This window comes from Petromyzon marinus, chromosome 47 (genome assembly GCF_048934315.1).
Source record: "Petromyzon marinus isolate PM22_M1 ecotype Great Lakes invasive population chromosome 47, UKy_Petmar_22M1.pri1.0, whole genome shotgun sequence".
NCBI lineage: Eukaryota > Metazoa > Chordata > Hyperoartia > Petromyzontiformes > Petromyzontidae > Petromyzon > Petromyzon marinus.
Genome location: NC_133713.1, coordinates 9,555,358 through 9,699,536, shown reverse-complemented (window position 1 = coordinate 9,699,536; position 144,179 = coordinate 9,555,358). Strand labels below are relative to the sequence as shown.

The following is a 144,179-nucleotide window of genomic DNA, read 5'->3' as shown; positions in this document are numbered from 1 at the left end:
CCACCACCATCAGAGGCATCAACAGAGGCACCATCACCACCAAATCATCACGATCATCAGCAGAATAATCCGCACCATCACCGTCATCATCAGCAACGGCAACAGCACCATCATTATTATTATAAGCCAGATTTACATTCTGCTCACAAGAATAGCGGGATTCTTTTAGAATTTTCAGGATCTTTAAAAAAAAAACACATTTTTTGTAAAATTACTCGGAAATACAAGTCGGGAGAAGTTATTTTGATTTTTTTAAACAGATGTTTTTTTTCTCTCTCTCTCTTGTTCCCGTTGTTGGATAAGAGGCGCCACTTTTTTTTGTTGTTGTCCAAGCGGCATTACGACTCCACTTTCTCGACCTCCAGATGTATCCCAAACAGCATAAAGATTGCTAAAGTCTGGCTCCGAACACGTGCGTGTCTGGGGTAGCTGATCCATTCCGCAATCACGGAGCCCTAAGGGCGTGTGGTTTTGTTATGCCGGTAGTTTACACACAGGCACACACACACACAGACACACGTGTGTGTCTGTGTGTGTTTGTGTGATTTTTGTGGGGAGCGGTAGTGTAGTGGGTAGTGTATTGGGCTACGAAACCCGGCTCACCGGAGTTCAATTCCCGCTCACGACCACCACCAACACGAAACATTGTCACTCGGGAGACAAAGGCGGCCGGGCGTGGTGCTGGTCGGCCCCCCACCCCCGCCCGTGTGCCTTTCCGGGCTTCATAGATCCAAAAATACGAACAGCACTTGCCCCAACAGTTTGTTACGGGGGATCTTTGTCTTTGCATATGTATGTGCGTTGGCATGTGTGTGTGTGTATATATGTGTGTACGGTGCAGTGGTGGATATTTGACCTTGTGTGTGTGCGTATGTGTGTGCGCGTGCATTATTGCGTGCATCCGTGTGAGTGTGTGTGGGTGCCGTCCACGTCGGTTGTTTGACCATACTTCACCGCGATGTTTCGTGCGTGTTTTATGAATGAAGTCGAAGGGAGCAAGGCCTGTTCAGATATCATTCGCTGGGTCCATAGCGAATTCCCTGGGTTAGGGCGAAACGTCGCCTATATATGATTTTCCTTTTAATGCCATGCACGGTGATATTAACGAATTCGTTGAGATTTTTGTTATCCCGGTCATAGATCGATTCAGCTCATCATCATCATCAGCAGCAGCATCATCATCCATCAACATCTTCACTTGAACAGCCTTAACATCGTCATCATCAGCAGCATCATCATACATCAACATCTTTACACGAACGGCCTGGACATCATCATCAGCAACATCATCATCCATCAACATCTTCACTTGAACAGCCTAATCATCATGAGCAGGAGCAGCATCATCAAAATCCATCAACATCTTCACATGAACAGCCTGAACATCATCAGCAGCAGCATCATCATCCATCAACATCTTCACGTGAACAGCCTTATCATCATCATCATCATCAGCAGCATCATCATCCATCAACATCTTCACATGAACAGCCTCATCATCATCATCAGCAGCATCATAATCCATCAACATCTTCACATGAATAGCCTTTTCATCATCATCAGCAGCAGCATCATCATCCATCAACATCTTCACATGAGCAGCCTTATCATCATGAGCAGGAGCAGCATCATCATCATCATCCATCAACATCTTCACATGAAAAGCCTGAACATCATCAGCAGCAGCAGCATCATCGTCCATCAACATCTTTACATGAGCAGCCTTAACATCATCAGCATCGCCATCATCATCATCACCATCATCATCGTCGTCGTCATGCCTGCAGGGTGCCGGTCTATACCTGCAGGGTGCCGGTCTATACCTGCAGGGTGCCGGTCTATACCTGCAGGGTGTCGGTCTATACCTGCAGGGTGTCGGTCTATACCTGCAGGGTGCCGGTCTATACCTGCAGGGTGCCGGTCTATACCTGCAGGGTGCCGGTCTATACCTGCAGGGTGCCGGTCTGTACCTGCATGATGCCGGTCTATACCTGCAGGGTGTCGGTCTATACCTGCAGGGTGCCGGTCTATACCTGCAGGGTGCCGGTCTATACCTGCAGGGTGTCGGTCTATACCTGCAGGGTGTCGGTCTATACCTGCAGGGTGTCGGTCTATACCTGCAGGGTGCCGGTCTATACCTGCAGGGTGCCGGTCTGTACCTGCAGGGTGCATGATGCCGGTCTATGCCGAAATGAATCATCGTATGCTCAGACTGGACCCACCATACGAATGTGGAATTTCCACCACTCGCTTCGTGCTGGCCATGAACATGAGCACCAACACACTGGCTGGCTCGAGCAGAGAGACACTTTAAAATGGATTATAATCTTTGATGCTTATAATATTCTAATGTCACATTGTAACACAGTATAACATTGCATACAATGTAGTATTACTTTTATATTATTTGCGCACTTTTCAGCTTTTGTTAACTTGTTTTATTTATCAGTGTCTGATTCTAACATCACAAAGGGGGGGGGGGGGGAGGAGGTGGGATTAGAGACTCATTGGGAGAGTTCTCCTTAGGGCACATTGCAGAAGAAACACACGGATTCTAGAACATATGCAAGCTAAAGACCACGGACTTGCATCAAAACAATGGACATTGACAAAGAAAATGGAACAAAATCAGACGCACGTGTGTTGTGTGTGTGTGTCTGTTAGTGTGTTTGTGTGTGTGTGTGTTAGCGTGTTTGTGTGTGTTAGCGTGGTTGTGTCTGTTAGCGTGGTTGTGTCTGTTGCTGTTGTTAGACGAGAACACGCGCAATTTCCAAAGATCCCCCGTGTAGCCTCTCGGAACTTGGGACAAGTCTCGTTTCGCGAGCACCCCATTGCGACAGAACGCCTTCGCTTCACGAATTCGCATTAGGCGATCATTTTAGGCCGAGTCGATCTCGGCGAGGCCGACATTCAGGTTTCGGATTATTCGCAACCCCATTTTTGGGTGCCATGAGCGAGAATCGAACTCGGGTGGCCGGGTCCGTGTCCCCAGGCCGCTACCCCCCCCCACCCCACGATACACAACACAAAGACGCAATACAGACCCACCGTGTAGCCCCTTAACAGTGCTGTTAGCGAGGAGCCCCTATGAAGGCCGGAACGGCACACGATGGAATGGGTGGCCAGCACCACGCCCGGCCGCCTTTGTCTTCCCACAGTGCTGATATCTTACACGCATTGCACCAGGTACTCATTTGAGGCTGAGTCCACCCAGGGGGAGGCCCATGACCGGTTCAGATAACCCCGCACTCTCCCACACGTCTCTGCATGCGGCACAAACACACAAACTCTCACACTCGCACACACTCGCACACGCTAGAGGGATTATAGTAATAGTTGGAAAATCCCTGAGCCGGAAACACTAAGTATTAAGAGTCAACTCCACTCAATACCCAAACAACCACACCCCCTTAGACACACACACACACACCTACCCCCACCGTATCCCCATGCAGACACGTACACACGTGCGTATACTGATACACTCTGCGCGCGCGTACACAGATACATGTACACCGACAGACGCAGTCATAGACACGCAAGGGGCACGCCAAGACCGCCACGTGTAGACGTACAGGACTGTTTGGTGCTGAGACGATGCACGATGCCTTTGTCTCCCCAGTGATGATGTTGACTCACCGCACCGGGGTAACTCGTTCAGCACTGAGATGACCAAGTGATGATGGTGATTCACCGCACCGGGGTAACTTGTTCAGCACTGAGATGACCAAGGGGAGACCCCCAGGACCGGTTCTGGTAGTTCGTCGTCGATGTTGCGCTGTATGCTCACCACTGTACCACCGCTCCCACACACGAACACACACAAGTGTACGCACACCCACACACAAGTGTACGCACACCCACACACAAGTGTACGCACACCCACGCACCTACCGACAACACACACGCATGCACACAAGCGCACGTGGCACACACCCTACGCACGCACACCCCCACTGACAAAGACGAAGAGTGCCCCGATAGCTGTTACAGACTTTTGGGGCAAGTGCTGTGGATGCCGGCACGTGGTGTTGGCCGTGAGCGTGCGAACCGCTGCGCTACTCCTCCCCGTACATGCACAGACCGTAGCACACACACACACACACCGACTGACACATTCACATCTACACACAGTCTTCTCCGCATACACACATAGTGCGTAGCACACACACACACACACCGACTGACACATTCACATCTACACACAGTCTTCTCCGCATACACACATAGTGCGTAGCACACACACACACACACCGACTGACACATTCACACATAGTCTTCTCCGCACACACACATAGTGCGTAGCACACACACACACCGACTGTTAAATTCACATACACACGGAGTATCCCCTGCACACACACACACAGCGCGTAGCACACACAATGACATACACTGATTGACACATTCACATACACACATAGTCTCCCCTGCACACACACACACAGCGCGTAGCACACACAATGACACACACTGATTGACACATTCACATACACACGTAGTCTCCCCTGCACACACACACACACACAGCACGTCGCACACACACACACTGACACATTCACATCCACACACGCACACACACACACTGACACATCCACATCCACACACGCACACACACACACACCTGCAACCTCCGACATGATTGTCAACACAGCATGAATCACATCACCCACCTCTCCCCCCCGCTACAAAAAAACCACGTGCCAAAACAACAATGAGCGAATTATTCTTTGTGAATGAATGGGCAAAATGTGAGCCCGGTATATTATGCGAGTGTAATGTCACGGTCAATTGTTTTCTTAAACCTGACATCCGCGCTGCTGGCTTATCTCCGGTAAGCCTGCCGAACAAAGGGCATCTATTGCACACTTTGTTCAGGTTTAAGTGTGTCGCATTTGTTCACTCGCAGCCAGCTGGAAACGCATCATACTTACACACACACACACGCGCGGGAAACAAAGGCGGCAGGCAGAGACGTGGTATTCGCATCTCCAGCTCTGCCACTGTTATAGCAAGGAATTTTTATTTTTTGGGTCGTGAGAAATTTAATTAATAATTCGACCACCACCCACCCATCCACCCCCCGCCACCCCTCCCCTACCCTCCCGCCCCCCTCCCCCCCCGCCCCTGCTATCCCAATTGCGCAATCGGAGTTACGTCACGAGACGGAGAAGAATACCACCGAGGACCTCTATGGCACGGGGCAAGTGCGAGCCGCTGTGTTGGAGAAGGAATGGGGCCCGCGGAAGCGGACGTGACAGAGCTAGATCCCATCGAGTCACGTCGGGGCCACGCTCGAGCCCACCGGCTCTGTCGTACGGGAGCAAACTGTGAGGTTAAGGTCGCCTGACTATTTATCCATCACGTACACACACACACACAAACAAAATACCTCTTCGATCATTCGTGAAGTTCCAAACAAGGAGGATGGAATGCACTCCTCCGTGATCTCGTTTTCGGGGGAAAATTTGGCCTGGCTGATTCCTGATTTTTATTGCGTCGATTTTTTTTAATGTTCATTCTGAGATCACCTAAATTCAAGTGAATCTCTCTCTCTGGTCCGCACAACACAGACCTCGCTCTCACTCGGCTCGCGCTGCGTCATGAGACCAAGCGAGGATCGCTGCACGACACGATAGGGATCATGGACACGTCGGTGGGATTTCGCCAAATTATTTGCGGAGAAATGATGGGAGGAGCTTTTGTGCGTGTGCGTGCAGTCATTGGTGACCGCGCTGAGTCCATCAACTCACCGCACTCGGGGAAACCCTCCGTTGTTCAATCGCACACGGTCACCCGGATTTGAACCCAGGTTCCTTAGCGGTGCCAGCTCAGCCCTCTGACCTCTGAGCCACTCGGCCACCTCTAGCTCAAGACGGTTATTTATTTGTTTGTTATTTTGAGCCCGGACAGTTCGAGTTATTCTACGCAAAGACAAAGATTCCCCACCCCCCTTGAGATTGGCAAACTTTCCGGGTCTCAGCCCCAAGGTTGTCTCTCCCCCACTGCTGTTTGTTGTTTAGACACCGCACGCCGAGGCACTCATTTAAGGCTCAGTTCACCCAAGGGCAAGACCGGGGAACGGTTTCAGATGAGCCACCAGTGGCGTTAGCCGTAGCCGCTAATGGGGCTCGGGCCGCTGGGTTTGTAGCGCAGTGCTAGCTACTACGCTAACCACTACTACACTAGCTACTACGCTCACCACTACGCTCACCACTACGCTAACTACTACACTAGCTACTACGCTCACCACTACGCTAACCACTACGCTCATCACTACGCTAACCACTACGCTAGCTACTATGCTAGCCACTATGCTCACCACTACGCTAACCACTACGCTAAATACTACGCTAGCTACTACGCTAACTACTACGCTAACCACTACGCTCACCACTACGCTAGCTACTACACTAACCACTACGCTAACCACTACGCTCACCACTACACTAGCTACTACGCTAACTACTACGCTAACCACTACGCTAGGTACTATGCTAACTACTACGCTAACCACTATGCTCACCACTATGCTAACCACTACGCTAGCTACTATGCTAACCACTACGCTAACCACTACGCTAACCACTACACTAACTACTAGGCTAACCACTATGCTAACCACTACACTAACCACTACGCTCACCACTACGCTAACTACTATGCTAACTACTACGCTAACTACTACGCTAGCTACTACGCTAACCACTACGCTAACCACTACGCTAGCTACTACGCTAACCACTACGCTAACCACTACGCTCACCACTACACTAGCTACTACGCTAATTACTACGCTAACCACTACCCTAGCCACTACGCTAACTACTACGCTAACCACTACGCTAACCACTACACTAACTACTAGGCTAACCACTATGCTAACCGCTACACTAACCACTACGCTCACCACTACGCTAACTACTACGCTAACTACTACGCTAGCTACTACGCTAACCACTACGCTAACCACTACACTAACCACTACGCTCACCACTACGCTAACTACTACGCTAATCACTACGCTCACCACTACGCTAACCACTACACTCACCACTACACTAACCACTACGCTCACCACTACGCTCACCACTACACTAACCACTACGCTAACCACTACGCTAACTACTACGCTAACCACTACGCTCACCACTACGCTCACCACTACACTAACCACTATGCTCACCACTACGCTCACCACTGCGCTCACCACTACACTAACCACTACGCTAACTACTACGCTAACTACTACGCTCACCACTACGCTCACCACTACACTAACCACTACGCTAACCACTACGCTAACTACTACGCTCACCACTACGCTCACCACTACGCTCACCACTACGCTAACCACTACGCTCACCACTACACTAACCACTACGCTCACCACTACGCTCACCACTGCGCTCACCACTACACTAACCACTACGCTAACTACTACGCTAACTACTACGCTCACCACTACGCTCACCACTACACTAACCACTACGCTAACCACTACGCTAACTACTACGCTCACCACTACGCTCACCACTACGCTCACCACTACGCTAACTACTACGCTCACCACTACGCTCACCACTACGCTAACCACTACACTCTCCACTACACTAACCACTACGCTCACCACTACGCTCACCACTACGCTCACCACTACACTAGCTACTACGCTAATTACTACGCTAACCACTACCCTAGCCACTACGCTAACTACTACGCTAACCACTACGCTAACCACTACGCTAACTACTAGGCTAACCACTATGCTAACCGCTACACTAACCACTACGCTCACCACTACGCTAACTACTACGCTAACTACTACGCTAGCTACTACGCTAACCACTACGCTAACCACTACACTAACCACTACGCTCACCACTACGCTAACTACTACGCTAACCACTACGCTCACCACTACGCTAACCACTACACTCACCACTACAATAACCACTACGCTCACCACTACGCTCACCACTACACTAACCACTACGCTAACCACTACGCTAACTACTACGCTAACCACTACGCTCACCACTACGCTCACCACTACACTAACCACTACGCTTACCACTACGCTCACCACTGCGCTCACCACTACACTAACCATTACGCTAACTACTACGCTAACTACTACGCTCACCACTACGCTCACCACTACACTAACCACTACGCTAACCACTACGCTAACTACTACGCTCACCACTACGCTCACCACTACGCTCACCACTACGCTAACCACTACGCTCACCACTACACTAACCACTACGCTCACCACTACGCTCACCACTGCGCTCACCACTACACTAACCACTACGCTAACTACTACGCTAACTACTACGCTCACCACTACGCTCACCACTACACTAACCACTACGCTAACCACTACGCTAACTACTACGCTCACCACTACGCTCACCACTACGCTAACTATTACGCTCACCACTACGCTCACCACTACGCTAACCACTACACTCACCACTACGCTAACTACTACGCTCACCACTACGCTCACCACTACGCTACTGATGAGACAAAAGATAAGGATCATCCGTTATAAAGCCGCATACACACACACAAGGTATAAACCGCACCTCCGATTAGCGCGGTTGGCTACGTACGGTGCGGTAGAAGTTCAACATACACACACACACACTACATGTTTATACACGTTAATGAACGGGTTTAAGGGCATCTTAATTGCAAACGCCGTTTGTACGCGTCACACAGGCATTCCTGAACCACACAGATGTCTGCGGATGGCTTCTGATCTGTCCGCGCAGCAAAGGCAAAGATCCCCCGTGTAGCCTTCACACACTGTTGGGGCAAGTGCCGTTAGCGAGCAGCACCTATGAAGGCCGGCACGGCACACGAGGGGGTGGGTGGCCAACACCACGCCTGACCGCTTTTGTCTTCCTAGCCGCGATGTTTACCACACATCGCGCCAGGTACTCGTTTGAGGCTGAGTCGACCTATAGGAGGCCAATCAGCGGTTCGAATAATCGCCACCGGTGTTGACCGTGAGCGGGACTCGAACGGTGCGAAAGAGGTTCAACTTACATGTGTGTAAGACGATGTAATCCGCTGAGGGTATTTAAGCATTTAAGCGCCCCGTAAATGTAAACCCTTAATTTCCCCTTTGGTTGATTTAAACCCCACACGGGACCTTTTGGAGGCAGACGGAGACGAGGGACAGACATTAAGGTTCTGAGTCATCGGCCAGGTGGAGTTGAACTCAGGCTACCGCGCTCCGCAGTGGTAAGCTCATGACAGAGAGAGGAGAGAGAGAGGGCAATGAGCGGCCTTGCTGCAGCTGTGTTAAGTGCTGGACGTGATTCCCCCTTGAAGTAGAACGCCCTTTGTCCCATCATCATTATCTGATTGTTCTCAAGATCCGTCTGAACCTTGGAGTTGTCGCCATTCATCAGTAAGGCAGATCCCCCGTGTAGCCTTAACAGACTGTTGGGGCCAAGCGCTGTCAGCGAGTCGCACCAATGAACACCGGCACGGCACACGAAGGGGTGCGTGGCCAACACCACCAGGCACGGCCGCCTTTGTCTCCCCAGCGGCAACGTTTACACAGCGCACCAGGTAGCTATTCGAGGCTAAGTCGACCTAGGGGAGGCCCAAGACCGGTTCAGATAATCGCCACCGGTGTTGGCCCGCGAGCGGGAATCGAACCCGGGTGGGCAGGTTCGTAGCGGGCAGCGCGACGCTGACCGCTACACCGCCGCTCCCAACACACACTCACTCACTCTCACTCGCACACAAGATGCCTTCAATTGCGCCGTGTAAAACACGGTGGCGTTAACCTCGTCGCCGTGGCACCTGCCACTCGTCTCCCAAACACAAGCGCGCCGTCACACGCGTCTCAGCCTGCACGCAACGGACCGCGGTCAATCCACTGCCTGATCCTGGACTCCTCCAAAGCCGCAGCCGCCTCGCGCGATCCCACAAATGTGAATCGTTGAACGCAGCACTGGCACACGAATTCATTTCACAGCTCCATCTCCCACCGGTGTGCGAGTTTCCTTTGCTTTGGCTGCAACTCCATTATTCTTGGCCGTCGTTCGCCATCCTTTTTGGCAAAGCGTCGTACCCGAGTCCGCGACTTAAACTTTGCATTTTGGTTACTAGATGAGGCCCATTGAGCTTGTAGCTCTATGCTTGGTTCTTTCGGTAAACGTAGATAGAAAATAAAAAATTAAAATAACAAAAATGGAAGTAACAAGAAAAATTAAACGATTATAAAATAAATTTTAAGTAAAGAGAAAAATTGTAAATTTAAAAAACAATAAAAGCACAAAAACCCCACGACGTTTCGATCGCAACACAAGCGGTCTTCATCAGGCGGAGAGAAAATTTGATTATTTTTTTTATATTTATTGTTATTTTTTTCTTTCTATCTACGTGACTTTCCCGAAAGAACCAAGCATATGAATTCCTGCAGTCACGAAAGTTTTAAGTCAAAACTTCCGTGTGGCTCTTTTTCAGGAGCGACCTGGCCACAAATGACCGTGGCCTGCCTATCGTCGTGTGGACATTTTTAGCGGCCGAATACTCTCAGCGCACTGCGGGTTCTGGATGTGGAGGGGAAAAGCGGAGGACCCGGAGAAAAATCCACGCGACCACGGGGAGAGAGCCACGGAAACTCCAAATATACAGCAGCAGGGATCACGGTCGGGCTCGAACCCACGACCTCCTGCCAGGCGAGGCAGTTAACATCTCGCAACAGCGGCACCCTTAAGCTTCTAACACGACAGACGTTTTCTGATTAAATGTCCTTAAGTTGCTGCACATGTTCCCAAACCTCGCATGCTCCTCTTCTCGAACCCGTCGATTGTAACTCGAGGCATGAATAATCCCCACGCTCCATTTGCAGACTTTTCGTCGTTTTTCTCCTACAGTACTGTGCATATAATGTATATTGTTGGTGAATAACGTTCATGAACCGTACGATATAAACTCGGTAACAGAGCAATCGAGGGTGACATTCAAAATACCCTCTGGGAAACGAACGATACGAATATGAACGATAAGGAGTTTGTTTCGGCAAAATGACAAAGACCCTTCTAGGAATGACACTTTCAAGTGCCTGACATGTCAAGGCTCAATCGGCTTCATGTTCTGACTCCAACTCTCTGGACTTTCTACGTGCTGCAAAGAAGGGCCATGGGCCGAAACGTCGCCTTTCAAATTTGTTTTCCTTTCAATGCCATTAGAGTGTTATTGACGAACGCGTTGAGTATTTTTTGTTGCGTGATCCCAGGCAGAGATCGATTCAGTTCATCATCGTCAGCAGAAGCGCATTCCTGTCAACCCCTTATCAGTGCCCTACCTTATTACAGACCAGTTCAAACCTTATTGGTCACCCCGTGCCCGTATTGAAACGGCTGTATGCCGTAATGACCCAAAAACTAAATTTCCCTCTACAAGAATACGGGGTAAACCGTATGGGTAGACAGCTATTGAAGCATCGTCCATCAACATATTTACATTAGCAGCCACATTATCAGCGTCATCATTGTCATACCAGCTGTGAAGGAGGGCCATTGCCCGAAACGTCGCCTATTATAATCTTTTCCATTCAAAGGCCACGTTGTTATTGAATTTTTTATTTAGTTTTATTATTATTGTTGGTGCTAGGGCACCACTGCCAATGCAGTGTCACCAAACTCCGTGTACAAAATTACTGCAAGGCAAACTGGAGCAGACGAAATAGGGCCTTGACGTCAATAACAAAAACTTGAACTTGTTTTAGGAATACATCACTTTTAAGGCCAGGGAGGGGGGTGGGGGGCAGGTGGGGGGCAGTTGATGAATATTTTCCCAACCGAGGGGACTGTGAGAGATCCCTCCGGTGAATTATGCCACGCGCGTGCCAAAATAAAGCACAGTACAAGCTGAAAAAAATCAACAAGAGCAGCAGCAGCAGCAGCTACAGCTACAGCTACACCATCCAACCGGCAGAATCCCCCACGAAGAAAGAACGCAGATATATTTGTACATCAGCCTGTGAGTGCATTGAAAGTTTCGATTCCAACCACAACCCCCCCCCCCCCCTGGTCAGCGACTTATAAGCCCCCCACCCCAAACAAACAGCAGAAATTGAGGACGCAACGTCGAGTGTTGTTTATTGGACTCGGCACGATTATTTTTTTTGGTGGCACCGATTCGCGTTGCCAGTCAGGGGCACGCGCGCAAACGGCCGCAATGGGCGAATTCGGCGATTGGTAATAGTGACGTGGTGATTGGTCATGGTGACGTGACGATTGGTAATGGTGACGTGGTGATTGGTAATAGTGACGTGCGATTGGTAATGGTGACGTGGTGATTGGTAATGGTGACGTGGTGATTGGTAATGGTGACGTGACGATTGGTAATGGTGACGTGACGATTGGTAATAGTGACGTGACGATTGGTAATGGTGACGTGACGATTGGTAATGGTGACGTAACGATTGGTAATGGTGACGTGGCGATTGGTAATGGTGACGTGGTGATTGGTAATGGTGACGTGGCGATTGGTAATAGTGACGTGGCGATTGGTAATGGTGACATGGCGATTGGTAATGGTGACGTGGCGATTGGTAATAGTGACGTGACGATTGGTAATGGTGACGTGGCGATTGGTAATGGTGACGTGGCGATTGGTAATGGTGACGTGGTGATTGGTAATGGTGACGTGGTGATTGATAATGGTGACGTGACGATTGGTAATGGTGACGTGGTGATTGGTAATGGTGACGTGGCGATTGGTAATGGTGACGTGGTGATTGGTAATGGTGACATGGTGATTGGTAATGGTGACGTGACGATTGGTAATAGTGACGTGACGATTGGTAATGGTGACGTGGCGATTGGTAATAGTGACGTGGCGATTGGTAATAGTGACGTGACGATTGGTAATGGTGACGTGGCGATTGGTAATAGTGACGTGGCGATTGGTAATGGTGACGTGGCGAAGGGTAATGGTGACGTGGTGATTGGTAATGGTGACGTGGCGATTGGTAATGGTGACGTGGTGATTGGTAATGGTGACGTGGTGATTGGTAATAGTGACGTGGCGATTGGTAATAGTGACGTGGCGATTGGTAATGGTGACGTGGTGATTGGTAATGGTGACGTGGTGATTGGTAATAATGACGTGGTGATTGGTAATAGTGACGTGGCGATTGGTAATAGTGACGTGGCGATTGGTAATGGTGACGTGGGGAAGGGTAATGGTGACGTGGTGATTGGTAATGGTGACGTGGCGATTGGTAATGGTGACGTGGTGATTGGTAATGGTGACGTGGTGATTGGTAATGGTGACGTGGTGATTGGTAATGGTGATGTGGCGATTGGCAATGGTGACGTGGCGACTGGTAATGGTGACGTGGCGATTGGTAATGGTGACGTGGCGATTGGTAATGGTGACGTGGTGATTGGTAATGGTGACGTGGCGATTGGAAATGGTGACGTGGCGACTGGTAATGGTGACGTGATGATTGGTAATGTGGTGACTGGTAATGGTGACGTGGCGATTGGTAATGGCGACTGGTAATGGTGACGTGATGATTGGTAATGGTGACGTGTCTATTGGTAATGATGACGTGGCGATTGGTAATAGTGACGTGGCGATTGGTAATGGTGACGTGGCTATTGGTAATGGTGACGTGGTGATTGGTAATGGTGACGTGGTGATTGGTAATAGTGACGTGGTGATTGGTAATGGTGACGTGGCGACTGGTAATGGTGATGTGGCGACTTGTAATTGTGACGTGGTGATTGGTAATGGTGACGTGGCGACTGGTAATGGTGACGTGGCGACTGGTCATTGTGACGTGGCGATTGGTAATGGTGACGTGGCGACTGGTAATGGTGACGTGGTGATTGGTAATGGTGACGTGGCGACTGGTTATAGTGACGTGGCGATTGGTGATAGTGACGTGGCGATTGGTAATGGTGACGTGGCGACTGGTAATGGTGATGTGGCGACTGGTAATTGTGACGTGGTGATTGGTAATGGTGACGTGGCGACTGGTAATGGTGACGTGGCGACTGGTCATTGTGACGTGGCGATTGGTAATGGTGACGTGGCGACTGGTCATTGTGACGTGGCGACTGGTAATGGTGACGTGGCGACTGGTTATAGTGACGTGGCGATTGGTGATAGTGACGTGGCGATTGGTAATTGTGACGTGGCGATTTGTAATGGTGACGTGGCATGGTGGACAGCCGGCCAGCGATGAGCGGGGTTGTCAAGTGGATAGCGAGTTGGGGTAGGGGGTCCCAGTCCGGTCGATGTAGAGATGCACGTACAACTCTACACCGTCGTTAATAACACTGTGGCCTTGGCAGGAAAAAAAGAAAAAAATAACAACAAATTAACATATAGTCGGCAACGTTTTGGGCAACGGGCCTTGTTCAGGGTACACAGAAATCTACATGTTTTTTTTTTACTAGGAATGCCGCGTTATTTGGTTGTCCTTGTGAAACCGTGGGTCCTACCAGCTGAGCTGATGTATGAGCGTAAATTCTCATATAATTTTTCACGTTACGATATCATATTATTTCAAGATACGATATCATCCAATGTCACAATACGATATTATAAAATGTCACGATATGATATCTTCCGATTTCACGATACCATATCATCTGATTTCATGATACGACATTATCTGATTTTATGATACGATATCATCTGATTTCATGATACGATATAATCAGATGTCACGATACAATATAATCTAATTTGACGACAAGTTATCATCAAATTTCACGATACGATATCATAAAATTTCACAATATGATATCTTGAAATTTCACGATACCATATCTTGATATTTCACGATACCATATCATAAAATTTTACGATACGATATATTTAAATTTCACGACACGATATCGTAAAATTTCACGATGACAAGTATACCAATATAAGTTTCCCATGATTGTGTCATGTGTTGTTGCTTTGCTTTGGTGCTTCGCTGCACGGAATAAAGATTGCCTAACGGTTATTCAATGCATGTAAGCGCACACGCGCAGTTAGTGCCACGATAAATAACTAAAAAAATACGAAAATGCTGGCATCATATAATTACAATACCATCAAGTACTCCGAAAGAACATTTTGCAAAGCACAATTTTTATGTGGCTCATAGCCATTTATTTACAACTTTAATTGCTGGCCTTGTTAATTCCGAAATATTTTTCCAGATGTCTACTTTTTTAGAAGACAAATACAATGAGTCAGCGATACTCAGGATATATTTTAATGCGTCTCCCGTGTCCCATATATCGCACGGCATCTCGCATAAGTTAAGGCCAAGTGACGTCGACGTTACATTTCAAATACCTTGGCAGTATTATTTCGAGTGGTGCTTGCCCCGATCAAGAAATATCAATCGAATTGTGAAAGGTAAGACAGACTATCGGGAGACTTTAACCAACACACCATCAAAAACTGTCAACAAGGGCATATTTGATAGGCAATGCGCCCGTGATAGCATTCATTCTCATGCGGCTGTGAAGCACGGGACAGTCTACCGCAGGCGCATTAAAAGCCTTATAACATTGCACAGACAAAGACCAAGATCCCCCAAATAGCCTTAACAGACTGTTTTGGCAAGTGCTGTTAGCGAGTAGCAGCTATTAAGGCCAGGAACGCATAGGGGGTGGGTGGCCAGCACCACGCCCGACAGCCTTTGCCTCCCCTGTAGGGATGTTTACACACTGCACCAGGTACTCATTTAAGGCCGAGTCGATCTAGGGGAGGCCCCAGGACCCGGTTCAGATAACTGTCTCTGAGGTTGGCCATGAACGGAAATCAAACTCGGGGACCGGGTTTGTTGCGCAGCACGCTAACCGCGACACTACCGCTCCCCTACAAAGACATACATACACACACATACATTCCCATTGTGTAGCCACGGGTACAAGAGTTGCTAGTAGTGTAAAAAAACTACTCATAACGAAATAATGGACACAAGAACGTTATTCACTGTTAAAAATGCAACACGATACGTTGTAAAAATGTTTCTGATCTTACTATGAATTGATAAACTTAAAAAAAAACATGAAGAGCATCAACCTCGTAGCGCGTTGCAATAATATGACGATACCAATCTTTGTCATGGAGGAAAATTCAATGCGGCTTTGTCGAACGCGTGTTTCGGCTCTGCAGGGTTTACCGAATGAGGTCTGTTTCCCGAAACACGAGAGGTAACGTTTCGGCTATACGCGGGTGGACGCTACTAGGATTCCCATTTTATCATGCAGGCTTTCGCGACCAATATTATCCATAAGATGTTTTTGGGGGTTACATGGCGTCAATATGAATGTGTCGTCAAAAGCCGCCAACACCCGACACAGCCAATCAGTAAGGTTTGTCACGAAAACAGAACGTGGCCAATTCGTTACTAGTACAGCACTAGCCGGTGTGTTGGAGAGCGAAGCCACAACGTTTACTATTCGAGTACGACGTTTCGCCTGTAATCACAACGGGCATCATTAGGCGACGGCCAGGATTATCATCTCTGCTCCTGCACAAGGGCACCAAGAAAATTCTCACGTTGCCGCATGCATCTAACGGTCCAGTTCGTTGAGGACTTTTAGTCAATACGAATCGCCGAGATGGGGAATGGTAAACGCTCGAGCGACGGCGTGCTGGGGAATTCTGTGTCAGGGGCGAGCGCTGGGCTTGAGTGACGCGGTGGGATTTTGCGTTAAGGTGAAGTTGAAATTGAGGAGTGTACACGCGCACACGAGAAGTGGAGAGCGACAATAGCAAGGGTAGAAATCTTGTAGAATTAACGCCATTTTTCCCCAATGCCGTCTGTTTTCTGTCTAACGCGGTTTTGCCCTTTCCCAGGAACGTAAGGCCCCTCGTTCGCCGAGGTTTGCCCGAATTTCGTAAATGTACCTGCAGCACCACTCAGTGGGATTATCCATCGCACACGTAAGCTCATAATGAGGACAAAAACACCTTGACAAGTGCCCTGAACTAAAGATTCGCGAGACACCGCGAGGCCTTCCCGGGAAACACAGGCGTCGTAAATAATAACAAACAGCATACAGTAGAAGCCCTCTTAACGAAGGTAATTGTTTCCACCAAACGGGTCATTTAGTGATTTGGTCGTTAAGGGAGAATGGTAAATACACGTTAAAGGCTTAAGTCGTTGCGATATTATTGAAAGCTAGCAATTTTTCACCCAAAAAATGTATTTTATAATATTTAAACGATGGATCTAAATACACAAAGATACTAACCACATTATAAATACGTCATATTAAGAGAAACATGTTTAATAAATGCCATATTGAATATTTACTGGACCTACAACAGCCTGTTGTTAGGGGAATTGTCGGTAAGTGAACATATTCGGCTCTATGGAGGCACTACACTCCTATACACTACACTGTACACTACTGTACACTACACTGTACACTACTATACACTACACTATACACTACACTACTATACACTACTATACACTACATTATACACTACTATACACTACACTATATACTACTATACACTCCACTACTATACACTACACTATACACTAATATACACTACACTCATATAGACTACACTGCATACTACTGTACACTACATTATACACTACTATAGACTACAATATCCACTACAATATACACTACATTATACACTACACTATACACTACACTATATACTACTGTACACTACATTATACACTACATTACTATACACGACACTATATACTACAATACACTACATTATACACTGCTAAACACTACACTATACACTCCACTACTATACACTCCACTACTATACACTACACTGTATACTACTGTACACTACATTATACACTACTATACACTACACTATACACTACTATACACTACACTACTTTACACTACACTATATACTACTGTACACTACATTATACACTCCACTACTATACACTACGCACTACACTACTATACACTACACACCTATACACTACACTATATACTACTGTACACTATATCATACACTACTATACACTACACTATACACTCCACTACTATACACTCCACTAATATACACTCCACTACAATACACTACACTACTATACACTACTATACACTACACTATACACTCCACTACTATACACTACATTACTATACACTACTATACACTACACTATACACTCCACTACTATACACTACGCTACTATACACTACTATACACTACACTATACACTCCACTACTATACACTACATTACTATACACTACACTATACACTACAATGCTATACACTACATTACTATACACTACATTATACACTACTATACACGACACTATACACTTAACTACTATGCACTACACTGATATATACTACACTATACACTACACTACTATAAACTACACTACTATACACTACACTACTATACACTACATTACTATACACTACACTATAAACTACAATGCTATACACTACATTACTATACACTACACTACTATACACGACTATACACTACACTATACGCTACACAGCGGGCTCTATAGAGGCCCGTCGTTAAGCGATTAGCCGTTCACAGGGGTGGTCTTCAAGAGGGGTTTGACTCTACGTGGACTTGTGACATGCAGTGTTCGGATTGGCGGTGCACGGTGGTGGGACAATGTGTCGAACGATGAGATCCTTCCTTGAACGTGACCAAAAACGAATCGGCACCCAGGATATGATCTTCGACGCTAAGCTTGAATGAACGAGTCGTGTTTTGCAGGGTGGTATATGCGATGCTGGATAAAGATTGTTTGAGCACGCCTCGCGGCACTGTTCCAGCGGCGATCGGTATCTTACGTGGCATGCGGCAAGTCCTCGTTTAACGCAGTGGCAGACGCGCTCCTGAAAAGTGCCGCGCTAAGCGAAAAACTCGTTGAGTGAAAACTCTTTCGACCATAAATAATGTAACGGTAGAGTTTGATGTACTACTACTACTACTGCTACGCACCCACGGTGAGATGGACAAATAACCGAGGGTACGTCGCCGCGTTACTGTATCATTCCGCGTGTTGTATTACTTCGCTCAGCCGCGCAGCTCAGGAAAGTAAATTTTGATTTAAAGCTTTCGTGACTGCAGTAATTCATATTCTTAGCTCTTTCGGTAAAGTCACGTTGAAGGGAAACAATTAAATAATAAATATATATAAAACAATAAAAAAAAGTAGTTCGCCGACGACCGCACAGAAAACCGCGTTATAGCGGGCACGTTTTACGTTTTACGTTATATACGGGCACGTTTTACTTTATAGCGGGCACGTTTTACGTTATAGCGGGCACGTTTTACGTTATAGCGGGCACGTTTTACGTTATAGCGGGCACGTTTTACGTTATAGCGGGCACATTTTACGTTATAGCGGGCACGTTTTACGTTATAGCGGGCACGTTTTACGTTATAGCGGGCACGTTTTACGTTATAGCGGGCACGTTTTACATTATAACGGGCACGTTTTACGTTATAGCGGGCACGTTTTACGTTATAGCGGGCACGTTTTACGTTATAGCGGGCACGTTTTACGTTATAGCGGGCACGTTTTACGTTATAACGGCCACGTTCCGCGTTACAACGGGCACGTTCCACGTTTTGCGAAAACTGTTCCCTGTGATGCACGACGGGTGGGCTGGCGCAGTGGTAACGCCCTTGCCTCGCAGCTGGAACCACCTCGGTTCGATTCCCAACCCGGGGATTATTCCTCGATAGCCCCCACCCCCCCCCCCCTCCGTTTCTGCATGGGGAGTGGGGGGTTGCTTCCGTGTGCTCGGGTTTCCTCCCGTCGGCAACATACAAAACCGAGCACGAAATGTCACCGGTATCGGGCGAATGTTGGAACAGAAGAAAAAAAAACAGAAATAGCATACCAGCAAATTTCTCAATCGGGATTACACGCGGACAAGGGGGCGAGGAGACCCTCGAAGAAGAAGAAGAAGGAGGAGGAGAAGAAGAACACAAAAAGTCGAGTGTCCGCGTTCGGCGAGAGGATTTCTGCGAGTAAGCAAAGCGAGGGAATTAAAACGGTAATCCTGGCAATCTTCTTGCTCAACCCGGACGCTTTAAAGCTTCCGAGATCTGAAGGGATCCGAGCGCATTCCGGGCTATTGGCTCGGAGCGCGCGAACGCTGCAACACACTCGGAATAAATCATCTTCAAAAGCGACGTAAAAACAATTACGTTCGATGAGGCCAACCCGAAATCCCTTACAAGCACTCTGAGACCCCCATTAGCCCAACCACCCTCCATCCTCCCTCCTCCTCCTCCTCCTCCTAACATCATCCCACTTAACTAACTCTCTTCCCTCTGGTAATTGGGAGCGGGTGGGGGATGACAGGAGAAACGAGAACGCCTGTCGGCACGATTTGCGGCATTTTTTTTCCCCTTCTTCTTCTTCTTCTTGCAACTTTCAAGCGGATAATCCAATTTCCCCTTAGGAGTTAGGGAAAGGTTATACGTATAGGAACTGCACTTGGCCAGACGCCAAGGAAGCTTAGCATAGTTTGGGCAACTTTGCTTTCTTAAGCAATTACGCGTGGCGGACTCGACAATCACTGTCAGACGCAGGCGACCTGAGGACCCGCGACGCGGAGAGCGGAGAGCGGCATCGTAGAGCGGTGTCATGCTGGGGGGGGGGCTGGTGGGGGGGTAGTTGGGTGGAGGGGCTGTTGGGGGGGCTGTTGGGGAGGGAGGGCTGTTGGGGGGCTGTTGGGGGGGTAGTTGGGGGGTAGTTGGGGGGAGGGCTGGTGGGGGGGGGTAGTTGGGTGGGGGAGCTGTTGGGGGGGCTGTTGGGGGGGTAGTTGGGGGGGGCTGTTGGGGGGGGTGCGACCGGCGAGGCATCTGCTAAGGGCGGCTGGGCGCCCGCACGAGTGGACGGCGTTTTTGTTGGTGGCCGCCTTTGTCTCACCACCCCCCCCCCCCCCCGTGTTATAACCACTGTGCCGGGGAAAGTGCTGCTCGTGAGCACGTGTTAGGAACGGCACGCAGAGGCGCTGCGTGACCGACCTGCACCACGCCCCACGCCCGACCGCCTTTGTCTCTCCGGTGGCGATGTTTACGCATCGCACCGGGTACGCATTTGAGGCTGAGTCGACCTAGGGGAGGCAAAAAAACCTGGTTCAGATAATCGTTACCGGTGGTGTTGGCCGTGAGCGGGAATCGAACTCGGGTCGCGCGGTTCGTAGCGCCAGCGTAGCGCTAACCGCTGCGCCACCGCTCCCCAACGCGCGCGCGCACGCGCGCACACGCAACTCCGAAGCACAACTCCCCTACTAACAAAACCCTTTCTTAATTCTAACAACCACGTGGCTGTGAACATGAGCAGGAGGGAGCGAGGGAGGCAGAGCTGGGGGGGGGTGGGGAGAGTTGCAGGGTTATTTTATTATTACGGCAAAAGTATCCCGTGTCGCGCAAATGAATTACGGGGAAGTGTTTAATCAGGTAGCAATCGCTGGAGCACAGCGGGGCTCCAAATCAGAAGCGAGCACACGGGAACTGAAGCGCCAACCCCCGCCTGGCAGCACCTGGGAATGCGTCTACGCGATGCACGATTGGGGCCGCTTCGTGCTTTTGTTGCGTCTCCTGCTGAGCCACGGGCTCGAGTTCATTGCAGTGAAGCTCGGCTCCTCGCAGCGTCTAACGCCATCGTCACACCACACAGTCCTATATAGACTCACACACAGTCCTATATAGACACACACAGTCCTATAGAGACTCACACAGCCCTATATAGACTCACACACAGTCCTATATAGACTCACACAGTCCTTATATAGACTCACACACAGCCCTATATAGACTCACACATAGCCCTATATAGACTCACACAGCCCTATATCGACTCATACACATTCCTATATAGACTCAAACAACCCTATATAGACTCACACACAGTCCTATAGAGACTCACACACAGCCCTATATAGACTCACACACAGCCTTATATAGACTCACACAGCCCTATATAGACATAGACAACCCTATATAGACTCACACAGCCCTATATAGACTCACACAGTCCTATATAGACTCACATAGCCCTATATAGACTCACACAGTCCTATATAGACTCACACAGCCCTATATAGACTCAAATAGCCCTATATAGACTCACACACAGTCCTATATAGACTCGCATAGCCCTATATAGACTCACACAGCCCTATATAGACTCAACAAGTCCTATATAGACACACACACACAGTCCTATATAGACACACACACAGTGCTATATAGACTCACATAGCCCTATATAGACTCACACAGCCCTATATAGACTCACACAAGTCCTATATAGACACACACACAGTCCTATATAGACCCACACACAGTCCTATATAGACTCACACAGCCCTATATAGACTCACACAGCCCTATATAGACACAAACAGCCCTATATAGACTCACACACAGCCCTATATAGACTCACCCAGCCCTATATAGACTCACATAGCCCTATATACACTCACACACAGTCCTATATAGACTCACACAGCCCTATATAGACACACACATAGCCCTATAGACTCACACACAGCCCTATATACACTCACACACAGCCCTATATAGACACACACACACAGCCCTATAGACTCACACAGCCCTATGTAGAAACACACACAACCCTATATAGACAACACACACAGCCCTATATAGACTCACACATAGCCCTATATAGACTCACACACAGCCCTATATAGACTCACACACAGCCCTATATAGACTCACACAGCCCTATATGGACTCACACAAGTCCTATATAGACTCACACATAGCCCTATAGACTCACACACAGCCCTATATAGACTCACACACAGCCCTATATAGACTCACATAGCCCTATATACACTCACACACAGTCCTATATAGACTCACATAGCCCTATATACACTCACACATAGCCATATATAGACTCACACATAGCGCTATATAGACACACACACAGTCCTATATAGACACACACATAGTCCTATATACACTCACACACAGTCCTATATAGACTCACACAGCCCTATATAGACTCACACACAGCCCTATATACACTCACACACAGTCCTATATACACTCACACACAGTCCTAAATACACTCACATAGCCCTATATAGACTCACACACAGCCCTATAGACTCACACAGTCCTATATAGACACACACATAGTCCTATATACACTCACACACAGTCCTATATAGATGCACACAGCCCTATATAGACTCACACACAGTCCTATATACACTCACACACAGTCCTATATAGACTCACATAGCCCTATTTAGACTCACACACAGCCCTATGTAGACTCACACACAGCCCTATATAGACTCACACATAGCCCTATATAGACTTACACACAGCCCTATATAGACTCACCCACAGCCCTATATAGACTCACACAGCCCTATATGGACTCACACAAGTCCTATATAGACTCACACACAGCCCTATATAGACTCACACAGCCCTATATAGACACACACACAGCCCTATAGACTCACACACAGCCCTATATAGACTCACACACAGCCCTATATAGCCACACACACAGCCCTATAGACTCACACAGCCCTATATAGACAACGCACACAGCCCTATATAGACGCATACAGCCCTATATAGACTCACACATAGCCTATATAGACTTACATATAGCCCTATAAAGACTCACACGTAGCCCTATAGACTCACACACAGCCCTATATGGACTCACACACAGCCCTATATAGACTCACATAGCCCTATATACACTCACACAGTCCTATATAGACTCACACAGCCCTATATCCACTCACACATAGCCATATATAAACTCACACATAGCCCTATATAGACAAACACACAGTCCTATATAGACACACACATAGTCCTATATACACTCAGACACAGTCCTATATAGACTCACACAGCCCTATATAGACTCACACACAGCCCTAGACACACTCACACACAGTCCTATATACACTCACACACAGTCCTAAATACACTCACATAGCCCTATATAGACTCACACACAGCCCTATATAGACTCACATACAGTCCTATATAGACACACACAGTCCTATATAGACACACACACAGCCCTATATAGACACACACAGCTCTATATTTACTCACACACAGCCCTATATAGACACACACACAGCCCTAAATAGACTCACACACAGTCCTATATACACTCACACACAGTCCTATATAGACTCACATAGCCCTATATAGACTCACACACAGCCCTATATAGACTAACACACAGCCCTATATAGACTCACACATAGCCCTATATAGACTTACACACAGCCCTATATAGACTCACACACAGTCCTATATAGACTCACACACAGCCCTATATAGACTCACAGAAGTCCTATATAGACTCACACACAACCCTATATAGACACACAAGTCCTATAGACTCACACACAGCCCTATATAGACTCACACACAGCCATCTATAGACTCACACAGCCCTATATAGACACACACAACCCTATAGACTCACACACAGCCCTATATAGACTCACACACAGCCCTATATAGACACACACACAGCCCTATAGACTCACACAGCTCTATGTGGACACACACAGCCCTGTATAGACAACACACACAGTCCTATATAGACTCACACAGCCCTATATAGACTTACACATAGCCCTATATAGACTCACACACAGCCATATATAGACTCACACATATCCCTATATAGACTCACACACAGCCCTATATAGACTCACACACAGCCCTATATAAACTCACAAATAGACCTATATAGACTCACACAGCCCTATATAGACTCACATACAGCCCTATATAGACACACACAGCCCTGTATAGACACAAACAGCCCTATATAAACTCATATACAGACCTATGTAGACTCACACATAGCCCTATATAGACTCACACATAGCCCTATATAGACTCACACAAAGCCCTATATAGACTCACACACAGTCCTATATAGACTCACACATAGCCTTATATATACTCACACGCAGCCCTATATAGACTCACACACAGCCCTAAATAGACTCACACACAACCCTATAGACTCTCAAACTAAACAATGTAGGCTCACACGTAGCCCTACAGCCTCATACACAGCCTTACACACAGCCCTATAGACTCACACAGCCGTTTAGACTCACACACAACACTATATAGACTCACACACAGCCCTATATACTTACACACAGCCCTATAGGCACACATACAACCCTATACACTCATGCGCAGAGTGTATAGTGTTGTGTGTAAGTCCTTGCCCCACCAAAACATCGGTCAGGGTATAATATCTGGATTAATATTTTCTGGTTCACTGACAGATTTGAGCGGGTAGGCGTAGAACCATAGCGACTGCGAGAGGTCTACTGGATGTGGTTTAAAACTAAGCTCCTTTTATTTTACAAGGTAAATCCCACTGAGCTATTGATAGCTCTTTTTGAGACGTGACCTGGCCATCACAAATGACAGGTCAACGAAGTGGCTTATCGCGTCGATATTTATCGCAGCCAAATACTCAAAAACACGTGACGTTGATGCTAAATGTGGAGGGAAAAACCGGAGGACCTGGAGAAAATCCACGCAACACCCGCAGAGAGACGCAAACTCCAAATATACAGCGGGCTTCAGGATCGGGATCGAATCCACGACCTCCTGTGTTCCAGGCGAGGTAGTTAACATCTCCTAACCACCGTGGAGATGATAAGAGAGAGAGACACACACAAACTCCAAATATACAGCGGGCCTCAGGGTTGGGATCGAATCCACGACCTCCTACATACCAGGCGAGGTAGTTAACATCTCCTAGCCACCGTGGAGATGATGAGAGAGTGAGACACACAAACTCCAAATATACAGCGGGCTTCAGGGTCGGGGTCGAATCCACGACATCCTGCGTACCAGGCGAGGTAGTTAACATCTCCTAGCCACCGTGGAGATGATAAGAGAGAGAGAGACACACACAAACTCCAAATATACAGCGGGCTTCAGGGTGGGGATCGAATCCACGACCTCCTGCATACCAGGCAAGGTAGTTAACATCTCCAAGCCACTGTTTGACGGGTGGCGGAATGTTTCTCTCCAAGTCGAGGCCCCGGAGTGACCCAGCTGATGTGAATGTCTGACCGCACTTTACCACGAAATGACATTCAATTGCGCCACAGTGCGGAGTCACCTCCTTGAGTTGTGAAGCACACAAAAAAACATAAAGTTTCTCTTTCATGAGCTGCTGCTAATAGAATAGATATTAAAATAATATATATTTATTTAGTAGAGGACTGCAGAGCTTTGGCATTTTTTTTGGCGTGGACTCCTCCGCCTGGCTACCCTCGTCTCACTTTCACGTCGTTCCCTCGACGATTGTGAGATGCAAATCTGCGTGAAACTAAACATTGTTTAATATGATTCGTGCTTTTACGACCACGAACTCCCACCTCCACCCCCACCTTCTCCTCCTCCTCCTCCTAAAAAAACTAACAGAAAACCCAATAAAGCAACGAAAACGGGGGGGGGGGGGGCGCAGGAGAGAGCGAAAGAGAGCAAGAGAAATAAAGACGACAAAAGCCTCTCCAAAGGTCAAAGTTTAATCTGGCCCTCACTGTGGGCGAGATGGAACACGGTGATTCTTGTTTTGTCGACTGCCTCGCAGGCAGATCAGGAGCGGTGGTGGCGTGAGTTGCGTGCGTGACCTTTCGGCGCAGTAGTGGCTGGGAACGATTTTGGTTGGGAGGGAGGCGTTTTTTTTAAAGGTTTTTTAGTTTGTGGGGGGGGGGGGGGTAACAGATGACGCGCCAAGATTTGTTGCCAGATCTGAGAGGGACGAGAAAGGTGGGAACGGGGGTAGGATTCTCGTATTTCTTGGCGGGTGAACGGAAAACGCAACACGTTCGTCGATGGTCGTCAATATGGGTCAATTTTGAAGGCTATATTAGTCAATGGTTCCCTCCCATGTTAGTCTATGGGTCCCATATTAGTCTGTGGGTCCCATATTAGTCTGTGGGTCCCATATTAGTCTGTGGGTCCCATATTAGTCTGTGGGTCCCATATTAGTCTGTGGGTCCCATATTAGTCTGTGGGTCCGATATTAGTCTGTAGCTCCCATATTAGTCAATCGTTCCCTCCCATGTTAGTCTATGGGTCCCATATTAGTCTGTGGGTCCCATATTAGTCTGTGGGTCCCATATTAGTCTGTGGGTCCCATATTAGTCTGTGGCTCCCATATTAGTCTGTGGCTCCCATATTAGTCTGTGGGTCTCATATTAGTCTGTGGGTCCCATATTAGTCTGTGGGTCCCATATTAGTCTGTAGCTCCCATATTAGTTTGTGGGTCCCATATTAGTCTGTAGCTTCCATATTAGTTTGTGGGTCCCATATTAGTCTGTGGGTCCCATATTAGTTAGTGGGTCCCATATTAGTCTGTGGGTTCCTTTGTGTCGTAACCTGGCTTAAGACCCAGGCACAGAAATGCCTGCCCAGGGTTTTAACGGAAGACGGCTCTGTAACCCCCGACCAGGATTTGAACTTGCAACCTTCCGATCGCAGCTTATAGGCGAGAGAAAATAAAATCGTGCCTCGCAGCACGGCAACACAATTACCGCTGCCGCAAAACACAGCCGCCCGGTATGCCGATGAGCACGGGGTGCACAGGTAAGGGCGCAGCCCTGCAATTTCTCGCTGACGCACACTGCCGTCGGAAGAACCTCCACTTAAGGGATGTCTAGAGAGACCAGCTGGAGAGGTGTGGCGGGTACACTCTTCCACGCCGGTCAGACATCATAGGAGAAGGAGGAGTCACCCAGACGTTACTTATAATGGAGGAATCCGATGAGCTATAAAGCTCTTCTTTTTTTCACAGATGTCCAGTTGTGCAGCAATGTCGCTCCACCGCTGCGGCGATGTCACGTGGCTTTGTTGATCGTGACAACGTGGCGTCAGTCACACTCCGCTGTAATTACATTTTTTTTGTGTTTGGGGTTTAAGCAACACACCTCAAAACATTTCAGACTCGCGTCTCGGTGTCGTCTTCACCACGCTACGACAACAAAAAATTGCCCCCTTGGCCATTTGGCACCCTTCAGAACTTCAAGCCTCTACACGGCTCCACTCCCGTGTCTTCTTCTTCTGCTTCTTCTTCTTCTTCTTATAATTATTATTATCCTGTCTGGCGGTTGCAGTAAGTGCTCAAAAAAATAAGTTACAAAAATCTGCAAACGATGACAACAACAACAAAAAATGCCATCGTAGTCCCGGGTATCCGGCAACAATGTGATTTTCAAACCAAGCACACAAACGTATACAGAGCCTCTGTGCATACAAACAAAATCCATCAGCTTTTCCTACAGAAGTGTAAAGTGTTCTTCTCGCGGTAAGTCCGCTACATTGGAATCGATCTTTGTCATCATCATCATCATTGTCGTCATCATCGTCGTCGTCATCATAATCGTCATAATCGTCATCATCGTCATCATCATCATCTTCGTCATCATCGGCATCAGTCAACGTCATCGTCAATGATCACAATTATCATTGTCGTCATCATGGGATTACAGCACGATATCAACTGTGGCCATGTGGGGCAGTGACGCAGTGATTAGCGCACTGTGCCAAGAACGTAAGTTGATATCTCGGCCACGGCGAATGTCAGTGGGGGAGGTATGGTCAAACAAGCCGTATGACATTATTAGACCTCCTTTGCCAGTACCAAAATATAATGATAGGGGTTTTCACCTTTTTTTACGCCTTTTGGCGTCATCTGGTCGAGCACCAATTGGGTCGAGGCTCAAAAGAAAGCCGTCCCTTGGTGTGGACCAATCAGTTTCAAGGACAATGCATCATCATATATTATCATAGTATGTTTTTTGTTTGTATTTTGACTGCAGGTATTGTGGTTAATGCAGCAACATGAATCATTGTAAAAAGGTTTCAGTTTTGTTGCCAGAAAAAAGGGGGAAAACCCCTATTATTAAGCCGTATGACCTCACGGTGCGAAGAGGCATCGTCAAGCAGTGGATTGACAAAAGCCCGGTAAGCATATATGCCTCTCAAAATTGTTCACTTAAAAGTTGTGTTTTTATGATGAACCCCCCCCCCCCCCCCTTAGCTATCTTTTGTTTGCGTAATTATCTACTCACAGACCGCTGCACACATCAGCCTGATCTTGTGCACGCCGTCGCGAGAGACTTTCGTTAGAATGAAGCCCTAGATTCGTTATGCATTCTGGTCACCGCTCCTGGGACATCTGTAAACAAATCTTCGCGGGACGTTAAAATGTATCGATTCTTTTCTAGATGTATCGATTCTTTTTCACGCAGTTCCCTCCACCCGGCCCTTCGCTGCTTCCGTTATAGTGTAAGTGATTTATCTCTCAACGATAGACAAGTCGTTACTTTGTTTTTATTTTGGCAAACCCTAAGGGGAGGGAGGGGGTTCAAACTGTTGACCCACATCAAAGCAGTCCCACAGTTCATCACCGGGCTGAGTGTCACGTTGCTCAGCCGTCACTTTAGCAAATATCTCATCCGACGAGTACGACGTTGACACCCTCTGTCCCCTCTCTCTCTCTCTTTTCTGCCCCTTAAACGCGGCAATTACAGTAAATGCAAGGTGTCATCAACGGCGGCGAATTCCAAAAAGTGTGGCTGCTACTTTGTGAGAAACGCCCTGTTTAGGCATTGAACTTTTGCGACAGTCACCCCGCAAAAAGAGAGAGAGAGACGCAGAGACAGAGAGAGAGACAGATAAACTTTTTGACTTTTAAACAACTTTTATTGCCGGCAGTAGCAACATCACTAGAGGCGATTCCGATATGAAACACACAAAGTCACCAGCAACACAAATAAAACAAACGCTACAAATCCACGCGCTGCGGCGCTAAATGCACCGCGAACAACACGAAGTCACGTGGTGGTGGTGATGGTGTTCATCGCGCACGCCACATTGACGAGCGAGCGCTTCAGAAGGTGAATACGTGGAGGGTGCCGTCCACGCTGGTACAGAGAGGAGCTTGTCCGGCTCCCCAGCGTTAGAAGAAGACGCGCTGCACATCACCGACACGTGTGTGTGGTACGTGGCGTGCTCCAGCCGGAGCCGCGCCTTGAGCAGGCCCCTGAACACTGGAAGCAGCACAGAGCAGCCGTCAGTGTCACCTTACAGCGTCTTTTTCCTCGTTCTGTACACCGCCAACTTCGCCTGAGCACAGGCGAAGTTGGCGAGGTCATGGCGCTTGTTAGCCAGGTAAGGCACCACCCCATGAGAGAAGAGAGAGAGGAGAGAGAGAAGAGAGACAAAAAAATCGTCTCAGTGCTGCCAATCCGCGCTCGCTTCTCTCCCCAGACACGCGTCTCGTCACGTGGCTGTGGCGTCAACAGGCGGACCGTGGGGCGCTTGTGGCCAAGCCACTTTGCGAGTGAGCGTCACACAACCCCACGGTTGTCCCCGCCGCAACCCTGGGCGTTATTCGGAGCCCGTCCGCTAGTTAGGGGAGAAATAAAAAGGGGCCGCGGTTGGTTCATCCCTCCGCCCGAACGGACTTCCAGGACGGCGGACATTGCTTTGTTTTGGTGGAAATTCCACGTTGCCGTGGCGGTGGTTGTGGCTGTGGGCTATCATAGATTGGGCTATCATAGATGATAGCTCAACGAAGTGCCTTATCACGTGGACATTTATATCAATTGATCCTATCATCATCGGTGGCGAGATGTTAACTACCTCGCCTGGTATACAGGAGGTCGTGAGTTCGATGTCGACCCTGAACGCCTGTTGTATACTTAGAGTTTGTCTCTCTCCTCCAGGTCCTCCAGTTTCCCCCTCCACATTTAGAATCAACGGAGCATTCGGAGCATTTGGCTGCCGCTCTACATTTCCACGTGGATGATAAACCAGTCGGTAGATATCTTTAAGTCTGCTTTGAAAACCCATCTCTTTAAAGTGGTCTTCCCTCTTTGGTTTGCTCGCTTGCTCCTGCTTCTGGTTCTGTGTTCTGCTTTCCGTGCATTACACATTGAGGTCCTAGTATGGAATGCGCATTAAACATTTGAATATTTTTTTTATTGAATCTTGATTTGAATTATTATTCGTTGCGCTATCATTTGTGACCAGGTCGCTTCTGAAATAGAGCTCTTTCGCTCAGTGGGCCTTACATTGTAAAATAATAATAATCATAATAATAATAAAATAGTTGAGTATTTTTTTAGGGGAACCCGCGAGGTTAAATTCCGCTCTCACCCATGTCGTTTGCCAAGGTCTCTCGCCTCGAGTTTAATTTACAAAACGCCACGTGAGCTCTTCACGCCCCGTGACAATCAAACCTCTGGGGCGTAGGTTCAGAAAGCGGCCTTACACATTTACTTCACGATGATGGTCAAGTAACTAACATTAAACGGCGTTTTAAGTAATCTATACACTCTCCAGATAATGTGTTGTTATTGTTGTATTTAATCGTCCGCTTCGAAGTCTAAATTACACGCCCTAGGTATTACGTGTAAATCTAATTAAACAGTAGTAACGCATTGGATAATTATTTCCAGTATGCCAGACTTCTCGCACGAGGGGACGCGCTCTCCGCAATGAGTCCGTCTCCGTGAGGTTGTGACCTTATTTGAAAATGGTTACACAGTCGGGCACAGGCGGCGAGCCGCCTTCTTCAAGCGTGGCGCAGATGCTCGATCAGTGTTCAGAGGCACCGTGCCGCCAAGGGGCTTTCATTTTGACTTAAAACTTTCGTGACTGCAGGAAGTCATGTTCTTGGTTCTGTCGGTGAGGTCACGTAGATAGAAAATGTAAGTTAAAAAAAATTATAAAATAAAAATGTCATTAGAAATAAAATCACAAAAAACCCCCCACGACGTTTCGATCGCAACACAAGCGGTCTTCATCAGGCGGAGAGAAAGAACCAAGAATACGCCACGGGGCTTGTTCAGGCCTCCGGAGTAATTTGCCCACGAACGTCCTCCCCCCCGATGATGATTGATTGAAGGCTCGCTCAGAGGCCGTGGCCGACTCAGAAGGAACTCGGATTGACGATGCTGCTGTCGATCGGACAGGGATCGGGGGGGGGGGGGGTGAGTCAACCGCGCAAAAACGACCAAACGAGACGGAGGCGTCACGTTCTGACTCGCCCCTCACTGGACATCTGCGACACGGGAGGTTTGTGGCTCATCGGATTCCTCCGGTGGAATTAAATAGTGGGAATCGGAGCCTTGTGAGGGCTAAATTAGCTAAGACGCGTCTTGTTGTCTGTTGACACGACCAAAGCGGCCAGCACGTCACATGGGGAGGGAGGGTTTACAGGGGCTGCATAGCACGGCTGGTATGATGATAGCCAGCACGTGACATGGGGAGGGAGGGTTTACAGAGGCTGCATAGCACGGCTGGTATGACGATAGCTAGCACGTCACATGGGGAGAGAGGGTTTACAGGGGCTGCATAGCACGGCTGGTATGACGGTGGCCAGCATGTGACATGGGGAGAGAGGGTTTACAGAGGCTGCATAGCACGGCTGGTATGATGATAGCCAGCACGTCACATGGGGAGAGAGGGTTTACAGGGGCTAGCGTAGCACGGCTGGTATGACGGTAGCCGGCACGTCACATGGGGAGAGAGGGTTTACAGGGGCTGCATAGCACGGCTGGTATGACTGTAGCCGGCACGTCACATGGGGAGGGAGGGTTGCGATTGAAGACTAATTTCTTGAGAACTGCTCTTCACGTTTAATTTGTTGTCCTTCCCCGAAGCTCCGATGAGTGTGGCTAGCTAAGATGTTCAACATACATACAGGACAAAAGCAGGGACATTTTTCAAAATAAACATTACAAATAAACAATACCAAGAATAATAAACAACCAGGTCTGTGTGCAATGGAAATCTCGTAAGCAATCCAAAATAACATTATGCATGACACTAAGTGAGAGGAACTCACATGTGGCATTTCAAAACGGCATTATTAACAGCAAGAATTCCAATTACATTTTTCCTATTTTGCAATATAATAACTAAAAATGCACTACTGTGTATTATTATTACGCATTCAATTTACACGTCTTACGTAAGTCATATTTGTGTATGTGTTAAACGTTAAAGTATGCAGCTGTTCTGGATACACTTAATATGGTTTGCTGTGGAGGAATATGGATGAAAGCAACTGAATCAAGAGAACTTGGTTCAATATTGTATGTGTTTGTTGTAGTATTGCCTTTTGCGGTGAAAAAGAGTCCCATAATATGAATGGAGTGTTCTTGCCAATTATATGCGGTGACCCAGCAGCGTTTGTTAACATGGAGGGCGCCACGGTGGCTATGAGATGTTAACTACCTCGCCTGGTATACAGGAGGTCGTTAGTTCGATCCCAACTCTGACGCCTGCTGTATATTTGGAGTTTGCGTGTTCATTCCGTGGTCGCGTGGATTATTTTTTTCCGGGCCCTCCGCTTTTCCCCTCCACGTTTAAAATCAACATTGCGCGTTTAAGAGCATTTTGCTGCTGTAAATGTCCACGTGATCAGCCACTTCGGTGAGCTATCATTTGTGGCCAGGTCGCTTCTGAAAAGGAGCTATACAGCTCAGTGAGCCTTACGTGGTGAAATAAAAAAAATATATATATGTTAGTTTAAATCGTAATAAGCCTGACTGATGATGAGACCCAATAAAGTCAAAACCCCAGTCCCAGAGTTTGCTTGCTTGAGCAAATGCAGCCGGACTAGTATTGGTCTCAACAGCGTATGCCAGAACGGCGTTCATAGGCCCACAAAATCGGCGCACGTCATGACAACGCCGTGCCCATTTAGACTTGGGGCAGTCTCTGAAAGCAAAGCGATGAAGGTGATGACGACGATGGCGGCGGCGGTGGTGTCAGGCCAATATATAAGCGACGGCATCAGCCTCCTATCAAATATTCAGCTCAAGGGTTTAGATGGCAGCTCATCAACAACAACAAAAAGAAGAAGCATGGCGGCTCAGGGCGGCGTGAATTTCGCCCTCTTCGAGCTTTGAAAACGAGACACCAAGTGGGGGGGAGGTTTCTTCCCTCTCTCGTTTCCACTCCACGCGTGAACTTTCCGTGTCTGGACTATTTTTGTTCGTGGGGACACTGACGGAGGCGAATCGCTTGAACTTGGGTCACGAGGTTGTCTCGTTCCATCGCACTTCGACATCGCTCCCCTTCCTGATGCAGATTCGAGACTCCACACACGCACGCAGATTTTCTCCGCCACCACCGTAAGGCTTTACATCTTCCCTTTGATGCACGGTAAGTGCATCCTTCAGAGACCGATATTCTACAGACGACATCTCCACCTCGGTGTAAGTCTTACACGCTATGCTTCGCTACCGTAATCGTCAAGGATCGCTCTAGAAGTAATCGCCACCCTTTAGGTCTTCCCAGAGATTCGTGTCTCATGGCAAATTATCACTGTGGCTGGTAGACTTGAGTCGACACGTAACGAGCTGAAATGTTTTCTGGGTTTGTTGACGCCAGACAGAGCCGGTGAACGATTGAGCCCTGGGTCATCCCCTTGGTCACTGAACTCTGAGTGGCACGCTAAAGCCAGTCTCGGTGACCTGCGCTCCTCCTCCATCCCGCACACCACACGTCCCACCCATCACTATCTCTCTACTGTGCACACCACCTGTCCCACCCATCACTATCTCTCTACTCTGCACACCACACGTCCCACCCATCACTATCTCTCTACTGTGCACACCACACGTCCCACCCATCACTATCTCTCTACTCTGCACACCACGTGTCCCACCCATCACTATCTCTCTACTGTGCACACCACGTGTCCCACCCATCACTATCTCTCTATTGTCCACACCACGTGTCCCACCCATCACTATCTCTCTACTGTGCACACCACGTGTCCCACCCATCACTATCTCTCTACTGTGCACACCACGTGTCCCATCCATCACTATCTCTCTACTCTGCACACCACACGTCCCACCTATCACTATCTCTCTGCACTCTACGCGTCCCTCCCACCACTACCTACTCCTCCTGATTATGTCTACGATACTTTCCCACCAAGCTCTACTTTGAACGTCCAAGTTGTTCCCGTCAAGGGCAATACGCCACCATCGCACGAACTCCGGTTCGTCATTCTCGCAGCAGCAGCAGTGCCGGCGGCTTTTGGCTGCTGGGCCATCGAACAGAGGCGGTGGTCACTGCATCGCGCGCCGCTTTCAGATGCGCTTCTGCGGCCGTCTGGAATGCTCTGCCACTGGAGCGGTGCACTTTTAAATAATCTGGATTGAAAACCCATTTCTTTAGAACTGCTTTTGGTGTTTAGTGTGTTGTTCTCCCCCCCCCCCCTGCACCTCAGAGTACGTACATACACATTACACTGCCCTGACATTCCTAGCGTCTTCCCCATCGAAAATTCATGGTCCTGTATCATCATGCGTCGTCAGGAAGGCACGAGAGGGTAGTGAGGTCACACCCTGCCGCCTTTGTCTCCCCAGTAGTGATGCCTGCACACTGCATCAGGCAATTAATTTGGCCCAGAATCGAGCTCAAGAAGCCGGATTGGCAGTGCAGTGCGCTCATCACTCGTGAACACCGCTCCCCACACACACCAGACACCCACGCACACGCACGCACGCGCGCATACACCACAACAACAACCGCCACTCCCCACCAAGTGGCGACGACGTCACCACGACGCTTGTGCCAGGCCAGGTGCACGTTAAGGCCTCGTGAGGTGTCGAACGCCAGCTGGCAGGAGGTCACGGGGCAGACCCAGGTGCCACGGGTCGACTGACTGAGACGGCTGGCCGATGCACCGCACACACACACACATGGGCACACCTACACACAGGGGTACGCACACACAGAGGCACAAGTGGACTATTCTAGCATTTCGAGAGTCAAAACGTGACATGGACTTGCATTGTGTTCGTTTCACGTCCTCGACAAAGCGACAACAGTGAATGCCTTTAGCTAATCTCATAATTATTCTCTCCCGTCTCTCGTTAACCCCCCCATACACACAATGCCTCCATCCCAAAAGCTCAGTCTCTCTCGCGTCTTATTTATAAACTCAACACAATAGGTTATAGATTTCATTTTTGAGTAATGGCTAATGCGCCCCGAGGCATGCTGGCCGGGCTCTTCAGTTTCGCGTTACAGGTATTGCTCACAGAGAGATGGACTCGGCTGGCTGCCACCATGTATGTATGTATGCATGTATGTTGAGCTTATTTCGCACCGTACGTAGCCAACCGTGCAAATCTGAGGTGCTGAGTAGAGTCAAGGATATAATGGATGGAAAAATCGGACGTGCGGGGGAAGGACAACAAACTAAACACGAAAAGCAGTTCTGAAGAAATTAGTTTTCAATCTAGACGATTTAAAACCGCACAGCTCCAGTGGCTTTCTAATATGGTCATGAAGAGCGTTCCAGACGGCCGCAGAAGCGCACACTGAAAACGTTGCGGCAGCCACCGCCTTTGTTCGATAGCCCAGCCTGAAACGGGCGATGCGAGGATGACACCGGAATACGCGTGACGGTGATGAAGATTCTCACTCTGCTTGGCATATGTGTGGGAGTGTGATGGGCTTGTGTCCTGTGCTCAACAAACTGTGATGAACACACGCCATCACGTGCTCAACAAACTGTGACGAACACACGCCACCACGTGCTCAATAAACTGTCATGAACACACGCCACCACGTGCTCAATAAACTGTGACGAACACACGCCACCACGTGCTCAACAAACTGACGAACACACTCCACCACGTGCTCAATGAACTGTGACGAACACACGCCACCACGTGCTCAACAAACTGTGATGAACACACGCCACCACGTGCTCAACAAACTTTGACGAACACACTCCACCACGTGCTCAATAAACTGTGACGAACACACGCCACCACGTGCTCAACAAACTGTGATGAACACACGCCACCACGTCCTCAACAAACTGTGACGAACACACGCCATCTCGTGCTCAATAAACTGTGACGAACACACGCCACCACGTGCTCAACAAACTGTGATGAACACACGCCACCACGTGCTCTACAAACTGACGAACACACGCCATCACGTGCTCAACAAACTGTGATGAACACACGCCATCACGTGCTCAACAAACTGTGATGAACACACGCCACCACGTGCTCAACAAACTGTGATGAACACACGCCACCACGGGCTCAACAAACTGTGACGAACACACGCCATCACGTGCTCAACAAACTGTGACGAAAACACGCCATCACGTGCTCAACAAACTGTGACGAACACACGCCATCACGTGCTCAACAAACTGTGACGAACACACGCCATCACGTGCTCAACAAACTGATGAACACAAGACATCACGTGCTCATCAAACTGTCATGAACACACGCCATCACGTGCTCAACAAACTGTGACGAACACACGCCACCACGTGCTCAACAAACTGATGAACACAAGACATCACGTGCTCATCAAACTGTCATGAACACACGCCATCACGTGCTCAACAAACTGTGACGAACACACGCCATCACGTGCTCAACAAACTGTGACGAACACACGCCATCACGTGCTCAACAAGCTGTGACGAACACACGCCACCACGTGCTCAACAAACTGATGAACACAAGACATCACGTGCTCATCAAACTGTCATGAACACACGCCATCACGTGCTCAACAATTGTGATGAACACACGCCACCACGTGCTCAACAAACTGTCATGAACACATGCCACCACGTGCTCAACAAACTGCGACGAACACATGCCACCACGTGCTCAACAAACTGTGATGAACACACGCCACCACGTGCTCAACAAACTGTGACGAACACACGCCACCACGTGCTCAACAAACTGTGACGAACACACGCCATCACGTGCTCAACAAACTGTGACGAACACACGCCACCACGTGCTCAACAAACTGTGACGAACACACGCCATCACGTGCTCAACAAACTGTGACGAACACACGCCATCACGTGCTCAACAAACTGTGACGAACACACGCCATCACGTGCTCAACAAGCTGTGACGAACACACGCCACCACGTGCTCAACAAACTGATGAACACAAGACATCACGTGCTCATCAAACTGTCATGAACACACGCCATCACGTGCTCAACAATTGTGATGAACACACGCCACCACGTGCTCAACAAACTGTCATGAACACATGCCACCACGTGCTCAACAAACTGCGACGAACACATGCCACCACGTGCTCAACAAACTGTGATGAACACAAGCCACCACGTGCTCAACAAACTGTGACGAACACATGCCACCACGTGCTCAACAAACTGTGACGAACACACGCCATCACGTGCTCAACAAACTGTGACGAACACACGCCATCACGTGCTCATCAAACTGTGACGAACACACGCCACCACGTGCTCAACAAACTGATGAACACAAGACATCACGTGCTCATCAAACTGTCATGAACACACGCCATCACGTGCTCAACAAACTGTGACGAACAAACGCCATCACGTGCTCAACAAACTGTGACGAACACACGCCACCACGTGCTCAACAAACTGTGACGAAAACATGCCACCACGTGCTCAACAAACTGTGACGAACACACGCCATCACGTGCTCAACAAACTGATGAACACACGCCATCACGTGCTCAACTAACTGTGACGAGCACACGCCACCACGTGCTCATCAAACTGTCATGAACACACGCCATCACGTGCTCATCAAACTGTGACGAGCACACGCCACCACGTGCTTAACAAACTGTGATGAACACACGCCACCACGTGCTCAACAAACTGTGACGAACACACGCCATCACGTGCTCAACAAACTGTGACGAACACACGCCACCACGTGCTCAACAAACTGTGACGAACACACGCCACCACGTGCTCAACAAACTGACGAACACACGCCATCACGTGCTCAACAAACTGTGACGAACACACGCCACCACGTGCTCAACAAACTGTGACGAACACACTACACCACGTGCTCAACAAACTGTGATGAACACACGCCACCACGTGCTCAACAAACTGTGACGAACACACGCCATCACGTGCTCAACAAACTGTGACGAAAACACGCCATCACGTGCTCAACAAACTGTGACGAACACACGCCATCACGTGCTCAACAAACTGTGACGAACACACGCCATCACGTGCTCAACAAACTGATGAACACAAGACATCACGTGCTCATCAAACTGTCATGAACACACGCCATCACGTGCTCAACAAACTGTGACGAACACACGCCACCACGTGCTCAACAAACTGATGAACACAAGACATCACGTGCTCATCAAACTGTCATGAACACACGCCATCACGTGCTCAACAAACTGTGACGAACACACGCCATCACGTGCTCAACAAACTGTGACGAACACACGCCATCACGTGCTCAACAAGCTGTGACGAACACACGCCACCACGTGCTCAACAAACTGATGAACACAAGACATCACGTGCTCATCAAACTGTCATGAACACACGCCATCACGTGCTCAACAATTGTGATGAACACACGCCACCACGTGCTCAACAAACTGTCATGAACACATGCCACCACGTGCTCAACAAACTGCGACGAACACATGCCACCACGTGCTCAACAAACTGTGATGAACACACGCCACCACGTGCTCAACAAACTGTGACGAACACACGCCACCACGTGCTCAACAAACTGTGACGAACACACGCCATCACGTGCTCAACAAACTGTGATGAACACACGCCATCACGTGCTCATCAAACTGTGACGAACACACGCCACCACGTGCTCAACAAACTGATGAACACAAGACATCACGTGCTCATCAAACTGTCATGAACACACGCCATCACGTGCTCAACAAACTGTGACGAACAAACGCCATCACGTGCTCAACAAACTGTGACGAACACACGCCACCACGTGCTCAACAAACTGTGACGAAAACATGCCACCACGTGCTCAACAAACTGTGACGAACACACGCCATCACGTGCTCAACAAACTGATGAACACACGCCATCACGTGCTCAACTAACTGTGACGAGCACACGCCACCACGTGCTCATCAAACTGTCATGAACACACGCCATCACGTGCTCATCAAACTGTGACGAGCACACGCCACCACGTGCTTAACAAACTGTGATGAACACACGCCACCACGTGCTCAACAAACTGTGACGAACACACGCCATCACGTGCTCAACAAACTGTGACGAACACACGCCACCACGTGCTCAACAAACTGTGACGAACACACGCCACCACGTGCTCAACAAACTGACGAACACACGCCACCACGTGCTCAACAAACTGTGACGAACACACGCCACCACGTGCTCAACAAACTGTGACGAACACACTACACCACGTGCTCAACAAACTGTGACGAACACAGGCCACCACGTGCTCAACAAACTGTGACGAACACACGCCACCACGTGCTCAACAAACTGTGACGAACACACGCCACCATGTGCTCAACAAACTGTGACGAACACACGCCACCACGTGCTCAACAAACTGTGACGAACACACGCCACCACGTGCTCAACAAACTGTGACGAACACACGCCACCACCCATCCCCTTGCAATAAAACGCAAACTCAGGCACACCTCGCAAAACTTTCACAATCTTGCATTTCCTTCTTCTAGAAACATCATTGCCGATACAAACGGTATTCTGTAAATTCCCCGTGTCAGTCTAACACAGCGGATATCGCAATTATGTCATGAACTGACAATCGTCTTCGTTGGCCTTTGTCAATCCACTGCTCGGTCAGGGCGTCGCTCCCTACCACGTCACGTCGGTTGATGGAGGCGATTTGACCATACTTCACCACGCTGGTCAAAGCACGGCTTGCCAGGGTAGCGCAGGTTACGGGCATCACTTCGATACCTTAAGCCGTGGCCGGGAGTCGAACTTTCTCGCCGTGGCTGGGTCCATAGCGCATCGGAACGCCCTCCCCCGTCATTATTTCTCTACACACGTGTAAATCTACGTCAAATAGAAAAGGGCATTGTAATGTTAAACTGCGGCTACGCCCGTGTTTAAGGGAGTGGTCTCTTGAGCGAGTAGCAGGAACTTTTCTTAAGGCCACCGTGGCGCGCACGAGAGGGTGCGGTTTGGCCGAAGTAGTAGTAATAATAATGTAATAATAATGTAATAATAATGTAATAATAGTGTAATAATAATGTAATAATAATGTAATAATAATAATGTACATTTGTAAGGCGCTTTTCGTCCACGGTGCCCAATACAGAACAGAGACAACGATGCACCCGTATGGCCTTGAGCACCACACAGTTGGGGCAAGCGTTCTCGACGAGCATCAGAATATCTTCTTTGGTTCTTTCGGTAAAGTCACGTAGAATGAGAATAAAATAATAAATTGATAACATAAAATAACACAATAAAATTCTCACGACGTTTCGGCCACAATACAAGCGGCCTTCATCAGGTGAAGGGACGAGACTCTCTGGAGGACATACCGGCTGAGGAATCCGATGCGCTCTCAAGCTCCCCTTTTTCGCAGATGTTCAGTCCGGGGCGGGTACGAACCTCACAGACAACAAACAGTGACTGTGAAGACACACGAGGGGGTTGGGCAAACACCATCGCCCGGCCGCCTTTGTCTCCCCGGTGCTGATTGTTTGCGCGTCCTCTCCAGCGACTCAATTTAAGGCGGAGTGGACACTGGGGAGACCCACGACTCATTCAAATATTCGCTGCTGTCGGGCTGTGGACCGGGAACGGGACTCCGATCACCGGGTTCGTAGCACGCAGTGCGCTAACCACGACGCTGCCGGCCTATACACACGCATGGACAAAGAGGCCTTCCCCCCCTATAGCCTTAACATACTTTTGTGGAAAAGGCTATTCGCGAGGAGCAGCTATGAAGGCCCGCACGGCGCACAAGGGGGTGGGGGTGGCCATCACCGCGCTCGGCCGCCTTTGTCTTCCTCGTGGCGATGTTTACTACATCTCACCAGGGTACTCACTTGAGATTGGGTCGTAGTCCCTGGTGTTGGCCGTGAGAGAGGGTTCGTAGCGCAGCTTCCCACGATACGCCCAACACAAAGACCTCCCGTGTAACCTTTAACAGACTGTTGGGGCAAGTTCTGTTAGCGAGCACCAACACACACACACACACAATTGTTTGAACTTAAAATGAATGTAACTGCACCAACCATGCCACAAAGCGTTGGCTCTTTCAGTCACAAACCGAGTTATAATTGGGATGTTAATGTGTTTTAGGCTGCGACTTTCAAATTTAATGTCATACGCTAGGCGTTTCAAATTAAGCTTCGAATTCATCGCTCCAAAGCGATTCGTATGCTCGCGATGCGTTCATCGAGTCGATGATTGAGTCTACGATAGCTCATCTCCGTCGTCGTCATCAGCCGAATCAGCCGTGATCGATCTACTGCTGGATCACGGCCCTCCCTCTCCACGACATCACCATGTCGGTGGCTAGGAGATGTTAACTCCCTCGCCCGGTGCACAGGAGGTCGTGGGTTCGATCCCGATCCCAACCCTGACGTCTCTCTCCTCTCTCTCTCTCTCCCTGTGGTCGCGTGGATTTTTCTCCGGGTCTTTCGTTGTTTTTCACCCCCTCCACATTTATAATCAACATCAACGCGTTCAGACTATTTGGTCGGCTATACATCTCCACGTGATGATGGAAAGCCACTTCGTTTGGCGATCATTCGTGGTGGCCACGTCGCTTCTGAAAAATAAAAGCTACGTAGCTCAGTGGGACCGAACAATTGAATAATTTTTAGTCATTTTTCTTCTTCACCATCGGGCAAAGTCCATTCCTGCCAAAAGTACAAACAACAAGTTGATATCGCCTTGCCAGTCCACTGATGGATGAGCACCTCGTGTGGGTCATGGAGGAGTTTTGACCATACTTCACCACGCTGGGATTGTGCGTTGGTGAAGGAGTGTGTGTGTGTGTGGGGGGGGGGGGGGTTTAGATAGCCGCTCGCCACTGATGTTGGCCGTGACTGGAAATCCAACTCGGGACCTCCAGGTTCATGCCCCAGCGCACTCACCGCCAACAGAAGCGACTGGACGTCTGTCTAAAAGCGCTTCATAGCTCATCGGATTCCTCCAGTGCCAGTAAAGAGTCCGAGTCAGTGAGAGCGCGAGCGACAGCGACGGACACAGAAGGTTCGAGACTCCTCGTGTATAATAATGATCGAACCCTGAATCGACCCTGAATCGATGGTGACCAATCATCAAATAGCCGGGCGTGGAGGGGTGGTGAGTCATTGCGCGCCTCACCTGGATACCGCGCCCTTGTTACCTGCCCAGGCAAAGGTATGGCAATATAGCCTACTTAGAGTGTTGGGGCAAGTGCTGTTCGCGAGCACCTATTAAGACAAGGGGGGGGGGGTGGTGAGGGGGTGTTGGGGACTGTGGGGGGATGGGATGGCGGTGGAGGGGTTCGGGGAGGGGGTAGCACAACCACGGTCGTCTTTGTCTCACCGGGTGATGACGCTGTGGGGTCGTGCACACCGAGACAGCATCGCGGATACCCGCAAGGGCGCGTTCAGGCATCATTCCTTCCCGACGTTATCTGGCCCATGATACACGTTTCATTTCAACGGTTTACGTTATTCACTAATGTGGTGTTCACTTGTTGTTGTTGTTATTGTTGTTAAATGCTTCGAAGGAATATCGCTGGTGCAGTGTCCGTTTATTGAGAAAGTGGGGGAGCGGTGGCGCAGCGGTTAGCGCGTTTCGCTACGAACCCGGCGACTCGAGTTCGATTCCCGTTGACGGCCAACACCGGTGACGATTATTTGAATAGGTCTTGGGCCTCCCCTAGGTCGACTCAGCCTCAAAATGAGTACTTGGTGCGGTGTGTCAACATCGCCACTGGGGAGACAAAGGCGGTCGGGCGCGGCCACCCACCCCCTCGTGTGCCGCGCTGACCTTCATAGGAGCTCGCTAACAGCACTAGAGGGCCGTCTATGAATGACGTCACGCACCTGGGGGGTGGGGGTCAGACATTTGTGACGATGTGTGACGATGTGTGACGAGGAGGGGGGGGGGTTGAGAAATGTGACGTCACATCAAAATGCGCAATTTTTTTATAAATATAGACAACACGTTCTACCTAATTAAATATACTTTTTTATATAAATGTTTTCTCCTACAACATCAGAGTGCAGCGCCATATTAAATACGCACTACAATGACAATAGTTTTGATTTAAAGCTTTCGTGACTGCAGGGATTCATATTCTTGGTTCTTTCGGTAAAGTCACGTAGAAGGGAAACAATAAAATAATATACATTTTCTTGTTGTGGTTTTCACACCTGATGATGATTGCTTGTGTTGCAGTCGAAACGTCGTGAGAATATTATTGTTTAATATTTTTATTATTTTATTGTTTGCCTTCTACGTGACTTTACCGAAAGAACCAAGAATATAATGACAATAGTTTCAAGCGATTTGAAGCATGTTTAATATATTTTTTTTTGGGGGGGGTGGGCAGAGCTTTGTGACGTCATATTTGAGGGGGGGGGGTCTGACTTTTTGTGACGCCGTGTGACGAGGAGGGGGGGGGTCAAAATTCGTCCAAAATCGCGTGACGTCATTTATGGACGGTCCCTTTCCCCCAAACAAGGCGACATGGAGGATCTGTGTCTACTCGAAAATATAAATCACATAGCCCCACCTGCTGGCTGTGTGTTGCTATCGCCCGCGTACTAAACACGCCGACCATTCCGCATTCCCATGGCGGGTGAGCAGTCCTTCAATTGGGGCAATTCCTGTCGACTGCCTACAAAGCGGTACTGAGTTTAGCGACCCCTAGGCGACCGCGATATTGTTTGCCCTTCACGATATCGTGATGTGTCCACGATCACGGCATCGGTTTCCCACAACTTTGTAATTGCGTGTTTCACAAGGTGATGCGATGCTATCGCTCCTGTGCTTTCCTGTAATTTCACAAAGAATACTTTACGTGCGTAAAATGTGACAACTTTATTAGGATCATTGTCTCAACAACAACAATGCTGTCACTGTTACATTTTCGCTACCCGCCATTTCAACGTCTATGTACGTATGTTGAACTTCTTTCGCACCGTATGTCGCCAACACTCCCCCCCCCCTCCCCACTGACCAACCAGCACTGGCCCGCGTGGTGAAGTATGGTTAAAAACCCTCATGCCCAACACGACGTGGGGGAGCGGTGGCGCAATGGTTAGCGCACTGCGCTATGAAACCAGCTGCCGTGCGGGTTCGATTCCCGGTCACGGCTGGCATCAGTGGCGGGTGATATGAGAATCGTTCGTCAGCCTCCCTCCCATAATAAAGGTTTTTGGGTTAGATCGCGTTATTTATAAATGTGTCGTAACCCTCCACCACCCGACACGGCCAATCAGCAAAAAAGTGTGACGTTGACAAAAGACAAAATAGTTCACTACTTTAGCCCACCGGTGTGTTGAAGAGTGAATCCACAACATTTACAGTGTGAGTACGACGTAAATGTTGTGGATTCACTCTTCAACACACCGGTGGGCTAAAGTAGTGAACTATTTTGTCTTTTGTCAACGTGACACTTTCTTGCTGATTGGCCGTGTCGGGTGGTGGAGGGTTACGACACATTTATAAATAACGCGATCTAACCCAAAAACTTTTATTATGAATAATATTGGTCGCGAAAGCCTACGTGTTAAGCCTCCCTCCCCCTAGGTCGACTCAGCCGTTAACGAGGGCCGTGCACTTGGCGCTGTCTGTCAATGTCCGCACGGCACGGGCCCTCCACCTGGCGCCCTGGGTTCGATTCCCGACTGGGGCCACTTTTCTGCGCATGAAGTTTGTGTGTTAGCCGTGAACTCCGGTTTCATCCTGTGGCTAAACAAAAAAATAGCCCCCACAATAATACAAGGTTTTCTTGGGTTAAATCGCGTAAACACAGGGTGCTTCGAAAACATGTTAACACTTACATGGGACTATCGTTTTTTTAAAATGGGAAAAGAACGGATAATAATAGAGCGTAACGTGATAAGAAATGTATGATAATAGCTTCAAAAAAGTCAAAGAGTCTCCACTTGTTCGCCATCGTTGTCAACGCATTGCCTGGAATCTTCTCCAGGTGGAGGCTGCACATTCCTCGTGGTATTGTTGCAAATTCTCAGGAGTGTTAAAACAATTTTAAGCACCCTGTATATGAATATGTCGTTAAACCCGCCACCACCCGACACAGCCAATTAGTAAGGTTTGTCACGTGTACAGAACGTGGCCAATTCATTACTAGTACAGCAACACCGGTGTGTTGGAGTGCAAAGCCACAACGTTTACAATCTGAGTACGACGTTTCGCCAGTAATTACAACTAGCTTCATCAGGCGACAGCCAGATTTGTAAATGTTGTGGATTTGCTCTCCAACACACCGGTTGTGCTGTACTCGTAACGAATTGGCCACGTTCTGTACACGTGACAAACCTTACTAGTTGGCTGTCGGGTGGTGGCGGGTTTGACGACACATTTATATATTTACGCGATATAACCCCCCCCCCCCCCCGTATTATGGGCGATATTGGTCGCGAAAGCCAAAAAAAAACCCACCGTCAATGCTGAAAATGTCCCTGCAAATTACTCAATCGGGATTACAGGCGGAAACATAATCGCCTAACCCACCACTGTGAAAACCTGGCAAGAAAAACAACGAGTCTTGAGGCGACTCAGTGTGACTCTCCTCGGGTAAAAAATAAAAATCTAAATTAGCAATGCTAAAAAATGGCAAAAAGTGACTGTAATGAATTCTCAGAATTAACCTGGCGGTTGCACCTGAGTCAAAAGCCGCATGGCTCACAGGGCTATACCAAATAAATTAAACTGAAAATAGCCAACAGGGGGCAGTGCAACACTGATGTATATTAAACTCCTCGCGTTTGGCCCCTAGCAGCACGGTTCGCATTGTCTTTGTGTTGTTCGCGTTTCGGCGTCCTCTGGTCTAGCATCGTTTGAGACGAGGCTCAAAAGAAAGCCGTCTCTGGTGTGGACCAATCTGTTTCAAGGACAATGCATCATCATATATTATCAGAGCGTGCCTTTTTTTTTGTTTGCATGTTCACCACAAGCACGTGTGCTTAATGCAGACAGGATTCATTGAATACGGATTCTGTTTTGTGTTTTAACATCTTGACACAACTGTTGTATTGCCAGAATGGGTAAAACCCATTGTTTAAGTTCGCGTTGTCCGTTCAATCGGATTTGGCTTGGCGAGGGCTTAACTTCAAGCGGTTGTGTCCACTCTAGGAATGTTGTTGTTAATCGATCGCCGGTGAACCGTTTTGTGGATAATCGGTTACCGGTTACGAAAAGTCGTGAGCCGCTTATTGTTTGCAGTGGGCGAACTGTGGGTGACGTCACTGCTCTTATTCTTGTTTCGTGTGGATTGCATCGCAGCAGATTGACGACGATGCGATTTTCAGATGTTCGCCATCCACTCCCATCGTCTGTTCAGACGCAGAGTCAGTGCCGGATTAACCTAGCAACAACAACAACCGCCATACGCCACTAAGTGGCAGTGACGTCCACACGACGCTTGTGCCAGGCCATGTGCACCTTGAGGCCACGTGAAGTGTCGAACGCCCGCTGGCAGGAGGTCACGGGCACACCCAGGTGCCACGGGTCGACTGACTGAGACGACTGGCTGACGCAGCACCTGTGCCCCCTACTGTAGCACAAGAAGCTACACATGTAGTAGCTACACATGTAGTAGTAGCTACCACATGTAGTAGCTACACATGTGTGGTAGCTACACATGTAGTAGCTACACATGTGTGGTAGCTACACATGTGTAGCTACCACACATGTAGTAGCTACACATGTAGTAGCTACCACATGTAGTAGCTAACACATGTAGTAACTAACACATGTAGTAGCTAACACATGTAGTAACTACGGGCCCCGCACTTTCAAGGGCCCCGTGCTAAATGCTTTCAAGCTATCAATTCCGGTTCAGTGACTCTGCACTTGCTCTATTACTATAGTACTATACCGCCTTCAACTTTTATGAACGACTGGGTGTTTAAGGTTAGCGAGTTATCGTAATATCCTGCTGTATAGCAAATGAAAAAATACAATGACTTTACTAAGCAAGTTAAAAATGTATGTGTTTTAATATGTGTGTTTTTTTTATTTTATTTAGGGACCCTTCATAACATCATGCTACAGGCCCCGCACTAACTTCATCCGGCGCTGCGCCGAGTGGATCCCATCGGTTGCGCCTTTAGAGGGGCGAGGACAGCGACTGTAAATATTCTCATTGCTCGGGATGGGCCCTCAAACGTTTATAGTTGGCACAGACGAACCGAGGGCTCTATGGAAGGGCTCCGTCTGGCCCTGAGCAGAGGGACCTTTTTGGTTGCGAGGCGTGGTCCTTCTGCTGTAATCCAGAGGGTCGGACCGTCGGACGAATGATTTCCTTGGCGACGTCGCTCGTTATGAACTTCGTTGTTGAGACTTCGTCGTGCAGCGCGCTAACCACTACACTACCGCTCCCCCACATACAAAGACCCCCCCATATAGCCTTAACAGACTGTAGGGGCAAGTGCTGTTAGCGAGCACCTATGAAGCCCGGCACGGCACACGAGGGGGTGGGTGGCCAGCACCACGCCCGGCCGCCTTTGTCTCCCTCGTGGCGATGCTTACACATCGCACCAGGTACTCATTTGAGGCTGAGTCAACCTACGTTCTCCACAGCGGTGCTTAACGGTGATCATATCTTTTTGATTTAAAGCTTTCGCGACTGCCGGGATTCATATTCTTGGTTCTTTCGGTAAAGTCACCACATAGAAGGGAAATAATAAAATAACACAAATTAAAAATACGATTTTATTGGTGATCATATGGTGATCATATCGTTATGTGGAAGTTCGTCACAGCATTGGTTCAAGCAAGTCCGACTCTGTTGACGAGTCACTGAATGTCAAAACGGGTATAGAGTTTGCTTGCATTGAACCAATGCGAGATGTTAACTACCTCGCCAGGAATACAGGAGGCCGTGCGTTCGATTCCGACCCTGACGCCGCCTGCTGTTTGTATATTTGAAGTTCGCATGCTCCTTCTCTCTCTCCCTCTGGTGGTGTGGATTTTTCTCCGAGGCTTCCCCGGGTTTTCCCTCCACAGTTTGAATCAACGTTGCATTTGGAGTATTTGCCTGCTGTGTATTTCCACGTGATAAGCCACTTCGTTGAGTTTTCATTTCTGATAGCCAGCTCGCTTCTGAAAAAGATGATAGCTCAGTGGGCCTTAGCTGGTAAAATAAAAATATGTTTTAGTTTGTATTCTTGGTTCTTTCGGTAAAGTCACGTAGAAGGGAAACAATAAAATAATTGTCTTGCTGTGGTTTTCACACCTGATGATGATTGCTTGTGTTGCAGTCGAAACATCGTGAGAATTGTATTGTTTTATATTTTTATTAGTTTATTGTTTCCCTTCTACGTGACTTTACCGAAAGAACCAAGAACATGAATCCCTGCGGTCACGAAAGCTTTAGATCAAAATTTATGTTTTAGTTTAGTTTTAGTTGGATATCGGCTCTGCTGTGAAACTCGTGGAGAATGTAAGGTCATTCAACCCACCACGTACTCCGACCTCGTTTCTATGGGACATTGGACAGCCCACGCCTCCCGTCGCACTGAAAAAATTGCTCACAACCGAATTACCTAAGTATAGATGACAATCTTTATTCAATCAACATCTTACAGAGACTATATACACGGATACAACAGCGGCGAACGGGCTAACCACAGTAGGACAGCTAATACAGGCAAAGAGGTTGCTTTGTTTTTTTTGTGTTTTTTTCATTTGCAGCAGAAAATATATATTTATACTGGTTCCACTAGGGCTACTTAAATGATGCACTCGGATGTGTTTTTCTTTCTTTCTTTTAAAATAAATACATTAATCAAATTCGCGACGACAATGTGTACGATTTTTTTTTTATTTTTGGACTCACCACGCACAGATGATCTATAGTTGAAGCGTCGTACAGCATTAACCGGTACGTTATAGTCTGTAAAAGCGATGACATACGCATGTATGTATGATGTCGTTCAATGTGTGTTAGGCTGGCCGCGAATGCTGGCTTACAAAACACCAAGCAAAAGCGGAGTGCCCCCCAAGTTGGTAAAGGGGGTGGGGGGGGGGGGTACCCGCAGATGTATAACAAAAATATACATGAGTGAACTTAATATCAGCTCATATTTAAATCCTAACAGCTATAACAAGATGTAGAATCTCTCTCATCATCCAAGGTTGTCCCCCTGGAATCTAACTCCACACGCGTGATCCAGGCGTTTCCCATGTCACTACATCTCAGGCTAATCTCTGTCGAACCTCTCTCACCTCGCCACATCTCGTATATCTCTCGTTTTCACCTCTTGTCGTCAGTTTATATATCGAGGTGGGGTGGGTAGGGGGGGGAGGGAATGGGACCTCACAGTGGGCCAGAACCATCACTGGCTGGAGTGATCCCAAACTTTTGTAGACTTCCACAAAGTATAGCGATGCCACAAGAATGCTTTCACGATCTATTGTTTTTTTTTTAAAGGACACCACCGCGTGTGTTTTAGAAGCATTCGAGACATTTCGTAGCGGTAGATTGATTCTGCCGTTCCTCTTTTCGGCGCTTGAACTCGTGCTGTCTGCGTGTTAAGTGAAAGTCAGCAGGGTGCACGTGACAAGCTCGCCCCAAAGAAATGGGGAGAAGATTGATAGCTACTGCAAAGAAATCTGGATTTTAAACAAATCTGAGAAAATCCGCATAAAATCTGGACGAACCCCACCACGCTCACCGCACCCAGCTCCCAGTGCCACCCCACATATCTCCCCAGTTGTAGAATCACTCACGACGGGGGGGTGGGGGGACAGCGGCTGTTTGTGTGGCGAGGAAGCGACCTGAGCTATGAGTGGAGTGAGGAGCCAGACGGAGAGTTCTTCCAGACTGGGATGACAGCCTCGGGACATCGATGATGATGACGGTGGTGGTGTTAATGATAGAGATGGTGGTGTTGATGACGGTGATGATGGTGGTGATGATGATAATGGTGGTGGTGATGATGGTGGTGGTGGTGATGATGACGGTGATGATGATGGTGGTGATGATGGTGGTGATGATGATGGTGGTGATGATGGTGGTGGTGATGATGACGGTGATGATGATGGTGGTGATGATGATGGAACACGTGGACTGCACTTGAAGGTGAACCATGTGTATTCCGGGAGACGTCAATTTCATTGATTTATAGGTAAGTTAATTATTGAGATTCCGAGTGGTTAGCGCACCGCGCTGTTAATGCGGCGACCTGAGTTTGATTTCCCGGCCACGGCTAACGTCAGTGGCGAGTGGCACCCAAGTACCCAACCACCACCAACCACTGCATTCGCCTGCGTGGTGAAGTATAATCATCGATATTACCAAATCACCTTCCAGTACCGACACGGCGTGGAACGAGGCCTTCGTCCAGCGGTGGATCGACAGCAAACCAAATAAAAATAGGCTGGCGGGACAAAAAAAAAGTGATTATTTATTCAACGAAGTTTAATACAAGAAGTGAAATCTGCTCGCGGGAGGCGAGCAACACTGTGCACAATTTTGGATCGAGCGAATTTGTGAAAGTCACAAATGTGGAGCCATTGAGAGTGCAGCACCAGCGAGCGGGGTTCGTCATCAAAAGTCTGCGTGGACCCTGGCGAGCTATGTCTCCCTGCCGTGGTGCACTTTCCCTCCGGCAACTCCTGCCTCCGATTAGCACGGTGGGCTGCGTACGGTGCGAAAGACGTTCACCACACATACGTATCATCATCATCATCACCATCATTCACACACACCGTTGTGCCAGTGATGGATATCATAAAATACTGTGGAATACAAAATTACATGTTCCGTATTTTCCAGATTATAAGACGCACTCACTCTCCCCCTATCCCCTGCTGTGTATTTAAAAGCAAGGAATGTTCCGGTTGGTATATATGTGTGTGTGAGTGAGTGTGTAAGTGTGTGTGTGAGTGTGTGAGTAAGTGTGTGAGTGTGTGTGTGAGTGTGTGTGAGTAAGTGTGTGTGAGTAAGTGTGTAAGTGTGTGAGTGTGTGTGAGTGTGTAAGTGTGTGAGTGTGTGTGTGAGTGAGTGTGTGAGTGTGTGTGTGTGAGTGTGTGAGTGTGTGTGAGTGTGTGTGTGAGTGTGTGAGTGTGTGTGTGAGTGAGTGTGTGAGTGTGTGAGTGAGTGTGTGAGTGTGTGTGAGTGAGTGTGTGAGTGTGTGTGTGAGTGTGTGAGTGTGTGTGTGAGTGAGTGTGTATGAGTGCGAGGGGGGGGTGAATCTTTGTCTCTGTGTTTGTGAGACAGCATCTGAGTTACTTTATTCACACACGGCACACGGTTGGGGGTGCGTCTTATAATCCGGACAATTCCGTATACTGTACTGTCTCATGTGCATACATACACACATATATGTTCACGTTAACAGACCATTATATACTTATACAACCACAACAGGCACTTTTTAAACGATAACATTCCGTTTTCACAATGAATATCGGGTATCTTAAAAGGAAAATGGAACCCTCAAAATAATCACGGATCTTCTCGCTTCGTAACCATGCGGACGGAACGGTTTCGGAACGTCGAAAGAGCGGCAGATGATCCCCACGCACCCAGAGGATGGACGCTTCCAATCGTCGCATATCGCCCACGATAGCGTGCAACGAAGCAGAGACGCGGCCACTGACACAATACGGAACGAAAGCTGAAAAGTGTGCAAAGAAGCGTGGAGTGTGTGCGTGTGAGAGTGTGTGTGTGTGTGAGAGAGTGTGTGTGAGTGAGAGTGTGTGTGTGAGTGTGTGTGTGAGAGTGTGTGTGAGAGTATGTGTGTGAAAATGTGTGTGAGAATGTGAGTGAGTGTGTGAGAGTGTCTGTGGTTGTAAATGTGTGAGTGTGAGAGTGTGAGTGAGAGTTTGTGTGAGTGTGTGTGTGTGAGAGTGTGTGTGTGTGAGTGTGTGTGAGAATGTGAGTGAGTGTGTGAGAGTGTCTGTGGTTGTAAATGTGTGTGAGTGAGTGTGAGAGTGTGAGTGAGAGTTTGTGTGAGTGTGTGTGTGAGAGTGTGTGTGTGTGAGAGTGTGTGTGAGAATGTGAGTGAGAGTGTGTGTGAGAGTGTGTGAGAATGTGAGTGACAGTGTGTGTGAGTGAGTGTGTGAGAGTGTGTGTGAATGTGAGAGTGTGTGTGAGTGTGTGTGAGAGTGTGTGTGAGTGAGTGTGTGAGAGAGTGTGTGTGTGTGAGAGTATGTGTGTGTGAGTGTGTGTGAGAATGTGAGTGAGAGTGTGTGTGAGTGAGTGTGTGAGAGTGTGTGTGTGTGAGAGTGTGTGTGAGTGAGAGTGTGTGTGAGAGTGTCTGTGTGTGTGAATGTGTGAGAGTGTGTGTGTGAGAGAGTGTGTGAGAGTGTGTGTGTGAGTGAGAGTGTGTGTGAGTGTGTGTGAGTGTGTGTGCGAGTGTGTGTGCGAGTGTGTGTGTGAGTGTGTGTGAGAATGTGAGTGATAGTGTGTTTGTGAGAGTGAGTGTGTGAGAGTGTCTGTGTGTGTGTGAGTGAGAGTGTGTGTGTGTGTCTGTGTGTCTGTGTGTGGGGAGCGGTGGTATATCGGTTAGCGTGCTACGCTACGAACCCGGCAGCCCGAGTTCGATTCCCGCTCACGGCCACCACCAGTGACGATTATCTGAACCGGCCCTGGGCCTTATCTAGGTCGACTCAGCCTCAATTGAGTACCTGGTGCGGTGTGTAAACATCGCCACTGGGGAGACGAATGCGGCCGGGCGTGGTGTTGGCCACCCACCCCGTCGTGGATCCGTGCCGGTCTTTATAGGTGCTCGCTAACAGCACTTGCCCCTAGAGTCTGTCAAGGCTACACGGGGGATCTTTGTCTTTCTTTTGTGCTTGTTGGGCAATTACACATGAGAGACACGGTCCAGAAAGAGAGTGGAGGAGCACGTGGGTTTCGCTTCTTGTTTTTGTTATCTATTTTACCAAGGTAAGGCCCCCAACTAAGCTGTGTGGCTCTTTTCCAGAAGCGGCCAGGCTCTAAACGACAGCTCAACGAAGTGGCTCATCGTCACGTGGGAACCTCGAGCGGCCAAATTTCTCGTTTTTAACGCGTGACACGCAGACTCCAAATATACAGCAGGCGTCAGGGTCGGGATCGAACCCACGACCCCCCCCCCCCCCCCTGTATACCAGGCGAGGTAGTTAACATCTCCTAGCCACCGTGGTGCCCCTCTCGAGACTAGCGACCGAGTGGTACATCGCAGAGATGCGATCAGCTGACGTGTGTACGTTAGCGTCCGTGTATGTAGGCGCAGCTGCGTATTGTTTAGTGCACTTGTGTGTTTATTGTACGTCTGTGTGTATGTCTGTGGGGGAGCGGTCACCTTCATAGGTGCTGCTCGCTAATCGCACTTGCCCCGACAGTCCGTTAAGGCTATACGGGGGATCTTTGTCTTGTGGGGAGCGGCAGGGTAGTTGCTCGTGAACTGCGCTACGAACCCGGCGGACCTGAATTCGATTTCCGCTCACGGCTAACACCAGTGTCGAATATCTGAACCGGGCCCGGCTCTCCCCTAGATCTACTCAGCCTTAAATGATGATTACCTGGTGTGGTGTTAACATCAGCCGTGGGGAGACAAAGGCGGCCGGGGCGTGCTGTTGCCCCCCCCCCTCCCCTTCGCGCGCGCCGTGCCGCCCTTCGTAGGCGCTCGCTCACAGCACTTGCCCCCAGCAGCGTGTTGAAGGCTATACGGGGGATCTTTGTCTTTGTTGTGCGTGTAGTGTGTGCAGCAGTCGATAGACCAGGGGTGGTGACTAACGACGCAGCAGCAGCAGCAGCAGATGCCACTGCAGGGCTGCACGCTGCGTTTTTGTTTGGGGGGGCTGCGGGAAAACAAAGCGGGAAAGCGAGAATATTGTTTTTTTTAAGAGTAGTGCAAAGAAATAAGATCTCGTTCTGTCGCTTTGAGTTGCGTCTTCCTTCATGTGCTGTGCTCACGTACACACACATACACACACACGCGCCTACACACACGCGCGCGTGTGTAGGCGTGTGTATGTGTGTGTACGCGTGTGTACGTGTGTGTGAGGAGCGGTGGTGCAGCGGTTAGCGCGCTGCTCTACAAACCCGGCGACCCGAGTTCGATTCCTGCTCACGGCCAACACCACCAGTGATGATTATCTGAACCGGTCCTGGGCCGCCCCTAGGTCAGCTCAGCCTCAAACGAGTACCTAGAGCGGTGTGTAAACATCGCCACTGGGGAGACAAAGTCGGCCGGGCGTGGTGCTGGCCACCCACCCCCTCGTGTACCGTGCCGGCCTTCATATCGCTAACAGCACTTGCCCCTACAGTCTGTGACAGGCTACACGGGGGATCTTTGTCTTTTTTGTGTGCGCGTGTGGTCTACAAACGTCCACGGCAGGTGATGGACAGATTCGACAGCGCTTCCCCTTGTGATCTCAAGTGAAATATTTAACGTCGTTGTCGTTGTATCGATTGTTTCCCCGGAGCCGTTATCGATTTAATCTCCGAAATTCGGGGAGGGGGCGGAAGGGGGGATGGAGGAGGGGGGCTATATGGAAGGACACCCGGAATGCTCTTGAGAGGTATTTATCATTCTGTTATGACTGTGTTTTGTGTTCTTTCGTCCACTCACAGGCTTGAGAGAGAGAGAGTGGTGTGTGAGATGCCTGGAGCCGTCGTGCAGCGGGCAGCGCGCTGCGCTACGAACCCGGCGACCCGAGTGTGATTAACATCGCCACTGGGGGAGACAAAGGCGGTCGGGGGTGATTGCTGGCCACACACCCACCTCGTGCGCCGTGCCGGCCTTCATTGGTGCTCCCTAGCAGCACTTGCCCCGACAGTACGTTCAGCCTACACGGGAGATCTTTGTCTTTGTGAGCTAAATGCCAATGTTGAGGTCTACTGCTGCTCGCCACCCCGTGCCTTCGAGGAGGAATGCCGAAGCCAAAAAGGTCGCGATGTGGTTTGTTTCTTTAGTCTCGAACGAGCTGGTTATTCTGCATGTCCCCGCTGTTACGCGCGTGCGTGTTTGTGTGTGTGTGTCCGCATTGAAGCCTGTAGGCGCGAGAAGTGTGCGTACGCCCGGTTTCTTTGCGTGAGACTTAGCTGATGGGAACGTATATATGGGACTTCTTTGTCTTTTTGTACGTACGTATGCCTTGATGTGTTCTCGCCAACAACACTTGCCCCGACAGCCTGTTACGACACTATGGAGGGAGGGGGGGGGGGGGCTTTGTCTTTATCTTTGTATGTGCATGCCTGTACTGTATATATATAGCGTACTATAAGAATTGGTGGCGACATCTGTGTAGCAACCGGGTCATCGCCAGTGATACAAAACAACAAAAAATGGGGTCCCATCCACAGACCTCTTTGTTCTCACAATTGCATAGGAGGATGAGCGAGACGTCCCTCCTATCCAAGTGGGCGACAAGAAGTCTCTAGCGGAGCAACCAAAGCCCCCCCTTACCCCACCCACCCAACCACAGACTCCCACGACCATCAGAACTTTAACATCGTCACGTTGCCATTGCGAGGTTATATGTCAAATGCCTTTATTAATCGATTCGTTCGCGACGTTCGGCTCCCTACGAAGCCCGCTCCCTGTAGGCCGGTGGCACCGACGCGTAGCGAGCAACTTCACCCACGCCGTCCCCTTTCACGCGCGCGGCCCCCTGGAGGAGCTCCACCAGGAGGCCCTCCAGGTCCAGACGCGGCTCCACGCTGGGGCCGTGGCCCTTCTGCTGGCGATATGAGGGCGAGACTCGCTTGCGGCGATCGTCACCACCATCATCAGCATCATCATCGTCGTCGTCGCCATCATCCTCCTCCTCTAGGTCTTCCACCTCTACCGTGTCTTCCACGTCGTCGTCGTCGTCGTCCTCGTCGTCACCACCGCCGTCGTCGATGATGAACTTGGAAAGTTCTTCAACGATTCGAGCGTCGTCGTCCGCCGAACGAGGAGCGTCGAGCCGATGTGGAGGAGGACGTGGAGGAGGTGGAGGAGGTTGACTCTCCTCGAGTCGACCCTCCTCGTCCAGCTTGAGGTACTGCAGCAGCTCGTGGAGGACTTCGTTGTCCCTTTTCTCCTCTTCAGCCGCGCGCTCCTCCTCCTCCTCCGACCTCCCTCCCTCTCCATCACCTCTCTCCTCCTCCTCCTCCTCCTCCCCCCGCTTCGCTGAGTGCCGAGACTTTGCTGCCCGATCCAAGCCCCCCTGCTCCTCCTCAACCTCCTCAATCTCCTCCGCCGCTGCACCGTCGCCTTCCGCATCCATTACCCCGCCGCGCTTTTGATCCTTGGGCCCGTGGCGTCCTCGCACAGATGTCTCCTGCCAGGCGGTGCGAGCTGACGACGCAACGCCCTTGCCGTTCGCTTTACTCCGACCCTGGCCATCACCTCTCTGCCTCTGCTGCTGCTTCTCAACAGCACCACCATCATCATCAGCATCATCGTCGTCCTCGTCAACAGCACCACCATCACGGCCTTCTCCTTCAGCCTCTTGCAGAAGCAGCATCTTCACGAGGTTCTCCAGTTCTGCTGTGCGCTCCTCCTCCTCATCCTCGTCCCCATCGTGAGCAGGCCTCGGGCGGTGCCTTCCCTCCAGGCGCCCCTTGGCCGTCGGAGGCCGCTCCCCTCGTGCCTGGCCAGGATACGGAGACCTCGAGCCCGGAGCAGCGTTGGGACCACGGGACCGAGGTGGCGCTGAGTTCTCCTTCTCTCCGGCTTGGAGGGCGAAGTGCAGCAGCAGGTTGGCAGCTTGATCCAAAGCCTCTTCATCTTCCCTAGCCAACTGCTGCTGCTGCTGCTGCTGCTTCAGCAAGCGCGGCCTCTGGCCCACCGCTTTGTCGTTGCGGTGACGCGCGTCCATCACGGCCACAGACCTCACGTCCTCCTCTCCCGCCGCCTCGCTCGCCTGCTGGCCCGCTCCTCCGTGGCCCTCGCTCTGCCTCGTGTCGCGACCCTGAAGCGCCTCCAGAAGTTGGAGCAGATCCCGCGCCTCTCCTGCCTCCTGCTCCTCCTCCACGCCGTCGTTGGCTTCACCCTCCTCGTCCTCCTCGTCCTCCTCCTCGTCGTCACCGCCAGATCTCCAGCGCGCCGCTCGATTCTCTTCCAGTTCCTCCTCCACCGCGCCATCGTCACCGTAGCCATCGTTGACTTTCGCAGCAGCTGCACCGCCAATGTCCTCCTCCTCGTCCTCCTCCCCACCATCATCGACATCGGCATCTCCGTTCTCAACACCGAACCCGTCCGAGCGGCTCTTCTGGCTGTAGAGCGGCGAGAAGATTCTGCCGTTGCGAGGAATCCTCCGTGGCTGGCCTGCCAGCACCTCCCTCACCACCTCCTCATCATCCTCCTCCTCCTGCTGCTGCTGCTGCTGCTTCTCCTCCTCCGCCTGCCGAGTCTGCAGACCCTGGTCTCTCCTGGCCAGAGCCTCGAGCAGCAGAGACTCTAGCATGGCCTCGGACGTGGCGACCTCGCGCTGCGCCTGGCGGCCCCGCGACCCGGAGCGGAGGCTGGCAAGGTAGGCGAGCACCTCGCCTTCTTCTTCCAGCGCCTGCAAAGCGCTCAGCGTCTTGAGAAGCTCCTCCTCGGACAAACTTCTGGCCGAAGGCTCATCGAGGGAGCCGGCCCGGTGGGTGGTGGAGACCGAGGCGTACGCTAGCGGTTGCGCCGCTGTGATGGACAGCAGCTGTTGTTGTTGCTGTTGTTGTTGTTGTTGTTGCGGGTGGAAGTACTTGTGAGCCTGGGGCGACGTGAGCGGGACGCTTGAGACGCACGTGGCCAGAAGGGCAACGACGCAGGCCACGCAGTGCCACCCTGCGGCGGCGGAGGAGGGCATCGTCTCAGAGGGCATGGCTGTGGCAGAGACACGCACGCAACGACAGGGGTCGATCAGAACGACGCGTGGCAATGTGGGGGAAGGGAGAGGGGGTCGACAAACAAGATGACAAGCTGAGGCACACATTTTTTGAAGATTTCGGTAAAAAAATATAAACCCAGCAATATTTCAAGAGCCGCAATGCACTGTGGTGGTGAATTCGAGACGGTGATGGTCCTCAATAAATAACTGTCACCAAGCGGTCCTTAAAGAGCCGCCATGCACATCTGGAGTCGCAGGTTGCCCACCCCTTCCCATGGTAAACTGGACTCCCATGGTAAACTGGACTCCCATGGTAAACTGGACTTCCATAGTGAACTGGAGTTCCATGGTAAACTGGACTCCCATGGTAAACTGGACTCCCATGGTAAACTGGACGTCCATGGTAAATTGGACTCCCATGGTAAACTGGACTTCCATGGTGAACTGGACTCCCATGGTAAACCGGACTCCCATCGTAAATTGGACTCCCATGGTAAACTGGACTTCCATGGTAAACTGGAGTTCCATGGTAAACTGGACTCCCATGGTAAACCGGACTCCCATCGTAAAATGGACTAATATGGTAAATTGAACTTCCATGATAAACTGGACATCCATGGTAAAGTGGACTCCCATGGTAAACTGGACTCCCATGGTAAACTGGACTCACATGGTAAAATGGACTAACATAGTAAACTGAACTTCCATGGTAAACTGAATTTCATGGTAAACTGAACTTCCATGGTAAACTGAACTTTCATGGTAAAATGGACTAACATGGTAAACTGAACTTCCATGGTAAACCGGACTCCCATGGTAAACTGGACTTCGATGGTAAACTGGACTCCCGTGGTAAACTGGACTTCCGTGAAACCAAAATAACAAGAAGAGGCATTCTTTCGAATTCGGTAAACAAAAAGCGAAAAAAACCTAAAAAATGTTTCAAGAGCCGCAAGAAAAAGTCCTGAAAGAAGGCGCACACGGCACCGTAACCGCAGGTCGCCCAACCCCTGACGCCGCGTGGAAATTGTTCCCCCGGGGCTCGGGTCCCGGTGAGTTTCAAGACGCAAGGGGCCCTGCCACGTTGGGATGCTCTTGGCCAATTCCGCGTGGAATGAGCAGACCCCATGCCGCAGGAGGCGATGCCAAAGGTCAAAGGTGATGTCTCAATGTCCCCCTGCTGGTACTGTCAGTGTGGTGGAAATTTCACGTGCTCGACCAAAACAAATGTCAAAATGTAATTCCCATCAGGCCTCATTGGTGTCAATAATTTCAGTCTGTTTCTCTGGCCTCTCAGTTTGCTATGAAGAAGGGCCATTTCCCGAAACGTCGCCTATTATATGTGTTTACTTTCATGGCCATGGAGTGTTGTTATTGATGAACATTGTTGAGTTGTTGTTGTTGTTGGCTCTGCTTTTGTACAACTTCCAACGCAGCAGCACAAGCACCATCACCAAATAATTTATGGCGAGATGTTGACTCCCTCGCCTGGTATGCAGCAACTCGTGGGTTCTATCTCGACCCTGATGCCTCCGTGGTCACGTGGATGTTTCTCCTGGTCCTCCGGGTTCCCCCCCCCCCCCACACACATTTATAATCAACATCAACGCTTTTAGAGCATTTGGCTAATATTTCAATTTCCACGTGATAAGTCACTTCGTTGAGCTATCATTTGTGGCCAGGTCGCTTCTGAAAAAAAGACACATAGCATCAGTGTGCCTTACCTGGTAAAATAGAGTTTAGTTGAGTTGCTTTGAATCGATTATTCCATTGAATAGTGTGATTCGTGTACATTGGTATGTGTTCCAGATTCACACCAAGTATAAATTATATGAATAATTGAAAATCTAAATGACGAATCAAGTCGTCAAAATTGTGACGGACAGACCCTGAAACACGCTTACTTGTTGATGCTTCACAAAGTTGTACCAGTTTTACCGACCCCCGAAAGGAATGATCTATGAACTTGGAAAATAATGATTGGCAGTCGATTCAGGTTTTTGTTCAATTGGTGAATACACTTTTCCCTCTTCTATTGTCTTCTGTTGTATTGTCTGTCTCGTTTGTATTGTCTCGTTTGTATTGGTTGTCTCGTTTGTATTGTTTGTCTCGTTTGTATTGTTTGTCTCGTTTGTATTGTTCCGTCTCGTTTGTAGTTTGTCTCGTTTGTATTGTCTGTCTCGTTTGTATTGTCTGTCTCGTTTGTATTGTCTGCCTCGTTTGTATTGTTTTTATTGTTTGTATTGTTTGTCTCGTTTGCATTGTCTGTCTCGTTTGTATTGTTTGTCTCGTTTGTATTGTTCCGTCTCGTTTGTATTGTTTGTCTCGTTTGTATTGTCTGTCTCGTTTGTATTGTTTGTATGGTTTGTATTGTTCCGTCTCGTTTGTATTGTTTGTCTCGTTTGTATTGTCTGTCTCGTTTGTATTTTTGTATGGTTTGTCTCGTTTGTATTGTTTGTCTCGTTTGTATTGTCTGTCTCGTTTGCATTGTCTTTCTCGTTTGTATTGTTTATCTCGTTTGTATTGTCTGTCTCGTTTGTAGTTTGTCTCGTTTGCATTGTCTGTCTCGTTTGTATTGTTTGTCTCGTTTGTATTGTTTCGTTTGTATTGTCTCGTTTGTATTGTCTGTTTCGTTTGCATTGTCTGTCTCGTTTGTATTGTTTGTCTCGTTTGTATTGTCTCGTTTGCATTGTTTCTCTAGTTTGTATTGTTTCTCTAGTTTGTATTGTAATGTGCGTCTTGATTGTTTCGTCTCATTTGAATTATTTAGTTAGCATCTCGCCACCGTGGCGCCGCTATAGGTGCCAGTGAATCATTATGCTGACAATAATCGATTCGTGAATTGGAAATGATTACGATAATTCACAACGCGGAGGGAACCGGCACGGGCCGAGGTTAACCAATTTATTATACAAAGACAAAGATCCCCCGTGTAGCCTGCAACAGACTGTTGGGACAAGCGCTGTTAGCGAGCACCTACGAAGGCCGGCACGGCACACGAGTGGGTGGGTAACACCATCCCCGGTCGCCTTTGTCTCCCCAGTGGCGATGTTTACACACGGCACCAGGTACTAATTTTATGCTGAGTCGACCTAGGGGATGCCCAGGGCCGGTTCAGAAAATCGTCACTGGTGTTGGCCGTGAGCGGAAATCGAACTCGAGACGCCGGGTTCGTAGCGCAGCGTAACGCTAACCACTACACCCACCGCCCCCCACGTATTGAACCACACACAGGGTGGTCCATATATAGATACCCCACTAAGGTGATTGGTATACATCCTCAAGAGAAATTAACACCACCAATCTCAATGGACTCGTTGCGCATCTGTTAACCCTTCGCCCGGACACGTTTCGTGCTTTGCGTACAACCTCCAATTATCACGTCAGGTGAGGTTAACAAGAACGAGTCGGAGTACATGGGAAATGAGTAGGGTATCTCTAAATGGATCGCCGTGTGTCGAAGGCTAAGTTACATTATCCATGAATCAGCAGCAGCAGCATCCACTGAATATCCCCTGCTCAATTGAAAGCTTCGGTTCATCGTCGTGATTATCAATGCGTGAATAATGTATTAATTTAGCAGATTAAATAATTTTATATTGATTATATTTCAATCAATTACTTGTGGAGGAGTTGACGTCACGGCGCGTTTTCAAAACAATTAGTCGACTGTTTCAGTAAATGAATGATTTATAGATGTAGAATATGTAATTAATTGTTTAGTGCTAATTAATTAACGGAATATTTTGCGGACTGCGTCAGAGATTGTTTTTATACTGGTCTAAATTACATACCAATATGACCGAAATTATTTCAGATCCCTATCAATTTGTGTTTCTAATCCATTATAAAAAATTAATATTCATCAAAAATGAATATTTTATTCATCGAATCAATCACTAACATTCTGCTTTGAATGAATCATATTTTTAATTAAATGCATTATTATCCATTAATTAGTCGACACGAATTCGATAGCATCGTATGAATGACCGAGTCGAGTCCAGAAATATATCAATGAATTAATTGAACTCGACTTTTTTTATCAATGGGTACACATGATATATTTTCATGAATGAATGACCTGGAATCCAACTCATATGGCCTCTCTGCTGGGAGATTGCAGTAATGACGTCAACGTGACGCAAATGCTGAGATATTTATAGCCTCTCCTAATAAGGGAAATGCGCCCCACTCTCTTTAGACATCACCGGGTGTTTTATTATTTTGTGTGTGTGTCTCGAACATCGCTATAAACGGGCTGTTGTGGAAAATTCCTGTCTGCAAGCACATATTTTTGGGTTATCGAGACTTGCATTATTATTATTATTATACGAGAGGGGTTCGTGTCCAGAACAATACCCGACCGCCTGTGTTTCACGCGCACACACATGCGATCCTCCGTGTTGCAATATAGATTAGGGGGCAAGCGCTGTTTGCGAGCGCATATTAAACACGCCCACGCACACACACTCGTGCGAACGATGCACATACACGTTGATAGGTGTGACACGTATAGGCGTGTGCAGGCACAAAGAGTAAGAACGCACACGAGCACATGGATATAGCCAAGCGCACGCACACACATTGACAGAGATCCCCCGTATAGCCTTTGACAGACTGCTGGGGCAAGTGCGTGCTGTTAGCGAGCACCTATGAAGGCCGGCTCAGCACACGACGGGGGTCGTATGACGAGCACACACACACACGCATCCGGCCGCCTTTGTCTTCCTAGTGACGATAGCGCAGCGCACTAACCACTGCGCCACCGCTCCCCCCCCCCCCCCCACAAGTCTCTAAGGTGTACAGAGATGGCGGCTAATTATATCCCACTGATACAAATGTTCTCAACAATTGTTAGAATTTATATTTTTTAACCCACAGATTAAAAAAAGAAACCCTTATGTAATAATGGTTCAGAATGATTCTGAACTAAGCCCCTGTAACAAAGCCAAACAACGCACTGGTAAATAACACTGTAGCCTTAAAATATTATATTGTCTGCGATAATTTTACACGTGACAAGCCACTTCTTTGAGCGATATCATTTGTGGCCAGATCGCTTCTGAACAAGAGCCGTATATAGCGCAATGGGCTTTATCTGGAAAATGATAAAAGAACATATTTATTTATTCATTTTTATTAAAGGTAAAAGACGTTTCTCGGCAATGGCCCTTGTGTATCCCTACCTTCCAATATGAAAATTTGGACGAATTTATACACAAAGTTAAACCACACGGCACGAGCAAAAACGACTTCATAGTTCACCTACCTATTTCGTATTCAGCAATCGTGCTATGCGCACACCAGTTGCATGCAATTCCTGTAAAAAATATGAACGCTGATGTCTTATTTATCAAAGTGTAGGAAGGCAAGCGTATTGGCTCTCTTTAAATGTTATAATTGTTGTTTTTATAATACCCGTTGATACATATGACGGTAGGAAAATGTGTTCCGTGCATTTAAGATTAAAATGGTATGCCCGTGTGACAATGCTGGATTAACATACAGCGTTGCCGTGCAGCGCTGATACGTGCAGTGGAATTGACGATAACATGCAGCTTGTTGTGGTAAAGCCTGCTAAATATCGAGTTACTTTGATAAAACAGACCGCTGAGACACACAGAGGCAGCAGCATTATTAACGGGATACCTTTATGATTGAAGGAGCTATTCATGTTAAGCTCGGCACCCGAGTGGCTTGTATAGTCAGGATCTCGCCCGGCCGCCGTTATCTCCCCAGCGCCGATGTTTACACAGCGCAGCAGATGCACGCTTATGACTGAATCGATCTATGGGAGGCCCAGGACCGGTTCGGATATTCGTCAACCGATATTGGCCGCGAGCGGGAATCGAACTCGGGTCCAACTGGTTCGGAGACGCAGTGCGCTAACCACTACACTACCGCTACACAATAAACCTAGGAAGGCCGGCGCGGTACACGAGAGGGTGGGTGGCTAGCACCACATCCGGCCACCTTTGTCTCCCTAGAGACAGTGCTATAGACACACGCACAACATACATGCACAAAGAAGAGAGGAGCACGCACAAAAACAAAGATCCCCCGTATAGCCTTAACAGACTGTAGGGGCAAGTGCTGTTAGCGAGCACCTATGAAGGCCGGAACGGTACACGAGGGGGTGGGTGGCTAGCACCGCGCCCGACCGCCTTAGTCTCCCCAGTGGCAATGTTTTTATTCACCGCACCAGGTACTCATTTGAGGCTGAGTCGACCTAGGGGAGGCCCAGGACCGGTTCAGATAATCGTCACTGGTGTTGGCCGTGAGCGGGAATCGAACCTGGGTCGCCAGGTTCATAGCGCAGCGCGCTAACCGCTACACCACCGCTCCCCACGCACAAAGACAAACACACAGTCACAGACGAAGGTATACATAGCGACAAACATGGACACAGTAAACATACGCAAGTAAAATCCATCCACACGGCACCCACTCGCCACCTAACACAGCCTTGGATATCAGCGAAAAACAGTTTACAAGCACACAACACTTTAATTATATTATCCATCATGATGGCCAGCGGCTGGCTGTTGCAGCACACATCGCACACAGTGCTTAGGACGAGGAGCCTCAAACACACAACAACAAACATCGCCCTGTACCTTTCGCCCGTGTTGCTTCAGCACCAGGGACAGCGACCTCAAAGAGGCCCCCTTCCCTATTGAAGGCGCCGTCCGTCCCTGCGCACAAGCTGGCGTTTCTTCACCCGCACGATCGCGCCGCTCCCGACAAGTCAAGCCCGAGAGAGCAATGTGTCACGCTATATGCACACACACACACGCATCTGTGTGTGTGTGTGGTGTGTGAAGAGCGAGTGAGAGAGCACGGGAGAGCTTCAGTGAAGAGAGAGCGAATCTCCCGTCCCTCTTATAGTCGTCCCCTCATTGACGTCAGACCCGAGGAGGTGACGCTCGCTTCGCTTTTTTGGCTCCGTCTCCAGGGGAGACGAAGCGAGGTGAGTGGTGGGGGGGGGGGGGGGGGGGGGTGTGAGGGATGAGCTCGGGATGAGGGTGGGGGCTGGGGAGGGAGAACGAATGAGGGAGGTGTGGCGGAGGAGCGGTGGCGCGTGTGGTTAGCGCACCGCGCCACGAACCACCTGGCCACCGCCGGGGTTCGAATCCCGCTCACGCTGAATAACAGTGGCGGATATTTGAAACGAGCCCTGAGTTTCCTCCCCTCGGGTCAAGTCGGTTACGGCTATCTTACTTGGTCCTGGGGCCTCCCCTAGGTAGACTCAGCCTCAAATGAGTACCAGGTGCTGTGTAAACATCACATCGAGGGAGACAAAGGCGGCCGGGTAGGGTGCAGGCCACCCACCCCCCTCGTTTGCCGTGCCGGCCTTCATAGGTGCTATTTGCTAACCGCACTTGCCCCATTAAGTACGGTAAGGCTATACGGGGGATCTTTGTCTTTGGGGGGGGGGGGGGGGGGGAGGAGATATGATGAGGAGAGATGGGGTGGGAGGAGAGGTGATGTGGTGAGAAGAGGTGAGGAGCAGAGAGACGAGGTGGAGAAGGTAACGGTGTGAGCTTGCATCAACATCTCGTGCTGCAGGCAGCAGAGGGATGCTTTTTTTTGCGTGCGGTGTCATGAAAACCGTGCCGGGCCTCGCCTAGGTCGACTCCGCCTTAAATGAGCGCGGAGCGCGACGTTGTCAGCGTCGGCGCTGGGAGGCGCACGGGGCTGATGCGCGTGACCACGCGTGGGTGAGCGAGTGCGAGAGGCAGTGTAAGCCGGCGAGCGGGTGAGTCAGTGAGTGTGCGAGAGAAGTGCCAACGAATGAAAAGGAACGCGCGCGGGAATGTGGGTGCGTGCAGCAGCGAAACGTGGAAGAGGCTCGTGAAGGACGCTACGGGGCAGTTGGGCGGCAGTCGACACACCGGCAGCAGCGGAGAGCAAGAGGGGCGACGCTCACAACAACGAGCGGCGTGCCGGGCGGATAAAAGCGCAGCGAGGTGGCCAAGTAGGGAGCACAGCCGGCGCATTTCATTCAACGAATTCATGGCACCTGGGGTCCGTCCCGTGACCTCCTGCCAGCAGCGAGCTTTCGACACTTCACGTGGCCACAAGGTGTACCTAGCCTGGCACAATCGCTGTTGTTGTAACAGCGCAAGCGGCTGTACGTGTACCATTTATTGAGTGTGTGATCACGTGTGAGGATGAGTGTGCGAGTCATTATTACGTGAGAGGGTTGACACGTGTGTGTACGTGTGTGTAGGTGCTCGCTAACAGCACTTGCTCCAGCAGTATAGACGTGCTATGCGGAGTATCTTTATCTTTGTGTGTGTCAGCGACAGTGGGCAATGGAGTGAGCGAACGAGGGTTCCGTGATCGTGACAAACGTCGCGGTGATCGTTCGTGCGAGTGGCAACACTCAAGTAACGATTTTATGAACCGGTCCTGGGCCTCCTCGAGGTCGACTCGGCCTCTAATGAGCACCTGGTGCGGTGTACAAAACGTCACCGCGAGAGAGACAAAGGCGGCCGGGCGTGGTGGGCTGGCCACCCACCCCCTCATGTGCCGTGCCGGTCTTCATAGGTGCTGCTTGTCCGGCAAAAACAACCCCCTACCTCCTCGTTGGTGCCGGATGGCAACGCTGTGGTGAGCAGTGCCATGTGGGGGGGAGGGCCAAGTTAAATTAGCCATTCCTCTCATGGCGTTTGTAACCACCACAGCGGCCAAATGGGGGCTCTGGATGGTTGCGAGGGGTTGGTAACCCCTCCACTTTCAATTAATTACCACAAAACCACGTCTAACATATCTCATTAAGCTTGTGCCGGAGGCCCCGTAGGGACAGGCGTCTATGACGTCTCCTGGCCAAACCACATTTGGCGGAGCCTGGAGACTGAATCCTTACCTTCGAGGCTCCTCCAGAAACAACAACAAAAAACACTGCGGGTGGCCACGTGGAATGTTAGAATGCTCACTGCGGAGGAGAGGCTGCCACTCCTCTGTCCGGAGCTAGACCGATACCGCATCGATCTCAGTGGTATTCAGGAGGTCCGGTTGACCGGCTCTGGCTCCTGCCACTATGAGGGGTGGACAGTCCTCTACTCGGGGCAGGAGACTGCCAAACAACAGGGAGTGTCTCTTCTTTTGAACAAAAGAATGAAGGGGGCGTGGGAGCATGGCGGCGAGGTGTGGGAAGTGGTAAGCCCCACGTTACTTTGGGATCGCCTTATCATCAACCGGAGGTGAGGAGTTGTGGTCGTGATTACTTATGCCCCCACCGAAGACGAACATCCGTGGAGGGATGCAGGCAAGGCCGATGAGTCAGATGCCTTCTATGACCTCCTGTCACAGGTGCTAGCGAAAGTGGCTCCTCGGGATAGAGTCATCTTGTTGGGCGACTTCAATGCCCGAGTTGGTCATGATGCTGGCACCTGGTCTGGAGTGATTGGAAGGCATGGGCCAGATCAGCTCAATAACGGTAGGAGGCTGCTAGATTTTTGTGCAGCCCATGGGCTTGTCATTACCAACACGCTATTCCGGCATCAGCGCATCCACACAACATCATGGATGCATGCCGGGTCCAAGCAAGAACATCTGCTGGACTACATAGTGACGGAACAGCGGATGTCCTTGACACCAGGACCTACCGTGGAGCTGATCTGCTCACTAACCATCGACTTGTCATCTGTAAGATCCGCCTGCCATTCTTCCACTCCGGTGGTATGTGTACACCCAGGACCCAATTCAAGCCAAAAGTGGCCTGGTCTCAACTAGCTGATGAAAGTTGCAAGCGAGAATTTCATCATCGCTTGCGGTTTGGGTTGGCATCGTCCCCCACTCCTCCTGATGTCGAGGGGAAATGGGCGAGGTTTAGGACTGTGGCTCATGCAGCTGCAATGGCTGCTTTGGGTACACGGTCCAGACCTCCCCAGAGACGCTGGCTGACAGAGGAGTTCAGGTTGGCTGAGAAAAAGCGACAGGCCCACTCTCATCGTCTACAGCATCCCACGTCTGAGAATGAGGCGGTTTATTGCAGCCTTAGCTCGGAGGTTCGGACAGCCGTGAGGCGCTGCAAGGATGGGTGGTGGTGGCGGGTTGCTGAAGAGATGGAGTCTGTCTCAATGGCCCGCGATCACAAATCGCTATTTAACTCTATAAAAAAAAGTAACCTGCAGCGCCACACCTATTACCATCATTAGGAAAAAGAACGGTGATCCAATCTTCGACCCCCAGAAACAGGTTTGCAGATTTGCTGAGAATTTCTGTGAGGTCTTGGGGGAGGGGGATTCCCTCAGCCTTGAAAACATAATGGGACAAAGTGGGGATGACCCTGCTGAGGCTGCGGTGCCTCAAATATTGGAAGAAGTCACCCCCTGTGAGTGGCTGGCTGAGGTGCCATCTACTGAGAAAGTACTGAAGGCGATCCAGTCTGAGACCAGGAAAGTAACCGGGCAGAGATGATCTCCCAAGCGAAATGCTGAGGGAGGGTGGCGTTTGTGTACAGACTGCCCTATATGACATCATAACAACAGTCTGGACCACTGGACGGGTTCCGGCAGGATTGGAAGGATATCTTGGTGGTCCCCCTCTTTAAGAAGGGGGACCGCACAGACTGTAACAACTACAGGGGCATCTCACTCCTCAGTACGCCAGGAAAGGTCCTGGCAAGGATTATTCAACATCGCCTTGCCAGGCACGCTGAGGAGAGCCTTGCAGAGCCCCAATGCGGTTTCAGGAAAGGGCGGTCCTGCACAGATGCCATATTTTCTGTCCGTCTTCGTGCTTTCGGAGTCCTTGGCCCTCTGCTCATGATCATTAAGGACCTTCATGATGGTGCGTGGGCCCGGCAAAAACTACAGTGAGGGAAAAAAGTATATGATCCCCTGCTGATTTTGTACGTTTGCCCACTGACAAAGAAATGATCAGTCTATAATTTTAATGGTAGGTTTATTTGAACAGTGAGACACAGAATAACAACAAGAATCCAGAAAAACGCATGTCAAAAATGTTATAAATTGATTTGCATTTTAATGAGGGAAATAAGTATTTGACCCCCTCTCAATCAGAAAGATTTCTGGCTCCCAAGTGTCTTGAGATTAGGAGCACACTCTTAAAGGGAGTGCTCCTAACCTCAGCTTGTTACCTGTATAAAAGACACCTGTCCACAAAAGCAATCAATCAATAAGATTCCAAACTCTCCACCATGGCCAAGACGAAAGAGCTCTCCAAGGATGTCAGGGACAAGATTGTAGACCTACACAAGGCTGGAATGGGCTACAAGACCATTACCAAGCAGCTTGGTGAGAAGGTGACAATAGTTGGTGCAATTATTCGCAAATGGAAGAAACACAAACGAACTGTCAATCTCCCTCGGCCTGGGGCTCCATGCAAGATCTCACCTCGTGGAGTTGCAATGATCATGAGAACGGTGAGGAATCAGCCCAGAACTACACGGGAGGATCTAGTCAATGATCTCAAGGCAGCTGGGACCATAGTCACCAAGAAAACAATTGATAACACACTACACCGTGAAGGACTGCAATCTTGCAGCGCCCGCAAGGTCCCTCTGCTCAAGAAGGCACATATACATGCCCGTCTGAAGTTTTCCAATGAACATCTGAATGATTCAGAGGACAACTGGGTGAAAGTGTTGTGGTCAGATGAGACCAAAATGGAGCTCTTTGGCATCAACTCAACTTGCCATGTTTGGAGGAGGAATGCTGCCTATGACCACAAGAACACCATCCCCACCGTCAAATATGGAGGAAACATTATGCTTTGGGGGTGTTTTTCTGCTAAGGGGACAGGACCACTTCACCGCATCAAAGGGACGATGGACAGGGCCATGTACCGTCAAATCTTGGGTGAGAACCTCCTTCCCTCAGCCAGGGCATTGAAAATGGGTCGTGGATGGGTATTCCAGCATGACAATGACCCAAAACACACGGCCAAGGCAACAAAGGAGTGGCTCAAGAAGAAGCACATTAAGGTCCTGGAGTGGCCTAGCCAGTCTCCAGACCTTAATCCCATAGAAAATCTGTGGAGGGAGCTGAAGGTTCGAGTTGTCAAACGTCAGCCTCGAAAACTTAATGACTTGGAGAAGATCTGCAAAGAGGAGTTGGACAAAATCCCTCCTGAGATGTGTGCAAACCTGGTGGCCAACTACAAGAAACGTCTGACCTCTGTGAATGCCAACAAGGGCTTTGCCACCAATTACCAAGTCATGTTTTGCAGAAGGGTCAAATACAAATTTCCCATTAAAATGCAAATCAATTTATAACATTTTTGACATGCGTTTTTCTGGATTTTTTTGTTCTTCTCTCACTGTTCAAATAAACCTACCATTAAAATTATAGACTAATCATTAATTTGTCAGTGGGCAAACGTACAAAATCAGCAGGGGATCAAATACTTTTTTCTATTACTGTACGTGGCCGGGAGTCGGAGCCATTCCCTGTTCACCTTGGAGTGCAACAGGGATGTCCTCTGGCTGCCATATTTTTTAACATATATTTTGACCACGTAGTTCGTGAAGCCTTCAATAGCTGTACCGGGGGAACCTCCATTTGGTAGATATAATGGGAGGCTGATGAATGCCCGGGTGCGGTCAAGGGATGGCTCCCTATTGCTCAACCACGTTATGTATGCTGATGATTTGGTAATAGCTGCTCATTCAGAGGAGGAGTTGGAGACGCTGCTGCTGAGACTGGAGCGTGCCACTAAGAGATGGGGCCTTACCATCAGCCCTACCAAAACTAAGCACCTGCCTGGGTATTTTGTACCATCGGATACTCCACCCCCACAACTCCCAATCGGTGATGGGGCAGTTGTGGAGAGAGTGGAGAGTTTCCCATACCTGGGCAGTGTGCTTATGACCGGCTCCAGTTTAACAGCAGAGGTCTCACTCCGAATCAGTCGAGCGGCAGTATCTTTTCATCGGTTGCGGTAACGTTGTGTGGAAGCTACCTGGTCTGTCGCTCCGCACTAAGCTTCAGGTCTTCTCGGCCACGGTCATTCCAACCCTTCTTTACGCTTGCCAAACGTGGACCCCCCCGAATGGAACATCTTCACCGGTTAGAAACATTTAGGCTGGCGTGCCTAAGACCCATCCTGGGTTTAATCAGGCTGGATTGTGTGAGGAGCTCGCAAATCCTTGAAAGATCTGGACAAAGTCCCATCGGTGAGCTCCTCCGGCAGGCAAGGCTGTGTTTGCTGGGTCATGTAGCCCGCATGCCCAGCAACCGCATGCCGAAACAGCTTTTGTTCGGCTGGATAAACGGGCGCGGCACGGGCTAGAGCAGAGATGGAGTGACGTGGTACAGAAGGATGTGGAGCTGAGTGGACTTGCCGATGACTGGTACCAGCGGTGTCAAAATCGGCCTCTGTGGAGGCTCGTGAAGGACGCGACTAGGTAGTCGCCCTCCAACAACAACGGAGGGTGGAGGAGCGACGCTCACAACAACGCGCGGAGCGCCGGGTAGCTAAAGCACAGCATGTTGGCACAGTAGGGGGCACAGGTGGTGCATCAGCCAGTCATCTCAGCAGTCGACCCGTGGCACCTGGGTCTGTCCCGTGACCTCCTGCCAGTGGGCGTTCGACACTTCACGTGGCCTCAACGTGCGCATAGCCTGGCACAAGCGTCGTGGTGACGTCACCGCCATTTAGTGGCGAATGGCGGATGTTGTTGTTGCCACTCGCTGACAGCACTTGCCCCGAATATATTTTTAATCTCACCCCATGGCAATAATAACACAATCGGAATAGACAGACTTGGGGTAAAACGACACTGATTTGGCTCCAGCACTACTAAGGGCCTGGGTTTGATTCCAAGTTTCAGTCGCCCATGACTACGTGACTTTACCGAAAGAACCAATGAGTAAACCAGATTCCCAGCGGTAGAGTTGATGGTCTTAGCACCAATGACCAATGACTTGCACGTACTAAACCTACCACTATCACTACCCCAACCCTCATCACTACCCCAACCCCCATCACTACCCCAAACCCCATCACTACCCCAACCCCCATCACTACCCCAACCCCCATCACTACCCCAACCCCCATCACTACTCCAACCCCTATCACGACCCCAACCCCTATCACTACCCCAATCCCTATCACTACCCCAACCCCTATCACTACCCCAACCCCCATCACTACCCCAACCCCGATCAACCCAACCCCTATCACTACCCCAGCCCCTATCACTACCCAAACCCCTATCACTACCCCTACCCCCATCACTAACCCAACCCCTATCACTACCCCAACCCCTATCACTACCCCAGCCCCTATCACTACCCCTATCACTACCCCAACCCCTATCACTACCCCAGCCCCTATCACTACCCCAGCCCCTATCACTACCCCAGCTCCTATCACTACCCCAACCCCTATCACTACCCCAACCCCTATCACTACCCCAGCCCCTATCACTACCCCAGCCCCTATCACTACCCCAACCCCTATCACTACCCCAACCCCCATCACTAACCCAACCCCTGCCACTACCCCAACCACTCCATAACCACCTCCACCTGTTCTCCTGTCACCACCGCAACTTTTAATAATAAATCCACTCTTTATTTCAACCGCTATCACCTTACGTACAATTTTACAGTTGCTGTAAAGCGCCTTAGAATAAGGGGCGATATAAATCTGTATAAGATAACATTTCAGCGGTGGGCCTTCTGCCAGCAGTGTTGTGAGCGAGCCATTGCAGGGCTTGCGCCTTTGCCTCTACCCCTGTAAGCGAGGCCTGCATTCAGAGGCGTTTCCATTCGGAGCGTTTGTCCCAAATGATATTGCTGTGAATAATAAATAATTAATCGTCAACAACAACAATAGCAGCAGCAGCAACACCGTGACATCGGCGACGGGCCAAGGCAAAACGCGAATTTACATTTCGCGTTTTGTTTGTTCGGTCCACGACTCTAGAACTCAAGACTCTTGAACGTCAGCCAGACGTTCCGCCCGTGTTTGGAGAACCCAACGTCACCCTATTGCCCCCCCCACCGGCCCCCCGCCCCGCAACACGACAATGCAAATCCACTCGGCGCCAAATAAGACTTGCCGCGAACGACAACGTAAAGCATGCCTCCGTGCATGGGCAGCGAGCACTTAGGGCGAATGACATCGCAGGTGCGAATCGCGGCCAATGCCGTCATCGCGTCCCACCGCTACACCGCCGCGTGTCGCGGTGGGGAAGACAAAGGCGGCCGGGCGCGGCCACCCACAACCGTCGTGTGCCGTGCTGGCTTGAATAGGCGCGACTCGCAAACAGAACCTGCCCCGAGTCTGTTGAAGACTTCACGGGGGATCTTTGCCTCGTATCGTTGGTACACCCAGCCTGGCACAAACGCCGTGGTGACGTCACCGCCAATTAACTGGCGAACATTTGCACCGAGCATAGGCCTCCCCCTCCTCTAGGTCGACTCAGCCGTAATGTGCACCCTGGTGTAGTGCATAAACATCAACGCGGGCAAGACAAAGGCGGTGGGGCGCGGTTCTGGCCACACCACGGGTGCTCGTTCGTTAAGGGCACTTGCCCCAACAGCATGCACGAGCTACATGGGGGACCTTTGTCTTTGCGTGCGTGAAAAGCTAATCTGGCCAGATAAGCAGGCACGCAGGCAAGGGTTTAATGGGGTAAGTGTGCAGTAATTATTTTTAGAAAAGATAAGGCAATTATGTACACGTGCACGCGCATGCTGGCAGGGCGGGTGCAGTGGTCACCGCACTGGCCTCGTAACCCCAGGGGTTGTTGGTTCCATCTCAGTGGTGCACATTTCTTCAATACGACTGTTGGGGCAAGCGCTGCCTGCGAGGAACACGCCGGAAGGCCGCAGCGGCACACGAAGGGGGTGTGCGTGTGGGCAGCACCAGTGGCGATGTTTACACCACCGCACCAGGTACTCATTTGAGGCCGAGTCGACCTAGGGGAGGCCCAGGACCGATTGAAGACAATCGTAACCGACGTTGGCCCTGAGCGGGAATGGCAGTCGGGGAAACGCCGGGTTCGTAGCGCAGCGCGCTAACCACTGCGCCACCGCTCCCCATGCACACACAAACCCTATTACCCCCCCCCCTCCTCCCACCAAGCCAGCTTGCACCGTGTTGTTAGCGAGCGCCTATTAAGGGCGGATGGAGGTGGCTGGCGGCAGCGGCATTTGACACAGCGTACACATTGGGCCGAGTCAACCTAGGGGAGGGCACAGCGCCCGCCTTCACGCGCCGCGGTGTGTACAAATGAAGAGCCGGTGCAGCCGTGGGCGTCAGGATAACTTTATTGCTTTTCCCCACGGTTGCAGCTCACGCATAAACACACACACATAAAGATCCCTCCCCCCCCCCCCCCCGTATAGCCTGTAACAGACTGTTCAGGCAATTGCTGCTAGCGAGTAGCACCTATGAAGGCCGGCACGGCGCACGAGAGGGTGGGTGGCCAGCACCATTGCCTGGCCGCCTTTGTCTCCCGAGTGGCGATGATTACACACCGCACCGGGTACTCATTTGATGCCGAGTCGACCTAGGGGGCGGAGGCCCAGGCTCGGTTCAGATGACCGTCACTGGCGATGGTCGTGAGCGGGAATCAAACTCGGCTCCCCGGGTTCGTAGCGCAGCGCGCTAACATCTACACTACTGTTCCCCAGTGACGCACCCACACACACACACGCGCATGCGCTCGCGTCTGTCCGTGAATGCAGATTTTAAATCTATCCCTGGTGGCTTGGCCGGATGGTGGCTTCTGCTCTTGCGGTTTGGTCCTTCGGGGCTCAATAGCCCCGTGCCTTTGAAGCTCATGAGGTTTCGGCAGTGCGTTTAGCCGGAAGGTTTATCGAAGTTGGCGATGGGCTGGTTTCAGGTCGCGAGCGATCTCGTTTCAGCGACGGTTTTTTTTGCCTGATGACGACCGCTTGTGCTGCGATCGAAACGTCGTGATTTGCATTATTTCATTTATAACCACGTGACTTTACCGAAAGAACCAAAGAAGTATGGATTCCTGCAGTCACGAAAGCTTCAAATCAAGAAAGTAATTGTATTTTTTTATTTTCTATACAGCCAGATAATACGACAAATCGCTATCCTTAAACACCCAGTCGTTTGTAAAAGTTGAAGGCGGTATAGTACTATGGTAATAGAGCAAGTGCAGAATCACTGAACCGGAATTGGTATCTTGAAAGCATTTAGTGCGGGGGCCTTGAAAGTGCGGGGCCCGTAGCTACATGTGTAGCTTCTTGTGCTACTAGGATAATCTGGCACTGTGCGTTGGCAGTGGTGCTCGAGCACAAACAACAACAAAACTCAACACGATCGTCAATGACATTGTGGCCTTAAAAGCTAAAATATATATAATAGCTAACGGTTTTGGCAACGGTTATTGCCCAAAACGTCACCCATTATGTTCTTGTAAGGGCCACTGTGTTAATGATGAACGTGTTGAGATTCTGCAGTCAGTTAACAGCCAGTTGGCTTAGCCACTGACTAACCAGGTGGGTTTAGCCACAGGGTTCAGCCACTGATTGGTGACGTTCAGGAGTTGGTGTCAGGGAGTAAGGATGGGAACTAAGCACGTGGCGTGGAAAGGGGGATGAGCAGATGGTTCAAGCAATGTCTCAGGCAGCGACTCCACCATGGATCAGTGGCGGTAGTTTAATCACTAACCTAGCAGGCAAGTGGGCCGGCGACTTTGCGAGTAGTCTCAACTGTGACGTAGATGATGGTTTCACCGGTTGGCTCAGGAGGTTATCCGGCAAGGGTTTATCCTCCAGAGGCTCAGGATTTATTTTCTCCCTTGGCTGTGAAGAAGCTGGAAATGGATTTCATCCCGGTGCGGTCCACCTTGGCCAAGGCTCTCTGCGCTGTGGTCTGCTTGCCAGGCTGCGCACGCAGACACAGCGCACAGCAATACATCAGCATCTCGCACAAAAAGACAAAGATCCTCCCGATAACCTACACCGGTGGTTCTTGACTGCAAGGCCCGCGGGCCACTGGGCGGCCACTGGCGGCATTTTGTACGGCCGCTGACAATACACAAAAAGTAAAAACAGACCCCATCATCATCGCGCTGCTGTCAAACCCCCGATGGTTTCAAATGTGTGGCGACACCCTCACACTGATGATGTCTTATTGGCGAAAGTTGGCCCCCTCTCTGAAAATGAGTGACGAACACTGGCCTGAACGGACTGTTGGGGCAAGTGCTGTTAAGCGAGCACCAGCGAAGTGCCGGCAGGGCACACGAAGGGGTGGGTGGCCGGCAACCACGCCCGGCCGCCTTTGACTCCCTCATTTGAGGCCGAGCCGACTTATGGGAAACCCAGCACCGGTTCAGATAATTGTCAGTGGCGTTGGTGGCCGTGAGCGAGAATCGACAAGCTAACCGCCGCACTACCGCTCCCCGCGTCGCCAACGTCACACACGGTTACACCAGCATCAGACAAACGCACGCACAGCTCCATCGCATATACATCGCCGCACAACATCATCGCATAGCAACATTACATACGAACACAGACATACACGGCATCAACAACATAACACACACAAAACATAAAGAACCCCCGTGTAACTTACACTGGCAAGTGTAACGTGCAGCTATTATGGTCAGCAGGGTGCATAGATGGGTAGTGTGACGAGTACTACACATCACGCCCGGCTGCCTTTGTCTCCCTAGTGTTGGCGTTTACACGCTCTGGGGTAATGATGATGGTTTTTATGATGCTGATTATAATGCTAGGACTCTTACTGCAGCTGATGACGGTGCGCCTGCTTCTGCGAATATTTCTGCTGTTGACAGCCGATTAAAACGCTGATGATGAAGATGCCAAAAATGATAACTGCTGCCGATGCCGATAGTATTGCTAGCAATGAGGATAACTGCCCTCCTTCTGCTGCATAGTTCCTTCTGCTGCAGCAGAAGGAACTATGAAGGCCGGCACGGCAGACGTGGGGGTGGGTGGACAGCACCACGCCCGGCCGTCTTTGTCTCCCTAGTGGCGATGTTTACACACCACACCAGGCACTCATTTGAGGCCGAGTCGACCTAGGGGAGGCCTAGGACCGGTTCAGATAATCATTACCGGTATTGGTATTCAGCGTGGTGCGGGAATCGAACTCGGGCCGCCAGGGTTCCTAGCAAAGCGCGCTAACCACTGCGCTACCGCTCCCCACGTCCCACGCAGACGCTCAGACACACGCACACAGACAGATGCGCACACACACGCACACAGACAGACGCGCACACACACGCACACAGACACACGCACACGGACACAGACACGCGCGCCCATAACCTTCTAACCTGGACCAAGCCCAAGAGCGGTTTGCGGCGATGCAAGTGAAAACAATGACAATGCCGCTCGTTTTGACTTGCAAACGAGCGGGCTTCTTGACTCTCGAGCGAGACGAACAGCACGTGTGTCGCGTTTCATCGGCGGATCCGATGTTTCTCCGCCTCAACACATTCATATATTTACCATCACCATCATTATATTGTCGTTCCTACTAGCGAGGACGAGCTCACGATTGTAAAAGGTGAGGCCCCGCCTCGGAGCCCCCCCTCGGTGTAATTTAAAGCGTGCGATGACGGCGGCGGCGGCTAGCGGTGTGGCGAGCGGGGCTGGCTGTGCGGGATGGAGAGCGGTCAACGCGTTAAACATGCATCAATGTCCTTGTGTCTCATCAATGCGTGATGGGAACGCGCGATTTCATTGAATGGGTAAACGGACGCGCGCACGCGCCTCCGATTAGCACGGTTGGCTACGTAGGGTCCTAAAAAAGTTCAACATACATACATACAAAGATCCCCCGTATAGCCTTGACAGACTGTGGGGGGCAAGTGCGGTTTTGCAAGCACCTATGAAGGCTGGCACGGGGCACGGCGGGGTGGGTGGCCATGGTTTATACACTGCACCAGGTACTCGTGCGATGCCGAGTCGACCTTGGGGAGGCCCAGGACCGGTGCAGATAATCGGGTACCACCGCTACACACACACGCACGGCCCCCACTTGTGCTCCTAATTGGAGCAGAGTTCGGCAAACACGACCGCAGGGACCCCTGATTACTTTGACGCGGGCGTCCGATTGCCATCATTCCGGCCAAGCTGTCGGCCGACGCCGACAGCGGCAAACCCCCCCCCCCGCCCCCCCACACGGCTAAACGCGCCTCACACGCCCACGCCGGGTGGGGGGGGGGGCAACGTCCAGATGCCGCCCGCTTATTATTGGATCAGCCGTCGAGGTCTCGTTCAACTCCCAGGCAGCACTGGCGAGGCCGGTCGCCGTCGCCCCCCTCCCCTGCCTCCTCCTCCTCCTATTTGTTATTTTACCCCAGAGTACGGCCCCAACAGAGCTGCTGTGTAGATTTTTCTTCACGAGCGACCCTGGCTATCGCAAATGGCAGCTCAACGAAGCGGCCTATCCACCACGCGGAAATTCATAGCAGCCGAAAGACTCCTTAAAACGCGCGACGTCGATTCTAAATGTGGAGGGGAAAAACCCGGAGGGAAATCCACGCAACCACGGGGTGAGAGAAACGCAAACTCCACATACTGAGCAGGCGTCAGGGTCGAGATAGAACCCATGAGCTGCTGCATACCAGGCGAGGGAGTTGACATCTCGCCATAAATTATTTGGTGATGGTGCTTGTGCTGCTGCTTTGGAAGTTGTGCAAAAGCAGAGCCAACAACAACAACTCAAAAATGTTCATCAATAACAACACTGCATGGTCTTGAAAGTAAACATATATAATAGGCGACGTTTCAGGCAATGGCCCTTCTTCATAGTAAACTGAGAGGCCAGAGAGACAGACTGCAATTGACACCAATGAGGCCTGATGAGAATTACATTTTCACGTTTGTTTTAGTAGAGAATATGGAATGTCCACGACATTGACAGAACCAGCAGCGGTCGGGATCGAACCCACGACCTCCTGTATACTAGGCGAGGTAGTTAACATCTCGCTGCCGTGCTCTCGCGAAACTCGCTTTTCGTTCTGCGGGAAGGAGTTAACATCTTTGCAATGTGTGCCTTCATCATAATCGTGAGCAGCAGCACCAGCAGCCATGATCAATCCGCTGCTGGATGAAGATGCCAAGGGTTGAATGACTTGAGCTCACTGGCAGGTGCACAACCACCTGCGCTCTCAGCCATCTCTTTAACGCAAAGACAAAGGTCCCCTGTGTAGCCTTTAAGGGACCCTTTGGGGCAAGCGCTGTAAGAGAGTAACCCATGAAGGGTCGGCACGGCACGCAAGGGCGTGGGTGGCCAGCGCCACGTCCGGCCACCTTTTTCTCCCTTGTGGCAATGTTCGCACATCGCACCGGGTGCCGATTTGTGGCCGGGTTGACATAGGGGTGGGCCCCTGGACCGGTTCAGATATTCGTCACCGACGTTGGCCGTGAACGGGAGTCGAACTCGGTTGCGCAGGCGGTTGTGAAGCTCTGCCTACTTTGCCATTGTCTCCTGTGCCCGACTCAGACGGGAGGCAAATTGCTTGGTTCACCGATCGACGGGCGGGGCAGGAATATTTGTGAGTGTTCAGCGTGGGACTTCACGCAGGCCTTGAGGAGGACCCGGTCCGGTGGAGCTTGGAGGGGGTAAATTGACGCCAGCTCTACCTCGCCACTGCGTGGCTGCTGCTGCTTTCCCACTCCTCGGTTTGTGCTTCCTCCTCCTGGTGCCTCCGAGTCGACCTCTCTATCTCTCTCTACCTGAGGCGTCCTCTCTCTCTCCCCACGTCATCCTCCGTCTCCAAATCGTCCTCTCCGAGTCGTCCTCTCTCTCTCTCCCCGAGTCGTCCTCTCTCTCAAAAACGTCCTCTCCGAGTTGCCCTCCCTCCCCGAGTCGTCCTCTCTCTCTCCTAGTTGTCCTCTCTCTCTCTCCCCGAGTCGTCCTCTCTCTCTCCCCGCGTCATCCTCCGTCTCCAAATCGTCCTCTCTCTCTCCCCCAAGTCGTCCTCTCTCTCTCCGAGTCGTCCTCTCTCTCTCTCCCCGAGTCGTCCTCTCTCCCCGAGTCGTCCTCTCTCTCTCTCCTAGTCGTCCTCTCTCTCTCTCCCCGAGTCGTCCTCTCTCTCTCCGAGTCGTCCTCTCTCTCTCCGAGTCGTCCTCTCTCTCTCCGAGTCGTCCTCTCTCTCTCCGAGTCGTCCTCTCTCTCCGAGTCGTCCTCTCTCTCTCTCCGAGTCGTCCTCTCTCTCTCCGAGTCGTCCTCTCTCTCTCCGAGTCGTCCTCTCTCTCTCTCCGAGTCGTCCTCTCTCTCTCCGAGTCGTCCTCTCTCTCTCTCCCCGAGTCGTCCTCTCTCTCTCCGAGTCGTCCTCTCTCTCTCCGAGTCGTCCTCTCTCTCCGAGTCGTCCTCTCTCTCTCTCCGAGTCGTCCTCTCTCTCTCCGAGTGGCCCTCTCGCTCTCTCCCCCTCTGGAGGCCCCTGGCTTTTCCCCGCTATTGGCAGCGGCCTTCGTCCCACCCGACGAGCACAAACATCGTTTACATCGGTCACTGAGTCACCATCGTCCATAAGCATCAGGTGAGCGAGCGGCGACGGAGTTCGCCGCGGGTCGTTTGCCCGTTAAACATTCAAACGTGCCCCTCGCGAACTCCGCAGCATCACCGAATCGCTCGCGTCGCACGAGCGCCGGGGAACGGCAAAGCCGATGAATTAATTAACCGGGTCGCCTACTCGCGTCCCTCCTCGCGTCCCTACTCTCGTCCCTACTCTCGTCCCTACTCTCGTCCCTACTCTCGTCCCTACTCTCGTCCCTACTCTCGTCCCTACTCTCGTCCCTACTCTCGTCCCTACTCTCGTCCCTACTCTCGTCCCTACTCTCGTCCCTACTCTCGTCCCTACTCTCGTCCCTACTCTCGTCCCTACTCTCGTCCCTACTCTCGTTCCTACTCTCGTTCCTACTCGCGTCCCTACTCGCGTCCCTACTCGCGTCCCTACTCGCGTCCCTACTCGCGTCCCTACTCTCGTCCCTACTCTCGTCCCTACTCTCGTTCCTACTCGCGTCCCTACTCGCGTCCCTACTCGCGTCCCTACTCGCGTCCCTACTCGCGTCCCTACTCTCGTCCCTACTCTCGTTCCTACTCTCGTTCCTACTCGCGTTCCTACTCTCATTCCTACTCTCATTCCTGCTCGTGTCCCTACTCTCGTTCCTACTCTCGTTCCTCCTCGCGTTCCTACTCGCGTTCCTACTCTCATTCCTACTCTCATTCCTGATCGCGTCCCTACTCTCGTTCCTACTCTCGTTCCTACTCTCGTTCCTACTCTCGTTCCTGCTCGCGTTCCAGCTCGCGTTCCTACTCTCGTTCCTACTCGCGTTCCTACTCTCGTCCCTACTCTCGTCCCTACTCTCGTCCCTACTCTCGTCCCTACTCTCGTTCCTACTCTCGTTCCTGCTCGTGTCCCTACTCTCATTCCTACTCTCGTTCCTACTCTCGTTCCTACTCTCGTTCCTGATCGCGTCCCTACTCTCGTTCCTACTCGCGTTCCTACTCGCGTTCCTACTCTCGTTCCTACTCTCGTTCCTGCTCGCGTTCCTACTCTCGTTCCTGCTCGCGTCCCTACTCTCGTCCCTACTCTCGTCCCTACTCGCGTTCCTACTCTTGTTCCTACTCTCATTCCTACTCTCGTTCCTACTCTCGTTCCTACTCTCGTTCCTGCTCGCGTTCCTACTCTCGTTCCTACTCTCGTTCCTGCTCGTGTCCCTACTCTCATTCCTACTCTCGTTCCTACTCTCGTTCCTCCTCGCGTTCCAGCTCGTGTTCCTACTCTCGTTCCTACTCGCGTTCCTACTCTCGTTCCTACTCTCGTTCCTGCTCGCGTCCCTACTCTCGTTCCTACTCTCGTTCCTACTCTCGTTCCTACTCTCGTTCCTACTCTCGTTCCTACTCTCGTTCCTACTCTCGTTCCTGCTCGTGTCCCTACTCTCGTTCCTACTCTCGTTCCTACTCTCGTTCCTCCTCGCGTTCCAGCTCGCGTTCCTACTCTCGTTCCTACTCTCGTTCCTGCTCGTGTCCCTACTCTCGTTCCTACTCTCGTTCCTACTCTCGTTCCTACTCTCGTTCCTGCTCGTGTCCCTACTCTCGTTCCTACTCTCGTTCCTACTCTCGTTCCTCCTCGCGTTCCAGCTCGCGTTCCTACTCTCGTTCCTACTCTCGTTCCTGCTCGTGTCCCTACTCTCGTTCCTGCTCGCGTTCCTACTCTCGTTCCTACTCTCGTTCCTACTCTCGTTCCTACTCTCGTTCCTACTCTCGTTCCTACTCTCGTCCCTACTCTCGTTCCTACTCTCGTTCCTACTCTCGTTCCTACTCTCATTCCTACTCTCGTTCCTACTCTCGTCCCTACTCTCGTTCCTACTCTCGTTCCTACTCTCGTTCCTACTCTCGTCCCTACTCTCGTTCCTACTCTCGTTCCTACTCTCGTTCCTACTCTCGTTCCAACTCTCGTTCCAACTCTCGTTCCTACTCGCGTTCCTACTCGCGTTCCATCCCGCCAGGTGGCACAGCGGGCGAGAGAGCATCCGACTAAGCGAGCGAGTTCCACTCTCCGCCCATTTGTTTAGCCGGGGCGGCGACTCGCTTGAGACGACTCTTTTAGATTATTATGGCTGCCATGAATTTTGCCACGCGATCAGACACTTGTGTCGAGCTATCATTTGTGGCTAGGTCACTTCGGAGAAATATGTTGATACCTCAGTGGGCCTTTACCTGGGAAAAAAAAATGCAGTTTTATTTTTATATATATTTAAGTGATTTTTTTACCTTTCCTATACTTTGTACCCCTATCGTGCTTTTATATTGTTTGTTGTAACGTTCTGACGGCCCCTACTGGACATCTGTTAAAAAGAGCTTTATAGCTCATCGGATTCCTTCAGTATGATGAAATATTCTGATTCCGGTTGAGTGACCCGGGGTTACTGAAATAAAAAAAAATATACATTTTTATTTTCTTTACCTACGTGACTTTACCGAAAGAACCAAAGAGTATCGATCCGTGCAGTCACGAAAACTTCAAATCGAGAAGGAAAAAATAAATAAGTCATAGAAACAGTGGCGGAGAAAATTGATTGGGCATAAGGTTGTGTGTAAATCACCGGTTGACGTGGCTCTATTGCCCCTTTATTTATTGTACCAGGTGTAAGGCCCACACCGAGCTACGGTGCCCTTTTTCAGAAGCGACCCAGCCACAAATGATGGCTCAACAAGGTGGCTTGTCATCGTGTGGACATTTACAGCAGGCGAATCCTCTAAACGCACGTTTTTTTCTAAATGTGGAGGGGAAAAACCCGGAGGACCCGGAGAAGAGAGGACATGCAAACTCAAAATATACAGACGTCGGGGGTCAGGATCGAAACCACAAACCTCCTGCATACCAGGTGAGGGAGTTAACATCTCTGCACCCAGGGTTCATAAAGTCGGTACCGGCTTTAGAGAAGTCAACAGCGGCTGTCCGTTGAAGAGACCCAGAGAGTGGTGGTGGTGGTGGTTCGGTGAAAATTGGCATGGGTTGTTTATCGGTGGGAATGATTTGTCTTTTTGTCTGTTTTGTGTCTCTGAGAGTTGTGTCTTTGTGTCCGTGTGTAAATATGGGGAGTGGCAGTGTAGCGGTTAGCGCGCCGCGCTACGAACCCCAGCAACCCGGGTTCGATTCCCGCTCATGGTCAACACTGGTGACAATTATCTGAACCGGTCCTGGGCCTCCCCTAGGTCAACTCAGCCTCAAGTAAGTACTCAGTGCAGTGCGTACACATCGCCACTAGGGAGACAAAGACGGCCGGGCGTGGTGTTAGCCATTCACCCCGTCGTGTGCCGTGCCGGCCTTCATAGGTGCTACTCGCTAACAGCACTTGCCCCTACAGTCTGTTCAGGCTATAAGGGGGGAATCTTTGTCTTTGTGTGTGACTGTGGGGAGCGATAGCGCAGAGGTTCGCACTCAAGAACCCGATGACCCGAGTTGGATTCCCAGCCATGGCTAACAAACATCAGTGGCGAGCAATGAACAAATGCATGCCGGCCCACACTCTACGAACTCACCGCTCCATCACTCGCCACTCAACATCGCTCACCAGAACTCACAAACGTCTCCTCCCCGCCAATAACTCCCCAACACTAGCGACAGGGACAACGATCGCCGCTCACCAGCTCTCTCCACTCACGAACTCGGGACGCGCTCAACCAATTCGGCAATGCTCGATAGCACTCTCAACAAAAGCTCACCGCGCTGCTCAACGGACCTCAACTACAACCAAGCGTTCCACTCGCCGGCAGGCAGCACTCACCGCGAACCCAGGTTGCCGCCACTCACCAACAACGCAGCAGAACCCGCCCGCCAACCCACCCGCTCGCGCATCGCTCGCCGACGACGACGACGACGACGACGCGCCGGCCGCAATCTGCAACCGAAGGGATCGCCGGCGGTGCGATCGGCAAAGCGGTCACTTTGGGCGCCGTGGCCCCCCTCGCTCCCCCTCACCTTGGCCGCTTTCCCCGCGCCGTGCGAGCCCTTGGAGTAGTCTTCGGCCGCCTCGACCCGCAGGTCGCATCGCTTCCGCTTCTGCGAAGAGAGCGGGCGAACGCGCTCGGTGATGCACGGCGCCGACGTCAGCTCGCGGGCCGCCGCGTCGCGAGACCGCGGGAAGATGGCGACGGTCGTTTTGGGTAGATCCTAGCCGACGGTCCAGCAGTGGGTGTGCGCGCGAGTACGCACGGCGAGCTTCCTTCGCACCGTACGCAGCCAGCCGTGCTTATCGGACGTGCGAAGGAAGTACAACTAAAGGCAAAAAGGCAGTTCTAAAAGCGTTCAAACCTTGAACGTCGCCTCAGGTCCAAGGCTTTTCTTTGCAGCACACAGTGAGGCAGAGCCGGGCCCCATTAACTTTACTCAATTGCCAATGTCACACCTCTGATCATTTGTGTTTTTTTCCCCCTGAGCAATTCCCAGCATGCACCCCTGCGAGCCTCACTGTGAACAGGGGCACAGCCCTGCACGGGGCCCAACAAAGCTCGACGAGAAACCACGACCAACGCCGTCGATCAACGACCTCCCGGTCCCCGTAGCAACAGCTCCTCGTGGACAGTGCAGAGCTTTGAGCTGCGCATTTTGTTTGGGCCAGCGTCCGCGAGTCCGGCGCAGGTATAAGAAATGTCCTTCTTGCCTCACCGAGAAGGCCTCACCGAGTCTCAAGACCATTTTGTCCTTCCACACAGGAGGGTAAAATAAGGACTTATTAGTACCTCTGTACGTTATTTGTCCCATCGGAGGCGCAATGTCTTTGGGGCCATTTAGTAAATGCGTACCGCTTGTGTATGGGGGGGGGTCTACTGACAATGTACGTACGCATAGGAAACGGGGGGGTGGGAGGGTGAAGCCTCAATAATAATTTGTCTACATTGGCCTTCAAATTATTTAAATATTCTGGTGGTGGATTATTTGTTTGCTTAAACACGTTCATATTATTAATCCTTGATCGTTTCTGCGTGGATTAAATATCGGCCGCTATATAGGATTCGGGGGGGGGGGGGTGCGTCAGGCACACGTACGCTGGTGGGGGGGGTTTGCAAAAATTCACGCGTGTGTACAGGGAGTGGGGGGGGTCAAGTTTTGACAGATTTTTGCGTAAAGTACTAAATGGATGGCTCCTTTCGTTGACAAGACGCATGGGATTCTCTCCGGCACGCACGTGCTGGTAATCCACCCTTCTGCGAAACGCACAACACCCCGACTCTGGAAAACACCCAGGCGGAAGACGGCTCTCGGCTGGGAACCCACTTGCTGCACTGCCACCTCCTGGTCACCTCGCAGCCCACCGAGCGGAGCGCTTTTTGGCAAACGGCACATCGACGATGCCTCCCCCAAAGCGCCGCCGGATCGCACGAGTGCGGTCACGCACTCCGCCCCGGCTCTTGCCCGGGGAATTTTTGCCGCGGCGTGGCGGCACGTTGCAAACATTCAAACTATTTTATCGCTTTCCAACGGGGCCCCACGTGTTTATTTTTTGAGCTTCGCTATCCGAGGTGTCGCGCCGCGAATGTGTCGTCCGAGTTGGCGGCGGCTCGGAATACATCGGCCCGAGCGTAAGCTGTAAAACAAAAAAAACTCACCGAAATAAAGATGACGATGGCCACAGTGCCGTGGGTTTGTTTTCACGGCTGCGGCTGCTTAGCTGTGCGATGCGTTTTCGGGTTGTGCCGCTTCCGTGACCATCGTCAACGTTTCGTGCTCCGCACGCTGGAAGCTTCTTTAGGGACCGAAATGAACGTTGCAGCTCGTGACTCGGTGTTGACTCGACGTAGGGGAGTCCCGGTTCGAAGGTCAATCACCCACCGACGATAGCCGTAGCTGGTAATCAAGCTCTGCTCAACGTGTTCGTAGCACATTGCGCCAACGCTCCCCACGAACACGCACAAAAGACAAAGATCCCCCACACAGCCTTCAACAGATCGTTGAGGGCGAGTGCTGTTGTCGAGTGCACATGAAGGGGCAGTACGGCACACGAAGGGGGTGGATGGCCAACGTCATGCCCGGCCGTCTTTGTCTCCCCAGTGTTGAAGTTTACACACTGCACAAGGTACTCTAGGGGAGTCCTATGACCGGTTCGGATATTCGCCACCGTGACAGGCGGGGAGCGGGAAATCGAACTGGGATCGCCGGGTTCGTAGAGCAGTGTGCGCCGCTGACCAATTGAGCCAACACACACACGGCCAGGTTGGTGCAATGAATCCCGCAGATGTGATAACGGTCTATTTCAGCTCATGCTGGCGCGGGTTTGTGCGCGCGTGCTCGTATGCTTGTGCGCGCGTGTTTGCGCGCACGCTTGTACGTGCGTTTGTGCGTGTTTGCAAGTGTGCATAGGCGAGTGCCTATGTGCGTTCGTGCCTGTGTATTTTTCCACATGCGCTGTCGCGCCCGTGTAAAGGACGCACTGCGCAGTGCGTCCTTTACACGGAGCGATGCTATCTGTCCTTGCGGAAGCAATAATTGGAAAGTATTTTGAAAAAAAATATATATATATACACCACACAGAGGGTGAAGCAGACAAAAACCACAGTGTTCGTTTTATCGGCCCCATTTGAATCACAACGACGGGCCGAGCTGACGACCAGAACTTGAACTCACGACGACCTCTGGATTGGGAGTCCATCGCCGTGACCACAGGGACACACACACACGGCCCGATCGCGCAAACGTTGCCGTGCCGACCGTAGGAATCACCTTGGAGGCCTGGTGCTCTCCCTCCGCGACGAGGGACACGTCAAAGATTCTGCAACACACACGCACGCCACGCACAACGACATAAATCAACCATATAGTCCTCACAGGCTGTTGGGGGAAATGCGGTTATTGTCACTCTTGCTGCAGGCAGTCCTCGGCTTAAGTGCCAGGTGACTGTCGCTTCAGCAGTCCACCTGAGGCTACCTGAGACCACCTGAGTCCCCCCGAGTCCCCCTGAGTCCACCTGAGACTACTAAGTCCACCTGAGACCTCCCGAGTCCACCAGAGTCCACCATTGAGTCAGCACAAGGGGGCTCGTGGAGTTCCCACGCGCCGGCCGAGAATGATTTTTCCGGCGCCCCACCCCCAAATCCAGGTTGTTGTTGTTTTAAAAGGCCAGAGATGATACAGGAATGGGAGGGCCCAGAGCAGGTACTGATCATCACCACCGATATGACACGTAAGCTGTGGCAACCAATATTATCCAAGAGGTTTTTTTGGGGGGTTCTTTCCTTGCCGTCGCCCGATAATACCGGGTGTTGTAATGTCACGGCACTCAAATTGTAAATGTTGTGGATCTCCTCTCCAACACACCGGTGGGCTGAAGTAGTATACTACACTATACGCTACACTATACGCTACTACTATACACTACACCGTGATGAGGATGAGAGAGAGACATGCAAACTCGAAATAGACAGCAGCAGGTTTCGAATTTTAAATGTCGTGGGTTCACTCTTCCATCACACCTGTGCGCTGAACTCGTAACGAATTGGCACGTTTTGATTACGTGACAAACCTTAACAGTTGGCTGTGTCGGGTGGTGGCGGGTTTAACGACACAATTATACTTACGTGATCTAATGCAAAAACAAAATCTCTATTACGGATCGCCACCGATGTTAGCCGTGCTTGAGAATTGAACCCGATTCGGAATCATAATATTTATTTATACTGGAGGAATCCGATGAGCTATGAAGCTCTATTTCAGACGCCCAGAGTAACCACTCCGCTTCTCCCGACGCAATCTGGCTCAACCACCACCTCGATAGTTGTTGCTCTACATCAACATCAGCGGTACGAAGAAGATAGGGTATTAATGCCCCCGGTTAGCAGCTTTATTGATAAAACACAGGCAGGTGAGTGTTTATATAGCGGATGTCTCACCCCAAGTGTTCTTGCAAACGAGAACTCAATTCAGTCTCCAGGTACTCGGAGATGAGGCCGTGGGCGTAGCGCAGGTACTCTTCTGCGGACAAAGACATAGATCCCCCTTATAGCCTTAACACATCATTAGACCTACTTTGCCAGTACCAAAATATAATAATAGGGTTTTTCCCCTTTTACTGGCAACAAAACTGAAACCTTTTTACAAGGATTCATGTCTGCATTAACCACAATACCTGCAGTCAAAATGCAAACAAAAAACATACTATGATAATATATGCATTGTCCTTGAAACTGATTGGTCCACACCAAGGGACTGTTCTAGATTTTAAGCTTTCGTGACAGCAAGGATCCATACTCTTTGTGACTTTACCGAATAGAACCAAAGAGTACCAAGGGACTGCTTTCTTTTGAGCCTCGACCCAATTGGTGCTCGACCAGATGACGCCAAAAGGCGTACAGCTCAAAGACAAGGTCAAAAACCCTATTACTATTATTATATTTTGGTACTCACCCCGAGCCCTCATTACTTTGATAGTGCATTGTCTTTGAGCTGTACGTCTTTTGGCGTCATCTGGTCGAGCACCAATTTGTGTCGAGGCTCAAAAGAAAGCCGTCCCTTGGTGTGGACCAATCAGTTTCAAGGACAATGCATCATCATATATTATCATTGTATGTTTTTTGTTTGCATTTTGACTGCAGGTATTGTGGTTAATGCAGACATGAATCCTTGTAAAAAGGTTTCAGTTTTGTTGCCAGAAAAAAGGGGAAAACCCCTATTATTAGCCTTAACATACTTATGGGGTAAGTGCTGTTAGCAAGTAGCACTCTGTCAAGGCCTGTACGGCACACAAGCAAACACTTGTCATCGAGTTCGTCATCATCATGAAAAGCAGGAGTGGCAACGGTAACAACAGCAGCATCATCATCATCTTTGTCACCATCAGCAGCAACAACATTAGTCGCAGTCTAAGGAAAATTGAAGTAATCATCATCAGCAGCAGCATCACCACCATCAGCGGCAGCAACATACAAAAACATTAAGAGTGGGAGCAGCAAAATTATTACCAGCTGGGAACAAAAAATTGAAATGATCATCATTATTATCAGCAGCACCAGAAAAATCGCCATCATGAAATTTCATTAGCAACAGGAGTACGGCCATTTTGCAAGAACATTATACTGGTAGGAACCTCCTGGTTACACCAGCCCACAGGGGATTATTGTGTCCGTCCGTCCGTCATGCATCCAAAAATGGGAGGGGGGGGCTGGGTGGAGAGGGGAGCGGCTGGGTGGGGCGGGTGGGGAGGGGCTGGGTGGGGGGTGGGAGGGGTGGGGAGAGGCTGGTCACCCCGTAGTGCCCTTATAAAACTCAACGTTTAACCTACTCACGCCGGCTTGTGCCCGCCCTCACAGTCGGGCATATTTGCGGAATACACCACGTGGTGCTGCCGTTGACCCTGGCCACTGACCGAGCAACCCAACGTTCCTACCAGCTCCCTCCGCAGGAATGTGTTCCCCACCTCGACCACCACCATCCCCCCCCCCCCCATCACGAGGCCTCCATCGAATTCTCACCCTGCCCGGTGTCATCACGAGGACAAGAGGGAGGGGGGGGGGGGGGTGCGGGTGCCGCCGCCATTCCCAGATCGCGCAAAATTTGCCGTGGCCCAATTGTCCAATTTGCGTGTTCTTGACACGCAAGATGGCCGACTCCCACGCGAATCGCCGCAGGGCCTTGTGGGGGCTCCGGCGCACTGCCGCTCAGCTTGCTCATGGCAGCCGGGTCAGTGTTTGTCAGGCCACAGCACGGTGGGGGGGGGGGGGGGGGGAGCGAAAAGAATGAAGTCTATGAGGTCGGCACGGCAAGTACTGCGCGTCGTGGCTCCCGTGCCGTCTCCTCCTTCCCGATGCCGGTTCCCAGAAGCTGCTCCGGTCGCAGTTTCTTCACCACCACAGGGTGGGGCTTTAGGTATTCTCTTCACCCTCAATCACCAACCACTGGGTTGCACTCCAGTGCTCGTCAACCTGCAAGGTGCTTACCCTATCCTCCTCCACCCTCAACGTGTATTATGATGCTGCTGCTGCTACGTTGGCAGTGTTGCGAAGACAAAGATCCCCAGTGTAGCCTTAACGGACTGTTGGGGCAAGTGCTGTTAGCGAGCAGCACCTATGAAGGACGGCACGGCACACGAGGGGGGTGGGTGGCCAGCACCACGCCTGGCCTCCTTTTAATCCGCCAGTGGCGATGGTTGCACATCGCACCAGGTGCTCGTTTGAGGCCGAGTCGATCTCGGGGAGGAGGCCCAGGACCGGTTCAGATAATCGTCGCCGGTGTAGGCCGCAAGCGGGAATCGAACTAAGGCGGCCGTGGTTCATCGCGCAGCGTAGCGCGAACTGCAACGCCTCCCGCTCCCCACTGGCAGTGGTGCAAACACAAACGACAGCAGCTGCATACGCTTGACGCATTCGTCAATGGCACTGCAGCCTCAGAGAAGGAAATTATGTAGCGGGGCCAGATGCTCAGTGGGACGCTCTCAAACCATTTGCCGTGGGGGTTGTAAGGACGGCAAAGTGGATTCACGCTCGGCCTGGAGGATCGTGGGCCGCACCATGGAATCATCATCACCACCATCATCACCACCATCATCACACCGTGGTTGGTAGTGCCGTCTGCGTTTCAGTCCACGCGGTAATCATGCACCTTGAACGCCCACAGTACACGCACACAGTATATACAAAGTAAACACACAAACACACAATACATACATTACACAAATACAGCACACACACAATACACACATTACACATACAGTACACAATGGTGTCCCACGTGCGGCTGCATAGCCACGTGTAAGAGCGAATTCAAACCACATATAAATAGATTACCCGCATGTACGTGAAATCGCACATAATGAACCCGCAGTACATAAAGTAGGATAATCTGGCCAAATATCCCAATGCAGGATTCAACTGAGAAGATAGCTTGTTGGTCTAAGTTTATCTTTGAGAAAATAAAAGTGTTGTCTTCATGAATTTGTTTATTTTTAATTGAGGAAGAGGTTGTGATTGGTTGGACACACGTTCAGGGTGGAGGAGGATAGGGTAAAGCAACTTGCAGGTCAGGAAGAGGTCATTGAAGAGGAGGCCAAATCACCGAGCCCGGCACTGGAGTGCAACCTCGGGGTTGGTGATCTACGGCAAGAGAAGACCTAAAGCCACACCGTGTTGAGCAAACTGCGATCGGAGCAGCTGCTGGATCCGGCACAGGAAAGGAGGGGACGGCACGGGAGTGATGCCACCACGCGAGGTACCGGCCGTGCCGACCCCGTAGGCTTCGCTCGTTCTGCTCCCCCCCCCGACCACCCCTCCACGTCCGTCCGTCCGCTTCGCCAACAGCGCGTACGATTCCGTACGCCCACTCGCAGGGCCCGTCGCGCTCCGCCCGCCCGCCCGCCCGCCCCGCCCGCCCTTTAACGGCGCCAGCGCCGCCACCGCCGCAGGGGGATGAGTCACCCGAGCGATTGGCGGCGGCGGCGGCGGCGACCCACCCACGCACTCGCACACGAACGAGGCAGCAGCGGTGGCGGCGGCAGCGGCGGCGGCGGCGGCGGCACGGTGCAACGGGAGATGAATTTAAAGTGGAAATGTTCGGCGAGTGTCGGAGGAGGGGAAGTGCGCAGTGTGCGTGTGTACGGGGGAAGAGAAAGTGTTGAGCGACCGGCGCAGGAGGATGTAGTGGCAGACAGGCTGACGACGGATGGAAAAAAAACGGGTAGACAGGATGAAAAATGTGCGGCCGGACGGACTGACGGACAAGGGCGATGCGCAGATGAAATCGTGGATGGACAGACGGACACAGAAAGGCACTGATGGAGGGAAAAATGAACATATGCATGGACAGCCAAAAATACAGATAAACAGATGAACAGTGATACGGACAGATGGATGGCAAGATACAGAAACACTTCGAGACAGATACACACGTTTGTAAGACAGACCAACAGTCAGACCGACAGTCAGACCGAACAGTCAGATCGACAGTCAGATCGACAGTCAGACCGACAGTCAGACCGACAGTCAGACCGACAGTCAGACCGACAGTCAGACCGAACAGTCAGACCGACAGTCAGACCGACAGTCAGACCGACAGTCAGACCGACAGTCAGACCGAACAGTCAGACCAACAGTCAGACCAACAAGTCAGACCAAACAGTCAGACCAACAAGTCAGACCAACAAGTCAGACCAACAGTCAGACCGACAGACGGACAGAAAACCATACAGGCACGTAAACACACACACACAGACAGACAAACAAGACACAGTCAGAACGGAGAAAGATAATCAGCAACAGACAGATGGACAGACATGAAAGGAAACAGACAAAGACAAGACCGGGAGGGCATTTTTCTCTCTCCACATTTCCAATTTGAGCGCCAAGGTTGAAGAGGGAACGATAAGGGGCATCGGAGTGAGAGATCGGCGCGGAGAGAGAGAGAGGCAGAACGAGACGGGACGGGGCCTCTGCGCGTGTCCACTCTGCCGTCTGACGTGGGTGCCATTCACACGTCTCTTGTTTTGGCCCCGACGTTCACAAAACCCGTTTCGCCCACCGTGACGAGACGGGGCGAGTTTTTCCCGCGAAATGAGGGCAACAAACGCTCGCGCAATTCGAAAGCTACACCCAAAGAATATGCACGAGACGCACAGCTTTTGAAAAAAAAAAGGAGGGGTGCTATTATTCCGGTTTAAAAAGAGAAATAACAAAAATAATAATAATAAAAACACCACCCTGGAATATTCTTGGAACGGTTTTTGACAAGCGTGTGGATATCGAAGGACGAAATCGTCGCTGGTCCTGGCGTGAACGGAAGAGGCTGGGGATTCGCGAGAATTTAATGAGAAATTCTCACCCTTACGCCCCCCCGCCCCCCCCCCCCCCCCATCGAGAAGAGGTGGACAAATTGGTCAATTGTTTGCACGTACTCTGGGCCAGAGTAAAGGGACACCCCCTCATCACCGTTGTACCGCAGATGGGATTACCAACACCCCGAAGAGTACGACCCATGTTGTGGAACTCACCGACGTAAGAGCCTCCGCGGCCGTCTGGACCGCTCTTTTCTTCCGATGTTAGGAAGCTGCTGGAGCTGTGCACTCTTAAAATCATCTCGACTGAAAGCGAATTTCTCGAGAACTGCTTTTTTTGTGTTCGGTTTGTTGTCCTTTCCCACCCCGCAACCTCCGATTAGCACGGTTGGCCACGTACGGTGCGAAAGAAGTAAAAATAAATATTTGCCCGTTATTGGTCGTGGGTGGGAATGGTAACAAAGACAAAGATCACCCGTTTAGCCTCAACAGACTGTTCGGGCAAGTGATGTAAGCGAGTTGCACCGATGAAGGCAGGCACAGAAAAGGAGGGGGTGGGTGGCCAGCACCACGCCCGGCCACCTTTGTCTCCCCAGTGGCGAGGTTTACACACCGCACCAGGTACTCAATTAAGGCTGAGTCGACCTAGGGGAGACCCAGGACCGGTTCAGATAATCCTCACCGTTGTTGGCCACGAGGGGGAATGGAACTCGGGCCGCTGGGTTCGTAGCGCAGCGCACTAACCGCGACACCACCGCTCCCCCCTAACACACTGACACACAACACAACACCACACACCTTCGGAGGAAGCGCCGCTGGTGTCTGGACGGATGAACAGCGCGGATTTAACTCCGGCTCCCACCGGGATGCTTTTCTCCTTGAGCGCTTTAACCACCCTTGCCACCTGGGTTGATGTCACGCGTACAAAGGTCAAGTTTAGGTCAAGTTTGTGTTGTTAATCCACGTGGGGGGGGGGGGGGGCTACTCAATAGACCGGGTATGAGCGACCTGGGTCGCCCGAGAATGACAAAAGCAAAAGACGCGAGGTACAGCAAAGAGGTGAATAGAAATCAGGGCAAAAACGAGGGCGTCCCGCGAGACGTCGAGACAACGCTGGCGCAAACAGTTCCCTGCGTAAGTCGTCTGGGCCACAAGATAAAGATATAATTAAGGTACAGAAACGTTAAACAGATATAGGGTGACTATTGTACCAATATGTAAACAGATAAGAGTATTTTATTTGTCCAAGGTACAAAGGAGCTCCCCCCCCTCCCGCCCCTATGGCCGTACCGGCTGTTGGGGCCAGTGGCTTTAGCGAGCAGGTGTTAAGGCTGGCGCGGCATGGCACGGTGCATGTAGGGGGTGGTGTTTAGAGCACCGATGCCCAGCCACCTTCGTCTCCCCAGTGCCGATGTTGTGCACACCACATTTAAGGCAACCGAGGGCAAGGCCAGGACCGGTTTAGATCACCATTGCTGATGTGAGCCACGGATGAGATAAAGTGCGCTCACCACTTTGTTACTGCTCACCCCACATAAAGATCCCCTGTATAGACTGTTGGGGCACGGGCTGTTAGCGAGCATCTATTAAGCCTGGCACAAGACACGAGACGGTGGGTGGCCAGCACCACGCCCGGCCACCTTTGCCTCCCTAGTGGCGATGTTTACAAACCGCATCAGGTACTCAATTGAGGATGAGTCGACTTAGGGGAGGCCCAGGACCAGTTCAGATATTTGTAATCGATGTTGGCTGTGATTAGGCATTAAACTTGTGCCGCTGGGTTCATAGCGTAATGCAGCGCGCAAACCGCTACACTAGCGCTCCCACAAACACACAACGAAGACAATGACCACCCATTTAGTCTTAACAGACTGTTGGGGCAAGTGCTGTTAGCGAGCACCTATGAAGGCCAGCACGGTCTTCGCACCTCTGATTAGCATGGTTGGCTACATACGATGCGAAAGAAGTTCAACATACATACAAGGTACACGCAAACACATGCATACACACACACGCGCCTGCTCCTAGCCACAAAGAACCTACACACACGCACACCAACACACTGCACAAAGACAAAGATCCCCAATATAGCCATGGCAGACTGTAGAGGCAAGTGCTGTTAGCGAGCACCTATGAAGGCCGGAACGGTACACGAGGGGGTGGGTGGCCAGCACCACGCCCGACCGCCTTAGTCTCCCCAGTGGCGATGTTAACACACCGCACTAGGTACTCATTTGAGGCTGAGTCGACCTAGGGGATGCCCAGGACCGGTTCAGATAATCGTCACTGGTGTTGGCCGTGAGCGGGAATCGAACCCGGGTCGCCAGGTTCATAGCACAGCGCGCTAACCGCTACACTACCGCTCCACTACCGCTCCACTACCGCTCCCCACTGCACACACACACACACGCCTGCTCCCAGCCACAAAGGACCTACACACACGCACACCTACACACTGCACACACACACACACGGCGCCCTTGCTCCTAGCCACAAAGGACCACATTAACCAGGAGAGGCTGCATGGCGTCTCCCGCAGTCAGGGAGGGAGGCGGCGGGGGGCGGTAGGAAGCGGGCGAAACCCAGCAGCGGCGGCGGTGATGCGGCCGTTTCCAAGCTACGGTTGCCGTGACGACACGGTTGCCAGGCAGCGCATTATCCAGCCGCGGACAGATGGCATCACCGCCTGCACACACACCCCCCACCTCACTCCACGCCCGCCCGCCCCACCTCCCACCACCAGCTAACCCACCCGCTCAGAGAAAAAAGAAAATGTTTAATTCATCGGTCGTTTTTTTTTAAATTCTCTCCGGACGTCGCTAAAAAAAACAACAACACACGGCCGCGCGCTTGCGGTCGGGCGCACGCAACAGGTGAAGAGAATTGGCGGCGGCGGCGGCGGCAAGCCGCTATGTAAATATCGTGGTGGCGCCGGTCGTACAAAGGACCCCCCCCCCCCCCACCCCTTCCGTGCCGCGTTACGAAACCGCAGGTGCAGCAACGGTTTAGATAATCGCCACCGACGTTAGCCGTGGGGGGCAGCGATCGAACCCGGGCAGCCAGCGTCGCAGGGCAGTGGGCTCATCGCTTGCGCCGCCGCTTGAAGGCGTGCAAGGGATTCCACCCGTAGAGGCTTTGCCGGGCAAGCGCTGTTAGCGAGTGCCTATTACGGTTGGCTTGGTGGGAGGGGGGTTTCTTTTTTTAAACTATGGAAAGCGGTCGCTCCCATCTTACTGTTTTTATTTGACCAGGTAAGGCCCACGGCCCCACCGAGCTATGGAGATCTTATTCAGACGCGACCTGCCCCGTCGCAAGCGATAGCTCAACAAAGCTGCGTAATCACGTGGCAAAAATTTAGAGCAGGCAATCACTCGAAACGCGTGACGCCGATTCTAAACGTGGAGGGGCAAAAACCGGAGGACCCGGGTAAAAATCCAAGCGACCACCGGGAGAACATGCAAACTCCAAATACAGGCGTCTGGGTGGCCATCGAACCCATGACCTGATATATACCAGGCAAGGTAATTGGCATCTTACCACCCTGGGTTATGGAGTTTCACGCCCGACAGCCTTTGTCTCCCCGGTGCTGGTGCCTATGCACCGCACCAGGAACTATTTTAAGGCCGAGCTGGTATATATAGACGCACATACATACACACGTGTAAATACATGTACTGTACAGGGTGATACAATTATAGACTCCACTCATTTCTAATGACCCTCTAGCTCAATAACATTCTCATCTCTCCCCTCCAGATCATTCTTTTTTAAACACAACCCATCACCTACACGGGCCTTCTGGGAGCTGCATAATTTTCAGCATTGATTAAATTTAATCAAGTCCTGGACCGGTTTTGACATACACAGTTTCATTAGCAGCACCAGGCCAACCTGAACCAATGCTAAAAATGCATTTAGATTTCGATTTAAAGCTTTCGTGAATGCAGGGATTCATATTCTTGGTTCTTTCTGTAAAGTCACGTAGAAGGGAAACAATAAAATATAAAACAATACAATTCTCACGTTTAGACTGCAACACAAGCAATCATCATCAAATTTTCTTGCTGTGGTTTTCACACCTGATGATGATTGCTTGTGTTGCAGTCGAAACATCGTGATAATTTAATTGTTTTATATTTTTATTATTTTGTTTCCCTTCTACGTGACTTTACCGAAAGAACCAAGAATATAGTGCATTTAGAGTTTAGAATTTTCGGCCGCTGTAAATTTTGACGCGATAATCCACTTCGTTCGGCTATCATGTGATAGCCAGGTCGATTCTGATAAAAGAGCTAAATAGCTCAGTGAGCCTTACCTGGTAAAATAAAAAAAGGTTTAGTTTTTCACTTACGTGTCCATGATTGAACCAATCACCTTTACGACGGGTGAGTGGATGTTGTGACAGCGATGGCTCCCTTATCTTAGAGGAGAGCATTATGGATTGAACAAGTTTATTTATTGAGATGGTGGGAGACATTTCAAATTGGCTCTGAATGAAAATGTTTTTCTCTGTAATTTCTCCAAATTATTTTAGCGGGGCATCTATAAATCACCATTTTTCTTATTTTACCAGGTGAGGCCCACTGAGCTATCTTGCTCTTTTTCAAAAGGGACCTGGCTATCACAAATGATAGCCCAACGCAATGGCTTATCAGGTGAACATTTTTAGCAGCCAATTACTCTTAAAGCGTGATGTTGATTCGAAACATGGAGGGAAAAACTGGAGGACACGGAGAAAAATCCACGCGACCACGGGGAGAACATCCAAACTCCAAATATACATACGTCAGGGTCAAGATCGAACCCCACAACCTTCTGTATACCAGGCGAGGTAGTTTACATCTCGCCACAAGATACACAAAGAGGGAGCCCCTGGGTATGCCATACAGACCGTTGGGCAAAGTGCTGTTAGTGAGCGCCTATTAAGGCTGGCACTGTGGGTCCACTCCCAACCGCCTGAGTCTCTGCACTACTGACGACGTCGCGAGCACACACCTTTGCCACAACTGGGAAGTAAATAGTGGTCATCCCATACGGAGATCGACCCGTGCCATAGGAATGTAGAATTCCACTGATAGCTTCAGGGCCACTGACCCACGTGGACTTGAGCAGGGGAGGCTTAGTGGACTTTGGTCGCTTCCTGCAAAGGAGACTTCATCCTGGACCACTGAGTATCTCACCTGGGTACACATGCACAGGCTGAATGAAGGTCCATTTCATTTAGGAGGTTTCTCTCACCTTTGTCTCCAGCCAGGCCAATGTCTTCTCTTGGCTGTATTTGTAAAATTTCTGATCTGCATTTCCTACAATAAAAAAACAGAACAGGGATGAGTGAGGATTTGGAACGGGAGGAGAGAGTATGCGTGTCTTGAAACAATGCTGCTGAAAATATGCAACCTCCCAGAAAGCCTTGCGGCTGATGGGTTATGTAAGAACAAAAATCTAAATGCAGAAGGCCCATTGCCTGCTCATTCATTTTGCCATTTGTATTCTCCACACCGACGACCGTTTCGAACCCAAAAAAACCTCTATTATGGAAGGCGAGGTTAAATCCTGACTTAAAGCTTTCGTGACTGCAGGAATTCATATTCTCTTTGGGTCTTTCGGTAAAGTCACTTTACCGGAAGACCCAAAGAATAAGGCGAGGTCACTTGTAACGGTTGCGGCACACCCCAAGATATATTTACGGGGGAGAAGTCGAAGAGGGGGGGGGGGGGGGGGGAGAGATGGGTGTGGTCGAGTCACCTTTCTCATCGGCAACCGCGTGAAGTTTGGACCGAACGCCCACGCATTCGGCCAAAAAGGAGCAAGCTGGGAATTCTTGATCCATTACGATCTGACTCAAAGGCTCAAACTTGCCCTGTACAGGAGGAGAGGGGAGGGGGGGGTGCAGTTCGTTTATTTTGGGTAAGGCCCATTAAACCACGAAGGTCTTCATCAATGGCGACCAGGCAAAGCGGCCGGTATGGTGGCAGGCAAGTAACATGGCAAGGGAGGGCCTTAACCAAGGGTTTAATCGGTCAAGAGCGGGGACATTGTTTATAAACATGGCGAATCAACACGCAAAGGGATGCGCAATGGAAATCCAGTCGGCAGTCCACAATAAAATGGTGCACGACAGGCGCGAGGGGAACGCGCATATGGCATTTAAAATGGAATTTTAAACACAGCATGGATTACAATTTTGCATTTCCTATTTCGAATTAAAAACCGCATCCTCAGGAGACAATGAGTAAGACGCTCAAATGAGCGACACGCACGCACATCAGCGTACACTTACACGTGCACACAAAGATCCCCCGAATAGCCTTAACAGGCTGTAGGGGCAAGTGCTATAAGCGAGCCCGTTAAGCCCGGCACAGTACACAAGGGGGTGGGGTGGCCAACACCGCACCAAGTCGCCTTCACTCTCCCCAGCACCAAGTACTAATTTGAGGCCGAGTCGACGTAAGGGAGGTCCGGGACCGGTTCAGATAATCGTCACTGGGTGTTGGCCGTGAGCGGCAATCGAACTCGGGTCGCCAGGTCCGTAGAGCAGCGCGTTAACCGCTCCACTACCGCTCCACACACACACACACATGAACGTATACTTACATGCGTGAACACACAGGGCAGGTGCCGTTCGCAAGCCCCTATTCAGGCTGTCACAGCACACGAAGGGGTGATGTGGCCAGCACCACGCCTCGTCACGTTTGTATCCCCAGAGCTGGTGTGAACACACCGCGCCAGGCACTGATTTAAGGTTGAGTCGACCTAGGGGAGGCCCTGAGCAGGTTCAGATATCCAACCTGCCACTCATGACGTTGTCCACTGTCTGGAGTTGAAACCAAGGAACCAACAAACACACACACACACAGAAACAACCGCAAACGAACGCACAAAAACACACACACACACACTCTTGTACAAAACAAAGATCCCCCGTATAGGCATAACAGACTGTAGGGGCAAGTGCTGTTAGCGAGCACCTATAAAGGCCGGCACGGCACACGAGGGGGTGAGTGGTCAACACCACGCCCGGCCGCCTTTGTCTCCCTAGTGACGATGTTTACACATCGCACCAGGTACTCATTTGAGGCTGAGTCGACCTAGGGGAGGCCCAGGACCGGTACAGATAATCGTCACTGTTGGCCGTGAGAGCGGGAATCGAACCCGGGTCGCCGAGTTTGTAGCACAGCGCGCTGACCGCTACACCACCGCTCCCCACTCTTGTACACACGCGCTCACACAAACACTCGCCCGTATGCACACACACAGGCAAACACTCTCACGCATGTACAAAGAAAAAAATACAAGTATCCCCCATATAGCCTGAATAGACTGTTGGGGTAAGTGCTGTAAGCGAGCACCTATGAAGGCTGGCACGGTACATGAGGGGGTGGGTGGCCAGCACCATGCCCGACCACCTTTGTTTCCCAAGTGGCAATGTTAGACACCGCGCTAAGTAATCATTTCAGGCTGAGTCCACCTAGGGGAGGCCGGGGACCGGTTCAAATAAATCGCCTCTGATGATGGCCGTCAGTGGGAATCGAACTCGGGTCACTGGGTGCGTAACGCAGCGCGCTAACCGCTACACTACCGCTCCCCATTGCACACACAGTGACACAGGACACACAGACGCAAACATAAAATATTTAGACGCAGGAACATCCTCCACTAATTGGCAATGACATTACCGCAATGCCTACGCCAAGCTAGGTGCACTTTGAGGTATCTGAAGCGGAGAACGATTGGTGGCAAGAGGTCACGTGACCGACCCTTGTGTCGTGCGTTAACAGACCGCAGTGACTGACTGATGCTCCTCATGCGTCATAAGCAGACGCACACAGAAAGCATAACGATGGGATGCGCTGCACATAAGATTTCGGGTCTAAGTAATTTACCCTCTAATGTTAACGATATTTGAGTTAAATGTATTTTCATGATGTAAAATGCAGCATTCCCTTAAATATCGTCAGATGTTTTCGTTTGTATTTTTATATTCTCGCTGAAGAAAATTATTATTTTGAGTTGAAAGTCTCCATTGCTCAAGGTTGTACGCATTAACTCGCGTCCTTGCATTTCAACCGCAAAGCCACTTTCAACCACGGTACAAAAAAGGTATCCTCACAATTAAAATCAATCGAAAAACCTAAAAAAAAACGTTTCTCGATGAGGATCTTTCAAAAATGTTTTTATCCAAAATGACACGGACACTGCACTACACCCAGTAAACATGAACGTTGGGTCGAAATTGGCGTTTGGTTGGAATATCAGCCAAACGTTGGTGCAACGTTGGGCCAATATTTCACGTTTACTGGGCACGTACATCCTGTTGTCTAGCGGTACACATGATCGGACTGCGAAGATCATGTGACTGCTCCATCACCCCACGTATGCGTCGTTTTTTTCCCGTCATGCGAACTCAAGTTGTGCAGCAAAATTGGCAAGCGTATTATTGGGCATAATTTTCCAAAAAGTCAAACATAATTCAGGTTTCTTTAAATTCGTAAAATGGCCAATACACAGATTATCTGGAGCGCTACCTCAGGCACAGCCTGCCCAACTCGCCTCAAGCTGTCTCCTCGACAGAACCTCTCACCATCCAGACTCCTTACCCCAAGCGGCCGAGTGTTTGTACCAGGAAGGGTGCACCTTCACTGGGTCAAGGTAATTTTTATTTTATAATTTAATCTTCCATGACAGCAATTATTGAGCATTTCCCCCCAGTTTCATTCCGATTGTGCTATAGCCATTGCATCATAAGACAAATGATACATTCAGATCCCTAGCAGGAACAGTGCAAAACTTTGTGTTAGACAACAGCCTGCGGAAGTGGATATCATGGAGCTACCTCTGAGGTCACGTTACGTGACCTCTTGACGCACATAATGAGGGGCAGGAGCACTTTCCCACCCACCCCTGTCGCAGAGCAATATTCGTCACATGACAGTCAAATTGCTATTTTCAATTCTCAGGTGTGAAAATGTAGGCAAGTATACGTGCAATCATTGGTGACCAGGCCGAGACCATCAACTCACTACACTTGAGAGAGAACTCAGTTTTAACCAAAGGTGGCCGAATCCTGGATTCGGACACAACATTTTAGCGGACAGGGTCCTTTTTAAAAACTGACCTCGTTATCGCACGGGCGGCCATGAGAAGGACAAACACTCATCGGAGGACACGGGGCAAAATCCTGGCTGTCAGGGCAATGGTGATTAAATGGAAAAGGAATAAAAGGGCAATTACGGACATGAATCACCCAAGGTTCAAACACAGCTGGGATGACAAGCGCGCTTGCTGGGTGGCGTCACTGACGCACGTCAAATGGCGCGGAGAGAGAATACATTACTCAACGTTGACGGGCGGTTAGCACAAGAAGGTGGGTGGGGGACGGGGGGGGGGGCGGTGATTGCGGCCTCTGACTGCAATGCAATTGTCTTTGTTGCTGTTTTTGCAGACACTGCAGAATTATATTTGGAGAAGTATGGTTTGTTCTGAAATGAAATACAAACACATCGACACGAGCAGCAAAATTGTAGCTCCATCACTGCCATCGGTTGAGCTCCATCCGCTGCTAGATGAAGGCCTCCCTGCAATACCAAAAATCCATTTCGCATCCTGAACACCGATTTAATTGCTCCATCTCCATGGTGCTCTTCTTTTTCGCCTTCTTCAGTGCGTTCTCTCGATCAGTCTCAATGAACCGCCACCATTCCCTCGGGGGAAGCGTCCTGCCCAAGGCCGTTTACCGTTTCTTAATAAGATGTTGCCTCCGATCGTTGTCCCCGATATTCACGGTGACGAGATGTTAACTCCCTCGCCTGGTATGCAGAACGTCGTAGGTTCGATCCCGACCCTGACGCACGTAAATTTGGAGTTTGCACGTTCATCCTCGTGGTCGCATGGATTTTTCTCCGGGTCCTTCGGTTTAAACCCTCCCACATTTAGAAACATGCGTTTTATGTATTTGGCAGCTTTGAATTTCCACATGATGATGAGCCACTTCGTTGAGTGATCATTTGTGGTCAGGTCGCTTCTGAAAAAGAGCTATATAGCTCAGTGGGCCTTACTTGGTACAATAAAAAGGTTAGTTTATAGTTTTAGTACATTCTCCATTCCACATGGCCCTCTCGCAGAGTCCCAGTGTAATTCCAAGCATCTCTCCAAGCTCTTAGCACGTTTTCAGCTCCTGTTCTATTTCCTGCGTCAGCGTCCGTGTTTCTCATCCACACGCCACGACAAGCGATATGCACCGATTGAACACTTTCCTCGTAAGGGTAGTTGATATTCAATGATCCCAATCTGCCCAAGATCAGACACTCGTCACTGTTAGCCATGGTCAGGAATCAAACTCAAGTTGCCATGTTCGTAGCACAGTGCACGAACCGCCTGCATCACCACTCTACACACAAATATAATACACACAGACACACCTACACACACAAAGACCCCCCAGATAGCCTTAACAGACTGTTGAGGCAAGGGCTGTTAGTGAGTAGCACCTATGTAGGCAGGCACGGCACACGAGGGGGTGAGTGGCCATCACCATGTCCGGCCGCCTTTGTCTCCCTGGTGCCGATGTTTACTACACACCGTACCAAGCACTCAGTTGAGGATGAGTCGACCTAGGGAAGGCCCAGGACCAGTTAAGATAATCGTGACCGGTGTTGGCCATGAGCGGGAATCGAGCTTGGGTCGCCGGGTTCGCAGGGCAGCGCGCTAACCACTACACTACCGCTACAAGCACACACGCACGAACACACTGACACACAACCACGATACACCACGGGATACATCCACGATACGGCACACATCCTGACCCACGTACAAAACGAGAAAACGAAAAATCGCCGCCGCAACTCCTGTTGACAACGATCAATTAAATATACGACGGCAGCGGCAGCAGTCGTGCGACACCGCGCCGGAAATTACACGGCAATCCATAGCGGAATGCGTCAGCGGCTGTGGCTGGCTTGCGGCGCAATGAATCTCCGCCAGCGACCGCCGCTTTGTTTAAACTTGCGCTCGTAAAATAAAATAAATAAGAGAAGCGGCCAGGCGCACTGCCTTTTGTGCCGGTGGCAGCGCGCTAATGAAATTGAGTGCCTTCGTAGGGACTCAGTGGCGGAGGAGAGCGGCTGGCTCCGGAGGGGGGGGGGGGAATGGAAGCGGCAAATGCAACCGCAGGGCCGGGGGGAGGCCTCGAGTCCGCACTGCCGTTGAAAATATGGCTTCAGCACTGTGGGTGTCTGTCTCTTTCTGTGCGTCTCTCTGTAGTGAGCGGTAGCGTAGGTGGTTAGCGCGCTGCCCTACGAACCCGGCGACACGAGCTCGATTCCCGTTCACGGCCAACGCCAGTGACTATTATCTGAACGGGTCCTGCGCCTCCCCTAGGTCGACTCGGCCTCAAATGGGTACCTGGTGCTGTGTGTAAAAACATCGCCACTGGGAAGATAAAGGCGGTAGTGCGTGGTGCTGGCCGGCCACCCCCTGGTGTACCGTTCCGGCCTTCATAGGTGCTACTCGCTAACAGCACTTGCCCCAACAGTATGTTAAGGCTATACGGGTGATCTTTGTTTTTTGTCTAAGGTGCTTTTGCACGTCTGTCTGTGACTGTTTACCGGACGTGGTGCCGCCCACCCCATTCGTGCATCGTGATGCCCTTCATAGGTGCTCATTACCAGCACTTGCCCCAGCAGCCTGTAGCTCTATATGGTGGATCCTTGTCTTTACACCGCGCGTCGTACCTTGGCGTGCGCCCGTTGGAGGTACGGGAGCGTGAGAAAGAGCGGATCGACGCGGGTGCACAGCACCAGCTTTCCATCTGCACCATCACGAGGGTGGGGTGGTGGGTGGGGTAAAATGTGGGAAACGGTGAGGGGTCAGCGACTACAATCGACATCTAGAGGTCACTGTGGCCAACACTGTCGGAGCCAGCACGCGGTGCCATCGCTCCCTTCCCCTTGCTAGATCTTGCCTGCAGCTGTTGGTCCCGTCAACAACCAACGCTCTGTTAACTACTCCTGCAGTCCCACCAATCCCACCAATCTCATCAATCACATCAGTCCCACCAATTCCACGATCACCACCAGTCCCACCAATCCCACCATCACCACCAGTCCCACTAATCCCACCATCACCACCAGTCCCACCAATTCCACAATCACCACCAGTCCCACTAATCCCACCATCACCACCAGTCCCACCAATTCCACCATCACCACCAGTCCCACTAATCCCACCATCACCACCAGTCCCACCAATTCCACCATCACCACCAGTCCCACTAATCCCACCATCACCACCAGTCCCACCAATTCCACCATCACCACCAGTCCCACTAATCCCACCATCACCACCAGTCCCACCAATTCCACAATCACCACCAGTCCCACTAATCCCACCATCACCACCAGTCCCACCAATTCCACCATCACCACCAGTCCCACTAATCCCACCATCACCACCAGTCCCACCAATTCCACCATCACCACCAGTCCCACTAATCCCACCATCACCACCAGTCCCACCAATTCCACCAGTCCCACCAATCCTACTAGTCACATCAATCTCACCATTCCCACCATCACCACCACACCTTGGCTCTTCTTCAATTTGTAACGTAGTGGACATGTCCTGTATGGCCGACAGTTAGTTACATCATCATCATGGCCACCACCATCTGGCTTTAGGTCTTCTCATCGTTCCACTCATTGCGTCTCTCAAGATCCGTTCTCATGGTCTGATCCGATCATCTGACTTCAGAAGTTTCCCCAAATGAGCTCCGAGACTCTGTGATGCTCTCCTGAATAAATAAAAAGTGACATTATGACAAGAATTTTGTCGACCCCTTCTCGATCCATCAACAGTGCTCACTGCTAGCTCTGCGAAGAGAAGTCCCCAGAAGCACACATAGCAGAACTAAAGATGGGCGCGATGCTGGCCACCCACCCCGTCGAGTGGCGTCTCAGCCTTCATAGGTGTTTCTCGCTAAACAGCACTTGCTCCAAAGGCTATACGGGGGACCTTTGTTTTTGTAAGTGGGCGTGGTGGTGTTGGTGGCGCAGTGGTTCAATGTTCCGCTCACGGCCAACATCAGTGGCCAAATTATCTCAATCCAGGAGAGAGAGACGGACAGACGGACTGTTGAGTGGCGCGCTGTTGTGGCTCGACCCAGCATCACGTTCTGCTCTGTTGAAGTCTATACGGGGGATCTTTGTCTCTGTACCTTCTTGCACACTCTGTCCAATCAGCCAAGACCTGGGTTCTTTTTCAACCAATGCCCTCATCTCCAGCAAAGCCCTGCCCTTGTCCTTGCCCCCGTGCATACCATCGGCACCCACGAGGAAGGTCGTTCCTTCACCTAGGGGTCGGGGCGGGGGGGGAGAGAGTGGGCGTTGTGTGTGCACGTCAGTTTGTGTTAGCAACAACAAGCAACATAGCTTCGGGAGCAGCGTTCCTGATAAGGTGTTCGAGTATGTACGTTGAACTTCTTTCACACCGCAATCAGAGGTGCGGGGGATAGACAATTAAAAAAAAAATCAGTTCTTAAGAAATGAGTTTTCAATCTAGGTTATTTAAAAGTGCATTGCTCCAGTGGCTTCCTAATAACGGAAGCAAGAGCGTTCCAGACAGCCGCAGAAGCGCACCTGAAAGCGCGAGTAATTTTCCCTCCACTTGTGATGCGAGCGGGTAAGACCGAAACGCTCCGAGTCTCGTCAGATCTCGCAAAATGAGCAGGGTTTGGAGCATGCGATGAGTGCTTGGATGTGTGACCACCATCTACAGAAGGCAATGGAGACGTTGTGGGCAGCAGAGGGCAGTGAAACAAAACCCACTGTTGTTTCAACCCACGCCGACCAGTATACGTGGCGATTCTATTTAAACTATGTTTTCATTTCATCAGGTAAGGCCCACTTCGCTATACAGCTATTTTTCAGAAGTGACCTGGCGATAAATGATAGCTCAAGGAAGTGGCTTATCATGTGGAAATGTATTGCAGCCAAATACTCTAAAGGCATGTTTCTAAATGTGGAGGGAAAAACCGGAGGACCCAAAGAAAAATCCACGCGACCACAGGGCGAACACGCAAACACCAAATATACAGGCGCTAGGGTCGAGATCGAACCCACGACCTCCTGTTTACCAGGCGAGGTAGTTAACATCTCGCCACCATGGCACCCCATTCTTGCACATGATGGCAGCAATGTGTTCACGAGCTAAATGCCAATGTCGAGGTCTCCTGCGAGCCACAAGAGGGCTTCAGGAGAGAGAGTTGGTGTAGTTTTGCTGTTCCTCCTCCGTTGGATGAGCGCAGACAACAGTGGTTTGCTTTCTGGTCCATAGTTTGAGTTGCCTGGCCGTAGTCGTACTACTGTGACTTGTCTTTACTGTGTCTTTGTCTCTATGGGTCTCTAAGTGTGTGTGTGGGTGTTCGATTCTGTCCATAGTATGGTCGCACTCCTGTAGTATCGACACACTGGCCAACCTTGCAAGCGAGACAAACTATTTTAAGAAATAAAAAAAAATCATCACATTCGGCAACGTGCGTTGGTATTTCTTCGCTCCCGTAGAATGTATAAAATTTGGTCAAAGTATCCCTCACGGCCTGCTAGGCAGGTAGTCGACTTTGATTGATTAAACACGTTATTTTTCAGGAACTTTTCATCGACGATAACAACTTTACAAAAGCGCTCCCCAACCTGCTCTCGTTCATCTTTAAATGTAATCTCTTTTCTTTTTTTTGGTATCCCAGTCTGTCTTCAATAATCGCTCTCGGCGCACATTCCTCTGCTATGTTGTTTCAGTTGTGTCAAGAATACGTGACGGAATATCCCCGTGAAGGATGCATGAATTATTAACCTAGCCACTTGCTCAAGTGCTGTAGTTCGCATGAATTAATGAGTAAACAAAAAATCCGAGGTCAGAGGCACCGTTGGAAGAGTGTTGCAGAAAACGTGCACTTTCATTTTTCTTCCTTGTTAAACACTGCGGTGAATGTAGCGGCCACTAGTGGCTGCAAGGGTTCAGACGATGCCATTAAATTCAACACACACCGACCGAGAAACGTCGACTGTTCACGCGCAGGATTCGACGCGTGTGTCGAGAGATTACGAATCGCGATTAATTGTGCTGACCCGGTGTTATCAGAGGTCAGAGGTCACTGAGCCCGGCACTGCTGAGAAGCTGGGTTCGAATCCGGGTTCAGCCACCAGTGATTAAACCGGTTCTAGATTTAAAGCTTTCGTGACTGCTAGGATCCATACTCTTTGGTTCTATTGGGTAAAGTCACGTAGGTGAAAATAAAACAAAAAATCACGACGTTTCAGCCACAACACAAGCGGCCTTCATCAGGTGAAGGGACGAGACTGTCTGGAGGACAGCGCTGTAGTGGAAGAAGCCACGCTTAGATCACGACCTTTAAGCTGTGTGAGAAGAAAAAGACCAAGCGCCTTGACAAAGGAATTAGCATATAATTTAGCATTGAAATGGCTCATTGAAATAGCCAAGTTAAAGTATACACATCCGCAGAGGTATCCCTTGACAAAGGAATTAGCATCGAATTTAGCATTGAAATAGCTGAGTGATTAGCTTGTAACTGGTCACAGAAATAGCTGTGTTAAAGTTAGAGCATATACATTCACCGAGGCACCTAGTACTCATCAAACAGGAGAATTTAGCGAAACACAACCACGCTCAGACATCGGACCTGTGTGCGAGCAAACAAGGTGTTCCGACAAAGAAATTAGCATAAAAATTAGCATTTGATTGGCGGATTTTAGGAAAGAGGTGGTGTACGTGCCGGTGGACTTGCAGTTTGGCGCAGGGGGGGGGGAAAGGGTTCCCCAAGTGCTCTAAGTTGAAGGAGTCAGACTCGGTCAGAAACGACTGCACGCGTGATTGCATGTATTTATTTATGTTGAACTTCTTTCGCAGCGTACGTAGCCAACCGTGCTAATCGGAGGTGCGATTGTAACCGATCGTATTAAATTTAGGTTTGCACTGCACGGTAGGTCGCTCATTCTCGGCTTTTGATCCCAAGGTCCCTCGAGTTCTCTTCCACTTAAACTCCACGCAGTTCAGAACCCGCACCGGTTCAAGTCAGGACTTGTTTTCATGCGCATGCAGATTAATGCTTTCATTTTTGTTGAATACTTTTATGCTTTCTATGAAGTGCCCGGTCGCCTTTACGTGCTATAAAAATGTAAATTGTATTGTATTTGGCGACATCGAAGCTCTCAAATGATCAGTTTCACTTCCATGCAACAATCTCTCAAGGTAGTGTGTGTGGGGAAAGTGCACCCCCTACTGTCTACAAACTTCACTTGCAATGATCCTGTTAAAAAAAATCTCTTCGGTCAGCTGTTCTCTTACACAGGGCACACGCGAGACTTCCGATTGTGGATTCTTGGACTATTGACACGGCGCCGAGTATTACTGAACTACGTAAAACATATATATCATGTAATTAATAACTGCATTGTTAAACCACTGGAAGCCAGTGTTATACAAATCCTACGTTATTAATTCTCAAAGCTGGAATAATCTGAATTATGTAACACACTAAATTTAACACAGCATGGATTTTGTGTGTGTGCAGTGATTCGTAACCAAGGCTTAGACCACCAGCTCACTAGATTTGAGAATTCGGTTTATTCCCGCAACGGCCAATTCCTTGATTCAAACCCAAATGGGGGGGGGTTATTAGCGATGCGAGCTTGGTACCTCTGACGTGGAACCTCTTTGACATGATGAACTGCCTGCATAGACAGTAGCCAGCTCATAATCTAACTGTCAAGTCAAGTGTATTTTTACACGCTGTTATTGTTGTATCCTCAAATTTTGTAACTACATTTTTACCTACTTCCCAATGTGGTATCGACTGCAAACTTGGTATACTTATGTCATATTGATGGCAATACTATATTCTATCATTAAAAATAAAAAATATATTTTTAAGCATTATTTTGTATAAGTTATGTTTCGGCATGGGTCTAATTGTCCACGCTCAACTGACGTTGGCTGTAAATCACCACGGTCCCCTTGCGTTATGGCAAGCCTCGTGGCCACTTCCTGAAGTCGTGGAGTTCTGACATTACTCGTACGGTACATTCCATTAAAGCGTGTTTAAAAAAAAGTTTTTTTATATATATATTACTTATTGTGTATCCAATAAGTAATATATATAAAAGACCACAGGAGGAGTCTCATTTGCAATGGCAAATGTGGGTCAACAAAACTGACAAAAAAGAAAACAAATAAAATGGAAGTACAGCAATGAAGCAAGTAGGAATTTGGAAGGAAAAAAAAACTACTGTGTCACATGGCAAATAGAAATAAATGTTGAGTGATAATACATTTCCAGTCGTTAAAGGTCGGCACGGGTAGATTATATTCAGACTCACCAAAGTGCAATTACAACTAAGTTATACAATTACACAGATGCATGTTGACTATCGTATTAATGTGTAAACGGATACGGATAACTATCAAGAGCAATTGCAATGCACTTGTTGACGCCATTGCAGAATTCGAACCTGTTTTCGGATGCCGGAGTTTGATGAAATGTGGGTCGCAGTCGGAACTCTCCGCTTCCTTTAGGAACCATTCTAGAGTAAAACACAGCCATATATAAGACAAAGATCCCCGTATAGCCTGAACAGACTGTTGGGGCAAGTGCCGTTCGCGAGCACCTATAAAGGCCGGCACACGGCACGCGAGGGGGTGGTCTGACGAGAACCAGTGCTCGGCTGAGTATCTTCGTCTGATAATATACACGGAGTGCTTCAAAAAAATGTTCACACTTCCGAGAATTTGCAACAATACCATGAGAAAGGTGCTGCCTCCGGGCTCTGGAGACCACGTGGAGAAGATTCCAGGCTTTCAGTGGATACTTTTTGAAGCTATTAACATACATTTGTTATCATGTTACAATGTATGCATTCTTTTTCCATTAAAAACGATAGTCCCATGTAAGTGTTAACATTTTTTTTAAAGTACCCCGAATGCTTGCTGGGAATAATATCCTTGCATTGCTTACATCATGTTGTGCCGTTGTGCAATGGTTAGCACACTGGACTTTAGAGCGCAGGTTCGACTACAGAATCAGAATCGTCATTTAGATTGGCGGAGGAATCCCATGGGGCAATCTAGCAGATGGCGAAGTAGGGGCAGGCCAGCAAGTTACATTCCATTTCAAAGAAAAATAATTGGCGGGCAATGTTTCAAACAGATCGGATGCGGTGGGGGTAAAGTGTGGGTATTCCCACCTCTTCCAAGACGTCTGGTCAGCCGTGGAAGAGGTGGGAAATGTAACCTCGGGAGAGCCCCCTCTAGTGGGAGGAGGCTTCCGCCAGCTGCTGCGCGAGCGAGAAATTGCAGGGCCTGCGCCTTCAACATCGTTTCCATGCGATTCTTTAAATACCGCATTGAAATAATGCGTGCGACCTTCCAAGGTACGGGACTATCGATAACTAACTAAACACAAATGAAATTCCTGCCTATAATACAGGTTTTTGGATTACAGGTTTTTTTTATTAACCCTACTTTGGTCGCGAAAGCCTACGTGTAGTAAATCTCGTGCCTTTTAAAATCGCGCAGATTCAAAGGGGGCCCGTGAACGCAGGACGGCAGACGAGAGCGAAGAGAACGCGTGGCTTGCATTGAGCGTGATCGGGACGTCGGGAATGCGGTGCAACAGGCAGAGAAATTAAACAAAGTCGAGCAGTGGCAGGAAAGGCGTAGGTAAAAGATCATTGTCGCCTACAAAGTCACAAAATGAAGTCTCCTTTTGAATGCACGAATCGGGTCATCGATGCACTTTAACACGTAGGCTTTCTGGACCAACTATTTATTCCTTATGAAAGTTGTGTTTTTGTCGGGTTAAATCGCGTAAATATACATGTCGTTAACCAATCACCATCACTACCCGACACAGCCAATAAGTAAGGTTTGTCACGTAAACAAAACGTGCCAATTAGTTACTATTTTGGCACACCGGTGTGCTGAAAAGGACTGTAAACCCAAAATCAGGAAGCGGACGATATGCAGAGCTCAATTCTTCATGAGCCGAATCGACGGGTGAATTAAAGCCACCGTGGACGTAATTCAATGCACTCGCAATGACTTTCTTACTGACAGTTGGACTTTTAAAGGCCATGTGCGCACAAAGAAATCAATGAGATTATAAAGCACCTCAATAAAGGGAAAATATGTAATAGGCGACTGTTCAAAAAGCTAATTGTGTCGCCTATTGAACACGTGTGTGGCATTAACGAGAAACTATAATAGGCGACGTTTCGGGCAATGGCCCTTCATCGCAGCACAACGAGACGGCGAATCAAGTGGAGCGAATGCACTTTCCGTAAACCAAAACAACAACAAATTAAACGGTTACCGGGTAAAACCATGACCCACTGCCTCTCCTGCGCGACGCCAATTCTCGACATAGCGTCCAAACGCGCGGCGAACGCCGAACGCAGGGGACTTGCTCGCCCCCGAAGGCCCGAGGAAGCAACGTCCGTGCGCAACGTTTTTACAACGTTTCAAAACGCCTCGAGTGCGTTGTCGCCGGGGGTGTCTCGAAGTCGAATCGGAGTCTTGGGGCAGCCACCCACGGCGCGCCGAGTCGTAATAAACACGTGGGCGGGATCCGGGATTTACGCGGGAAAGTTTGGACTCGTCCAAATGGACTTACACCGTTCCGGGAGGGGGGGTAAGTATCGGAGATGTATCATGTACACTCGTTATTCAATTAATCATAAGCAAATGCGATCTGTTTTATCCTGTATTTTTTCATTGTAAATGTGAATTAGAATGCGCGTCGATGTTTAGTTCATAGTCACGTATGTATTGGTAAACGAATGTGAATAAGACTTTCACTACCCCCCCCCACCACCAACTGTTGGACAAAATAAAAATAATTCAACCGCGCGAATTACGGGTTGGCGTTTGGACAAACGTCGCGGAACCGACCCCGCGTTTTTTAATTCACACATCGGCACAACGGCGCCGTGTGGCTCCATTCAAATGGCATCCTCCAGTTACCGTGGCCACCCCAGCGATTGACTGCGCACAGCCGCGGCGATAATTTAACATTGTTTACACAATTCGCAGATTATTTAAATAATAATAAAAAACCTTTTTCAATAACATTTTTTTTCCACACTGAATTTGCAAATGTGGCTTGAGGCCCGTGTTGGGGCCTAGTGCAGGGGAGTGCGGCCGGGCTCGGCTTGAATGTCCCGGCCAGGGGAGATGGAAGTGGAGGCGGTGGAGTCTCCAGGCGACGCCGGGGATCCCGACCTCGGGGACGGGGCGGCATTGAGGCGATACAACAGCGCGCCCATGATCAACAACATCGGGTAAACATCCTCCGGGATTTGAGATGTACTTGCTCCCGACATGCTAACGTGGAGTTTACCAACAGCGCGGTGATGAGGCCATAACGGTATCGATACCTAATCGATGTGACGTGACACGTTTTGTAGATGTACTTGGTCCCGGTACGCTAACGTGGAGTTTACAAGAGCGCGCCCAGGACGAGAACCAGCAAGAACCGGGATGTTAAAGTTTGACGACGTGGGTGGAAGTGACCGCCCCCCTCCCCGTCGCACGAATGTGGAATTGACGAGGCCGGTTAAAATCACGAAAGTGAAGACGGAATTGCTTTAATGCTGCGTCGCTCGAGTAGGCGAGGCAACTTGGACTTGTTGATCTCACGTGCGGGTACACGTAACGCATACAACAACAGCAACAAAAACACGTGTCCAATTCGGAGTAAACACGCGTGGGAGCGGTTATGCAGTGGTTAGGCCAGCCACACCGCCGTGCATCTGATCACGTTAGTTGCACACCCCCTCATTGCCACGGCCAACGTAAGAGGTGAGTGACCTCCGGTCTTGGCCAGGGCACCCCCCCCCACTTCCACTTCTTCAACCCCATGGCCCACCGTGGCATTGGGAGGCCCTCGTCCAACAGAAGATTAACTTAAGGGCTGTTCAATTATAGTTTCAATGAAAAAAATGCAAGCGATGGTGATGATTCTGCTTGCTTCAGTGTGTGAGCACGGGCGTGCTTGTGTGTGTGTGTGCTCATCTGCCAGTCATCCTCGGTCAACCCAAGGCACCGGGGTCTGTTCCGTGACCTCTTGCCAGCGGGCCTTCGACACTTCACGTGACCTCCGTGTGCACGGTGGCCTCAAAGTGCACCAAGCGTGGCCCGCGCGCTGTGGTGATGTCCCCGCCACTTAGTGGTGAACGGCAGTTTTTTGTTACTTGCTCATGCTCGCGTCTCCTCTCCGCAGCAGAGAAGGGAGCCCACTGTCTCTCGCGAGCGACGGAAAGAGTCGGAGAAACAGCGGCGGCTTCCTGAGCCGACAGGGAACGGTGAGACCCCGAGTGAAGACTTGTGTCTAGACTGTCTCCATCGTCACAGGCAGAGAGCCCTCCCCCCCCCCCCCCTTCTTCACACCTGTGCATCAAAAATGAACGTCGTAAACATTTCTGACATTTTAATAAAAAAATATGAACTAAAATCCAATCTTGGGCCTAAAGAAAAAAATTACCTTGTCGTTCATGAGGGTTGTTTGATCGTACAGATATCACTTGCCACGTACACTCGTTATGCCAGGAAATCAAACTACGATTGCTGGGTTCATAGTCTACGAAATAACTAAATCCGATACCAACCCCTCCGTCTGTTCTGTTTTTCCTCCGATGTTGTTTACTTACACTTTGTTTGTGTATCGTTTGCTTTTGCAGGCAACACCACCGTCACCTGGCAGAGTAATGAGCAGTCGTGTCAACCAGATTAAACAGGTGCGGATATTTCTACCACCAGCTGGGAGCAGATGAGTGGCACCGCTGATACTCGAGCAGCGAGTGAGACACTCTGACGGTGATTTGTTTTGCGTGCGTGCGTGCGTGTGCGCGCACGTGTGTGCGCGTGTGTGCACGTAAACAGGAGGAGGGAGCAGACTTGATAAATCGTGAAACAGCACACGAGAGGGAGACCAGGGCCGCCCTGCACATCAGCCAGTCGTGCGAAGATCTCTCCCTGGTGCGGAACAAAAGCAAACGGAAACATAAAATACGAATTTGCCCGTGACCAATTTTCACCCCGATTGCCACAAACCCGCGCGAGATCTCGGAAAAGCTAAGCAGGTTGGAACTTGGTTCGTACCTGGATGGGAGACTGCCTGTGAATGCTGTGAGGTCAGCAGAAGATGGCAGTTCAAGCCCTCGCCAAGTCTGAAGACTTATTTTGAGGAAGGTCTTTCATTGGGAAGTTTGGCTAATTTCATTAACGGTTGTTTGGCATGTGGGAGGAAACGGGATTATCCGGAGAAAACCCGCCACGCGTATGAGGGGATACTACTTGCGGCCGGCTGTGAAGTGAACGGTGGTTGTCCTATTCAAGGCCACCGTAATATAGCCACCGCGCAGAGGTTATATTCTTTGTTTTAGAAGGCAAAACTTTTCCCCCCCACATTTCAAGCAAAACTTAACTTTCTGGAGCGTCTCAATAGTGAGGAGAACACAGCGTCACTTGGTATCGCTCGGGAGTGGCTGAGCGTATTGCCCTGTGTGTTGTGCCGCTCAGAGTGAAGCGTTGCCCGAGCTGGAAAAAACCATCACTCAGCGCAGGTCGGACTTTTTCCCGCTATCGCCATCTCCGTCGCCCACCCGTGGCATCGGCAAGGTGAGGCCGTGGGTGATGAATTCAAATCTACACCAATTGGGAGAAAATATTGCTTTGTAAAATGAAGCGTAGGTCTCACATCAAGTGTCACGGTTTATTGTGCGGTCATTGGTGACTGGGCTGAGACTTTCGACTCAAAACTCCTGACAACCTGGTTTGATCACGAGCCACCAAAACCCGGATTCAAACCCAGAAACTCCGTGGTACCAGATTCACACAGCCAGTTTGGCTCCTCTGAGCCATTCGACCATGTTCACGTTCATTGCTAACCGAACGCCTCCCTGGTAAACCGAGTGTTCGTGGCTAGAGTCGTACCTAAACACTGTGGGGCCTGCAAATCAGAATCTTTATTTAGACTGGAAGACTCTGCTCTTTTTCACAGACATACATATGTATGTATGTTGAACTTCTTTCGCACCGTATGTAGCCAACCGTGCTAATCACAGGTGTCGAGTAGGGACGGGTGAGCAAGTTACATCAACAACAAAAATACAACAAAAAAACGGTATCAGAGCAAGATAGAGAAAAGTTAAGCAAGTTATACATTCATATAAATAAAGTATAGATTTATAAATTTCTCAAAGTACATAAATGAATTGCAGAAAACTATAACGAAGCATTCCAAATCACGTTAGTGCTGAGCGGCGAATCGATTTTATAATTAAGATTACATCAAAACAAGTTTGTAAAAAACCGTGCATACACGCAAGGGTGATGTAACACTTTTTAAACCTGCGTTTGGTCGTGGAAGTATTTCATTCGCAGTATGGAAGCCAACGGGGTTATCTCTCCGGCCAAAATGTTTGGCAAATATTTTTTTTTCCTTTTTTCTCTGGATTTTGTGTCTACGATTTGGGCAACTCTTTGACCAATTCGGCCAATTTTTAAACAGGGTAACTCCCCTAATAGCAACGCAGGTTCACGTTACACGTTGATTCACATTGAATCTTCTTTACAGACAGACGAACGGCATAGACAACTCGTTGTGGCCGAGTGTGAAAGCGTTAGACGTCAACGTTGAGCGTGGGTGTCGGGAGAGCTTTGACTGGGGTGTTTGAAATATTTGTGATGGTCGTGGGCGTCGTCTGAGCAAAGCGCCCGCTGCCGCTGTTTTGTGTTCCCCAGCAACTGTACTCCCCGTCACTGCAAGCGCCCGTCAGCCCCAGCAGGGCCCCGAGTCCTCGCCGCTTCACCACGTAAGCAGCCAATGCCACTCCTCCTCCTCGCCTCACCCTCCTTCATGGCCCCGATTCATTTAATCGCGCCTCGGATTAGCACGGTTGGCTACGTACGGTGCGAAAGAAGTTCAACTTACATACGTACATCGTTCATTAGCCAGCCCTTTTTTTTGTTTGCCCCCATCAATCTGCTACTGGATGACGGCCTTTCTGTACTCGTCGGTCGAGGGCCAGTTATTTGCAGACCTGGGATACCTGAAGTTTAGATAATCGATGACTGCCCAATTAGTGTGTTTAATTGCTCGACTAATCGCGTAACATGAAAAGAGAGTGGGGGAAAAAAAGGTCTCGCCTCTGCTCTCACATGTGACGCTGTACGGGAGGTGATGGACGGGGCTTGGTGATGTCATCTGATCATCGGCCTCATCACCTTGTGCTTGGTTCTTAGGGAGTTTTTTCGCTTTCGGGATGCAGGAAGTCAGGGTGGCTGTCATTTAAATGGACCAGAGTAATAGTGCCATAACAAAAAGTGTCCAATTATATTTTTTTCGGTTAATTAATCGTCTTGCTCTATTTGACCACACTGCACCACGCTGGTCAGTACGTTTAGTCAAAATGGACGGAGGCGCCATGGACAGGTTCGGGTATAACTCGCCACTGGTGTTAGCCATGGCCGGGAATCGAACTGATGTGTGCCGGGTTCATATCTCAGCGCACTGGCCGCTGCACAACTGTTCCACCCCGAGCCCACGATGCAAAAGAACGAGTTTATTCCTCTGCTACCTACGCCTTTGTTTACCATGACTCAGGGGTTCGTGTTGCGAGTTTTCATCTTGGTTTTGGGGGTCAACTCATTCTATCGCTCTAATCGATAAAACTCCTTACTAGTGCGTGCGTGCGGTCTTGCACTCGCGCGCGTGTGCGCCTTATTCGTTTCTTAACAGAAAACGAAGTGCGAGTCCCATCAGCCACATTCGCCCCAGCACCCTCGGATCGCTCAAGAGGAAAGGTGAGCCCCATTGAGTGCTTGCACACCTGGCATTGCTGTTGTCATCTATGCATGTATGTATGCATGTTGAACTTCTTTCGCATCCGTACGTAGTCAACCGTGCTACTCGGAGGACAACAATCTAAACACAAGCAGTTCTGAAGAAATGAGTTTTCAATCTTGATTTAAAAGTGCATTGCTCAGGCGGCTTCCTTAATTTCGGAAGGAAGAGCGTTCCAGACGGCCGCAGAAGTGAATCTGAAAAGCGTGTGACGCAGTGCCTCCTGTCAACAGAAGGACGCGGAGAGAAAGACGAGGAGACGCAGAGTTAAGGAGGCAGCACATGTAGAGAGACGTAGAGCGATTCGACACAAGAGACGCCGCGAGAGACGTACGGACAGTGAGGTGGACACGGAGGGACGCGGGAGGGCGTTGAGCATTCAAATATAGAGAATAGAGGTACGGAGAGAGAGGAAAGATGTCGACAAAGGCATTCGGACACAGAAAACAAGAAACTAGGAGACGGAGAAGTGCCAGGGGTGCGCACAAACGGAGAAATGCAGAGGTGCGGTGAGATACGGAGAGACGGCGACAGTGTGCAGCATGCTTGTTGTTTAACTGCTTGGCTCCCATTTATTTACTTTTTCAAATTACTTGCTTTATATATCCAGGAAAGCCACACTTGAGTCGTATGACTCGTGTTCATGTGGATCCTGCTTTGGGTTTTTTTATTTTAAGATGTTTTCAGCCAATTAACGACGAGCTGTGTTTATTATACAAGTGTGGGAGAAAATCGGGAGCACCCGGAGAAAACCCCACGACTCGCGCAAGGGTGCAACCCGCTCTATCCCCTTACAAATGGAAGCGGATGGCGATTAGTCCACATGTGCTGTACTGCCTTCTGGCGAGACACCCCCTCGATGCCCACAGGGAGTTCCACAACAACATCTGTGCGGTGATTCACCAACCCCCGCTGCTGCCTCCACACAGCGCTGGATCACAGCCTGCAGCCACGTGCAGCACAACCACCACCGCCGCCCGGCTGTCTGTTGGGGGAAAAATGCTCGGCTTAGGGCGGCAACTGGAAAGTCTTAATCGGCTCTCCGTAGCCTAAGGGCTCTTCTCTCATGATTGTGGATGATAGAGGATGCTGCGTTGTTTCGCGCACCTGTCCGTTCCGCGCGCCTGTGAGCTGTTCCGCGCACCTGTGCATTGTTCCACAGCCGACTTTGAAGTGGATCACACCTCCAAGCGCCTTTTTCTTGGTACCGGCGACTTGGAGTTCAACTTCACATCGAGCATGCTCAACCAGAGGTCAGAGTTCACTTGCACGCTCACACGCACACACGGGTCCTTGTAAGCCTTTGTTAACTGCAGGGGAAGGCTCTCTTAGTCAGTGCCACCTATGACGTGTATCGTGTTGTGAGTCGGTTATTGCGTCGTGTTTTGTGCGCCATGAATCACGTGCGGTCGTGAATTCGTGTGCATCGCGCGTTTTTTTCGTAACGTGCGTCTCGCATTAAAACGCCGTACCGTCAAATCGCCGCGCATTTTGAACCGCCGTGTGTCCCGAATCGTGTCGCGAGGTGAGGGAGGGTGATCGCGCATCCCTCGCGCTCATCGCTTTGCCTCTGTTCTTCCTCCAGCCTGTCGCCCTGCAGCAGCAGCGATTGCCGCCCGTCCCCGGCCACGTCCCCACACGTGGACACCCCCAGCCCCGCCCCCAGTCCCGCCCACGCCCCGCTCTCATTGGCCGCTCTCTCCCCGGACACCGACCCCGGCCGCTCCCCCAGCCCCGCCCACACCACTCTCTCATTGGCCGGCTCCGCCTTCACGCCGGTGTCGCGATGAAACGTTTCCGAACCCTGCGGAGTTCGGATGGCTCCCCGCAAGCGCGCCCTGTCGCGGTCGAGCGCGACCGTGGGGAGGTGAGGTGAGCGTCGGGTATAGGAGGCAACGCAAACAAAAACAACAAAAATAACGACGAGGGTTGGCGACTAATTATTTTTTGGTTAGCGAAAGGGATTTCGATCCAGGGCAGTGCGACGGTTTGTAATCCTGTAAATAAAAATAGAAATAATCCGTCCACTGACTTTCTAAATCCCGGCCTACCATCTCCCTGATCACGTGTCATCACCAGAGGTTATTTTCCCTACCGTGCACCGACCACCATCGTCTTGATGTGGCTGGTTCCCACAAATGCACAACGCACCATGATACAGCTGTCGTGCCATCTCCCACAATGCATCCTGATGTAGCTGTAGTGGCAGCTGTCACAATGCACTGCGCGTCATTAAATTGCCTTAAAAAATACGGCAAGCATCACTCAGCCATGTCAGTAGAGGACGCTGCAGTGGCACTCGAGGCATGTGACCATGTGTTTAAAATGATTTCCGTAGCAAAGCCTCAAACTGGAGTCGTACCACCAATCAACAACGTTGGTATACAAGCTGTAGTGCGTGGACCCCTGGTGGTCTGCAAGGCCGTGGGATGCACTCTGCTGAACTGTTGCAGACATTCCGATTTAGAATTGTGTTTATGTTGAACAATATGTCATTGGTGCACGGTGGTCCGCGCAAATTATTTGTAGAAATTTTGAGAACGACTTGCTGGCCTAGACGATAAAATAGGCCTGGCTGTCTATCGACGAAGTTGTAACCATTTGATAATTTTTTTAGGGTTGCCATCTATCTTTATTTAATCTCTGCACATGCTTGGCTTGCAGTCTCCCCATGCACAGCTTGAGGAAGGCATTGCCCAGCAAGCGAGCATACACTTACCAAGAATACTCGCCACCCCCAGCAACCTCGGGCAAAGCCGTCCGAGGAACACGCGCGGGGGTAATTTTGACGGTTTATTGTCGACCGATTTTAGAAAGTACGGCTTATTTATTGAATGTCACTGATTTGACGCGCAGACACACGAAACAGAATGCATCAGCGTCGCGCATCTCGGCGTGGGTGAGAGAGTCCGTTGGTCCGGGCCCGGCCTGCGCCATGCCATATTTACGGCCATTTCTACCCCCATCAGGAAAAGGGGGTCAAGCAATTGGTCTCAGGCCTAATTGGTTGACGCACCCTTTGGCCGTGTAAAAAAAAGCCACTACGTGATTACACTAATGATAGCCCCGCATCTTTAAAGCGTCCGAATCGTACGTCCGAAATCACGGAACTGCTCTTAATTACCGCCGCCTTCTCAGGGAATGACCCGTTGAGCAAGGTGAATGTTGCGGGTGACGATTCCTCATCGGAACGGTAGCGACCTGAGGACAAGGACGACCCAAAAAAACGTTGAGCGGCAGCCATCGCGAGGCACCTGCGGCAGGCCTAAGTAGTCGCCGCGCGGCAAGTGTGCCCTCGTTTCTCGGTTAAAAGAAGGTAAAGGCGAAGCAATGCAGAATGCGTGCTCACGACACTACCGGCAGAAAAAAAATCTCCAGAGGGATCTCTGGAGAGCCTCCCTCGAGATGGTATTACGGCGGATCGCTGACGAACTGCTTTCTTGAGCTGAGCGGCACAATGACACAGCACGCGGGATGATGCAGTAACGCGGCGGCGTACCCTTAGTTACTTACCCCGCCACCTCGCCGTGTTGTGCGTTGCAGTACCTCACACGTCGCCAAAACTTCATCGATCATTGAACTATTTGTGGGGGTTTTTGCGTCACGTTTTTTTTTCCCCACTTAAAGTGGCACTTCTGCAGGGGCGCGTCTGCTGCGTTAAAGGAGGGCTTGGCGCGGTGTCGACTTGGGCTCTGTAACCCTCCACCAACCTGGCGGGGCCAGATGACCCAACTGGCACATGTTGTGCCCGCTTGGCCACTTGTCTGGCTGGGGGGCTATGGCTGCAATTGACGTCTTACGCCCGCGCGGCTTGACCCAACGTAACCCAGTTATGAATCGCGATGTTGGTCGACGAATTAAATCGAGTACGATGCAATCAGTCGTCGGGTAATTTGCTATGGGGGAAAGACAAAAAAGCCATCGGGGAGCCCTTGGGTCTGCCACCTTTTGCCGCACCCAAAGGCCGATTGCCTGCTGATTTCACGTAACATTTACTCGCGCAAATTCTAAAGTCCCGCCTCGCCCAACATAAGTAATTTTTGTTAATTACTTACAGCCCTTTTGTCAATCCGTTGACAGGTGAAGGGCTTCCCACGCCGCATCAGTCGGGGCGGGGCGGGGCGGGGGGGGGGTTGCTTGACCATACTTCACCATACTGGTCACTGCCGGTTGGTGAAGGGGGCACCCGAGGACCGGTTCGTATATACCGCTCGCCACCTATGTCGGCCCTGGCTGGGAATTTAACTCGGCCCGCGGCGAGTTCGTAGCGCCGCGCGGTAATGACCACGGCATCAACTTCAACCCCTCCCGCCGGGGTCTTCACTCAAGCGAGGCCTCAGTGGGCCGTTAGGTCACGTTGGGTTCTTTACGTGTGAAAACACCCCACCCATCATCATCATCATCGCGCTGCTGTCGAGCCCCCAGTGGTTTCAAACGTGTGGCGGCCCTCACACCGATGATGTCTTATCGGCGAAAGTGACCCGCCCCCCTCTGATAATGAGTGAAGAACGCTGAGCTACGTCGCGCCTCGAGCGAAGGTGGGTCGCGAGCCACCGTAATGGTTTTACGATCTGCCGCTTTGTACCGTGCGCTCCTGTAGACGACGCTGTGCTCGCATGTCTGCTGCAAAAATCGCCGCGCGTCCGTCGGCCGTTTTGTTCGAGTGCAGCGAGTTTTTTTTTTAATTCGTTTTGTTTTTGTTGCGTCTTTTCCCCCCCCGCGGTGTTATCCCGACGGTGTGCTATCGGTGTCGCGTCGCGAGATGTAGAATCCGTTGAGGTCTCTCGCGGAGCCAGTGGTCACCCTCGTGTGGGAGAACGGCCCGCGGAAGCGGATAACACGGAGCTACCACTGAGGTCCCTTTTAAGCGGCCTCTGAGAGTATTGCCCATCGGGTGACAGTCGAACCAATGCTTTGTTTAATTCTCACAGCTGGAAGTTTAAAACCAAATTCATTGTTACGTTTTTTTTTTAATTATGTGCAGCCATTGGTGACTGGGGCTCAGTCCGTCCACTCGCCACGCTTGAGAACTTGGGATGAACCCAGAATATCGGCGGTGCCAGCTCAACGCTCTGACCTTGCCACCGGGGGGCCGCCTCTTTTAGCACGATCTTTGAACCGTTCAGGGAGGCCACGTTAGCTACCGTGGGCCACCGCTCCCGAGTCCTTGCCTCTTGGCCCGTGGCCCAACCGCGCCCTTGAGCTGAGGTCTATGCGAGACGTCGCAGGCTGCCGTATGCATCGAATACTCCGTCTTTCGATAAAGGTGGAACGCGATTATGTTGCAGAAAAAAGTAAGAGTAATACCCGTATTTAAACGCTTGTACGATAACCCAACATTAATTTAACACTTGTCTCGAAGAGCAATCGTATGGGCCTCATTTAATTTTCCCACGTAGTTTTCCATGCCAAAAGCACAGGTCACCAAAGAGCTCATTCCCTAAAACATCGCTCAACATTTCTAAAACATTTCCACAAAAATGAGTGTTCTCGAACAAGCGAGTGTTGCACCAGTGCTCGTGTCCATTTGTAGCCCTGAACCAATGTTGGAAATTCCACAGTGGTACGCCAGAGGCTAGTCTATCCTAGCACAACCACAAAGTGGCACCGCTCGTTTTACCAACCACGGAGGGATGGTGGGTCGAGCCGGACCTCAACCAGGATTCGAACGTCCGACTTCCTGACCGTGAGCTCTCTGACCCCTGTGCCACTCGGCCAATGTCAACATGAACGTGATAATTGTTGCAAACAACTGTTAACAGTTGCCCCCACCTAACGTCGCCCATAGACCTTGACAGTTGAGAACATCTTGTCAAAGGTAACGATGCATCTTATTTGTGTGTGACTGTGTCTGCGTGCGTGCGCGCGCGCGAGTATGTACAAATGCTCACTGTGTTTTTCCTTGCTTGTGAAATGGTACCCTTGTTTTAATGTTGCTCCTTTGCAGTGCATTTCCATTGTTTTGAATTCCGACGAAAACTTAAATTGCAATGCCACATTCGGCCACGCGCGAAATCCGGGTTGGACGACTGGCGCGGAAAACGCTGCGGCACAAGCGAAATGTGAGAGAGCCACGAGGCCCAACACAGATGGGAGCTCGGCAATGGATCATTTGAGAGTTGAGTTGGGCCCTGAGTTGGGCCCTGAGTTGGGCCATGAATTGGGCCGTGAATTGGGTCAAGAGTTGGGTTGCGAGTTGGGCCGTGAATGGGTTGAGAGTTGAGACGTGAGTTAGGCCAAGAGCTCGAACTTTCCGGGCCAGTCTCGCACGTGCAGCCGCGCCCCAATTCACTCCGTCAGAATATCCGTGCGCAGGGGAAATTCGTCGCCAGACCTGTGACAATCAAGCATTGCTGTGGGTGGTGGGAACGTTTGATTTTTAACATTTAACATCATGAGCAATGCGGTCCCTACCCGTTAAGCGTTTCTCGGAACCACCTCTGCCCAACTCGCACGATAATTCAAGTCCCCGGAAAAATCAAGGAGGCGACACCTTTTTTGCGCGTGTTTTAAATCACCCCGGGTTGCCTTTCAAATTGACTTTTAGAAATCCGGCAAATCCAGTGGGCTCGAGTTGGCTCGAGTTGACTCTCGCACGGGGGCAACTAGGTGTTTGGTGAATGTATGTAGAAATTAAATCATTTTGTAGAGATGGCTGGGTCGCGCTGTGGCATTAACCACACTGGGTGGAATGACCTCTCTCCGCTTCGACGTTTGCCGTGGCTGGGAAGGTGATTAACATCACGTCGCCCCGTTCCGCCGTTGGCACCGACACTGGTAGGGCCCGAGTTGCCTCCCCAGAACATAACCCCGGGCAGCATTTGGCGGGGTTTGATAATACAAAAAAACGTCGTTGGACGCGTTTACTTAAATGGTTAATAATTCGTGCCGACAATTCCGTCGACATTCGTCGTGATGTCTCTGTATATATTATTATTATTATCGTGATTACTATTGCTGCTGCTGTCTTTATCGCATCTGCCGTTGTTCTTAGTTGGCGTCTTAAGCATTTGCTAACGAGTTCTTCGCCGATTGTAAATAGAATTGCGACGGCAATTAACGAGGAGGGCGGGAGGGGGGCGGTGGGGGGGGAAGGCAAGCTGATCGGTAGATTAAGGGGGGAGATCGGCAAGGCCGCCAAAACCGAATAAAAACTGGAATGAACAAGAGTACCGCTACAGAGATGTGAACTATTTGCGGGCTGTATGGATCAGCGGCAGCCGCGTGTGCTTTGTGCGTAGGTATGTTGAACTTCTTTCGCACCGTATGTAGCCAACCGTGCTAATCGGAGAGTGTGGTGAGGGTGTGGGTGAGTGACTTTGAGTCTATGTATGTTGAACGTCTTTCGCACCGTACGTAGCCAACCGTGCTAATCGGAGGGTGCGGTAAGTGTGTGGGTGAGTGACTTTTAGTGGGTGAGTGACTACAAGTCTTTGTTGAAATTCTTTCGCACCGTACGTACCCAAGCGTGCTAATCGGAGGGGGCAGTGAGTGTGTTGACGGCATCCATCCGCCAGCAACAGCAGCAGACGATGAGATTTGCTCCTCTGTGTTTTCTAGCAATATGATAGACCAGTTTGGTTTCACTTTCCCGACGGTGGCTCTAAAAGGCCCATTCCGGAATGGGGATGACGATGACTAACCACACTGGCAATTGGATGAATTGTCGCGACTCAATTAAAGAGTCGAATGTTGTTTTTCCACTTCTGGTTTTAACCGGCTCGTACTCGTCTGCGTCGCGTCACAAGACGGAGAGTTAATTATTCGGACCACTCGCAGAACGGTCCGTGGAAGGAGATCTCACAGAGCTGCTTCTGAGATCACACGTGGCCACTTGTATACACACTAGGGGGCAGCACTTACCCACATGCCCTGCTGCACATAGATAAATGTCACGTGAGCAAAAACCAACAGTTTTCATTCTCAGTGCTGGAATTGAGCCAAATTTAGTGCAAAATAACATTTCAGTGTGGTGGTTTTCGTTGTTGTTGTGAAGTCATTGGTGGCCTAAGCTGAGACCATCATCTCAGAGACCGGCTTGGTACTCTGACCTCTCAGCCAATCGGCCACCCTTGAGTCGATTGTTTTTTATTCCGATGAATTGAGTGGCCACCAGCGAAGGGGTCACTTAAACCCATTACGGCCACTGAAATACCGGATTAAAATAATCATTGCATTTTATATAGCGTCATTCATGCAATTGCATCCCATAGCGCTGTACATCAATTATCCGGTTCCGTACAAAAAAATACGAAAATAAAAGCCCGCTATAACATAATAGGTTTTACCCTTTCTGGCAATCAAACAGTTGTGTGAAGATGTTAAAACACCAAACAGAATCCTTATTAAAGGAATCCTGTCTGCATTAACCACACGTCCTTGTGGTGAACATGCAAACAAAAAAAACATCCTCTGAGAGTATATGCATTGTCATATATTTTCAGAGCATGGTGTTTTAGCATCTTGACACCTGTTTTTTTGCCAGAAAGGGTAACCTATTGTTATATTTTACAACTGGCAAGAAAAGTTCCATGTTAAAAACCCGCTACTAAGCAGAATTAAAAAATGAATAAATAACGAGAGAAAAAATGCACGTAAGAAAAAATTATCGCAGAGAAAATAAATTAAAATAAATAAGTTCGTTAGGTCTCCATACCCCAGACCACAATCCCAACATTTCGCCGGATTTTGGATAACCTTCACTGGATCTCCGTGGCTACCAGATGATTGCCTCTCACACGTCCATTATGAATCTTCTGAGCCATCATCTGCTCACCTTCACGTTCATTGCTCACCGAACGCCCACCCTTCCACCCCCTCCCACCGTGCGCCCTGTGGTAGTGGCTATAGAGCTCTTCGTAAACACTGTATGGGGGGTGGGGGGGTGGATCTCATGAACGAATTGCTGGAAATTATCTATTTGTTAACGAAGCGCGTGGTGCTGTACGACTAATCGATTTCAAAAATGTAATTTAACTTAACTATGTTGAGTCGGCTGGCCAAGGTTGGCCAAAACCTAGGCCCACCTTTCACCGACCCTGCCATTAAAACTAACTGCAACGTTTACGGATCTCGATTAAGAAAGACACCCTCCGATTGGCACAGTTGGCCACGTATGGTGTGAAGGAAGTTCAACGCGCAGCAGCAGCAGCAGCAACAACAACAACAACCGTCGCTTGCTCAAAACACAATCGAGCAAAACAAGACTTAAAAGTAACAAATCGCGCGTGCTTTTTTTTCCCATGTTCAAGATTCAACTGAAAGGGCAACAGCAGCAGCAACAACAACAAAAAAGCCCAGGAGGGGGGGAGGGAGGGAGGGGGTGGCGATGTTGGTCTCTGGTTTGCGGTGGATATTTCAGTGCTGAAAGGGGGGGGGGTAAAAATTCGACCGAGAGATAAAGACACCCACACTTGCCTCTGCCGGGGTTTGCCTTCGGCTTGTATCGCACGCTTTCTGTGAGCAGGGGATTACGGGACGATGGTGGTGGTGGTTGGTTGGTTGGTGTTGGTTTCTGGAGCTAGACTCTGCAAAAGGTGGAGGTTTTGGAGAGAGAGAGAGTGGGAGCGGTTGGATCTTTAAACCACGCATAGGTGCAGCACTGCATCTTACAAAAAAAGCAGTTGTAACTTTTCTAATAAAGGTTTTTGGGTTAGTATAAATGTGTCGTAACCCTCCACTACCAGACAAATCCAGTTTTCTCCGATACCAAGGTTATTTGCAAACCCACGGGTTTTTATCAGAGATTTGTTCACGAGGCAATTCAGATCTACTAGCACAGACACAATTTCAACCGAGAAGATGGTTTCAAATTAAGCAACCATTGGAAAGATGTTCTAAATCGAACCAAACATTAAACTAATTTTCAATGGTACAGTATATTTTTCAAGTAGTGGTACCCCAAACTTTCGCAGCTCTTAAATTCCCTTTTCACACCATCAATAGGGAAACTCCCCCCCCCCACGCCAACCGGCATGTGCACTTGCATTTACACAACTTCTATGCCAAGTCGGGCAATCAAATGCTATTTTTTTATGCTAATTCCTTTGTCAAGGCACCTTGTTTCCTCGCACACAGCTTAAAGGTCGCGGTCTGAGCGTGGCTGTGTTCCACTCCAGCGCTGTCCTCGAGACAGCCTGGTCCCTTCACCTGATGAAGGCCGCTTGTGTTGTGGCCGAAACGTCGTGATTTTTTGTTGTTTTATCTTTTTCCTACGTGACTTTACCGAATAGAACCAAAGACTATGGATCCTTGCAGTCACGAAAGCTTTAAATCTAGAATTAAATCCAAATACTCTCCAACACACTGGTGAGCTGATTTAGTAACTCATTGGCACTTTTTGTTTACGTGACAAACCTTTCTGGCCGTGTCGGGTGGTGGAGGGTTACGACACATACTTTTGCGATTTAACCCGAAAACTTTATTATGCATAATAATGGTCGCAAAAGCCTGCTACATGAGTTACGCGGAGACCCACTGACTCACATGGAGTCCCCACTGACTCGCACAGAGACCCACAGACTTACGCAAAGACCAATAGACTTACACAGAGACCCACTGACTCACACAGAGACCCACAGACTTACGCAAAGACCAATAGACTTACACAGAGACCCACTGACTCACACAGAGACCCACTGACTCACACAGAGACCCACAGACTTACGCAGAGGCGCAGAGACCCACAGACTTACGCGGAGACCCACTGACTCACATGGAGACCCACAGACTTACACAGAGACCCACAGACTTACACAGAGACCCACAGACTTACACAGAGACCTACAGACTTACACAGAGACCCATTGTTTCAACTGTCGCAGTGGGAGATCGAACCAACGACCTTCTGGGTTGCAAGTCCCGTGCGCTAACCACCTGCACCAGCCATGCCTTAATAGGCGATACTCGATAACAGCATTTGCCCCAAACAGTCTTATTAGGGCTACAACGGGGGTGTGTGTGTGTGGGGGGGATCTTTGTCTTTGTTTTGGTGCGGTAAGCGTAGGGTTGGCATTGGGGTTTGGGGTTAGCCAGAAACGAAAAGGGCGATTCCTAAATGTCAGGGGTAAAATACCCTCAATGTGACACAATCAGCGGCTGCGGCTGCTGCTGCTGCTTCAGATCAGTACCAGCAAGTTGCCCTCGTCACAGCAGTCCGAGGTTAGTGGCCATGGTCAAAGCCGCGGCAGTCTCAGCGCGAATCAAATCGCTCGGCCCACCCACGCACCGCCCCGCTCCACGACCGCCATCATCGTGGCCAGCAGAGTCGGGGATTCCCACCTCTTCACATCACATTCATCATGTATATAATGTGTATATTATATATGTGTGCGTGTTCTTGTGCAGCCTTGGCATTAATTAAGCGTGTTTGTTATTGCAAATGCTCCTCCGGGCGTGTGCCACTGACGAATATGTAAAAGCAGATTATCTGATGCGTGTATCATCAGTGGCAGTTCGCCTTGCTCAATCCACTGCTGGACTAAGGACACGTCAGAGCTGCCACCATCTCTCACGATCCTGCGATTGTAATAGTTCACCTAACGCACAGATAATATACATTTGTATTGATATAGCGGAAATTTGTTTACATGTTTAGAATGTTAAATGACGAATTAAATTACGTTTTTTTCAATGTGTGTCCATGCAAAACCGTAGCGGTTGATTCTGGAACGCCCACCCCCCAACATTCATCAGCCACGATCTATCCACTGTTAGATGAAGACTTCCATGGAGTTTGCCACGAAGGGGTCGGGTCAAACCATTAGTCCCACCGAAACAAAGCACCTACTTGGGTACTCTGTGTCATCAAAACACTCCACACTCGCTCAACTTTTGAGGAGTGATGGGGCAGTTGTGGAGTGGAAGGAGTTCCCCTGACCTGATCAACTCCGGTTTGGCAGCGGATGTCTCGCTCCGAATCAGTCGAGCGGCATTTTTGTTTTACCGGCTGCGAAACGCTGCTGCGTTGAAGCTACCTGGCCTGTCGCTCCAAACGAGGCTCCGGGTCTTCTCGGGCACAGTCATATATGCCCTTCACTTATCTATGCTTGCGAAACGTAGACCCCTCTAATGGAACATCAGCGCCGGTTACAAACATTCAGGAGGGCCTGTCTACGTTACATCCCGGGTTTAATCTGGCTGGATTGTGTGAGGAGCTCAGATTCCGAAAGATCTGGTCACAGTCCCATCGGTGAACTTCTCCGACAGGCAAGACGGCATTGACTGGGGCATGTAGCTCGCCTGCCCAGCCACCGCATGCCCAAGCAGCTTCTGTTCGGCCGTATAGAAGGGGCTAAACAGGCGCGGCACGGGCTACAGAAGAAATGGAATGGTGGTACGAGAGGATATGGAGCTGAGTGGACTTGCCAATGACCGGTACCAGCGGTGTCAAGATCGACCTCTGTGGAGGAGGCCCGTGAAGAACGCGACTGGGCAGTTGGTGGCAGTCGCCCTCCAACAATAACGGAGGACGGAGGAGCGACGCTCACAACGAGCGGAGCGCCGGGTGGCTAAAGCACAGCAAGTTGGTACAGGTGGTGCACCAGCCAGTCATCTCAGTCAGTCGACCCGTGGCACCTGGGTCTGCCCCATGACCTCCTGCCCGCGGGCGTTCGACACTTCACGTGGCCTCAAGGTGCACATGGCCTGGCACAAGCGTCGTGGTGACGTCACCGCCACTTAGTGGCGAATGACGGTTGTGAGTGTAAGTGAGAGTGTGTGTAAGTGAGAGTGTGTGTATCTGTATGTGTGTGTAAGTGAGAGTGTGTGTACAGTGAAGGAAAAAGTATTTGATCCCCTGCTGATTTTGTACATTTGGCCACTGACAAAGAAATGATCGGTCTATAATTTTAATGGTAGGTTTATTTGAACAGTGAGAGACAGATTAACAACAACAAAATCAAGAAAAACGCATGTCAAAAATGTTATAAATTGATTTGCATTTTAATGAGGGAAAAAAGTATTTGACCCCCTCTCAATCAGAAAGATTTCTGGCTCCCAGGTGTCTTTTATACAAGTAACGAGCTGAGATTAGGAGCACACTCTTAAAGGGAGTGCTCCTAATCTCAGCTTGTTACCTGTATAAAAGACACCTGTCCACAGAAGCAATCAATCAGATTCCAAACTCTTCACCATAGCCAAGACCAAAGAGCTCTCCAAGGATGTCAGGGACAAGATTGTAGACCTACACAAGGCTGGAATGGGCTACAAGACCATTGCAAAGCAGCTTGGTGAGAAGGTGACAACAGTTGGTGTGATTATTCGCAAAATGAAGAAAAACAAAAGAACTGTAAATCTCCCTCGGTCTGGGGCTCTGCAATGATGAGAACGGTGATGAATCAGCCCAGAACTACACGGGAGGATCTGGTCAATTATCTCAAGGCAGCTGGGACCATAGTCACCAAGAAAACAATTGGTAACACACTACGCCGTGAAGGACTGAAATCCTGCAGCGCCCACAAGGTCCCCCTGCTCAAGAAAGCACATATACATGCCCGTCTGAAGTTTGCCAATGAACATCTGAATGATTCAGAGGACAACTGGGTGAAAGTCTTGTGGTCAGATGAGACCAAAATGGAGCTCTTTGGCATCAACTCAACTCGGCGTGTTTGGAGGAGGAGGAATGCTGCCTATGACCCCAAGAACACCATCCCCACCGTCAAACATGGAGGTGGAAACATTATGCTTTGGAGGTGTTTTTCTGCTAAGGGGACAGGACAACTTCACCGCATCAAAGAGACGATGGACGGGGCCATGTACCGTCAAATCTTGGGTGAGAACCTCCTTTCCTCAGCCAGGGCATTGAAAATGGGTCGTGGATGGGTATTCCAGCATGACAATGACCCAAAACACACGGCCAAGGCAACAAAGGAGTGGCTCAAGAAGAAGCACATTACGATCCTGGAGTGGCCTAGCCAGTCTCCAGACCTTAATCCCATAAAAAATCTGTGGAGGGAGCTGAAGGTTCGAGTTACCAAACGTCAGCCTCGAACCCTTAATGACTTGGACAAGATCTGCTAAGAGGAGTGGAACAAAATCCCTCCTGAGATGTGTGCAAACCTGGTGGCCAACTACAAGAAACGTCTGACCTCTGTGATTGCCAACAAGGGTTTTGCCACTAAGTACTAAGTCATGTTTTGCAGAGGGGTCAAATACTTATTTCCCTAATTAAAATGCAAATCAATTTATAACATTTTTGACATGCGTTTTTCTGGATTTTTTTGTTGTTATTCTGTCTCTCACTGTTCAAATAAACCTACCATTCAAATTATAGACTGATCATTTCTTTGTCAGTGGGCAAACGTACAAAATCAGCAGGGGATCCGGCAGGCAAGGCTGCGTTGGCTGCGTCATGTAGCCCGCATGCCCAGCCTCCGCATGCCGAAACAGCTTTTGTTCGGCCGGATCGAGGGGGCTAAACGGGCGCGGCATGGGCTAGAGAAGAGATGGAGAGATGTGGTACAGGAGGACGTGGAGCTGAGTGGACTTGCTGATGACTGGTACCAGCGGTGTCAAGATCGGCCTCTGTGGAGGAGGCTCGTGAAGGACGCTATTGGGCAGTTGGAGGCAGTCGCCCTCCAACAACAACGGAGGGCGGAGGAGCGACGCTCACAACGAGCGGAGCGCCGGGTGGCTAAAGCACAGCAGGTTGGCACAGTAGGGGGCACAGGTGGTGCATCAGCCAGTCATCTCAGTCAGTCGACCCGTGGCACCTGGGTCTGCCCCGTGACCTCCTGCCCGCGGGCGTTCGACACTTCACGTGGCCTCAAGGTGCACATGGCCTGGCACAAGCGTCGTGGTGACGTCACCGCCACTTAGTGGCGAATGGCGGTTGTTGTTGTGTGAGTGAGAGTGTGTGTAAGTGAGAGTGTGTGTAAGTGAGAGTGTGTGTATCTGTATGTGTGTGTAAGTGACAGTGTGTGTATCTGTATGTGTGTGTAAATGAGAGTGTGTGTATCTGTATGTGTGAGTGAGAGTGTGTGTAAGTGAGAGTGTGTGTAAGTGAGAGTGTGTGTGTGTAAGTGAGAGCGTGTGTATGTGAGTGGGTGTGTGTGTAAGTGAGAGTGTGTGTGTAAGTGAGAGTGTGTGTGTAAGTGAGAGTGTGTGTGTAAGTGAGAGTGTGTGTATCTGTATGCGTGTGTAAGTGAGAGCGTGTGTGTGTGAGTGGGTGTGTGTAAGTGAGAGTGTGTGTGTAAGTGAGAGTGTGTGTAAGTGAGAGTGTGTGTGTGTAAGTGAGAGTGTGTGTGTGTAAGTGAGAGTGTGTGTGTGTAAGTGAGAGTGTGTGTGAGTGAGAGTGTGTGTAAGTGAGAGTGTGTGTAAGTGAGAGTGTGTGTAAGTGAGAGCGTGTGTGTGTAAGTGAGAGCGTGTGTGTGTGAGTGGGTGTGTGTAAGTGAGAGTGGGTGTGTGTAAGTGAGAGTGTGTGTGTGTGAGAGTGTGTGTATCTGTGTGTGTGTGAGAGTGTGTGTGTGTAAGTGAGAGTGTGTGTAAGTGAGAGCGTTTATGTGTGAGTGGGTACGGTATTTATAGAGCAGGGGGCTTTCCCTGTCTGGTGAGAGAACGGCCGTCGTCGTGGGTTGCAACAAAAGGTCACTCCCGCCTACGCATCGCCACATTCACCCCAACGCCTACCTCACCACCACCACCACCCTCTGTGTCTACAGAGAACACAACACGTGTGACATCACCACCACCGCTCACCACCACTCACCATCCTCTGTGTCTACCGAGGCCACAGCGTGTGTGTGTGTGACAACCTTCACCCAGACAAACTAAATGACTGCCGCCACATAACGCAGAGCACGAAGTCTTCCGAAGTTTTCACGTCTGGGGGTGTCGCATCCACTTCCCACCCCGCTGCACTGGGATAAAATTCTCTCGGCTCGCTCAGTCGGTGGTCAGTCGCCTCCTTGTCACTCTTCCACCGCTACTGCTGCCGCTGCCGCCGGCGTTCTTGTGCCCAGTGAGCTCCGTTCGTTGATTCCTTCACTCAGGACAAACTCGTTCGTCTCATCCATTGCGTCTCCAACCATCACCAAAGACAAAGAAGATGTCCCGCTATCGCCTTTACAGATTGTTGGTGGCAGGCGCTGTTAGCGGGTAGCGGCACTTATGAAGGTCGGCACGGCACACGAGGGGGTGGGTGGCCCAGCAACCACGCCCGGCCGTCTTTGTCTCCCCAGTGGCGACGCTTACGACACATCGCGCGAGGTGCTCATTTTGAAGTCGAGTCCACCTAGGGGAGGCCCAGAACCGGTTCAGAGATTCGCCACCGGTGTTGGCCGTGAGCGGGAATCGAACTCGGGGCGCCCGGTTCGTAGGGCAGCGTAGTGCTAACCACGACACCCACTCACCCACTCACTCACCACACTCACCCACTCACCCACTCACCACACTCACCCACTCACCCACTCACTCACCACACTCACCCACTCACCCACTCACCACACTCACCCACTCACCCACTCACTCACCACACTCACCCACTCACTCACCACACTCACCCACTCACCCACTCACCACACTCACCCACTCACCCACTCACTCACCACACTCATCCACTCACTCACCACACTCACCCACTCACCCACTCACTCACCACACTCACCCACTCACCACACTCACCCACTCACTCACCACACTCACCCACTCACTCACCACACTCACCCACTCACTCACCCACTCACTCACCACACTCACCCACTCACTCACCACACTCACCACACTCACTCACCACACTCACCACACTCACCCACTCACTCACCACACTCACCCACTCACCCACTCACTCACCACACTCACCCACTCACCCACTCACTCACCACACTCACCCACTCACTCACCACACTCACCCACTCACCCACTCACTCACCACACTCACCCACTCACTCACCACACTCACCCACTCACCCACTCACTCACCACACTCACCCATTCACCCACTCACCACACTCACCCACTCACCCACTCACTCACCACACTCACCCACTCACTCACCACACTCACCCACTCACTCACCACACTCACCCACTCACTCACCACACTCACCCACTCACCCACTCACTCACCACACTCACCCACTCACTCACCACACTCACCCACTCACTCACCACACTCACCCACTCACTCACCACACTCACCCACTCACTCACCCACTCACTCACCACACTCACCCACTCACTCACCACACTCACCCACTCACTCACCCGCTCACTCACCACACTCACCCACTCACTCACCACACTCACCCACTCACTCACCACACTCACCCACTCACTCACCACACTCACCCACTCACCCACTCACTCACCACACTCACCCACTCACTCACCACACTCACCCACTCACTCACCACACTCACCCACTCACTCACCACACTCACCCACTCACTCACCACACTCACCCACTCACTCACCACACTCACCCACTCACTCACCACACTCACCCGCTCACTCATCACACTCACCTGCTCACTCACCACACTCACCACACTCACCCACTCATCCGCTCATTCACCACACTCACCCACTCACTCACCACACTCACCCACTCACTCACCACACTCACCCACTCACTCACCACACCCACCACACTCACCCACTCACTCACCCACCACACTCACCCACTCACTCACCCACTCACTCACCACACTCACCCGCTCACTCACCACACTCACCACACTCACTCACCACACTCACCGTGCAACGAGTCACTTCACTTTTCTGTTTGCATCTTCGCTCGCATTGCTCCACTGAATGTGATGCCGCCGTGGTGAGATGTTCACTACCTCGCCTGGTGTGCAGGAGGTCCTGGGTTCGATCCCGACCCTGGAAACCTGTTGTATATTTGGAGTTTGCGTGTCTCTCTCTCTCTCTCCTCCCTGTGGTCGCGTGGATTTTTTCTCCGTGACCTGCGGTTCTTCCCTGCACATTTAGAATCAACATCACGCATTTCAAGTATTGACTGCGATGTCTACACGACGATAAGCCACTTTGTTGAGCTATCCGTTGTGGCCAGGTCGCTTCTGAAAATAAAAAAGCTATGAAGCAGCTGAGTGGGGCCTTACCTGGTCAAATAAAAACAACGGTTTATTGTTTTTTAAAATAGTTTTAAGTTCGAAAGTGGAATTCTCTCCAATCGTCTCTCCCCGCCCCCCACCCCGTTCAAGCGCTTTACAATAAATAAATCGCTTCGCTCGATTGTGTTGCGATACGGGGGGGGGCGGGGGGTGCAACGTCTCTGAACGCGTGCATATCAGGCAGCTTTAGAGGCACGGCGACTGAGGAACACGCTCAAACATGCCCGGCTTGACGGAAGGCGTTTTTTTTAAGTTTTACACACACACATGCATATATAAATTACATCATGTCAACGGGAACTTCCCGGGGTTTAAAATAACAAGCGCGCTCAGGCAATTATAAAGGTTACGTGGAACAGTGTTTGTCGTGTGTTCGTACTAATCTGTTGTCAATATAAAAAAACACATAGCTCGGTTCTCTTACGTTGTCCGTTCTGTTCCGGACGACCGCAGTCGCAGACTGGGTATTTGTTGTTGTTCTTCCATGCGTGCATCACGTGTCCGCATCCGCTGCCCATGCTTTGTGCAAGCGGACGCGATTTAGGGTGGACCCTCTGAGCATCGTGGAAGATCAAACTCAGTGCCCGGACGAAGCTAGTGCGGTGCTTGTAGCATGATGTTATGAAGGGGCCCTAGATACAATTAAAACACGTGAATATTAAAACACGTAAATGTTTAACTTGCACAGCAAAGTAATTGTAATTTTTCATTTGCTCTACAGCCAGATAATACGACAAATCGCTAACCTTAAACACCCGGTCGTTCGTAAAAGTTGAAGGCGGTGTAGTACTATAGTAATAGAGCAAGTGCAGAGTCGCTGAGCCGGAGTTTGAAAGCGTTTAGCGCGGGGCTCTTGAAAGTGCGGGGCCCGCCCGTAGCTACTACACGTGTAGCTACTTGTGCTACTAGGATCATCCGGCACTGATCAAACACACAGAGATCTTCCGCGTTGGCCCTTTTAACAAGACACTGCGTTGATGCGAGTTCTTATTTTGAACTCCGTGCAGCTCTTCCAGGCTTCATCCGTAACAGTGGCTCGTGTGCGCTGGGTGACACTTCTCCAAGTTGCCCGCTTATTTAACCCATCTCACGATTTGCGACACTCCCCTGAGGGTACCGCTGCTGGATGTGGACTTTAACCGTCTGCCCACTCCCCTGAAGGTTGTGGACCGTCTCGATTCGTACAAGGATCGAGGAAATTGCCTTTGTGTTATCAAGCGCTGTAACATGTGCTCTGTCTGGGTAAGCGGCTGTGTTTGTAAGAGCAACAACATTTTGAAGGGATTTTGTTGTATTGTCAGTTACGTGTGTGTGTGTATTTTCTTGAACCGGTTCTGGGCCTCCCCTAGGTCGATCCAGCCTCAAATGAGTACCTGGTGCAGTGTGTAAACATCGCCACTGGGGAGATAAACGCGGCCGTTTCTAAAAAAAAAACTTTTGTAAAATGTCTCAAACGTTGCGCTGGAGAAATGAAAGGCGTAAACACAAAAGGAGAAAATATTAATCACCTCTAACTTGCTGACAACGTTATACCACATTTGTACATTTTTATTTATACACATATATACTGTATTTTGATGGAGTGGTGGTGCAGTGGTTTTGTGTATCCGCCTTATCGACCCAGCAAAACCTGGTTGGATTCCCGCCCACGGCTAACATCAGTGACGAGTTATATCGCACCTCGGATTAGCACGGTTGGCTACGTACGTTGCGAAAGAAGTCCAACATACGTAGCGTGCATATCTGAACCAGTCCGGGCCTGTGACCAGCGAGGTGAAGTATGGACATACAACCCCCAAGACCGGCACGGAGAGGCCTTCATTCAGCAGCAGCGAGACACCCTAACAGTTCTAGACCACGGCACGAACTTAACATTTACACCGTAATATGTTAATGCAATATGCGTCTACATACACGGAACATACACTGAATATGAACTTCATATGTGAACCATGCAAAAATTACAATGTGTACAAAATAAAAAAAACATTAGTGGATATGCGATTCGTTAAGTGTCTATGTGACTTTGCAGTAAAGTAACTAGGTTTCAGATATGCGTTGTGTAATGCAGTCTCCGACCCCACTGGTGCAATGGGCAGAGCCCAAGACTGACCGAGGCCAACTCTGCCCATCATCCTTCCTCCATGGCACGTAAATCGAGTACCACTTTGTGGCAAGTCAGCAGGCTGTTGTTTTCGCCGACCGGCAGGCAGGCACCCACCGATGAAAACGTAGAGACTCCACCATCGGCCCAGGGCTGGGCCGAACTGAACTTCAGTTCAGATATACTCTTTGGTTCTTTCGGTAAAGTCACGTAGGTATAAAATAAAACAAATCACGACGTTTCGGGCGCAACGCATGCGTCCGTCATCAGGTGGGAAAGCATACGTAATAAATGCTTTACATTATTCTATACGTACGTGACTTTACCGAAAGAACCAAAGAGTATGGATTCCTGCGGTCACGAAAGCTTCAAATCAAGATTTAGTCAGATACCCCGCAGCATCACGGGTACCCAGAATGCAGCGCGTCAGCAAACTTTTGACATGCAGGGTGGCCCGAAAGTGAGGACACGCATGGTTATTGTAATATGTCTAAGGCTGGCATTGAAGTATTGCAATTATTTATTTCTTAAGTTAATACTGCATCTATTGTTATTCATGTAAAATTTCCTTCCTCCTTTCCAGATGACATTAATAAATGGTGAGAAAATTGACGAAAGACGAACGAGTCCAATTAGTTTATTATGTACGCTAAATTAGGCAGCTGTAATAAAAAAAACGTTCTAAATTCATTTAAAAAGAGAAGTCATGTATGAATGTTAATGCCGGAAGTCAGTTTGAGCATTTGTTTAAATTAATAAAATAACCCCTATGCGACTTGTTAAGATAATACATTAACCCTATGTGTCCTGACTTTTATGCCACCCTGGAAACTGTAATTCAGTATTTTCTTAATCCAAGTCAGTTTGTGCGTGCGCTTCTGACTCTTGCTTAATACTTTCTCACGGGCAACTCTTCATCTGCCAATTGAAACTAAATTAAACGAAACCATTTTTTTTATTTTACCAGCGATGTAGCTCTTTTTTTTAGAAGAGAACTGGCCACAAATGATAGCTCAACGAAGAGGGCTTAATCACGTGGAAATGTTTAGCAGCCAAATAGTACTTTAAACGCGTGACGTTGATTCTAAATGTGGAGAGGGAAGAACCGGAGGACCCGGACACAAAAAATAAATCACTCGACTACAGGGAGAGAGCGAGACACGCAAACTCCAAATATACAACAGGCGTCAGGGTCGAACCCACGACCAGCTGCATACCACGCGAGGTCTAAACATCTCGCCACCGTGACTGTCTATGGAGAACATCGATAACATTTACGTCCTACCAGTGCCCTATGGTATAAATTTCAGCCTCCAACCATTAAATACTCAACCTTCAGTGGCTCCTGTATCTCTGCTATGATGACGGTCATTATTGGAAATGTTACCGATGATGCGCTCCTGTGAGGGTGGTGTGTTTTGTTTGTTAAGGTCAGGGACGATCCTTTATTTAACCAAGAGACGGAAATGAACCTCGTCGGGGCTCACCAAACGTCATTGCCACTTTGCGAGGGTAGACTGAGTTACGTATTCAAAAAAACCTTGCAGATAGCCGAGCATATTTTAAAGCAATGCGAAATTAAACAACACTGGACTGAATGATTTAACATTTCATTTGAATAGGGCCAAATAAAGGCGCCGAATTGCACTTTAATAGTTGACGACAATTAATAGATGCTTGAAAGGAAATTCCCCCCCGGGTGAAGCGAATCGAGCCAATGGAGAATGCTACAGAGAATGGATTTTAAACAAATCCAATGCAACCTAAAGACGCATTTTATTCTTGTTACATTTCCTACGATCGGGCACACACCTTGACCTGGAACTCCAGCATGCGCTTTTGACGGAATGCTTGCGAGCGTATTTTAAGGAATATGTAACTTTTCCCAGAAAACTAAAATGAAAGTCGTAATCAATTATTATTTTCTTTACGCTGTGTTGATGTCGTTTGTCAGATTTATACTCGGAATTTCAAACATATTTTGTTGCGTGTGATGGGGGTTTTTCTCTTGCTGTGAGTTGTCAATTTGTATGGCGCGCAGAAGAAAACAATTGTGAAGTTTTATATAAATGTGAAGAAGCTGCTGTCAATGTGAAGAAGTTGATATCAATGTGAAGAAGTTGCTGTCAATGTGAAGAAGTTGATATCAATGGGAAGAAGTTGATATCAATGTGAAGAAGTTGATATCAATGTGAAAAAGTTGATATCTATGTGAAGAAGTTGCTGTCAATGTGAAGAAGTTGATATCAATGGGAAGAAGTTGATATCAATGTGAAGAAGTTGATATCAATGTGAAAAAGTTGATATCTATGTGAAGAAGTTGCTGTCAATGTGAAGAAGTTGATATCAATGTGAAGAAGCTGATATCAATGTGAAGAAGTTGATATCAATGTGAAGAAGTTGATATCAATATGAAGAAGTTGATATCAATGTGAAGAAGTTGATATCAATGTGAAGAAGTTGCTGTCAATGCGAAGAAGTTGATATCATTGTGAAGAAGTTGATATCAATGTGAAGAAGTTGATATCAATGTGAAGAAGTTGATATCAATGTGAAGAAGTTGATATCAATGTGAAGAAGTTGCTGTCAATGTGAAGAAGTTGATATAAATGTGAAGAAGTTTCTGTCAATGCAAAGAAGTTGATATAAATGTGAAGAAGTTGCTGTCAATATGAAGAAGTTGATATCAATGTGAAGAAGTTGATATCAATGTGAAGAAGTTGACATCAATGTGAAGAAGTTGATATCAATGTGAAAAAGTTGATATCAATGTAAAGAAGTTGCTGTCAATGTGAAGAAGTTGCTGTCAATATGAAGAAGTTGATATCAATGTGAAGAAGTTGATATCAATGTGAAGAAGTTGATATCAATGTGAAGAAGTTGATATCAATATGAAGAAGTTGATATCAATGTGAAGAAGTTGATATCAATGTAAAGAAGTTGCTGTCAATGTGAAGAAGTTGCTGTCAATGTGAAGAAGTTGATATCAATGTGAAGAAGTTGATATCAATGTGAAGAAGTTGATATCAATGTGAAGAAGTTGCTGTCAATGTGAAGAAGTTGATATCAATGTGAAGAAGTTGCTGTCAATGTGAAGAAGTTGATATCAATGTGAAGAAGTTGATATCAATGTGAAGAAGTTTCTGTCAATGTGAATAAGTTGATGTCAATGTGAAGAAGTTGCTGTCAATGTGAAGAAGTTGATATCAATGTGAAGAAGTTGATATCAATGTGAAGAAGTTGCTGTCAATGTGAAGAAGTTGATATCAATGTGAAAAAGTTGATATAAATATGAAGAATTTGATATCAATGTGAAGAAGTTGCTGTCAATGTGAATAAGTTGATGTCAATGTGAAGAAGTTGCTGTCAATGTGAAGAAGTTGATATCAATGTGAAGAAGTTGATATCAATGTGAAGAAGTTGCTGTCAATGTGAAGAAGTTGATATCAATGTGAAAATTTGATATCAATGAAGAAGTTGATGCCAATGTGAAGAAGTTGATATCAATGTGAAGAAGTTGCTGTCAATGTGAATAAGTTGACATCAATGTGAAGAAGTTGCTGTCAATGTGAAGAAGTTGATATCAATGTGAAGAAGTTGATATGAATGTGAAGGAGTTGCTGTCAATGTGAAGAAGTTGATATCAATGTGAAGAAGTTGCTGTCAATGTGAAGAAGTTGATATCAATGTGAAGGAGTTGCTGTCAATGTGAAGAAGTTGATATCATTGTGAAGAAGTTGATATCAATGTGAAGAAGTTGCTGTCAATGTGAATAAGTTGACATCAATGTGAAGAAGTTGATATCAATGTGAAGAAGTTGATATCAATGTGAAGAAGTTGACATCAATGTGAAAAAGTTGATATCAATACGAAGTTTATATCAATGTTACTCACTCGAGTTATCGTGCCTTGTGAAACCAACTGATACGTCGTTCAAACAAGCTGCTTGTGTATTCATCATCATAATCATCGCCGCCGTCATGATCACCCATCGTCATGGGCAAGTGATCGTGGCGTCCGCGGGTGTTCTCAGCGCAGTCCGCTAACCCCAGCGCCACCACTCCCCGAACGCACGCGCGCGCGCAGGGGCTGCACACAGACGCGACAAGATGCACGTGGATGGACCGGCACGTCCACGATAATGTGGAATGTCCAGCTCTGGAGATTTGGGAGTCGCTCACGAAACCACCCCCCACCCGCCCCCAACTTGTGCAACGGCGTTCCGCGTGAAAACTTACGAAAGTCCGCGTCGCGGCAAAGTTTCGTTTTGTTTGGCAAATGCAATTTTGTAATGAATTGTGTTTTTTTTTTGCTCGTTCGATTCGGTGGAAGTTTGCACGTGGGATGCTCGATATGCGAGATGTAACACCGCGTGTGTGTGTATGTGGTGCACGTGTGTGTGTGTGTGGTGTGTGTGTGTGGTGCATGTGTGTGTGTGTCTGGGTTGTAGTAGACAAGGGCGTGGGAGATGTTTTCCCAAGAAAGCCGTGAAAACAAACGCCGACTCGCCCGCTCGCTCAGAGGCCGCATGTGGGAGGAGAGCCTCTCTCATTTCTGGGAAGAGAATTTCTGCTTTTTAATCACACACACGCACCACACACACACGCACCACACACACACGCACACACACACGCACCACACACATACGCACCACACACACACGCACCACACACGCGCACACGCACCACACACACACACATCCACCACACACACGCACCACACACACACGCACCACACACGCGCAAATGCACCACACACACGCACCACACACGTGCATATGCACCACACACGCACGACACACGCACAACACACACATGCTCCACACACACATGCACCACACACACACATGCACCACACAAGACCACACACGCACAACACACACATGCACCACACACACACGCACAACACACACATGCAACCACACACGCATGCACCACACACGCGCATGCACCACACACACGCATG

The 144,179-nt window shown here is 50.0% G+C and overlaps 4 protein-coding genes across 7 annotated transcripts; 1 reads left to right on the top strand and 3 right to left on the bottom strand.

Moving 5' to 3' along the window:
* Nucleotides 1-49,668: 49,668 nt before the first annotated feature.
* LOC116952479 (uncharacterized) lies at nt 49,669-65,837 on the bottom strand. The gene is made up of 2 exons (XM_032971866.2): nt 65,538-65,837; nt 49,669-58,913 (listed from the first exon to the last, which is right to left on the bottom strand). Exon 2 carries the CDS (start codon nt 58,909-58,911, stop codon nt 56,644-56,646), a length of 2,268 nt encoding a protein of 755 aa, XP_032827757.2. The 5' UTR covers nt 58,912-58,913; nt 65,538-65,837; the 3' UTR covers nt 49,669-56,643.
* A 10,082-nt stretch (nt 65,838-75,919) lies between these two features.
* RNASEH2B (ribonuclease H2 subunit B) lies at nt 75,920-113,931 on the bottom strand. Of its 3 annotated transcripts, XM_032972136.2 has the most exons (11): nt 113,506-113,931; nt 111,647-111,718; nt 107,338-107,472; nt 105,857-105,933; nt 99,870-99,984; nt 99,363-99,427; nt 94,923-95,028; nt 89,257-89,338; nt 88,091-88,139; nt 85,352-85,432; nt 75,920-76,767 (listed from the first exon to the last, which is right to left on the bottom strand). In XM_032972136.2, the coding sequence occupies exons 1-11, from the start codon at nt 113,555-113,557 to the stop codon at nt 76,663-76,665; spliced, it is 939 nt and encodes a 312-aa protein (XP_032828027.1). In that variant the 5' UTR covers nt 113,558-113,931; the 3' UTR covers nt 75,920-76,662. The 3 variants fall into 3 exon arrangements, with proteins under 3 accessions (XP_032828027.1, XP_075930497.1, XP_075930495.1); XM_076074382.1 differs by lacking the exon at nt 111,647-111,718; XM_076074380.1 differs by lacking the exons at nt 111,647-111,718; nt 113,506-113,931 and adding an exon at nt 107,759-108,223.
* LOC142931052 (uncharacterized) lies at nt 77,590-85,342 on the bottom strand. Its single transcript, XM_076074379.1, has one exon. The coding sequence runs from the start codon at nt 83,397-83,399 to the stop codon at nt 81,540-81,542; it is 1,860 nt and encodes a 619-aa protein (XP_075930494.1). The 5' UTR covers nt 83,400-85,342; the 3' UTR covers nt 77,590-81,539.
* A 113-nt stretch (nt 113,932-114,044) lies between the features above and the next one.
* Nucleotides 114,045-130,669, top strand: LOC116952612 (P2R1A-PPP2R2A-interacting phosphatase regulator 1-like). 2 transcript variants are annotated; one of them, XM_032972138.2, is made up of 9 exons: nt 114,045-114,472; nt 115,417-115,495; nt 115,871-115,927; nt 116,073-116,168; nt 116,712-116,810; nt 117,936-118,006; nt 118,933-118,997; nt 120,200-120,290; nt 120,623-130,669. In XM_032972138.2, exons 1-9 carry the CDS (start codon nt 114,348-114,350, stop codon nt 120,825-120,827), a joined length of 888 nt encoding a protein of 295 aa, XP_032828029.1. In that variant the 5' UTR covers nt 114,045-114,347; the 3' UTR covers nt 120,828-130,669. The 2 variants fall into 2 exon arrangements, with proteins under 2 accessions (XP_032828029.1, XP_032828028.1); XM_032972137.2 differs by having other exon boundaries at nt 115,414-115,495.
* The last annotated feature ends 13,510 nt before the right edge of the window (nt 130,670-144,179 follow it).

Coding starts and splice junctions, on each gene's coding strand:
- LOC142931052 (XM_076074379.1), bottom strand. CDS start 83,399: ATGCTCTCTCGCCCGCTGTGCCACCTGGCGGGATGGAACGCGAGTAGG.
- RNASEH2B (XM_076074380.1), bottom strand. CDS start 107,891: ATGGTGGTCACACATCCAAGCACTCATCGCATGCTCCAAACCCTGCTC. Junction 95,029..99,362: donor TGGCCTGGCTGGAGACAAAG/GTGAGAGAAACC, acceptor ACATCAACCCAG/GTGGCAAGGGTGGTTAAAGC. Junction 89,339..94,922: donor CAGCGGCGCTTCCTCCGAAG/GTGTGTGGTGTT, acceptor CTTTGTCCGCAG/AAGAGTACCTGCGCTACGCC.
- LOC116952479 (XM_032971866.2), bottom strand. CDS start 58,911: ATGCCCTCTGAGACGATGCCCTCCTCCGCCGCCGCAGGGTGGCACTGC.
- LOC116952612 (XM_032972137.2), top strand. CDS start 114,348: ATGTCCCGGCCAGGGGAGATGGAAGTGGAGGCGGTGGAGTCTCCAGGC. Junction 115,496..115,870: donor TCCTGAGCCGACAGGGAACG/GTGAGACCCCGA, acceptor TTGCTTTTGCAG/GCAACACCACCGTCACCTGG. Junction 116,811..117,935: donor CCACCCGTGGCATCGGCAAG/GTGAGGCCGTGG, acceptor TGTGTTCCCCAG/CAACTGTACTCCCCGTCACT.